Source organism: Taudactylus pleione, unplaced genomic scaffold (assembly GCF_031769625.1).
Source record: "Taudactylus pleione unplaced genomic scaffold, aTauple2 ptg000004l, whole genome shotgun sequence".
NCBI classification, from domain to species: Eukaryota; Metazoa; Chordata; class Amphibia; order Anura; family Myobatrachidae; genus Taudactylus; species Taudactylus pleione.
This window is the reverse complement of record NW_028284407.1, coordinates 692,705-815,867: the sequence shown is the minus strand read 5'-3', so window position 1 is coordinate 815,867 and position 123,163 is coordinate 692,705. Positions and strand designations below refer to the sequence as shown.

At 44.8% G+C, this 123,163-nt stretch overlaps 1 protein-coding gene across 1 annotated transcript; it reads right to left on the bottom strand.

The window, feature by feature from the left end:
- Positions 1-13,970: 13,970 nt before the first annotated feature.
- On the bottom strand, positions 13,971-110,411 carry LOC148543336 (myosin-IIIb-like). Its single transcript, XM_088474456.1, has 7 exons — positions 110,265-110,411; positions 89,146-89,280; positions 65,265-65,369; positions 64,775-64,874; positions 57,803-57,879; positions 14,958-15,103; positions 13,971-14,213 (listed from the first exon to the last, which is right to left on the bottom strand). Exons 1-7 carry the CDS (start codon positions 110,409-110,411, stop codon positions 14,204-14,206), a joined length of 720 nt encoding a protein of 239 aa, XP_088330582.1. The 3' UTR covers positions 13,971-14,203.
- Between the last annotated feature and the right edge of the window lie 12,752 nt (positions 110,412-123,163).

Here is a 123,163-nt window from a genome sequence, read left to right as displayed (position 1 = left end):
GTTCAAACCTTTAGCATAAAGGTGCCTACACACTTAGCGATATTTTACACGATTTGCCCAATTGTGACAAATCGTGTAAAATATGCCCAAATCGTGAGTGTCCACTCACGATCACGATGCCGATGCGCGTCCCCGCAGGTCGTACATCGCATCTTCAGATCTGCCGTACTGTAGGGCAGATCTGATCATCTCAGTCACGATGCACTGGAATAGTTAGGAGGCATGATAGATCGTTTGTCACATTGGACAGTTTTTAACACCAAATAGTGTTCAGGACTGCGGGGAGCTGCTGGGGAGAGTTCAAGGGGAAATCGGACACAATGTCGGATCGTGAGCACATCGCCAAGTGTGTAGGCTCCTTCAGGGGCGCCAAGAGGGGGGGGAGAACAGGTACAAATTACCCGGACCCGAGCTTGCTGCAGGGGCCCAGCAACGCTCCCCCTCCCTCTTAAGTCACAGCAGCCCAGCACTGGGAGACTGCTCGTGGCTGCTAAAGCAGCAGCCGGAGCAGTCTACTATGCCTATGGGGGGAGCGTTCACGCTGATCGCGCCGCCCATTTGCTGGGTGCCGGGCTGAGGGGCACGCAGTGCCCCCCACCCCAGCGCGCAGCGCCACTCAGTGGCGCTAAAAAAAATATTTTTTTGTTCTATTTTTTTTTTCTAAGGTGGCATGGCCATTGCTTTCCGCGATTAGGCCACGCCCCTGTCACCTGGGCCCGGCGCGGCTCTCGTCAGCCCTGGGCACCTTAACTCTCAGGAGACCCTGAAACTTTTACATATACTTTGGATTTTATTATCATCTATAAACACCTATTATTTCAGCTTTAGTGGTTCCCTAAAGATGGTATCACACAGAACTCCATCTACTAAAACGATTTTCCCTATACCTCTAAAGTATCATATTTTCTAGATACTGCTGGTTTTCAGACACATTTGGGAAGCAGGTGATATTCATCTATCAACTGAGGTGACATAATAATAGCAGTACTACTTACTGTAAGCCGCCTATCTGAGGCCCATGGTCATTTAGCCACAGCGTATAAACGTTACCTCCCACTGGAGCAGAGATGTTGGTAATTTCACTTATATTTATTTATGGCCCAATAAAAATGCAAAGAAGAAGGCAGCTTGTATAAGAGTACAGAATGACACTGCTTGGTGCCCGGCATGAGGTCTTCACCACTTGTATAACTTCATGTATCTGTAATAGATTTCTTAACAGGTGCAGCTTATTAAAGATACAGAACTTAATATATTCATATATATTAGTATTCTACATAATCACTGTGCGTGGAGGGAGATTTTAAAGTGTATAGTGATTTATTAATAAAGTTATTTCATGATGTTCCCATTATAAAGCTATTACGGGATGTAGTTAATTTACAGACGTCAGAATCCCGACCCAGGACTAAAGATAGGCGTCGAAATCCCGCCGACGAAATCTCGACAGCCGCCGGGACTTCATACCCATTCAGCTATTACATGATGTTCCCAATATAAAGCTATTTCAAGCCTCTAATTTGTATCAATAGGTTTTTGAAACTAATATTATTATATAGTGTGCGACAATGTAGTTTTATTAATCATAATAGTATCTAGGATGGAAGGTAGCCTACAGGACTTCAGGGATTGGATAACAATATAATGAGCATCCAGAGCCTGGAACAAAATGTTTACAGTATTATACAATGAATGAAAGTCACAGTACAGTTTTTTTTTGCAATGCTTAAAACATATCTCACTTTGGGGCGGAATGTACTAAGGCTTAAATGCAGCCAGAGCTTGGACCCGTTAGATGGCACTGCCTAATAGTAGCCTATGAGCTTCTCTTCTCAATGTTCACTGAGAGGGATCCAATTGGAATGCAATGAACTTTGTAATAGAGATGAGCGGTTTGGTTCTACCCGGTTCTTTTCGGCAAATTAGCGTAAGTTCGGATATATCTTATTGGCTATCCAAAACACGTGAGAGCCAGATAGCCAATAGGATGCCGTTTTTCAGAACCAAACATAACTGAGCAGAACCGAACTGATCATCTCTGCTTTGTAAGTGTTACCACTGGGATGTAATAAGGGGTATAAATATGTTTTTCAAAATCTCCTGCTATGCTTTATTAGAGCAATGCCAGGACAGCTCTAAGGGAAGTGAATGTCATTGACATATGTTTGCTTGTTCTTTCTCGTTATCACATTCATCCTATGGTAATGGATGGAATCAGTAGTGGGGTTAGTGGGGCTCTAGGGATCAATGCACACTTCCCCACAGCTCAGCATGAATATTCCGCACTGTAGCAGGATAATAATGTACCCTGGGCCAGCCCCCCGCACAAGTGATATTACAGCGTCACAAAGAATGGGCCTGGACCCCTGATAGCCAGGTGTGTCCATAGGCTCTCAGTCCCATCTCTAGGTTTTCCCAACGCCCTGCAAGTCAAATGCAGGTGTCAATGAGACGGCCATAATGCTGCCCTCTTGCCTTTGCACCCTGGGCGGCAGTACCACTTGCACACCCCTAGTTATGGCTCTGGATATTACATACAATGCTTGGGACATGAGTTTATTTTTCTGTAACTTGTAGCACTGTGACCAAAGTTTAATAAACTACTGTATATTTACAAAATGAGGAGCAGGGGCACAGAGAGTGGGGGGGCATGTGGATACTACTTACCTGGGTTGGTTGGAGGGGTCCGGGTCAGCGACTGCCCCCACTGCTCTGCCCAGTACCAATGCAGCCGCGTCTGTATAGCAGTGCAGCCACACAACATATTGGACAGTTGGAAAGAGACTTCTACTGCAGCAGTCTCCTCTCACTGCCCGATGTGCCTCTGCGGCTGCACTGCTATACAGATGCAGCCGCATTGGTACTGGGCAGAGACAAGGACCCCCAGCTGATGCCGTCCCTCCTGGGCTGAGTGTGCGGCGCTCAGTGGTTTTTATAGTTTTTTTTAGGGGTGGGGTTGTTACCACGCCTCCCTAGAATTGCCCACTGTCCCACCCCCCCTTCCCCATACCTGGGCCCGACAGGGCCTTTAAGAGTTCTGAGTAGGCATTACCTTTAGTGATCATTGCTGCATCTGTGACATACTCATCCCACAGACAGAATCATTCACTTTTATAGGTTTCTAAACCATCTGGATAAAGGACTTGATTCGGAGATGTATGCTAACCTGATGGCTAGCGCACATCTCCAATGTTTTCTTCTCTGCACATGCGTAGAACCTGTTCTGTGCATGTGCAGAACAGGTCCTGCGATACCGTATGGCGTGCACCCAAGCCTCTGTGTGATTGGCAGACAGAAGCATTTGGGGGTGGTGCAGGGGCGGGTGACGACCTGAGGGCCTGATTCAGAGCCGGACGCTCTGACAGAGCTCTGAATCAGGGCCGTCCCTCTGAATTTAAGAGCGGCCACCCACAGCTATAGCGAGCGGCCAAAATGATGGTCGCGATGGTCAAGACCATCGCGACCATCGGGCTTGCGACGAGACCCTTGTGGTAGGGTCTCGTCTGCCGCAAGCCCTGGAGTGCTTTTGGCTCTATCAGAGCCAAAAGCACTCCCACTGACATTGACAGTGATGTCAGTGGGGCCGGCCCCAGACGGTAGGCGTTCCCATGGGAACGCCTCCGTCTGGGCAGCCACGCCCCCAGCACGCCCACCAAAGGGGGCGTGCTGTAAATCACCATCGACAGCAAGCCCCCTGTGATGCGAGACCCATAGCGATGGCTTGGCCGTCGTTATTCGGGTCTCGCACATGCGCACGACGGAGCCAGCTTGGCCAACATCGACCCGCTTGCAAGTGCTCGGCGCTCGCGAGCGGGTCTGAATCAGGCCCTGAGTTCCTGAATGCAGGGGACGTGTCATAACCCGCCAGGACCCGTTCAGGCTGTGGTAAGCTTCAGCTAAGCCTGGCCAAAGGGACAACATTCGCGACTGATGCTCAAGATTGTTCCAGTGTAATTCCAGGCTGCGACCTCAGTCGCAGCAATGGGATCATGCAAATGCAACAAGGAGGTATCTGTTTCCTACAGACACCTCCTGCTTCATTTGCATTTGAGATGGACAGAATTACACAGCTGTTTGTGTGCTGCTCTGCAATTCCGTCCATCTCTGATTCAGGCCTCCAGTGTTTCTGGACAGACCTCTCCCACCTATATGTCATAAGGCACAAGGTTCCCTATGGGCACTCCCTTAGCTACATGCATTTATTCTGTACCTAGTGCCATCATATTACGCAGAGCTGTAGAGAGAATATTTGTCATTCACATCAGTCCCTGCCCCATCGGAGCTTACAGCTTAAACTCCTTACCACTCAAGCGCATGCAGATGGAGATGAGAAGGTGGTCTCAGATGGCGATGAGAAGATGGTCTCAGATGGTGATGAGAAGGTGGTCTCACATGGCGATGAGAAGGTGGTGTCATGGCGATGAGAAGGTGGTCTCAGATGGCGATGAGAAGGTGGTCTCAGATGGCAGACTGTTAGAAGTGGCAGGGGAGACAAGGATCTTACATTGCTCACATTGTCTAGAGACCAAATGGTTGCTTTCCCTATTGTACAGCCTCCGTAGAACTCCATGGTGATCAATCCATGTGTGAGCTTCCTCCAGCTTTGTCTGCTCATGGCTGATAGGCAGGTGCATAGCTATAGACATTGCATGGGGCTGCGGCCAAGCTTCATGAGGACCTGGGAGTCAGGACCCATAGAACATTCTTGCTTACAGATGTAGATAGGATTGGCCCCCATTGCAAGGGGCAAAACGCGTCAGAGGACTTCCCCCATTCTAAGGTGTCATTTGCATACGGATGCTCCATATCGGATGTACCATCTCTGCACTTCAACAGCCGTTTCCTGTTCTGCTGAGCGGTATTCCAGGCAATACAAGGAGGTGACTTTAAATTGGCTTTGACCCGGCAAGTATAGTGGGCTGCACAGCCGCCAAGGGAGACAGTAGCAATTGCTGAGGCAACGTCAACCCTCATCTGGCACCCGCCGACAGTCTCTGGGAAAGCCGTCCTCCTCCAAACACCGCAGCGCTGTACAACCTAATAGGCTATGGACAGGTATCATTGATTTACAGCGACATCTGATCAGACCAATTGCACTTGACACATTATTTCAATATATATATATATATATATTATATATATATATTTTTTATTTTATTTTATTTTTTTTTCTTCTCTTTTTTTCTGGACATTAATTTAATATATCAACTGTTTTTGCTCATCAAGGTGCTCATCAATTACTCCAACTCAGATTGCACTTGATACTCAAATGCATTATTTATTCAAGTAGTATTTTTTATTTAGTTTTATATGCTCATTAGAGTTTTACTGTTGCAATTTAAGAGACAGTGTATTTGACAATGGAATGTTTGTTTTTTATTAATTGAAACATATATATTTTTATAACAAAAGGGTGTATTTTTATATGTTTGGAGTAGGGATGTGCAGGCTCGGATAGGTTCGAGTTTGCACGTGGAGTTCGGATTTTTCCCTCCAAAAAAACGGAACTCAGAAAGAGGCAAAACGTCATCTTACATGGACGAACATCATCATTCCTGGACAAAAGTCCAGGAATGATGATGTTCGTCCACGTAAGATGACGTTTTGCCTCTTTCTGAGTTCCGTTTTTTTGGAGGGAAAAATCCGAACTCCACGTGCAAACTCGAACCTATCCGAGCCTGCACATCCCTAGTTTGGAGCCATGACTGTATTTTGATGCATGTGAATCCTGCGATCTAACCACTAATAAGGCGTATTAGCGCAGTCTGTGAATAATTCAGGATTGGCCAGAGACCAGCTTGGATTGTCTATTTTTTGAAGCGTCTGTTTGGAAATATTTAACTAGAATTTTTTGACAGTCAATTTTATAGCACAATTTTATGGTATTATACCATGTGTAAGATCACAATGAACCTTCTTTTGAAATAAGAGGATGTTCATCTTAATAGGAAGAAAACTCATGATTTCAACCACCTCCAAATGCATTGAGCCTACGTCACAGGCTTGAAATGACCACGTATTTCATCTGACACGTCAAGAACTTAGAGCTTATATGCTGCCTGCTATGTGCAGGAAAACAGTACGTGAGTGCAGCATTGCCTAGGCCAGTGGTTCCCAAACTGTGCACCGTGGCACCCTGGGGTGCCTTGGGACACTTGCAGGGGTGCCTCAGGTTGGTGGTCCAGCACCAAATGAGATTATTTATTGTCAATGTAATGTAAATATGTGGACAAACAGAAGCGCAAACCTGTCCACCACCACATAACTGAACCTAAGGATGACAGGTCAGCACAATTTACTTCACTTTTCTATTTTACTAGATGTTTTTCGTAATTTCACCATAGCAGAGTTAAACTTAGGGGTGCCGTGAAAACAATGCTGTTACTCTAGGGCGCCGTGATTCAAAAAATTTTGGGAACCACTGGCCTAGGCTGACATATGTAGCTGTCACACAGTGCAGTGAGAGAGAAACTGTAGAGGAGAGGAGAGGAATTACAGAGTAGGGTTAGGAAGGTTCCGATTGGGTAGCCGCAGCATGTGGGGCAGCAGTGGGCACAAATAACAATTATACTGGCTGTATCCAATGACATAATAATGCTTTACATTACACAATGGGAACGTACTTATACAGTACGTACGTGGTGCAATAACTTCCATTAATTGCTGGTAAAGGTATGTAAATCATATTGAGAATTCAGATGGAGAAAGGGATCAATAATCTCTGTGACTGATACATGAAATGTGTGTTACCTAATAACCAGAGAATAACCTGCAATGTACCAAACATGAGGCACTTATTACTTGTTGTTTATTTATCTGCACTTTCTTATGATTTCTATATTTAGGTGAAAGAGGAAAAAGCAATACGGTATTAATCTGTAATAATGTATTATAACTCTGTATTTGCCATTTACCCCTTATTTTGACATTATTTAGTATGCGATATTGCATTAATAATAAAGAGTAAGGAGAGCACTGTGGGAGTCAGCCGACCGTACTGTAGCTTGTCATTCCCTTCCTGTAATTCCGTAATGGAAAGCAATCGTGTGATATAAGCATAGTTTTTATTAAAAGAATCAATTCTAATATGAGGTGTGTGTTACTATTGATTATGTTTATGAGTTGCTCTTTTAAAGCAATTTTAAGTTTGAACACTTGGTCAATGATACCTGCTGGTAACATTACTGGCGTATTAGAAAAAATGCTAAAATTATTTCCATGGAACGGTATCTGACTGGCATGAACGCTGTAACAAATCGTCTAAAGACATCTCATATAGGCACTTGTGCGACTGAGGCAAATGCGTCCTACTGTAAAGGGGCCCATACATCAGCGGATTGCTGCAACTCCCCGTTCTGACAATTCAGGGCCGGGGGATAGCGGATATTCAACATGTTGAAAATTCTTGATTCCTCAATCCCGATCCAAAACTTGTGGGAATCGGCGAGCCGATATTTAACATGTCAAATTTCCCGATCCGCCAAAGGATCACCGATCATCGACATCCGCGGACCGGCAGTTTTGGATCGGGTCGGCATTGGCAGAATGGGGAATTGCGGCTCAGGTGGATGGGGCCCTATAGGGGGAGATGTATGAAACCTTCTATAGAGCACAGGTGGAGTAGTTGCCTCATAGTAACCAATCAGATTAAATGAACTGGAATGGGTGAGGATTGCATTATTTTGACTGAATATCTGATAGGATGTGGAGGTAGGGCCGAAACTAGGATTTTGTGTCCACCGGCGAAAAGTTAATGAAATTGAATACAGGGATATTGGAAATAGGCGAAAATGACGTAATCGCCTCAAATTGAATACTGCCCATAGAGAGGCATTCAATTAGATAAGAAAAGTGGGAACATTTTCGCCTGTCCAACTTTTCGCCTCATGTCTTTTTCAGAGGCGAAATCATTCCATGCCTGTCCCCGCTTTTCGCCTAATTCAATTGCAAAACAGGTGAAAACAGAATTAGGCGAATGCAGAGCAGGCGAAAAGTACAGAAAGAATTGGGGAAATCAGTCTGTACCCCAGAAAAAGATACACTAACATAGGAAATCAATATAGATGTGTACTAATAGCCCTAATAAAGCTATTTTGGGTACTTACGTTGTGTAAATTGCTTGCTATTAGTGTCTTTGTAAAAGTGGTGAAGAATGGCATTAAGCAGTATTTTTTTGGTGAAAATAAGTAGTCCAGTCAAATTTGGGGTACATGAAAATGGGTGCTGGCATATTATTATGTCTCTAAAGTGAACTTTTAAAAAACTTTAAAAATCTACCTACTGCATGCACCCGTAATCCCAAAACACCTGACCCATCCTTGCAGCCCCCCAAGAAGCCTATTTCGCTAGTTTTTATGCTTGCCCCCCACTTTTTACATTTTTACCCCAAAAATGACATATTTTTTGGGGTGTTCTTAGGCAGTGTTCTCCCCAGGCTGTTTTCTACGGGCGCATCGCCCGGCAGAAACAGCCTGCCACCCGGCACTTTTCCCTGTCGACCCCCGCTGTGGAACACTGGCCTCTGCAGTGACCGGAGGCTAAAGAAGTCTCCGATCACTTCAGAGGCCAGCGTTCCCAGTGATGCACTGTGCGGTTGACATCATGACGTCACCCGCGACGTGAGGAGCCTGCCCCGCGCGCCTGCTGGATCTAGTTAGATCCAGTCAGCGCGCGGCAGCAGCAGCGCGAGCGGGAGATCGGCCAGCAAGTAAAGGTAAGTGCTGGGGCCGGGACCAGGACAAGTCTGGGGGCACTGCATAAAGGGGCCAGCCTGGGGACACTGCATAAAGGGGCCTGCCTGGGGGCACTGCATAAAGGAGACATCCTGGGGGCACTGTATAAAGGAGCCAGCCTGGGGGCACTGCATAAAGGGGCCAGCCTGGTGACACTGCATAAAGGGGCCAGCCTGGGGGCACTGCACAAAGGGGCCAGCCTAGGGGCACTGCACAAAGGGGCCAGCCTGGGGGCACTGCACAAAGGAGCCAGCCTGGGGGCACTGCATAAAGGGGCCAGCCTGGTGACACTGCATAAAGGGGCCAGCCTGGGGGCACTGCACAAAGGGGCCAGCCTAGGGGCACTGCACAAAGGGGCCAGCCTGGGGGCACTGCACAAAGGGGCCAGCCTGGGGGCACTGCATAAAGGGGCCAGCCTGGTGACACTGCATAAAGGGGCCAGCCTGGGGGCACTGCACAAAGGGGCCAGCCTAGGGGCACTGCACAAAGGGGCCAGCCTGGGGGCACTGCACAAAGGGGCCAGCCTGGGGGCACTGCACAAAGGGGCCAGCCTGGAGGCACTGCACAAAGGGGCCAGCCTGGGAGCACTGCATAAAGGAGCCAGCCTGGGGGCACTGCATAAAGGGGCCAGCCTGGGGGCACTGCATAAAGGAGCCAGCCTGGGGGCACTGCATAAGGGGCCAGCCTGTGGGCACTATTTAAGCCTGGGGACACTGCATAAGGGACACTTTAAGCCTGGGGGCACTACATAAGGGACCAGTCTGCGGGCACTACATAGGGGCACTTCTTCAGCCAGGGGGAACTGCATAAGGGCAAAGCTAAACTACAGGGGGCAATGCATAAAGGGGAAAACTACAGGAGGCACTGTATAAAGGGCACAAATACAGGGGACACTGCATGATAGGCACTTTTGACTGAGAGCCAGTGGGGGAGCAGCCTGAGACATGTCGGGCTGGATTGGTCTGGGAGATACCCTTTTTCCCGACGCGCACATAATTGCGAAGGCCCCCACCCGGCTACTTTTGGATGCCACCCGGCTGGAAAAAATTTCTGGGGAGAACACTGTTAGGTTTTGTTTTTTTTTGCAGATTTGTCTTTTGGGGGGCTGTCCCAAGGGATCTAAGTCGTTTCCCCATGTTTGCACCCCAAAATAAAGATTTTGCACTTCTTTTCACCTGCTACTCATTGGAGAATCTTTTTTGGAGAATTCAATGCATCGAGTTTCCGCTTAGGCGAAATTGTCCTGGAATTGTATTTGGCGAAATTTTTTTAGGTTAAATTTTCTGAAAAAAATAGGCAAAAAAGGCTTTTCGCCTCTAATTTAATATGGACCATAATGTTAAAAAATAAGTTGAGCGGACATCTCTTCTTTATATATACAAATCAGAACTAGCGAATTGTTAAAATGGCGGAGTACACATTTACAGTACCTCGCTCATCGAGCTTACTGAGTCCTAAAACTACGTAACATATAAAACACACAGATGTAATGTCTGGCAAATTGCAAAACCATGACTAGTTAGAGATTAAGTAAATATGGCAGCAAAAAAAACATGTGACTTTGCACCGTTACGTTACATGATATGATATGAGGAGCAATCTGATACACTTCAGGGTCCGCATGGGTGGCCCTCTAACCTTCAAGAAGGGCCCCACATTACCTATACATTATACAAAATATATTTTATCAAAGAAAGAGGCATCTATCTTTAATAGAAAAGCTATGACAAACAAATTTGATATTAAAGCAGGAAGGGACTAGGACAAAGGTGAAAGTTAGGAGAACAGTACTAGACCCCTTTTACCCATCACTGCCATATATAATACCTACCAAACATGGTCAACATACGGCTTAGGTATATTTCAAGTGTCTAGGTATATATTTGCACTTTTGCAGTACGGTTTTATAAAAAATTAAATCACATATCCATCAAAAATGAAAACTTTTAAAGGACCAAACCCCTTTTTTTTATTTTTTACCCCAATATATCTGTAAGACTGAAAAGTTATATATTGTGAAATCACTGGAAAGGTTGTTAAGAGAAGATATATACATATGTCGCAAGATTTAGCTTCTGTCTGGTAGACAGAGGCTGATTAACTGCCTTGATTGATGGGCCACCTGTGAGAGGCTAAAGGGTATGTCAGTCTCTCTAGTGGGTCTCTCACTGCCTGGGGAACAGGTCAGAGGCCTGTTGAGAGACACTTTGATTACTAAATGTAAGTGCTGTGCTAAAGACTTCTGTTTTGTGAGAGGGACATTAGGTCCCTCCACTCTGAAAGAGCAAATCATTTTGTTTAGTTAGAGCTGGACAGGCAAGAATTAACTTTTATGTTTTGCTTATGTTTGTACTGTGTGTGTGTATACCAAACACAATATATGTGTAGTTGAAGCTTCATGGACTCTCATCACTTTGGGGATGTGCCCAGCGCTCCCCGAACAGCTGGACTGCGCCAAGGCTCTCCTCCCTGCACTGTTTAGATGCCATGCGCATGGCATCTATTCAGTAGTCACTCACTGCTCTGCTGTGCAAAGCAGCTGTGATAGATTGCTTCCCCAAATTTCCCCCCACCCGCAGGACAATGCGCCCGGTAGGTGGGATAGTGGGACAGTGTACGAAAAGTGGGACAGTTGGAAGGTATGAGGAGGTATGAGGAAGGAATTGGCTGAAACTTGGTGGATCAGAGCATCACTACTTCTATATAGGCTAGACTTTTATTTGTGTTTCCAATATTCCTATATATGTAGGAAAACAAGGATTAATGTCATGGAGTGACACTTAAATGAACTGGCTGGAGAGTGCATATTTCAGAGGCATTCCTGGTTATAGGTGACCATACAGTCAGTGCAAGTCCGAAGGTTGCCCTCACACTAGAATTTACCAACACCGCCCTGCTTTTTCTTACATTGGCAGGCATGTGTTGGGGGAAGCAACCACGGCTCCTCATGCTGGGAGTATGATGCTTGGTTGTGACATCATAGCCAAGGGCCACACTCCCTGCGCAACACTGACATGGAGAGCGGCAGCTTCACATTTAAGTTGCTTGTCCTTCATGAAAGTGGCCAGTGTTCTGTAGTTTAGGTGCCACTTGAACATTGGTACCCTATGTTTGCCTAATAGTACGACCAGCCTGGCCCACAGACTTACACTACCTACAAAAGGACTTGATTTTAACATATTCTCATTGACAACAGAGACTGAGCCTTGGTCTATTTAAAAGGGCAATTTTTCCGCCTTCCAGATGCACGAGGTGTGGCTATTAAATAACTAGTTTCACCCCTCTTGCACATATCCTGTAGTTTGCCGTCACACAGCTATCGAAGAAGTTTTTCCAGTGCGTCATAAAAATGCTTAGTTCAAAAGTAGGGCAACGTAAAAATATTTTAAGTTAAATTGAACATTTTAAGTTAAATTGATCAAAAAGCCCACCAAATCTTTCTGTGTGCTAACCTAGGCTTATGGGGCAGATTGTATGTCACGTGTATGTGCGTTTGAGTGGCACAAAAGATTTAGTGATGGTTGTGAAGATGTCGAAGATGATTACAGTTCCAGAAGGCCTTGCACATCAAAAACAAATAAAAGTGTGGAAAAAGTTGAGAAAACTGTTTCAGTTGACCGTAACCTCAGCATCCGAATGATGAATCAACATTAATACAAAAATGTTCAAGCAACTTTGCGGGAATGAATCAGGAGAAAGAGGCCAGAGTTGTGGAGAAATGGTTTCATCCTCCATCTTGACAATGCATCAGCCCACACAGCTCTCTCTGTGAAGTGGTATTTGGCTGAGAAACAGATTGCAGTGCTAGAACACCCTCCATACTCGCCAGACCTAGCACCATGTGACTTCTTTATTTTCCCTAAAGTCAATTCTGTACTCAGGGGAACTCGTTTTGCATGTTAATTAGGTAAAGAAGAAAACGACAGAGCTGCTGAGACAGCTGACAGATAATGAGCTACAGCACAGCTTTGACCAATGGAAAATAAGAATGCAGCGGTGTGTGCATGCAGAAGGGGAGTACATAGAAGGGGAACAGTGTCGAACTGTACTTAATATAATTAAACATATATTATAGCATCAGTCTCGTTATTTAATAGCTACACCTCGTATTTCATATGAAAAATAATTTATACGCTCATTTCTATCTCCCGTCACTAGTTGTATTTAAGACATAAATGAGACTCAAGAGAGCAGTATTTTATGAGCACAAACGAAGAGTTAAAACCATTCCAGGTTCGGGCTTCATTTACCTATCAAATGCTTGTTATTATCCTTTGTAACTTTTACAATTGTTCCTTTGTTTTCCTTTGTATCCACATGTGAAGCATAAATAAAATACTTAAAGAAAAATAATAATAATAAAAAAAGTGTTGCTGAATTATTGCAGGCGACAATTTAAGATTAATGTTTTACACTTTCCACCTGGACCCTAGACATAGAGCGATTTTCCAGGGAGGGTTCTCAAAAGCGGCAGGTGTACTGCACCTATGTAGGCACTATGTGGACAAACAGGGGCATCAACTACCTTTTTTAAAATGTGGCAAGGTGGATGGATTACTTACAACATTAGGTGCCCAGGTTAGCTCGTTTGGCATTTAGGGGCAGATATATCAAGCATCTAAAGAGTGGAGAAGTTGTCTATAGCAACCAATCAGCTTTGAGGTAGCATTTATCATGTACATTCTATAAAATTATAAGTAGAAAGGTGATTGGTTGCTATGGTTCAACTTCTCCACTTCTCCAATCTTTTGAAGGCTCGATACATCTCCCCCACTGCCACATAAACTCATTAAACTACAGAGCATAGTTCCTCTATTGGATAAATGGATGGATGAGAAAAACATAATAGGATTTATATATCTTTGCCATATAAAGAAATGTGAATGAAGTTATTGCGATGGGGGAAGGTAAAAAGAAAACAATTTTTTTTTTTTTATTTAAATATAATGTAACATTTCACTTATTTTTGGCTGGGGTGGATCTTCAGGTTTGGGTCTCAGTATGTTGAGGCTCTTGAGGTCCCCACCTCCACCAAGAAACAGGCCCTTAAATGATAAATTCTTAAAAAAAAATTTAAATGGAAAACATCCCCCAGTAGGATGGTCTAATGCAAATGAATGCACAAATAATTCCATCCTTGGCTAAGACAGGCAGCGTGTCATTGTAAACGTTGCGCAACCTTGTAACGATCAATAGAAGACGGCTTAGAATGTAGAAGATAAAAGAAGTGCGCCATTATGTATTTATTCATATCTCTCAATCTTCATATTAATCTTTATTATTCTATATTGCCGTGATCGGTGTATTTCTGAACACCTTCATCCGTTCATCTGATAAAATATATGAGTTTTAGCTTTGAAATGCGGAACCTCCCTCTTGCTGCTGTAATTGCTGTGACCTGTTCTGCGTTCATGCAGAGGCAACGAGATGCGTTCCTGCTTGTGTCTGATTCATTATTTCACGCTGGTGGGTTATTGAAGCCTGGGCCGGGTATAAGTAGATAACATTATGACGCACAATCTCATCTGCATATAAATTGAGCTAATCAGTAATGCAAATTGCAATCATGGAGTGATGTGAAAGCCGACCATAATTGTATGAATGTGACTAGAGCTTAGTTCAAACCGTTTCCATTGTTCTGTTCTCAGCTCTCTGAAATTATTTGCACCAGTGATTTAGATAAGGAAGTATACAGATTTTATTCCTATCCCAACCTAATTGGCACGCTACATTACAATGCTGCTCCCAGTCCCCATATCCTATTTATTAAATGATTTTACCCGATTAATCGATTGACTGATGAATGTGAGTTTCGGGGGAAATTTAAAATAATCGAAATGTGTGACAAACATTAGACAACACAGAATAGTAAACAGAATTACAGCATATTAAAGACAGCAGTTATGTTTAAAATGGAATCACAATAAAATATACGAAAAAGACACTTTTTGGAAAACAACACTCAGGACGAACCAAGACAAACACATCTTCTAAAATGATTATTAACGTTTGTTCTCTATCAGCTGCTGCCTACCATTGTCAGACTAAACCACCGAAGGGGATTGTGGGTAATGGCATACTAATAAGCACAACAAACATGTCACTTTATTGCTTCTTATCTGGTTTGCTGTTGATATTTTTTCTTTTATATGCACAGTTAAATTTGGATTCATTCAAAGTGTTACTGAATATATAGTGAATCAAGACAGCCATCTAGTGTTGTACCTTGGGATCTTGAAAAGAGCTTTCACTGGATGCATAGATGACAATGGTGGGTCTCCGTCAGCCAGTTCAATGGCTGTTATCCCCAGGGACCAGACATCACAGCGAACATCATAGGAGTAATCATACTGCTGTTCACATGCTATGACCTATTGGAGAGATCAGAAGAGACAGAGAGAGAGTAGTCACATTAGGTAGTATGGAGCTTATTTAACAATTCATCATAAAACATAATACATCATTTTATGCTGCTGTTGAATAACATTACTATGTTTTATTTCTATAAATGAAAAATGACTACAATCTACTATATTTAGCAGGCCTTTGTCATTTTGTATTTTTTGTTTTCCTGAAAATACAATGTATATGTATGTAAAGTCAATAACACTAATTGCCAACAATAGGAATATTGGGGAATTGAAGTAACGATACTGGATCAGAACCTCTATATACCTCTGCCTGTACCTTCTAAAACCCTTCCTATAAACCTCTAAGGATGACGCTAATTTGCGTACGCAGTCATACCATAAATAAAGACTTAGATGTGGAATCTGTGGTTCCAAAGCACAAGTGTTATTCAGGTAAAAGTTCAGACAGTTACGCGCAATTGATCAAGAACAATTTAGGCGCAAAAGGAAAATTATACAGACCCAAGTACAGTATACATAGGCAGGCGCTTCCGGACCCGGAGATAGGCATCAGCAAGAAACCCCTAGTCATACAGTGTTCAGCACGAAGACTGAGAACCAGCGTTCCTGCACACATATTTATACCCCCCCAGAATAAAAAGGACAATAGGGAAGTTTGTTGCTGGTGTCATTGGTTCCCAGGTGAGAAGCATCTGTTACAGCACATTTAACAGGCTAGTTCAAATAGACTCTCCCTGCCTCTAACAGCTGGGGATCTTCCTCTTCATGCCCCCTGCAACATCCTAACAGTTGTTCCTAAAATATACATTTTGTTGCTTGTAGGCTCTGCGATCCATAACTCGAGAATGCATGATGCGATCTCCCCACCGATACCACCGGAATACTGTAAAAAGAGTACGCATCAGTACAACTCCAAACACGACTTGTTTAGCATGTATAATACCTTAGTTTTCAAATATCTTTATTTCTCAGCATTTAAACTAACTGAACCAACTTAAATCATACACTTTAAAGCGTATTGAACCTTATGTGTGAGTATGTAATGTGTGGGTATTCAGGGTTTGATATAAGGACGCTAGTAAACTTGGGGCAGATGCGTGCGCATAAAGCTAAAAAAACAGCGGTTTCATACAAAGTCCTATGCATTCGCTAATATGCGACTAGTTAACAGCGCAATTGTGTGTATTAATGTGTGTATGAGAAATGGTGAAAGATGCAAATGCATGGTGCTATTAGTATTATCGCCACATGTACTAAAATGTGAGTTTATCTGAAATGGCGCTTAGGTGGCCATTCGCAAAATGGCGTCTTGCAATCTCATTTTCAAGATGGCGACTTGCGGCCATTCGCAAGATGGCGTCACCGCGATTACATTTTAAACTGAACTTGTCTCAGCCAATTATTCAGCTTCGACAGTCCACCCTTTGATAGCAAACAACGTGCTATCACAATCTGCTATTAGAATTTAATTTAGGCTTACATTTACATATTATTTGGTGTTATTATGGGATAGCACAAGGTGGTTCTTTATCCATCAATAATGTGTATCTGGGTGGGGACATAAAACTACTATTATACGCACACAGCGGATCTTGGAAGATCATGTGAAAGGTGTGGGAATGCACCAGTCTTATAATAGCAGTCTTGAAGGGGAATTGAGACTTTACATTATCTGAGGTGTTCTATGAATATTATTTCAATAATACATTCTATGCATGTCTAAATATAATACATCAAACGATTGTATTTCCTAGTTCAGGGTTGTAATGCAGTTCTATATTTACCTCGGTATACATATTGTCATTACTGACCACCATCATAGTTTCATTCTTTCGTTTCACTCTGTTTTTACATTTTCCACACTTCAACACAATAGGAACACACCGGACGCATATGCCAAGTATTATGATGACAATCAGTATAAGGATTAAGAATTTGCCTATGCTGGCGATCACTTCCTGGACCCATTCCCCTAGACCTGAGAACCATTTCACTGGGTTCAGCCATGACACCCATCCTTCTATCTTTTCTCCTACTTCAGCCACTGAAGCGTTATGGTTCTTGCGAAATTCCCACTTTAGTTGCAGAATTTCATCAATCTTCCGGTCTATCACCTCCTTAGGGTCGCTGGTATCATTGGTGACATAGGTGCAACATTTTACTCCAAATTGGATGGCCAATGCTACGCAATACCCTCCTTTAACAGCAGTTAAATAATTCAACACTAGCCTGTGTTGCACCAGTTCTTTCTTGTACGCTTGCAATTCTCTCCCTGTATACCTGAATGTGTACATCTCGGTGATATTATCTATTAATTTAGCAAGTTCCTGGATATATCTAAAATTTTATGTACCCCGAGCGATCCTGGTGGGGTCCAATGAGACCAGAACTTGAAAGCCAGTTGTCTCACTGATTAACTGAGTGGCTTTATGTATATCACCAGGTACCATATTTCTTTCGCCTCTGTGTTCATATTGTGTGTGAAGATATGGTGATGGTATGCTTTTATGTATACCCAGCATTTCAACATGTGTGAGGGTCATAACTTCTGGGAAAACTCTTCCCAGGTAACACAAACCTTCGGAACTCGGGGAGAGCCATTTATACGCTTTTCTTCCACAGATGAAATATACATTATCAGGGAGAACATAAGGAATGGTATGCATCATTATCATTAAGCACATTTCCCTTGCAAACAATCCTATTTCTGGTTCTTCCATCTGGTACATGCAAGTTTCTGACTGTATTATTTTAGCACAATAACCATCTGGCACCTTACCAATAATTTCTTTGGTGGAACTCAATGTATACCGATACCTAAAATGTTTCCCACCAGATCATGGTTTATGGACTCATTATCAGCTCTTTGTGAGACGGTTATTGTCTGATTATTCCCCGTCACTTCCCAACTCCCGGGTTTATTTGGGTTGGTTATGTTTAAACACAAAAGTGATCTATCTACTTGGAATTGATAGAGTTTGAAATGAGGTGGTTTGGATGAGAGGAATTTTCCATCCAATGTTTTCCCTTTTTGCAATTCTAAAATTTCCGTGATATTCAGCGGGAATGGCACCAACCCTACATTATGCTGTCCCTGGGGCACATGTGAACACACCCAGCAATCAGTTTGATTTAACACTTTGCCTACCATGCTATGATAATCCTCTAGAGGATACCCACCCCAGTACGGATTATATTTAGGTTGGCACCTTTGGATACAGTTCTCATCAACTAGGGACCCACAAAGCTCACAAATACAGGAATCTTCAGACGATAACCCTCCACACCTTCCCCGAGTATCCGGAATGACAGCTCTTTTAACAATAACAGTACTAAGATTGGAAAGACACTCCCCTGATTGGCATTGCACTCCTCCTGATTCCACTCCATCAGCACTGCCATCAGCTCCCGTTTCCTCATTCGGTCCCCCATCACAGACACTGGATATCCCCGGACTGACCAGGATGGTGAACACTCTAAAAGAGAATATGAAAATGAACACAGCAGGCCCGTCCATTGTCACAACAAGACCTGCAAATTTCTCTCAGTTCAGGTATCTTACTATGACCTTTTCAATCCTCCCGGAACAAGCTCGCGAGCGACAGGTCTCCGACTTGTTTCTCCACCGGTTGATTGACCTTTTTGCAGTGAGTGGAATGGACCCAGGTATCTCTCTCGGCCACCTTCAAAGATGTAGTACTCATCAGCAGCACCTGGTACGGACCTTCCCACCGATCAGTCAAACAACCTGTATGCAAGAAATTTCTGATCATTACATATTCTCCTGGTTCAACATCATGACAGTTCGTTTCAGGCATATCATTAGACAACAATTTCAGTTTCTGCTGCTGTTGCTTTAACTGCTTACTCATTGATATAAGATACTTCACAGTTACCTCGTTGTTACCCTTTAGATCTTCCTGTGGACTTATAATCAAATGAGGTTGTCTACCAAACAATATTTCAAATGGGGACAGATTCAGAGGAGGTCTAGGAGTGGTCCTTATGCAATGTAGGACCAAAGGTAAAGCTTCTGGCCATCCTAGTCCAGTCTCTGCCATGATTTTACTTAGCTTATTTTTAATAGTCCCGTTCATACTCTCTACCTTGGCACTGGCTTGCGGTCGGTAGGGGGGTGTGAAGTCGGCTATTAATACCCATCAGCTTACACATATTTTGAAAAACCTTACCTGTGAAATGGGTACTCCTATCACTCTCGATGATTTTAGGGATACCGTACCTGCATACAAATTCCTGAACTATTTTCTTGGCAGTAAACACAGCAGTATTAGTGGCCGCTGGGTAAGCCTCAACACAGTTAGAAAATACGTCTGTGCACACTAATACATACTTAAGGTTCCTGCAGGGGGGTAATTGGATGAAATCAATTTGTATCACCTGTAAAGGTCCATCAGTCGGTGGAATGTGGGACGGTTCGGTAGGGATCGCTTTCCCTATGTTCTTTCTCAAGCAGGTCAGACAGGACATTGCTGTCTTCTCTGCTTGTGAAGAAAAACCTGGTGCGCACCAGTATGCCCTCACCAACTTGCACATACCCTGTTTACCCAGATGAGTCAAGCCATGTGCTGCCTCAGCCAGGCTGGGGTGATATGCCTTGGGGGCTACTGGCTTACCATGTCCATCCCTCCAGAGCCTAGAGGACTCTTGCCCACATCCCTTGGACTTCCAAATGGATTTTTACTGAATTGAACACAAATTTTGCATCTCAATTAATTTCAGAGTATCAATAGTTTGAAATGACATAATTGTTTCAGTTGGAGGAAACATTTTTAACCCTGCTGCCCATTTTGCAGCTTCATCAGCTCTGTTGTTGCCCAGTGACACCGAGTCATCCTCACATGTGTGGGCTTTGCATTTAATTACTGCCACTGCTTTGGGCAGTTGGATTGCTTCTAAAAGATGTTTTATGTGTCGGGAATGTGCAACTGGTGTACCTGCTGCTGTCATAAAATTTCTCAGACGCCATAGAGCCCCAAAATCGTGCACCGCCCCGAACGCGTACCTCAAGTCAGTGTAAATGTTAGCAGATTTGCCTGCTGCCAGTTCACATGTTCTAGTCAGTGCTACTAACTCTGCCACCTGGGCTGAGTGAGGAGGACCGAGAGGTTTAACTTCTATGATGTCTGTGTCCTTTACAACAGCATAACCTGTACATTATTCACCTGTGTCTGTTTGTCTATGACAACTCCCATCCATATAAAAAGTTACATCCACATTCTCTAAAGGTGTGTCATGAATGTCAGGTCTAGCAGTAAAGGTCTGATTCAGATGTGTCATACAATCGTGCGTATCATTATGTCTGCCGAACTCACCTCCCACCAGCAACTCCTCTCCTTCCACCCTTTGTACATCATGTTGTACATATGGTAGGTATGTTGCTGGATGCAGCGTACTGCAACGTTTAACAGTAATATTTGCAGGAGCGATTAGAGCTAGTTCCCATTTGGTAAACCTAGCCGAAGAGACATGTCTGGTTTGAGCTGAGTTCAACAGAGCAGATACAGCATGGGAAGTGTAGACAATCATATCATGGCCCAATACTACGTCCTCACTTTTACCCACCAATAAAGCGGTAGCTGCTACACTTCTCAAACAGGTGGGGAGTGATCTTGCTACCGTGTCCAATTGGGCACTGTAGTATGCTACGGGCCTACTGGCATCACCATGTTTTTGTGTAAGGACACCTGCAGCACAACCATCGGCTTCCGTACAATACAAATCAAAAGGTTTTTCATAATCAGGTATTCCCAATGCAGGAGCTTTTGTCAGACTATCCTTAAGATTAAGGAAAGCCTGTTCTGATTCCTCTGTGTGTATGACACGATCGGGCTTTGAGGAAGAGACTAATTCCTGTAAAGGTAAGGCCAAAATAGAAAAACCTGGTATCCACATTCTACAGTATCCACACATTCCCAAGAAGGTACGAATTTGCGGTTAATTCTGCGGCAGTGTCATGTTTTGTATGGCCTGGATTCTATCTGTTGTAAGGTGTCGTAACCCCTGGGTTAGGCAGTGTCCCAAATATTTTACTCTGGATTGGCATGGCTGTAGTTTGTCCTTAGCCACCTTGTGTCCTGTTTGTGAGAGATGAAGTAACAAAAGTTTAGTATCATTCAAACATGACATAAACAAGTCAGAACATAACAATAAATCGTCCACATATTGAATTAGAACAGGTCCATTGGCAGGTTGAAAAGATTGTAAACAGTCGTGCAATGCCTGGGAATTGGCTCTCTACTACCTTATTAACACCTCTAAGGTCTTGTACCAGCCTATAACCCCTCCCACCACTCTTCTTCACTGGAAAGATGGGACTGTTGGCTACACTAGCTGTACGAACTAAAATTCCCTGTTGCAATAATCGCTCAATTATTGGAAAAACCCCTAATTCTACCTCCTGTTTTAGTGGGTACTGGAGAATTTTTGGATCTTACCTTCTGCTTTTTAAATTTACCATTACTGGGCTTACGTTTGCCATTAATCCAGTGTCCTGTACATGTTTAGTCCAAAGGGAATCTGGAATTAGGGACAACATTTCATCTACCTGTGATGGAGTTTCATTTAAAACTGTAGAGTGATACATTATCCTTTGAGGAGTGTCTAACATATCCCGCACCTCGTATACCATTCTCTCTGGGATATCTAAAAATACACCATCGGAGGTGCAATATATAACACATTCCATCTTACATAACAAGTCTCTGCCCAGTAGGTTAGTAGGAGCCGCAACAGCCAGAAGAAAAGAATGCCTGGTATGCAATGGCCCAATAGTAACCTCTGTGGACTTTGTTAAAGGATAATGTTCCACTTTACCTGTTACACCCATTGTTGGTACTGTCTCGTTGGTCACCTGCAAATTAACGGGAGATTCTATCACCGACCTGGTTGCCCCTGTGTCTACAAGAAAAGGATATTCAGTACCAGCTACATCAAACATCATGACCGGTTCTTCCCTAGTACTTCCCGTTAACCTGACCATCTGTAGACTACAGATATGACCTGACCCCTAGCGTTGGCTACCATTCTCCAATAAAGCATTTACGGCTACAATTGGAGCTGGTGCCTGCTGAACATTTGCTGGCCTCTGTGCATATCCCTTATGGGGATATCTAGGTTTTCCCTGATGTGGGATCCCTACTCCTTTTACTGTACAGTTTCTACTTAAGTGTCCTGTTTGTTTACAGTGAAAACAGGTTCGTGTTTCGGGTGAAGACGTGGTGTTGTGAGGTTTGCGCAGAGGGTAAAGGTGGTGGATATGGGTAAGGATAGGGAGGATAAGGGTATTGTGGGGGATAAGAAGTTGGTGGATAGCCTGGGACCTGTGGTTGCATCGGGCTAGTGGGATAGAGTTGTGTTTGTTGTTGATTGGGGTTAGTGAGAGCACATACTTGTTCAGAAGTGAGTGTGTGTGCAAGTGCAAGTATGTCTGTTGGCTGTGATGTTACCGTCATTCCCTCCAGAGCTTGTATACTGACAGCCATTAGTTTTTCGCTCTGGGCATCTCTCTTTTTGGAGATGTTTTTATCATGTTCAATGGTGGTTTCTATGAGGGTATCTATTCTAAGTCCCCGCCAGCCAGGCTGTGAGGTCTGAACCCAAGTTTTTAAACTCTCTTTCAGACCGTCCACAAGTACTGTAACTATCATTCCCTGTGGTGAGTGCTATCTTTAATATCTTCTATCCCAGTGTACTGGGTGATAGCCTGCAGAGCCCGATCGCAGTAATCTTCTGCTGTCTCACTCTCTTTCTGTTTAATGGTGAAAATTTTGTTCCAGTTAACTACTACTGGAAAATATATACCCAATTGAGTTACAATGCGGGAAATGTTACCTTGGTTTACTTGGTCTGTTAAGGGAACGTCACCATCCAATACACAATCCGTGATAACTTTTGTCACATCGGTATTGCGTGGCAGACAGGCCCTTAACACCACACGCCAATCTTTATTAGTGGGCTCATGTGAACTACCCAAATTTCTCAAAAATCTTTGACATTTGGCTAATTCCTTTTTGGGATCGGGGAAATCATTTATGATGGAATTTAGTTCTGCTCTTGTCCAAGGACAATGCATTACTACTTCCCTCGTGGGCACTATACCGTTCGCGTCTGCATTTCCATTTGGAACAGTTATTGTCCAAATGGGATGCAGACCGGTAGCGCTGCTACCTTTGACCTGGTTACCTGGCTGGGGGTTTAGTCTGCTGCTGCTACGTATGGTATGAACAACTTCCTCTACGGGTGCAGAGGGCATTAACACTTCCCTTGCTGTTACCGATGGAGATGGCGGCACCACTCGTGATTGTGGTGATGCAGCATCTATCATCTGCACAGCATGGGAAATGGCAGACATTACAATATGCTCATCATCCGCATCATGAACATTTTCTTTATAGTTGCTTAAAAGAGGGTACAAGTTGCTTGTTACATTTTTATGGGTATTTTTGGTAACTGTACTTGCACCTCCATCCACATAAGGTGGGGGAGGTGAGCGTGAACTGCTGGCAATACTCTCCACAACGCTACCTTGCCACATGTGCAAGCCAATTTGCGGCTCGCCCGTATTGCAATTCAGCGTTGCGGATGCATTTTCTGGCAATGTGCTCGCGGCGCTAGTTTGCGTCGCTTGCACATTTTTAAGCCACGCATCCCCCTCATGCTGCCATAGTTTTAAACATTCAAAATATTTAACCTTTTTCTCTCGGGAGCACATCAAACTAATGTGATCCCGGACATTGTCTAACACATTTTTATCGAAACTACCAATTCTGGGAAACGGTCTAACACTCTTCCTCGTCATATTAAACCATAAATCACAATACCTTATTGCGTAAGTACCGTACTTGGTATGCATGATACGATGGGCAGATCTGATCGGCGCCTGCATTAGCAGCACATCATTGCCTAACATCTCTACTGTTTGCATGGCTCCCATTCTGAGACAACTCCTACGCTTTTCAATAAAGATTTAAACCAGTGAAAGACAATCAAGACACTTTCACTTACCTGTGGACGATTTAAGTCGGCGGTGCCCACACACCTGGATAAGATTTAGTAAGGCAACTTCCACACCTGGATAAGATTTGAAAAAGGCAACTTCCACACCCGGATAAGATTTAGTAAGGCGACTTCCACACCTATGAGAGTTTATATGTCGGCTACTCTCACGCACCTCTCTACAACAAAGACAGCATGTACACCTGCTACTGTGTATAGAACGGTAAAGCTGCTTGCCGAGCGGCTAGACTAACCCTTGCACCTAGCCTTTAAGGATCATATGATACCCTTAACTTTGTTCAACAAATATTCACTGTTGCACACTTTTTTCCTGCGCAGAAAAATACACGTTAACCCAGATATTGGTAATAGAAAAACAATGTAAACCTCAATGGCTTTGTTCAAACACGTGGCAGCACAACCGGAAGTACGTATACGCTATTGTGCGACCAGTTGCATACACAACAATGCGACTACCACACAACCATATAATGGCTTTTTAACTGCGTACGCAAAAGTGCATCTTTGCTATGCGCAAACCTGCAACTTAGCCGCGTACTCAGTACTGCGACACCCCTTTAAACGTAAGGTTCTATCAACAGAGGAAAACAAACTTTTTCCTCTCTTGTCCCTGGATTCTAGTCAGCTTCCTTGATTCACACGGAGACGGATAGCGATCTTTCAGCACAAAGCGGTTGCAGGCAAACCCTGCATGTGGCCACTCCACCCTTTGCTGAAATATCGATAGACGTTTGTACCGTGTGAGCAGGTAAGTGACTTCACTACGAGCCCCCAACTAACGATACTGGATCAGAACCTCTATATACCTCTGCCTATAAAACCCTTCCTATAAACCTCTAAGGATGATGCTAATTTGCGTACGCAGTCATTCCATAAATAAAGACTTAGACGTGGAATCTGTGGTTCCAAAGCACAAGTGTTATTCAGGTAAAAGTTCAGACAGTTACACGCAATTGATCAAGACACAATTTAGGCGCAAAAGGAAAATTATACAGACCCAAGTACAGTATACATACGCAGGCGCTTCCGGACCCGGAGATAGGAATCAGCAAGAGACCCCTAGTCATACAGCGTTCAGCACAAAGACTGAGAACCAGCGTTCCTGCACACATATTTATACCCCCCCAGAATAAAAAGGACAACAGGGAAGTTTGTTGCTGGTGTCATTGGTTCCCAGGGGAGAAGCATCTGTTACAGAACATTTAACAGGCTAGTTCAAATAGACTCTCCCTGCCTCTAACAGCTGGGGATCTTCCTCTTCACGCCCCCTGCAACATCCTAACAGTTGTTCCTAAAATATACATTTTGTTGCTTGTAGGCTCTGCGATCCATAACTCGAGAATGCATGATGCGATCTCCCCACCGATAACACCGGAATACTGTAAAAAGAGTACGCATCAGTACAACTCCAAACCCGACTTGTTTAGCATGTATAATACCTTAGTTATCAAATATCTGTATTTCTCAGCATTTAAACTAACTGAACCAACTTAAATCATATACTTTAAAGCGTATTGAACCTTATGTGTGAGTATGTAATGTGTGGGTATTCAGGGTTTGATATAAGGACGCTAGTTAACTTGGGGCAGATGCGTGCGCATAAAGCTAATAAAACAGCGGTTTCATACAAAGTCCTATGCATTCGCTAATATGCGACTAGTTAACAGCGCAATTGTGTGTATTAATGTGTGTATGAGAACTGGTGAAAGATGCAAACGCATGGTGCTATTAGTATTATCGCCACATGTACTAAAATGTGAGTTTATCTAAAATGGCGCTTAGGCAGCCATTCGCAAAATGGCATCTTGCGATCTCATTTTCAAGATGGCGTCTTGCGGCCATTCGCAAGATGGCGTCGCTGCGATTAAATTTTAAACTGAACTTGTCTCAGCCAATTATTCAGCTTTGACAGAAGATACACTGTTTGATAAATACAATAATAATTAAGTAAAACCTGAGTTGGAATTGCTCACTAGAGCTTACAATCTATACGACTCACGGATAAAATGCACGAAAAACACAGAAACAAATTGTATTTATAATAAGAGCCAGCAGCGAGCCGGAACACGTCCATACTCCTGATGGCCGGAGCGAGCACAAGTGTGTATGCCCATCCCCATATGCATTTATTTACATACTAGTACTATCATTAAAGAACAATAATAGAAAGCAGGATTTCTGACACCAGTATTTTCTATTTGTATTATAATACTCCCGGGAGCATTTATTTTGTGTATTTTGTTTTAATTAAATCTATTTATAGAAACTGATTTTTTGTTTTTGCTCTTTATTGCACAAATAGCAGCGCCACAGTTACCACCTGTTTTTTTGTAGGTAAGCAGGCTTATTACATTTCTCATCAAACCCCATTTTCTAGCATCACATTTTTCTTTTTTTCTAATAGCCTTGTGCTATTCCCAGTACATAATATGGTGCCCAAAGTCATTAACTCTGGATGTGAAGTGTTTGTCCATGATAATGTTCCTGTTATAAATATAATAACCAGCCTCCCTTATTCATATTCTGGGTGATATATTCTATTTACATTCTTATGCTCGGTAATGTATAACTTAAAGTGCATCAGTTGTTAGAGACAGTCGAGGCAGCCATTTTGCAGGCAGCCATTTTGCAGACCAATACAATACTCATGAGATTGCAGTCCTTTCAGAACTCACAAAACAGAAAGTGGATAAATCAGTGGGGCCAAATGGGATACATCCAATAATACTAAAATAGCTTAAAAAGGCAGGGCCGACCCGATAATTATGCCGGGGACACGAGCGCGTGGAGTGCCACAGTGAGGAGGGGGCTTGCCATGGTTAGGTCTAGAAGGAGATGCTTCAAAGGATCTTTGACGTCACAACCACGTGACCCGCAGCCAAAGGGGGAGGGACAAGGTTTAGAATGGATGCCTAAAAGTGTCCCCTCGCGAGCTCGCTTCGCTGACCACGCTTCGGGCACGGTGGCTCACCATAGGTTTATATTCCCCCTCTATGCCCACATGGATAGTAACACTGGTAGCGGTCCGTCCCTGCTGCAGCGATCACATGGTTGTGACATCAGAGGTTCATTCTTCAACTTGGATTTAGCAACAACCATGTTGTCATCCTGCCTCCCCAACTCAGTGCCAATGAGATGGGGAGGCAGATGGCGCTGGGTCCTAGGGGGCCAGGGCCGCATCAAAGAAGGGGCAATGACAGTGCACCAGCATACTCACAGGAGGCAGCTCCTTCCTGCTGCTTCTCTATGATGAGACACCCGGGGGTCAGAGGAGTGTGTGCTGAGCCCTGATTGGAGGAGCCCAGCACATATGCTCCTCTGATCTGAGCAGGGGCAGGGCTACACCGGCTTGATCTTAAACTCCTCGCCTTAGTCCAGGAAGCATGGAGGATAAGGGAACTGCTGAAGGTCTAAAAAGAGCCGGTAAAATTAACCTACATCAGGTATCACTCCAGGATCCGCTACACCATTCGGGTCCGCAAACCGAATCTATACATCTAACTTTGTACTGCCAGTTGCAGGAGTTTTCAAACAGCTTTGCTGAATGGTATACCAGCTATTTATTTTTACACATAAGTATGCACCATACCGTATGATTGGGGCTTTTTTTTCGGCGTCAAGGCATTACATTGTTACTGTCTGGAAAACATGTCCTGTGAGTGAAGACCGGTGTCAGCAACAAACCAATTGACATTGCTACAGTCACCGATTGGGAACGGTTGTTACAAAACTGCTTTTGGTCTATACTGAACAGACCACGAATTGAAACGTAACCAACAGTTTTTACTACATGTCTCTTTCTAAAATTAATATGTACATCATCCTGAATATTCATTTTTAACCATATGGCATGTGTATTTCTGAAACAGTGGCACCAGGGCTTTTTTATTTATATTTTTATTACATTGACTTTGGGCGGTATCCAATTAGCCCCAAATATTGTTTGGGCGCTAAAGGATCCCCCGGGGCTAACCAATGAGCCCTGAAGTGCCGCCCAACGCCAGCACTCATCATGGATTTTTTGTTTTGGACCTCATATGTCATGAGAAAAAATCCATGAAAAGTGCCGTTTTCTTGCCGCCACAAAGGCGAAATACATAGGTCCATGAACTTTTCACAGATCCTGTGTGTTTTCGGCCAAAATATCCTATTATTTTGTCCGAAATAATAGGATAGGGAGAAAAAAACATCTGCAAAAAACTGTTATAAATCAGCGAAAAATCCCTGTTTTTCAACGTTTGCGGCTAATTGGATATCCCCCTTTGTATTTTATTTTTTTTCTATTTATTATTTTATTGATATTTGAAGCTCATTATTTGAAGTAATACATTTGCTTATTTCATCATTGTGTCTACCTGAGAGGCTGACTACCCCCCTTCCAGGGAGCACCATTTGGTTACTGGTATTTTAGTAGAGTTCTGGCGCCTGATTTCATCCTATTAAAACTCACGAAGCTGACTTGATTCACAATCTACAGAGCTGTAGAAAAAAATGCCAAATTCTGGCACAAAGTTGTGGACAAAACTTTTCATTTTCAACTTGCCAATTATCAGGACACACATATACTTAGCAATTATCAGGACACACATATACTTAGCAATTATCAGGACACACATATACTTACTTACCAATTATCAGGACACACATATACTTGCCAATTATCAGGACACACATATACTTACCAATTATCAGGACACACATATACTTGCCAATTTTGACTTATGGCAAAATCTTTATATCCTATACTAATTATAATAGCCACTGTTGGTCAAAAAACAATTTTAGGTTTAATAGAGTAATCTTAAATTATAGTGCATACAATCTTAGATTAGATCTATTGACTATGGGCCTGATTCAGACCCGGTCGCTAGATGCGTATGCTCGCTCCCAGCGTATGCAAATTCGGAACACACCCAGCAAGGCAGGCAATCGCATGGCAAGGCATAAGCACACCCATTCTGTCTTGGCGTGCGATCAATTTGTGTATGCAGACGCCCACCAGCCTGTCTTAAGACGCCCACTTGCACACGTCATCTCCAGGAAGTGTATACAACCATCGGTACATCAGGTAGCATCGGGAGCATTCGCAGCGCTTGTGGTTGCTGAGCACTTCAGTGTAAAAAACAGCCAGGTGACGTGTACTATGATGCAGCCTATTAATTATGCACGCATCTGAAACGGCGTTGAAACACTCAGGCACGCCTGCGTTCACACCTCCACTGCCCCGTTACTACTCCCCTGCCCCTTTTACCACCCACAAACGGCCTCTCCTGTTACTCATTCCACTGGGCTGTCTTTGCTGGGCGAGCGAGCGCTTCCCGATCGCTCAGGAATAGTTTGTGCACTGCGATGCATAAGCATGCGCACATTAGCAAACATCGCCAGCAACAACCGATCGCTTGCTAGCGACTGGGTCTGAATCAGGCCCTATGTTTTATTGATGTATGTCATATTATTAATTTACTGGGCTTGTCTGTTAATTTGCTAGCATTGTGCAATCATTCACTGGTAATATTTTACCTCTCCTGTTTTTTGGTTGTAAAATTCTAACTAGTCCAATCTTTAAACCAAAAATGTTTTTTTATAAGTATATAGTCAGGTGCATAAATATTGGGACATTGACAGAATTTTCATATTTTGTCCTCTATTCACCACCACAATGGCTTTGAAATGAAACAAACAAGATCTGCTTTAACTGCAGACTTTCAGGTTTAATTTGAGGGTAATTACATCCAAATCAGGTGAACGGTGTAGGAATTACAACGGTTTCTATATGTGCCTCCCACTTTTTAAGGGGCCAAAAGTAATGGGACAAACTAAACAATCCTAAATCTAACTTTCACTTTTTAATACTTTGTTGCAAATCCTTTGCAGCCAATTACAGCCTGAAGTCTGGAACGCATAGCCATCACCAGATGCTGGGTTTCATCCCTGGTGATGCTCTGCCAGGCCTCTACTGCAAATGTCTTCAGTTTCTGCTTGTTCTTGAGGCATTTTCCCTTCAGTTTTGTCTTCATCAAGTGAAATGCATGCTCAATCGCATTCAGGTCAGGGGATTGACTTGGCCATTGCATAACATTCCACTTTTTAGGCTTAAAAAAATCTTTGGTTGCTTTTGCAGTATGCTTCGAGTCATTGTCCATCTGCACTGTGAAGCGCCGTCCAATGAGTTCTGAAGCATTTGACTGAATATGAGCATATAATATTGCCCGAAACACTTCAGAATTCATTCTGCTGCTTTTGTCAGCAGTCACATCATCAATAAATACAAGGGAACCAGTTCCATTGGCACCCATACATGCCCACGCCATGACACTACCACCACCATGCTTCACTGATGATGTGGTATGTTTTGGATCATGAGCAGTTCCTTTCCTTCTCCATACTCTTCTCTTCCTATCACTCTGGTACAAGTTGATCTTTGTCTCATCTGTCCATAGGATGTTGTTCCAGAACTGTAATGGCTTTTTTAGATGTTGTTTGGCAAACTCTAATCTGGTCTTCCTGTTTTTGAGGCTCGACAATGGTTTACATCTTGTGGTGAACCCTCTATATTCACTCTTGTGAAGTCTTCTCTTGATTGTTGACTTTGACACATATATACCTACCTCCTGGAGAGTGTTCTTGATTTGGCCAACTGTTGTGAAGGGGTTTTTCTTCACCAGGGAAATAATTCTTCTGTCATCCATCACAGTTGTTTTCCGTGGTCTTCCGGGTCTTTTGCTGTTGCTGAACTCTCTGGTGCGTTCTTTCTTTTTAAGAATGTTCCATACAGTTGATTTGGCCACACCTAATGTTTTTGCTATCTCTCTGATGGGTTTGTTTTGATTTTTCAGCCTAATGATGGCTTGCTTCACTGATAGTGACAGCTCTTTGGATCTCATATTGAGAGTCGACAGCAACTGATTCCAACTGCAAATGTCACACCTAGGGCGGAATTCAATTGTTTTCGCGGCCCGCATCTCCCGTCTAAAGTGACAGGAGATCGCGGGCCGCTATGCAATTGTCCAAGATTTTCAGCAGCTAAACCCGACCAAAGTGCTGGGCGCGATCGCGAAAAGTGATGTTTGGGCGCCCAAACATGTAACTTTTCGCACATTTCAGCTCTCATCCCCCAGGGGCTGCGAGCTGAAATGTAGCGCTGGCAGCTCATCGTGCCCGACAGGAGCAAGAATTGAATAGCTCCGTCGGGCGCGATAGGGGCTGGAAAGAATTGAATTCCGCCCTTAGAATTAACTCCAGACCTTTTACCTGCTTAATTGATAATGAAATAACAAGGGAATAGCCCACACCTGTCCATGAAATAGCTTTTGAGTTGATAGTCCCATTACTTTTGGCCCCTTAAAAAGTGGGGGGCACATATAGAAACCGTTGTAATTCCTACACCGTTCACCTGATTTGGATGTAATTACCCTCAAATTAAATCTGAAAGTCTGCAGTTAAAGCACATTTTGTTTGTTTCATTTCAAAGCCATTGTGGTGATGAATAGAGGCCAAAATATGAAAATTCTGTCAATGTCCCAATATTTATGCACCTGACTGTACATAGTAATAATAACGTCTCAAAATACTTTTATGTTGTATCTTATACATACACCATCCCCTTCAATATGAGAATTCCCTTTACCTTTCAGTCATTGGACGATTCACCCTACTTAGATTATGGATGTCCCCTACTGCCTCTCGCTTGTGGACACTTAAGTTTGCTCTTCCAAACTTAGGGGGGTATTTAATTAGCCGCTAAGTTAACCCTACGGCTAATTGCCTCGCCAGAGGTATTCAATTATAGGGGATTACCCTGTGAGCGAGTCCCTGCAGTCGGACTGGACATAGCAGCTCATGGCGCTGCGAGGTAAAGTCAGTGTAAAAAAACACAATATCGGGTTTGCAAACGGGGGAAAAAAAACATTGATTCCGCACATTACTGAGGAATCAGTGGGTTTCTGCACCTGAAACCTGATTTTTTTGTTGACGGGAAAAAGTCTATTTAATTGAATAGTCTGAATAGTCTTTCCCCACACTGTGGAAATTTTTGCCAGCAACTACAGTAGATGTAGGGTAAACCTCGCCTCTAATTGAATACCCCCTTAGAGGTTGAAGACAAATAGTTCTACTAGAAATTGGGTCCATACCTAGAATCCCCAGATGATGTGGGTCAATCCATTATTATAAGAATATCCATGACCACTGAATGTTATTTAATTAGGTAGCTGTGAAGGAGACTGTAGATCTTAGACGTGTCTTGCTTATGTTGTTACTGCTTCCATTGCCGAATAGACGCACCTTTAATTCCTGTCCTCTTTCCATTGTCTTCTACTCTGTTCCTTTGCCCCCACTCTCTTCCCTTCCTTTCCCTGTCAACTTGAACGTATGCCTATTTATTATAGTCTCCCTGTGATGCCTGGAGAGTGGCTCCTGTGGCATGAGCCCGAAGTTGTAAACCATTGTCTTGTGTGTATATTTTAGTTTTTTTTTTCTCCACAGTCTGTTGACACAACTTTATATGTTATTGTAATTTTTATGCCCTGTTTTTTTTTTATTAATTTTCAGAATAATATCAATGTAAAGAATAAAAGCTGTATCAGTCCATTGCTGCCAGAGGTACTTCTTTGCAAGTACAACAGACAATCAACGCAACTAAACTACAAAAAAATAGGTCCCCTGAAATAAATGATACAATGTAAATTTGATATTACATAAATAATCAATCCTGTGCTGCTTTTCATGGACATGCTATTTGCTCACTCAGTTAAAACCAGTGAGAGGTTTTGTATAGAATACTGAGGCAAATAGACTGTTGACAGTTTAACAACTATTTATGTTTAAAAACCCATTAATAAACCATTCGTAGTATAGCGAATTTACTGAATTTGACAATCTGCTGAATATACCATAACGGCATTTATATTTATATCCAGACTGCAGGCAAAATATAGCTTCAATTAAGGAATAATGTATTTTATATTAACAATCAATCTTTGATCATAATAGATTTTGGATCATAAAATATAAAACAATGATATATATATATATATATGTGAGGCAGATAAGCAGAGCCTTTCCTGTCATGCTTAGGTATACTCCACAGTTTTGACTATAAAAATTATAAGAAAAATTGAAAGAAAAATATTATAAATATCTTCTTTGTATTATTGTAATACATTTTATAGGCAAAACTCTAGAGTAAAAGTATTCAGCAGGTGAGGCACTACCTTTTCCGCACATTCCTGATCAAAACTCACCAAATTTCCAGCACTATATACTTCTGCACCATTGTATAATGTTCACAAGAACCCTCGGGTTCATATATGTATCTGTAAATCTGATACTAGCCAGTGCATCTCCAGACCCAGGGGTCAAAGTGGGTCGGAAAGGGGCAGAACTGCATTCCTTCACTTCTATTTGGAGACGGAACCAGTCCCGCCTCCTCCGGCCCACCTTAGCCCGGCGCCGCAGGAAGGCTCCACTGAGATTTTGTTACCAGAGGGTGCCTGGCAGCCTCCCCGAAGCGCCAGCGTCAGCTGGAGACTGGAGCTCACTCCTGAGCTCCGGCTCCCGCAGTGCACTATGGGAGAGACGACAGTTCCCACAGTGCACTATGGGAGAGACGTCGGCTCATGACGTCTCTCCCATAGTTAAAGGAGCAGCCACGCGGAACAGACGGCAGCAGACGCGGGAACGGGGCTTAAGGTAAGTATTAGTATTTTTTTTTATTAAGCGGCTTCACTATAGGGGGCATTACTGCTGGGGGCACTACTACTGGGGGCATTACTCAGTGGACTTTACTATTGGGGCATTACTCAGTGGGCACTACTACTGAGGGCATTACTCAGGGGGAACTATTACTGGGGGCATTACTCAGGGGGCATTACTCGGGGCACTACTACTGGGGGCATTACTATTGTGGGCATTACTCAAGGGGCACTACTACTGGGGGCATTACTATTGGTGGCATTACTCAGGTGGCACTACTATTGGAGGAATTACTTTTGGGGGCACTACTTTTTTTCCCTTTATTGAAAAAGGACCAGGGGGGGGGGGGGCGGTGAGTTCCACCACTTCTCTAGGACCACTTTAAGCACTGCATTTACCTCACCAAACGTGACTGGCACTCAAAGTTTCAGTAGATAATGGAAGGCTTTATTCAGTATAACATCATGATGCAGGCAATGACTGAATCCCGATGCCGGCATCCCAACCAGGTTACAATGCCGACACCTAAAGGTAAGTACTCTTATCCTAACCCTAACCCACCCTCCCCGGTGCCTAACCTCCTCCTCTAGTGCCTAAACCTAACCCTAACCCCAGTACTTACCTTCGGGGTTTCCGGCGGTTGGGATGCTGGCACCGTTATTCTGATAAGTGTTGGCATTCTGACAGCCGGAATCCCAGCTCATGTTTGTTTGCTACTGGGGTGGTGCAACTGTACTGTATGCCCAGTGGCGGTTCTATGGGCGGGCTAACAGGGCCATCGCCCGGAGCGCCAGCTCCTAGAGGGTGCCACTGAGTCCCCAGGAGAGAGGCAAAAAAATCTCCGAAAAGAAAAACCCAGCGCCGCTTTCCCCCTCTGCTAGCCACCACCGCAGGGAGGCTGCATTTGCCGGGCGCCCACTGATATTTGTTATCAGCAGGCACCCGGCTCCCTCCCTGCAGCGACAGCCGAAAGCCAGAGCTCACTCCTGAGCTCCAGCTTCCGGCAGAGAGCACTATGGGAGGGACGTCATGACGTCATGATGTCTCTCCCATAGATGCGAGGAGCCGGAGCTCACTCTTGAGCTCCTGCTCCCGCAGAGACCACTATGGGAAGGACGTCATGACGTAATAACGTCTCTCCCATAGATACGTGGCAGAGCCGCTGTCGGACCGGACAGCAGCGGATGCAGGAGCGGGGCTTAAGGTAAGTATTGTGTTTGTATTTTTTTTTAATTTTTTTTTCAGAAGCACCAGCACTGGGGGCATGGCTATAGGGGGGCATTACTAGAGGGGGCATGGCTATAGGGGGGCATTACTACTGGGGGCATGGCTATAGGGGGGCATTACTAGAGGGGGCATAGCTATAGGGGGGCATTACTACTGGGGGCATGGCTATAGGGCGGCATTACTACTGGGGGCATAGCTATAAGGGGCATTACTACTGGGGGCATGGCTATAGGGGGGCATTACTACTGGGGGCATGGCTATAAGGGGCATTACTACTGGGGGCATGGCTACAGGGGGCATAGCTATAAGGGGCATTACTACTGGGGGCATGGCTATAAGGGGCATTACTACTGGGGGCATGGCTATAGGGTGCAGGGCTATAAGGGGCATTACTACTGGGGGCATGGCTATAGGGGGGTAGGGCTATAAGGGGCATTACTACTGGGGGCATGGCTATAGGGGGCATTACTACTGGGGCCATGGCTATAGGGGGCATTACTACCTGGGGCATGGCTATAAGGGGCATTACAACTGGGGGCATGGCTATAAGTGGCATTACTACTGGGGGCATGGCTACTGGGGCATGGCTATAGGGGCCATTACTACTGAGGGAAATGGCTATAGGGGCATTACTACTGGGGGCATGGCTATAGGGGGGCATTACTACTGGGGGCATGGCTATAGGGGGCATTACTAATGGGGGCATGGCTATAGGGGACATTACTACTGGGAGCATTACAACAGGGAGCATTACTACTGGCGGCACATCTATAGGGGGGCACTACTATAGGGAACATTACCAATGGGGGCATTAACACTGTGGGCATTACCACTGCGGGCACTACTAATGAGGGCACTGCATGGGGGGCACCACTACTGGGGTCATTACTGCGTGTGGCATAATGTGTTATACAGGGCATTACTACATGTGGCATAATGTGTTATAAAGGGCATTACTGTGTAAGACATACTGTGTGAGGTGCATTACTGCACATGGCAATTATTTGCCACAAGGGGAGAGCTTGGGGGAAGACCAGCACCTTCGTAAGTGCTGGGCACGCCCCACTGTGTGATGAATTGGAGGTGTTCCGCAAGGACATGGCCCCTTTCTGGAAGAGCTCGCGCTTTCAGCATGCGCAGAGGAACGCCATCTAAAAAAAAGTAATTTTTTTTTCCCCGCAACTGGGAACTTTCGCCCAGAGCTCCACAATATCTAGAACTGGCCCTATGTATGCCAGTTATTTATTCTTGCCCTCAAATGTAGTCCACCTTCTCCGAGAAGGCCAAGCCTATGGTGCATGACCATTACCAATGGGCACAAGACAAAAGTAGCAATTTGAAATACTACTGGCACATTATAACAAGATCAAGGTCATGAACAGATCTGATGGAATGACTGAGTATCCATCATCTGTAAGTCATTGTTTGGAGTGTGTCTAAGATGATGCTAATATTCATAGTGTCTCCTAAGGTTCTGCTTATAGAGTACTTTAGCTTAAGTTATAAAGAGACCTAAATTCATACCAGCTCCCAGCACATCATCTCTGTCCCTTCGCTTTCATTTGATACATTTAAAATGGCCTTGCTCAAATTCAAGTCTGTGGAAAAGTGGATGGACACAGAGGACATTCCAAAGGGTAGAAGGCAACTCATTGTTATTTTCAAGCGTACATTCCCGGGTGCAATGACAAAGAAACGCAAGTGTAATAATTTCACTTTGCATAGACATTGTTATGGGTGACACACACCTGATTTACATTTTAATGATTTTGGTGATGGAGTGAATATTTGCAAAACCAAAGAAACGATAACAGCGAGCCCTGGAGAGAGGACAGCATTTGTGGAACATGCGAAAGTCAGATTAACACTGTAACTACTGCATATAACTGGGGATTTCACTATCACACAAAAAGGTGAAGAGTAGTTTCTGAGCAATAGAAATGACAATTATTGCAATAATGTTGTTGCGGGGTATAAGGTATTGGCTATGTATGTATGGCACAGACAAATTATTCAGCTGCATATACCATATAAGATGTTGATCGTACTGCTAAAAATGAATTGCGCTCTTGGAAAAATTGAGCAATATAATGGTAGGATAATGGGCTTCTCACTGGGGCTACTAATCTCTAGGGGAATTACAATAAAGGTAAATAGCTATTTATGAAAACTAAATTTTTTAAAGCCACCGATTCTCGCCAGCTTTGACCACTGTATATGACAAAGAAAGCAAAACAAGACGCTGTTAAGTAAATATAACCCCCCCCCCCCTTTATTATAACGCACCTAGAGATTACAGGGCTTACTCTGAGTTGCAGGCAATGCAGATGTTCACAGAATATGAGCGAACTCTTGATACTGCACGTACACGGAAAACCCCCAAAACTCGCACAGCGCATATGTTCCACGGTGAGTGCAGCTGCAATTGAGACGCACGGCATCGAAAATGTATTTCTTAATGTGCTGGCCGTTCCTGGGCGGTAACTGGGAGATGGATGCTTATGGGCGCGTTATGAGAGTGTCACGGGCGTGTCGCTGAAGTGGTTGTGTACACAGACACTTAATTGTTCACATTGGAGGCCGTACTCTGACGGAGAGTCAGCACCTGGCATGGAGCTGACGCAAGTTTCCATGCTGCGATCAAAGATGGTGTCTGAAGACGCTCAACGTGGGCATCTCAAGGGCTGATTCAGCATCTGACGGAATTGCTAAGCCGCACACAAGCAGCTGTGCAATTCCTTCCTTGCAGATATGCAAATGCACCAGGAGGGGTCTGACACCCCCTGCACTCCCAGCACTGCCAATGTCGCAGGCTGGGATAACCATTGTGACCATCGGTTGTGATGGTGGACGGCGCAGAGCGGCTGTGTAAGCCTCAACTTATGCAGGCTGCACAGTTTGTGAGGCCAGGAAACTGCATCCGTAGATGCAGATCCTTGCCTTGCCACTCCCGGAAAATGGTGGTGATGCGTGCGGTCACACAGGCCCCATTCTGAACATGCACACAACAAGTCCTGCGCACGCGCAGATTCCCAATAATCAGGAATCTGCGTTCAGCAGTACGCTTACATGCATTGCTGATCAGACCCTCAGTCAGAATCAGGCCCTAAGAGATGATTATTACAGTGGAGGAACTATCACGTGGTGGGTCCAGGAGCATAAATACGCTGTGTTTCCAGCTGACCTGGCCACCCGAAACACAAATTATTGGTTTATACTTCAATTCGAACAATGAACATTGTCTATTGCAACCCAATGTCAAGAGCCCTCATTTCTTGTGCTAAGTATCAATGACATAGAGCTGGATTCAGAGATGTCCGCTAATGCCACTGCAGCTGCGATCCCATACACCGCCGTGCGAGAACACACAAATGTCGCTGACAACAAGGAATGTATTGAGACCTTTGCAAATCCAAGCATAAGGCTACAAAGACGCAGCATAAGTGGCAGATCCTTAGGTTATTGGTCTTCTGAGTAACTCTATGGTCGCGCAGAATGGCCGCGGTAACTAAGCCTCCGGAGACATTTTTATTGTCTACAGGATCGCAGACGCAGGATGCGACACGCCCCTGAAACGGCCATGACGCTTCTGTATTCTTTTCCGCCACTCCCCGTTACCTCACACAAACGCTCCATGACTGTCATTCACACTGAGAGTAAATAGTCGCTGCAAGCGACTATGGTAATGTACAGTATATTGACAAGCATGTGCAGATTGCTGATTGTCACTGCGTATACATCGGAATAGCGTACAACTCTGAAGCAGGCCCATAGCTACATTTATGTATATGCTCCCAACAGCTAATTAGCCTAAAATGTGAAGTTACCTTGAATTTCCAAAATATTTAGCACACAGGAGTGAGGTTAGATACTTGCAATAAATAAGGTTCTTGACATTTCTTTTGATAATGCTAATATCTCATATGTTTATTATGCTAGATATATATTGTGGTGTAGTTGGTATCCCTAAAATACAGGTAAGGCAGAGTTTTGGCATATTTTATTTGGTTATATTGTACTAGGTTATATTTGTGGGGGCCAGCATTGCTAGGTGTGATGGGCCAGTCATTTGCCAGGTGCTAGGTGTGGGGGCCACGGGCCAGCATTGCTAGGTGTGGGGGCCAGTCATTTGCCAGGTGCTAGATGTGGGGGCCAGCGTTGCTTGGTGTGGGGGCCAGTCATTTGCAAGGTGCTAGGTGTGGGGGCCAGTCATTTGCAAGGTGCTAGGTGTGGGGGCCAGCATTGCTAGGTGTGGGGGCCAGTCATTTGCCAGGTGCTAGGTGTGGGGGGCAGCATTGCTAGGTGTGGGGGCCAGCATTGCTAGGTGTGGGGGCCAGTCATTTGCCAGGTGCTAGGTGTGGGGGCCAGCATTGCTAGGTGTGGGGGCCAGTCATTTGCCAGGTGCTAGGTTTGGTGGCTAGCATTGCTGATTTTTTTCTCCACCTCTCCATGTCTCTCTCCACCTTCTTTCCCTTGCATCTCTCTATTTACCCATGTCCCCCCATCTCTCCCTCCCCCTGATTCCCAAGTTTCTCTTTCTCCTGTCTTCCTCCTCTTTTTTCTCTTCCCTCCTCTTTTTGTCTAATTAAGTTGAAGCTGTGTGATCATTGATACAACTGATATATAAACAGCAAAACAATAAAGTGGAAATCTATTCTGTGTACTTTTAACCTGCTGCCTTCCCACTACACAAAACATATAAAAGAGGTATCACTATCCCCTATAACAAGATAACTGTGTAATATAAAACTGTTCTGTAAGTGAGATGGCGCTGGTAAGATAATATAAAGTATACACAAGAATGTTATAAAAAAAATACTTATATCCTCATAATGTTTCCATATTGGGGTTTCAACCACTGCGTATGACCCTCATGAAGATGTACAATGTAAAAAAATAAAACAAAGAGAATACAGAGTGATGAATAGTATGGGCGGGAAACGGAAATAAAGAAGAACTACATTATTCCCCCTAACAAACATAAGGGTCTATTTACTAAGCCTTGGATGGAGATAAAGTACCAGCCAATCAGCTCCTAACTGCCAAATCGCAGGTTGTGTTTGAAAAATTACAGGAGCTGGTTGGCAGTTACTTTATTTTGTCACTTTCTCTCCATCCAAGGCTTAGAAAAGAGACCCCATCCAAGGCTTGGGAGTGATGGCCTGACCCGTTATCTTCACGCAGCCACAGGTGAGCAGTGTTACATCAATAAAAATATCTTTTTAATTTGGCTCTAGATGTCCCTGCTGATTTTATTATAAACATTGATATTAGGTTATGATGTTATTGGCTGTAGCAATTTTATATAAACCAGTTATAACCAGATCCTTAATCATGTCAGCCATGTATGATGTAATGTGTGTATGGTTGGATGATGTCATCCATGGGAGGAGCTGGTGGAGCGTGGCAATGATGCTGAGCATCAAAAGCAGAAGGAGGTCCAGATGTACTGGTGCAGTACATCTGACACATTGTTACATCTCGTCCAGAAAATGCACAGAGGGCCTGATTCAGCAAGGAACGCAGTTGCTAATACGCACGCAATTGACCGATTGTTGTGTTCTGCTCATGCATATGCATCGTAGTGCTCATGCGCGAACTAGCCATTGCAATCGGGACTGCAATCATAATGACTACGCACAGGGGCATTTTGGGCCGCCAGGACACCGGACTGATTCCCGCTGGGCCGGTCCCTACAGTGGATGAATGAATGAGGCTGAGAGTTACAGGTGGGCTTGGGTATGGAGAGATGCAGGAGGTCCTGGAAAGAGACATGGAGGCCCGGAGATGGAGAACCACAATGGGCCTGGAGAACCACAGGAGGATAGAGAGACGTAACAGGGTCTGAAGTAACACGGGGCCTGGAAAAATACAGAAATTGTTTGATCATGGAAATTCACATTTTGCCCTGCACAAAAACTGCTGTTACTCTACATTATCTGGTTATGATGATGACATTGGTTATATTTCTACGTAAACAGACATCTTCCAGACAGTGTGATCTACATGAATAGTGAATACCGGCTGAAGACGCTGCCCAGTGAGGCTCAAATTCGATCAGAGCAGGAAGCTCCCTGGGGCTTGCGGTTGCCGAGACCCAACCTTAGGGTCTCGTTGCAAGCCCCGATGGTCGCGATGGTCTTGACCATCGCGACCATTGCCCTGGTCGGTCGCTGAAGCTGTGCGTGGTAACCCACAGCTAGCGACCAGGAGGCCGCACTAATAAAAACAAGCGGCCGCCCTCATTCAGAACGAACGCTCGCTTCTTGCGAGCGCCTCTGAATGAGAGCCAATGATCCATCCATTTACACTTACTACTCGTAGCACAAAGACATTTGTGAGCCTGCACGTAACAAGATGTGTTCTGCTACAAGACTAACGTTGAGCTTGAGTTAATTGTGAGCATTGTAGTATCGTGTTGGGCTGAAAATAGGATGAGATTAAATATGAGTATGACCATAAGTTTTACAGAAGAATACTCTTGAAAACTATGAATATTCTGCGTTTGTGAAGCCATTTCCGTTTGTTAGAGCGTGGGGCATAAGCGGTACCAGTCTTCTCTGTATATGCGAGGAGTGCTTATGCTTTAGTATTCAAACATCGGATTAAGGGCCTGATTCAGAGCCGGATGCTCTGACAGAGCGGTCGCTCTGAATCAGGGCCGGGCATTTTGTTTTTCAGAACGGCCTCCTGGCCGCTCGCATAGCTGTGGGTGTCAAGACCATCGCGTCGCATTGTGATGTCAGTGGGGCCGGCCCCAGACTGTAGGCGTTCCCATGGGAACGTCTCCGTCTGGGCAGCCACACTCCCGGCCCGCCCACCAAAGGGAGCGTGTTGTCACTCAACATCGACAGCATGCCCCCTTTGGTACGAGACCCGGAGCGACGGAGTGCCCGTCGCTATCCGGGTCTCGCGCATGCGCACGATGGAGCCGGCTCCGTCATGCCCATGCGCACTGGCCTACCATTGACCCAGTTGCGAGCACACAGCATGTGGCCTGAATTGTTGGAGGAAGGGAGAAGTGAAGCAAAGGAGTAGTAGGTTCTCAGGGACGAACTGGGCCTGCTCAGCAGCCCTGGCAATCCCCCATACGCATGCGCCTAGCACCCGCAAAAGAGGCGTGGCCTCGCCTCATGGGGCGTGTTATGGGCGGCACAGAAACACCAGCAGTCAGGCAGTCAGTGAGAGCTGGGAAGACAAGTGGCAGGGGGCTGTGTCTGGTCAGGCAGCCAGTGAAAGCTGTGAGTGGAGGTGGCAGGGGGTTGTGTCCTTTCAGGCAGCCAGTGAGAGCTGGGAGAGGAAGTGACAGGGGCTGTGTCCTGTCAGGCAGTCAGTGAGAGCTGGGAAGAAAAGTGGCAGGGGGCTGTGTCCCGTCAGGCAGCCAGTGAGAGCTCTGAGTGGAAGTGGCACATGGCTTGGCTTAGACAGACAGACAGCCCTGATATATAATAGATTTGTTTTTGTAATTAGTGCCCTTCAATAAATGTTAGTTTTGTATAACATGCAATATAAGAAACAGCTTATAAATAATCACATCCAGAATAGAGAAAAAGAGAAGTAGTTTTGTGCTTGTTGGTCAGTTTATTTTTTAAATAGTAGCATTTCCAGGGACAAATATTTACAGCCTGGGTTTCCAGGTTAAAAAGTTAGGTGCAAATTAGTACAGTAATATGTATGCAGCAAAAAGGCTATGAGATAAAAACTTTTTTTATATTGATTGTACATTTACTGCTTACATTGACAAAATTAAATTGACCTATTAGGTAGATGTGCCCATGGACATTGGGGCATGACTGTTTAGAAACCCGGCTGGGATGACTGGAAATTTAAATATAGCCAATTTTTTTTTATTCCTATTTTATTCTAGGATGATGGAATTTCGTAGCAGGTAATTGATGGTGGTTTGTGGTTTTTGGTAATACACTATAATTTGAAGGGGGCACAATTATTTATTTATGCTTTTGTCAAACAAGAACTTTGTGCTCCCATGTAATTCATTCAATTTGCCTGTGCATAATAGTCATTATAAATGCTTAAGTTGAAACAAGCGTTGACTCAATGTAAAAACATGGAACTGATGCACTCAACACCACTCTGGCATGCTATAGTCTACGTGACAGTAGCTTCAGGATAAATACCTTATCCATCTGCACAGGGGACAATAACATAGAGAAGACTCTTAAGCTGGGTACAAACTAGTTTGACGGGTCCTTTGTTTGGCCGACCTATCTGACGATTGGTAAATGCATACCCACTTACCAATCGTCTGCCCAATCTGCCTGGGCGGGCAATAGAGCTTTCACTCACTGCTGGGTCCTTGCAGCATGTGTACAGGCGATCAGCAGGTCGTCCGTACACACCAGCAGATGCACCGATATATATGCAGATATATCGGCCATCTGCTGTGCTACCCAGCTGATGCAATATGTCTGTGAATGATGTAGTTCAGAGACATATCGGGGTTGCACACCTGCCGAAGTGCTTGCAATATATCAGCCGTTCGATTGAATGGCCGATATATAGCCCAGTGTGTACTCAGCAGAAAATCCTAAAATCTGTAGCATTTCCCTCCCATGTTCTTACAACGGACTCACAGCTAAACATTTGCATCTAAATGCCAGTTGATTGCACATACAATATATGCCCAAATGATCAGAGCTAATTTTAGACAGTGAGTAAAAGCAAACAGCCCTGAAGCTATTAACCTGCAGCTGACCTTGAATCCCATGGTGCCATCAACAGACTTGTGAATTAGGCCTGATGAGTGGCAGGAGAAAACTCTGGTAATGTGCTTCAATTATCTGCTTGCAGCATGATCTGATAACACTGAGCCCATACTACGTTAAAATGAAAGACTGAAGGGAGCTTGAAAGGGAAATGGAACAGCAAGGAAACCAATAGCCCAGATGTACATTGATAACGTATTGGGCTATTGAACTTCAAAAAGGCACACAATAAAGGAAATAGATTAATTATTAATGTTTCATTAAGAATACGTGATTATTGGAAGGTCATCTGATGGCATTTACTAAAAACACTACAGCAGATTAATGGTCCGCCACTTGATGAAACAGTTGGGTAATTACATTGCAGCTACTAGTCTGTAGGTGGCACTACACAGCTGTAGTATTACTACTATTAATATGTTCCAATATTTCTATATTATGTAGCACTTTACATAAAGGGGGATCATAATACATACAATGACATTAAACAAAAGGTAATGATGGCCCTTCCCATACAAGTTACTGGTAGTACTGTCTGTGCTTTTCCCGATATTGCACTAATGATGGCAACACAAGATGCATTTTTGATTGGTGAATCCAATAATCATCTATGGTACTGGCTAGTAATCCTATGTCAGTCTACTTATTACTTATCTATATTCATAATCACTCATGCATATTTCATACCTGCCATCCCAGTACATATATAAAGATGGCCACTCAGAGGATACAACTAAGTGCTCACTTGCTGAATATTATTTAAATATAATGCTATCCACTCTGCGGGACTATACCTATATTTCATACATACACATATTTTCAGATTGACCTACAATAGCCCTAAGGGACAAATGGACCATACAGCAGTTCCAAAAGGCAGCCATAATTCCCATCTCATGGTCTGACCATGGTCCCATCTACTGCAATTGGATAGTGTTTGGTTTCTGCCCTCCTTCTTACCTTGGAGATTTAAAAAATACATCCTTACATCCCTGGAAGCCAACAAGCAATTCAGTCCTCTCTAGAGGACTTTCTCCCCACTAATAAACTAGACACCACTATGATCGATTATTGGTGCACACTAAGGTCCATTTTGCAAGGTGCAGTCCTCCATGTTTCGATACTTTAAAAGAGACACGCAAGGCCCAACAAGACATAAACCTGACACAAAAAAAGACCCTCATGATGTCTCCCTTCTCAAAAGACTGGAAGACCGTCATGCTTACTCTATGAAAGCAGTTCAGGTAATATTTTGCACCTTCAACAAAAATGTTAATCCAAAGGGAACAGAGCCTCCTGTCTGGAAGTAGAGGGGCAGGAAAGCTAGGAATAAGACTAAATTCCTGTTTAGTAATAAGGAACCAAAACGAATCCACTGGATTTAGCCAATACCATAGCAGTTTATTATGCCCACCTTTTATTGACTTAAAAATTATCCCAAAACTTTCAAAAACTACGTCAGTCACTTAGACTTAGATTTAGACTTAGGTTTCTCTTACCTGAATGTACTTGAATTAGATTCTAGGATAGGAGCAGGCCTAGGACCAGATAGTCATAATAATGGGATGCAAATAAAATACAGATAGAGGGGATTCCGGCGGTCAGAATCCCGGCGCCAGCATCCTGACCACCAGAATCCTTAAGGTAAGTACCAGGGCTAGGGGGAGGGTTAGCATTAGGGTTAGGGACTAGGGGGAGGATTAGGGTTAGGTCCTAAGGGGGGAGGGTTAGGTTTAGGGTGCTGGGAGGTTAGGGTTAGGCACCGGGGAGGGAGGGTTAGGGTAGGGAGAGGGGGAGGGTTAGCATACCAACCAACAAGTGTCAGTATTCTAACCCTGTCAGGATGCCAGTGTTGGGATTCTGACCGCTGGTATCCCGAATGCTTCCAATCCCGATTCCAATACTGGTGGCAATGTTTGGTGCTCATTCCTCATCTGCAAGGTATCCCAAAGTCAGGTAAGAACCCATCGCATATTCCAAATTGGGTGTGGTATAAAAAATCGACAGTAAAAAGGTCGACATGTTCATATGGTCGACACATAAAAATCTACACTTTTTTGTGTATTTTAACCCTAATCTTGACCCTAACCCTCCCTCCTAGTGCCTAAACCCAACCCTTCCCCTGGAGCCTATCCCTCCCCCTAGTGCTTAAACCTAACTGTAACCTAACCCTAATCCCCCTAATGCCTAACCTTAACGGTTCCCTCCAGAAGTCTAAACCTAACCCTTACCCCAAACCTTAAAAATGTTGAAAAAAATAGTTTCGACCAATATTGTCGCGGCCATTGGTGTGTCGACCATTTGAACATATCAGCCTTTTAACCCTGTCAACCTTTTGTCAGACTGCCTATTGTAGCTGTCAACCTTTTGTCCCTGTTGACCTAGTACCATTTGGTGTCAACCTATTCATTATCGACCTTCTAACTCTCGACCTTTCATCCAGATACCCCCCCAAAATACGTCCCAAATGCTCTATTAAATTTTGATATCTAGTCTTTACGTAAAAATGGTGGGCAATAGATTGAACCCCTTGCTTTCCCATCTAGTTAATGCTGATCAGATAGGGTTTGTCTTGGGGAGGCAATTTCCAGAATATACTGGCTGAGCTCTGTGGACCCACTTCTCATGCTCTCAGTGGATGTGATAAAGGACTTTCTACTTCAGGGTCCATAGGGGGTCCACAGGGTTGACCTTGGGGTATAGCTTGGATCTGGATCCACGGGCACCATACAGTTAAAGCTTTAGCTCCCAGGATGCACTTGGGTCCGTCCTCCTCTATACCCCGCCCCCGGCCACAGGCACCTCAGTTTCAGTTTGGTGCCGGCCGAAGTCGGTTGCACTGTGCAGTGGGGCTGCAGGAGCAGCCCCATAGCTTTATTTTTATAGAAGAAAAGTTTTTTATTTTTTTTTCTCTATTGCTTTACACTTAATGCGGCAGCATAGGACTGTCCTTCTGGACGTCCATGCTGCCGCTTCAACACCCCGCTGGCGCTGCGACGCCAGTACTGATCTGGCGATCGCAGCGGGACCCCGGAGTTAGTCCTAGCATGGCTCCGGGACCTCCCTCTGACTGCTGCCGGACTCTACGGGGAACAGGTAAGCCGCGAGCAGCGCTCTTAGCGCCGCTCGCGGGGGTAAATGCAGTCAGTTGCCGCCGGTCTCTGGGGACAGACCGGCGGCGCTAGTAGCGGCGGCGGGCTCCCCCTCATGCAGGCATACCCCGCGCTCCGCTGGGCCACCAGGGTATAAGTTCCGGAGGGGAACCGGCATCCCTGGGGTTAAATACTAGCCAGGGGAGGCAGCCTTCCCTGGTTTAGAGGCTCCTCCCCTCAGCTCAGCGCGCCTTTTCTCGTGTGTATTGGCGTCGCTAAGCTGCTCCTCTGCTGGCCACTCCTCCTCAGAGCTCTCCGACTAACGCAGGCTCCCAGGCAGGTGCATGGTCAGGTCCCCCTGTGTACCTCTCCCCACCAAAAGGACAGTGTACACAGCGCTATAACTCCCCCCAGACACTGAATCTGGGTGGTTGAGGGCAGCGATTGGTGCAGTAAGTACAATCTTCCTGCATTGTATGTGACTTTGCTAGTGCTGCTGTCTGTACTTATTCTCTACTTGCTGTCAGCTTATATCTATCCCTTTGCTTCTCCTACAGCCTGAAGGTGTGTGGGGGAGGGGTGTTTTTCTATTAACCTCACTTTTATAAATCATGTATTTGTGAGGTCAGTCACATACTGTTGTGTGCTACACAGTACCATATTTTTGGGCCTGTTTGTGTTGCATGCTGGTGAGTGCGAGGGTGTTAACACCGTATGTCCTCTGCTGATAAGTATTTATTGTATAATTACTGTATTATGTCTGATGAGGAGACTGAGCACTCCGGGGCTCCTGTGTTGCTTTCCTGCAGACGCTGTTCTGCTGGTGTTAATGGGAGGATTTATCTCAGGATGGTCTTTGCGGGCAGTGCCAGCTGGCACCAGGCCCCTCTATACCCCCTATGCAGCAGGACCCCCCTTGGGCGATGTTTCACGTGCTGACATCTATTGCAGATGTCGATCCCAAGCACTCTATCTCCCATTCCCCGGATATTCCGCAGGTATTGCGGTCTCCCTCCGGGGCCCAGACTGTGAGACAGTATTCGGGGCTGCCTGTGTATGTCCAGCCTCCCCCTGTATCACAACAGTCTGTAGTGCCTTTTCAGGGCTTCCCTCAGTCGGCTCCTCCGCCTTGGGTGGATGTTCTCTACAACTCGGTACAGAGTTTGGCGCCTTCATCCTCGGCTTTTCAGTCATTTTTGCAGGGTGATGTGCCACAGAAGGCGACTAAGCGGCCTGTTGTGAGTTTACTCACTGCGCAGGTATCAGAATCGGATCCCTCTTCAGATGATGGAGAGGTCCATGAGGATTCTGATTTGGATGCTGTGGGACAGGAGGTTGAGCCTAGGTCCTCCATTAATGTTCCAGCATTAGTTAGGGCGGTGCGGGCTATTCTCAATATAGAGGAGGAGGCACCGGTCCCTAAGTCGAAGTTTCCTGACTTCAGGAAAGCAAAGGTTACTTCTAATGTGTTCCCTCTGTCCGATCAGTTGGCGGATCATATGGCGGCGGCCTGGCAATTACCCAGCAAAGAGATTCCAACCGCAGAAAGGGTTGGCTTCTCATTATCCCTTTCCTGAGGATCATTGCAGGAAATGGGAGACTCCACCGGCGGTGGATTCACATGTCACTCGCTTGGTTAAAACCGCTACGCTACCATTGCCGTCTATTTCCTCTTTAAAGGATCCAACGGACAGGAAAGTGGAGATTTGTTTGAAGTCGCTCTCCGGAGCGGTGGAGCGCCCGTCCATGGCCATTTCCTGCGTGGCTTAAGCCATTGAGAACTGGGCCAAAGCCTTGGAGGATTCTCTTACGGACGGTGTTCCGGATGTTTAGAGAGCATTAGTGGCACAAATGAGGGATGCCAATTCCTATATTGGGGAAGCGTCATTGGACGCAAGCATGTTAACCTCTAGAGTTTCGGCTGCGGCTGTGTCTGCTCGGAGATCCTTGTGGCTGCGGTCCTGGAGGGCTGATGCGGACTCTAAAAAGGGTCTGGAGGCTCTCCCCTTTAATGGAGATTTGCTATTTGGTCCAGATTTGGACAAAATAGTGGATACCTTGGCTAAGTCCAAGTCGGCTTTCCTCCCTTCGGCTTCTGCGCCGGCTAGGGTGAGGAGCACTGCCGTTCGGTCCTTTCGGGTTCAGGGTAAGGCCAAGGGCCAGTCCTTCCCGAGACATTCAGCGACCAAAGCCTCATCCAAACTCAAGAAGCATATGGAATGCTTGGCGCCCCTCTTCCAAACAGGAGGATAAACCTGCTGCCTGACGGGACGGCCTCTCCCTGGGGGACCCCAGAGTGGGAGGCTGACTTCTCAGATTCGCCCAGTGTTGGTTCAGTACCACCACGGATGCTTGGGTTAGAGAAGTAGTCTCTCAAGGGTACGCCCTGTTGTTTCAGTGCAGGCCGCCCCACCAATTTTTTTGCACGAGTCCTTCGCTGGACGAGTCCAAAGCTTCGCATCTCTGTTTCTGGTGCAGAGACCCAATGGGTCTCATCGCCCTATTCTGAGTTTAAGGTCTCTGAACAAGTACCTCAGAGTTCCCGAGTTCAGGATGGAAACATTGCGGTCCATCATCCTGGCGATGGAACCGGGGGACTTCATGGTCTCCCTCGATATCCAGGACGCCTATCTCCACGTGCCCGTGGCACCGGCACATCAGCGGTACCTGAGGTTTGCTAACCTAAACCATCACTACCGATTTCGGGCGTTGCCTTTCGTTCTTTCCACGGCTCCGAGGGCTTTCACCAAGGTGATGGCAGTCATGGCTGCCCACCTTCGGGGTCAGGGTATACGGTTGCTGCCGTACCTGGACGATCTGCTGCTGCTGGCGAGCTCCCCGGAGGTGCTTCTTCATCATCTCCACCTGACAATTGCTTGTCTTCAAGCACATGGGTGGTTAATAAATTGGAAGAAGTCGTCTCTGATCCCATCTCAACGGATGGTCCATCTGGGAGCACTTCTGGACTCCAGTCAACAAAGGATTTTCTTGACTCTGGAAAAGGTATCCTCCCTACAACTGAGGATACACGGTTGCCTAAGCAGTGGCAGGGTGTCAATACATTCGGCAATGAGTCCTGGGGTCCATGGTGTCGGCATTCGACATGGTGGAGTTCGCCCAGTTCCATTCCAGACCCCTGCAGGGGCAGATTCTTGTGGAATGGAATGGGTTGTCCCGCCGGATACGATCCCAGATACTGGTATTGTCCCCGGAAGTGCGCCAGTCCTTGGCGTGGTGGCTGCAGTCAGCTCATCTCGGCCAGGGTCGCCCCTTTTGGATTCCAGACTGGGTTTTGCTCACGACAGATGCCAGACTCCGGGGTTGAGGGGCAGTGACCGGCTCGTTGTCTCTTCAGGGCCATTGGTCGGCGGAGGAGGCCGTCCTTCCCATAAACATTCTGGAGCTACGGGCAGTGTACCGTGCTCTTCTGGCGTCAGGCACCGTTCTTCTCGGAAGAGCAGTTCAGGTGCAATCAGACAACGCCACCATGGTGGCATACATAAATCACCAGGGAGGAACTCGCAGTCGAGCTGCGATGTTGGAAGTGTCCCAAATCCTGACTTGGCGGAGTGCCACCTTCCAGCAATATCGTCAGTCTTCGTCCCGGGAGTCCTCAATTGGGAGGCAGACTTCCTCAGCTGTCACGACGTGCATCCCGGGGAATGGTCGCTTCACCCAGAGGTGTTTCAACTTCTCGTGGACAGGTGGGGACTGCCGGAATTGGACCTGATGGCCTCTCGTCACAATTACAAGTTGCCCATATATGGCTCAAGGACAAGGGATGCAGGCGCAAGCCTAGTGGATGCGTTGTCAGTGAAATGGTCGTTTCACCTAGCGTATCTGTTTCCTCCAGTCTCCCTGCTCCCTCGGGTACTCAGAAAAATCTAACAGGACGGAGGCACGTTTCTGCTGGTGGCTCCAGCTTGGCCCAGATGTCCTTGGTACTCCGATCTCAGGGGCCTGTCTGTAGACGCTCCGTACCTTCTGCCTCAACGTCGGGATCTGCTGTCTCAGGGTCCCTGCCTTTACCCGGATCTGGGTCGACTGTCTTTAACGGCGTGACTCTTGAGACAGCCGTCTTAAGGTCCCGGGGTTTTTCAAGCTCTGTCAACAGTACCATGCTTAGGGCACGTAAACCTGCCTCTGCACGGATTTACCACAGAGTGTGGCACACTTACTTTCAGTGGTGCGAGTCTAGAAGCTATGACCCTCAGGTGTTCAGAGTTTTCTAGGATTTTGGCATTTCTGCAGTCAGGTCTTGACCTGGGCTTACGGCTTGCTTCCCTAAGAGTTTATGTATCGGCCCTGTCAGTGTGGTTCCAACGAAGGATTGCCACACTGCCTGATGTTCACACTTTGTTCCAAGGTGTTCTGAGGATCCAGCCTCCCTTTGTGCCCCCAGTGGCTCCGTGGGACTTGGCGGTGGTTCTTCGGGTCCTGCGGGGACCTCCTTTTGAGCCTCTTGAGTCGGTTGACCTCAAGTGGTTAACACTTAAGACTGAGTTTCTCCTGGCTCTTGCTTCGGCCAGGAGGGTATCCGAGTTGGGGGCACTTTCCTGAATCCCCCCCTTCCTCAGTTTTTGCCTAAAGTGGTTGCTAAGTTCCACATTAACCAGGAACTTGTGCCAGCTTTTCAGTCACCTGATCTTTCAGCTGGTGAGGCTTCCTTAGATGTAGTCCGGGCACTTAGAATCTATGTGGACCGGACTGCTTCGGTTAGGAAGTCGGATTCTTTGTTTGTCCTCTTCGGTTTTCACAAGAGGGGTTGGCCTGCCAACAAGCAAACGTTAGCCCGTTGGCTTCGTTCCGTTATTTGTGAGGCTTATGCACAGGAGGGTTTACTTGTGCCAGCCTCTGTTAAGGCTCATTCCACTCGTTCTGTGGGTCCCTCTTGGGCTGCTAGACGTGGCGCCTCCGCTGTTCAGCTGTGTAAGGCGGCCACTTGGTCTTCAATTCAAACGTTTTTGAGGTTCTATGCGTTTGACACCTTCGCCTCTCAGGATGCATCCTTTGGGCGCCGGGTACTCCTTTCAGCACAGGAGCGTCCCCGCCCTTAGTTGAACTGCTTTGGGACATTCCCAAGGTCAACCCTGTGGAACCCCTATGGACCCTGAAGTAGAAAACAAGAGATATGGTAAGAACTTACCTTTGTTATCTCTGTTTCTACGAAGTCCATAGGGTCCACAGGGCGCCCGCCCTGACGCACCTGGCTTCATATGGGCTGTGTGGCTGGTCACCGGTTTTCCGTCTCCCATTTCTGTGAGTATGGTTTCTTGTGTGTTCCAGTTTTCCTTCTCTCTGTTTAGTCTCCTCCTCCGGCCTTAGCTGCTTACCAACTGAGGTGCCTGTGGCCGGGGGCGGAGTATAGAGGAGGACGGACCCAAGTGCATCCTGGGAGCTAAAGCTTTAACTGTATGGTGCCCGTGGATCCAGATCCAAGCTATACCCCAAGGTCAACCCTGTGGACCCTATGGACTTCGTAGAAACAGAGATAACAAAGGTAAGTTCTTACCATATCTCTTGTTTTAACAGACTCCATTGGCAAAAAAATGTATTATATGGGTCAATTTTAGATACAATTTTAACCTTATATTTTTCTTCCTTGGCTTGGGTATTCACCAATGGCTTCTTTTCAACCAGGTTTACCATCAGCAACAGACAAAGACCAAATGCCCCTCTCATATTTGTTCTCACCATAGTAGTGCTCACTGAGTGGATATGGCTTCGCCGATGTCATAAAAGCCTCCCTAGTCTAGGGGTCGGTCACTAGTTTAGATCCATTCCTAGGGTGCTTCCAGCGTCTTGGTTCAGTAAGTTTTATTCAGTGAATAGTATATATGCTTGGAAGAATGGGAGAGGCCAAGTGCTTAAGGAATACCTGTTCCTGACCAAATCAAAGGGAGGTGTAGCGTGCCTAAATCTTGAACTATTGCAAATGTTGAAGATTTCACTCATATATTTTGGACATGTCCTGTCATTCTGCCCTTTGGAAGGATTCTGACATAACTCAATTATAACTAGACTCACCATGCTATCCCTTTAAAGCGGGACAATCATGAATTACACAGGTTCTATGGCTGATTAAAACTAGGGATGAGCGGGTCCGGTTCTCTGAGAACCAAGCCAAGGGCCGAGATGGCTCGGGTTTTCCAGCCATTCTCGGCTCTCAAAGCGGGGCAAAACATCATCATCCCGCTGTCGGATTCTCGCGAGTTTTGGATTGTATAAAGGTTCTCCATGCTCGTCGCCATTTTCATTCTGGCTGTGGAGACTGAGTGAAAAGGATGCAAGGGAGTGGCTGTGCTGTTGCTGTGCATAGGGGCTGGCTGCTGTGCATATGGACTGGCTGCTGTTGTCATAGGGGCTGGCTGGCTGTTGTCCATGTCCATAGGGGCTGGCTGCTGTGCTGGGCTGTGCTGTGCCTGTTGTCTATAAGGGCTGTGTTGTCTCTATACTAGGAGCTGTTCTGCAGACAGAAGAGGGGGCTTCAGTGCTCCTGTGTCACTGCAGTCCATAAGGGGTGCTGCTGTGTTGTCCAGGGGGTGCTCTGTCCATCAGAGGTGCTCTTCACCACCAGTGTGTAAAAAAATAAAAAAAGTGTGTTTTTACTGTGTGCGCGCACATTAGCCGCACTTATCAACAACATAGCTGCGCCAAGCATGCTGCCTGTGTCGTTAATCAAGGGGCTGCTGCCTTGTCCACCCCCAACTACAAAAAATATATATATTGTGTTTATTTTATTCCTGTGTGTGTGTGCGCATTAGCCACACTTAGCAACGTAGCTGCGCAGGGGTGCTGCCTGTGTTGTTTATCAAGGGGCTGCTGCCTCATTCAGGGGTTTCCCCCCCAGTGTAAAAATTGAATTAATAAATTAATAAAAGTGTTTTTTTTTCTGTGTGTGGGTGCGTTAGCCACACTTATCAGCAACGTAGCTGCGCAGGGGTGCTGCCTGTATTGTTTATCAAGGGGCTGCTGCCTCTTTCAGCGGTGCTCTCCTCCCCAGTGTAAATTTTTTTTTATAAAAGTGTTTGTTTTTTTTCCATGTGTGTGCGCGTTAGCCACACTTATTAGCAACGTAGCTACGTCAAGCGTGCTGCCTGTGCAAGGGGCTGCTGTGTCCATCCAGGGATTGCTGTGTCCATCCAGGGGTTGCTGTGTCCATCTAGGGGCAGTGGCTGCTGTGTCCATCCAGGGCAGGGGTGCTGTATCCATCCAAGGGCAGGGGCTGCAATGGTGTATTCGTAAAAAATATTGTCACACTGTAATTGCAAAACGCAGTGTAATCATAAAAAAAATGTCACACTGTAAGTGACAGCGCAGTGTGTTATTCTTTTCTTATTCATAAAAAAATCTTGTGACACAGTAAGTGTAAACTTCACAATTTAATAACACAAAGTTAGCAATAAAAAAATGCAACTTTTCACTTCTTTCCTCAATCATGAATAAGTTATTAGTCTACATGCCGACTACAAGACCACAACAAAGTGCCAAATAGAAATAACGTGCATTATACGAGGGTTGGTCAAAAAGTAATGCCTAAATGCTCACAACTCAAATTTTATTATAGATACAGATTTGAAAATTTGCAGTAAAATACCTTGAAGTGTTCGTAATAGAATGACTCTACTCAAAAAATTCACCATCTGCCCTCAAACATTTTCTCCACCTCTCAACCCAAGCTGTGAATCCACTTTGGAAAAATTCCAGTGGTTGGTGTTTGACTCAGGAACGTATGGCATTTTAAACAACCTCTATGTCTTCAAAATGTTGACCCCAGAGACAGGATTTGAAAGGGCCAACAGATGAAAGTCAGAATGGGCCAAATCAGGACTGTATGGTGGATGTGGCATTATTGCCCTCCCCATTTTTGCAATGGCCACAGATGTTGCCATCGAAGTGTTAGGTCTGGCATTGTCGTGGTGTAAGATGACATTTGACAGTGGAATTGTTGACCTTTTTTTGCGGATGGCTTCTTTCAGCTTCTTAAGTGTAATAATGTATCGATCACTGTTGTTTGATTGGTTTGGATCCAAGTAATCGATGAGAATAACACCTCGGCAATCCCAGAAGAATGTGGCCATCACTTTGTTTACGGATGGCTGTAATTTAAACTTTTTTGGCCTAGGTGAACTTGGGTGTTTCCATTGCTTTGATTGGTCCTTTGTTTCTGGGTCATAAAGGAATACCCAGGTCTCATCTCCTATAATGACATTTTCCAAAAACGTCTCAGGGTTGGCTTCAAAGTTGGTCAAAAGGTCATTGCACACTTCCACTCTCTGGGCCTTATGATCCCTGGTTAATTGCTTTGGAACCCATTTAGCACACACTTTACGATATCCCAAATCATTGATTAGTGTTTTTACAGTGCCATGGCTACATTCAAGTTCATCACTGACATCGCTGATGGTCACACGACGGTCTTTCTGAATCATGGCATCGACTTTGTGTCGGTTCTCTGCTATCACTACAGTTGATGGTCTGCCACCACGAGGTTTGTCGCACACGGTCGACTCTCCCGATTGAAAACGCTTCATCCACCTTCTGACATTGCTATAATCAATTGTACGCTCACCATACACTTTTTTCAGTCTTGTGTATTTCTGTAGCACTGCAGCCTTCTTTTGCCAGAAATTCAATGACGGCTCTTTGTTTCTTCTTGGATTCCATGGTATTTCTTGGACTACCTAAACAAAAATACATATATAGCTAGCAGACATATTAAACTACAAACTGACAAAGTTTCAAATAAATATTGCATATTATTTCAGAGTTATGAGCATTTAGGCATTACTGTTTGAACAACCCTCGTATATTAAACATAATGACATCACAAACGCCTCAGCTGAGATTCGCATAAACATTTTCAAAAGGTGAAAATAGAGGATATGGTTTAAAAAATGGAATAAAGCAGCTAAAACTGCATTCTCTGATTATAGTGTCCCTACTCCCTACCCATGGCCCCTCTACCTGAATTTCAACGAGTCAGAGGGACAACTCCATGCAACCATATTCCAGAGTTCAGCTGCTCCTCCAGTAGCCCACGTCAGAAGATGTGTAGGGGGGTGTGGTGATATGGACTAAAATGGAACTCACATCCACTAAAGTGGAGAATGAATCCCCAATCTAAGAGGGAGCACAGATGTAATTTATACACAACACAGGATGGGATGACGATATAGGCTTGGGTGCTGGTCGAATCTGGGGTGATGTATACATCATCTTCTTCACACAATATTAATTTGTCCTCGCTGGAATCCACCATTACAGGTGCCTCTGTAATTTTTGCACGAAATTGACGGTAAAGGTCTTTCTCATAGAATTTGTAGTTCATTTTGATGGACATCATCTTTTCCACATGTTGGGAAAGTAGTCTCAGGCCGATCACTGACAAGGTTCCCAGCTGTGCTGAAAACTCTTTCTGAGTACACACTGGAGGGTAGGCAGCTCAAGTAAAGCAAAGCCAGTTTGTGCAAGGGCCTCCAAATTACCTTTTTTTCCTTCCAGTAGTCAAACGGACTGTCTGACATGCCTATTTGGATGCTATCATTAAAAATGTTTAAATAGTCCTAAACCATTCTTTGAATGGTGACCGTATCACTGGTAGATGTGTCATTAATTGTCAGCAATTCTGAGTCTGACCCGACCAGATGTCTAAACTTGGTTGTGTTGACTCAACTGCATCACCAGTGGATGTTTTTAAAGCTTAGTTTTTTTCTCACCAGATGTCCCTGCCTTCAACTGCATACATACTCCAACTCCCTCAGGCCTCTCTTGAATAATAAAAACATTTGTTTCCTGATGTACCATGTTGGAAGTTGAACTGCCACGTGTTTGTGCCACCCACTGCTGCCACTTAGCTTAGTCAGCCAGCTAGCTTGGTGCAAATCTTGGGCCTAAACTGGATGAAAACAATACAGTGAGCTGTAAGGTGGTCAAAATTGACTGGATACTAGTGGAAATAAATGTTATTGAGGTTAATAATACTGTAGGAACAAAAACAGGCCCAAATTATGTGATTTTAGCTGTTTTTAGGAATTTTTTTTAGAAAAAAATCCAGATCCAAAACCAAAACCAGGGGAGATACAGATCCATGTGTCGGTACACATCTCTAATTAAAAAAACCAGGTGAAATGCAGGCTTGAAGTCAGAACCTGTGTAATTCATGAGTGTCCTGGTTTAAAGGGAAAATATGGTAAGTCTAATTATAATGGTACCTCTGCATTGCCCTGTGTGCAGCATAAGGGGTGTGGCCTTGGTGAAAAGGATGTGGCCTCAGAGAAAAGGGGCATGGCCACACCTCACGGGGGCATGTCATTTGTCACGGGGTGTGGCCTCACTGCACACCCCCGTCTTTCAGTATCCGTGACCGAGCAGAGCATTGGGAGGCAGACCTGCTCGGCCCGTGTTTGCATCCGGACCGGTCATTGGCTCTTCTGGCATTTGCCAGAAGAGCCAGATGGGCAGTCCGGCCCTGCCTGCTGCTATTCCCTCACACCACGGATACGTTTTTGCCACATTCGTATACCCGCAAAAGCTGCTATAGCTCCATTATGCAGACAAAATACTCCTCCTATGCTTCCCACAGTTGTTGTAAAAGTCCAAAACAGCTTTGAGATGGAAGATGGTAGGGTGCTGATATGAATATACCACAGAAGGGATGGCCGACACACAACATACATGGTCAAAGGGTCCATTTAGGCACCCCTTAACTCAAATATGATTATTATTTGAACAAATCCCATTACATGTTCTGAGAATCGTTTGTTTTTTTTAAGTGTCTTGTTTCAGGTCAGGCTCTGCAAAATCACAGCCGTGCCTATCATTAAGGATTTGTACATTGCTTCACATGGGATTTCTGACACAGATTAATTTGATGACTAAAACTTTCAACAACAACAAAAAAAACAAAGAGAAGAGGTTAATACCTCTGGCGCCATCCAGAAAGGCGTGCCCACTGACGTGTTTCTGCGCAGGCGTGCGCTGTTGAGCTGGGCGGAGACACCTGTAACACAGAAATCAAACATTACCTAGAATATAGGCCTGTTGTGCATAAAGCAATTATGAAGCATTTATATTAAAGACAAAGGTGCAAGTATAACGAGCAGCAATTTGTCAAAATTGAAGATTTTCTGCAATTTTTTTTGCAGCAGGATTAAAAACTTTTTTTTTTAAGGGCAAACCAGACTGGCTTTAAATCCCAAGGCAAAAATCCCTCGAAATTGGTGAATTTAACAGATAGCCTTACATTTCTCCCTAAGGGGTACATTTACTAAAGTGAGAGTTTTTAGACGTGAGTTTTAGAAGAGATGTTACCCATAGAAACCAATCAGATTCTACTTAACATTTACCTAGCACCTTCTAGAAGATAGTAGCTAGAATCTGATTGGTTGCTATGGGCAACATCTCTTCTAAAACTCACTTCTAAAAACTCTCACTTTAGTAAATTTACCCCTGAGAGTCATTTGCAAACTGCAGAAATGGTAATAATATGCAGTGTATACTTTATTTCTTATTATTTGATCACTGTGCCCGTACACCTCCATTACACAATTGGGAAGTGTCTCTGAGGCTTATTCAGAGAGGAACGCAAACTCAATGGTTTGCATACAACGGCGATGGCGGGCTGACTGCGCATGCAAATTGTTATCTTTGAATGGAGTGGCTTACCAGGTGCATTCTTGTGGCTAACCCACATTCAGCAAGGAAAACTCAAATCAAGCCAGCTTTTGCCATTTTTAAAGGATCACAATTTTGCACCCTGACAATTTTCTTCACCTTGATGTGCCAAGCCATTCCCTTTCCTGTACAGACAACACTGCCTGTGTCTCTGCAGGTGTTTGCTTCAGTCCATTTGTCACCGTAAGTTAAGTGGCCCATACATCTGCGACTGTTTGCTGCAATTCCCCAGTCCCCTGACGCAATGGGTCGGGGAATTGGGGACAGCCAACATGATGGATTTCCGTGATTTCCAGATCCCAACCACAAAAAATTATTGGCAAGTCGGGGATTATTAACATGCAGAATTTCCCCGATTCCCAGTCATTTTAGCAATCATCGATGCCCGCGGATTGGATTGGCGACAGGGAATTGCAGCACTAATGTATGGCCTGCATAAGAGGTGCAGGAAGTCAGACATATGCTGGTGGTCTTCTATACATTGTTCCCAACTGGAGTTGAGCAAAAGGTAACTCAGTCTAAGTAAATGGAAAAACCTACTTTATGCCATTGTAATATGTATTTATGGGATCGGTATGAAATACCAACAGTCAGGATCCTGGCAGACACTTGTTGGTCGGTATGCTAACCCTCCCCCTCTCCTTTACCCTAACCTTCCCTCTTTGGTGCCTAACTCTAACCCTCCCCCCTTAGTGCCTAACCCTAACCCTCCCCCTAGTGCCTAACCCCTGTACCTAACCTTCCCCCCACCCTGCTACTTACCTTCGGAATACCGGCGGTCGGAATGCTGGTGCTGGGATTCTGACCGGCGTCAGTATTCTGGCGCCGGTAATGTAGGCGTCGGAATCCCAATGACGAACACGTCCAGTTATTTATAACTGTTACACTTCTGTTACATAGGATGTGAGGGGGGGGGGGGATAAATAAGACTAGTGGTGGTGTTGCAACCAATCAGATTTTAGATACATTTGTATTGAATATACTAGATAATAATATATACAATCTGATTGGCCGTTAGGGCAACATCTCCACTTTGGACAGTGGAGTAATACCTTCAACACAGAAGTTGGCACCTATAGCCAGATATCCTGATTCTTACCACAGGTGTTTCCTGCAAGTTGGGAACATTATGGGGTATATTTACTAAAGTGAGGGTTTTTAGAAGTGGACTTGTTGCCCATAGCATCCAATCAGATTTGACTTAACATTTCTCTAGCACCTTGCAGAAGATAATAGCTAGAATCTGATTGGTTGCTATGAGCAACATCTCCACTTTTAAAAACCTGCACCTTAGTAAATATACCGTTATGAGTCTGATTGAGAGAAGACCACAATTTTTTGGCCGCAATATACAAGAAAAATGAAAATTTTTAAACGCATGGCTTTTACAATACTCTAAAAGACCTATTCAATATGAAGGTTAACTTCCCTGGCGAAGTTAACGTTTCATATCGGAGTTTTTTTCTGCGTAAAGGTATGGTGCGCGCTCCCGCTTATCCCCGTATTCAATATCAAATTAACGAAAACGGGAAACTCCGAAGTTGGATTTGCGTAAAGTTACGAATTTTTCCTTAAAATAATTGTAAGACCCCCCTAAAGTTTTAAAAACATGGGGAAACACTATGGGTACCCCCGTTTTAGCCTCTAATTGAAAGTCGGGGCTTTAAATAGCCGCAGCAGGTGTTTTTTTCCCGACATTGAAGAAGTGATGCAGAAGAGCACTTAGGTAATTTTTTTTGTTTTTTTAAGTGGTCCCATCAAATTTGGGGTACATGAAAATGGGTACTAGCATATTTTGATGTGCCTAAAGTAAGTTTTTAAAAATTCTGCATTTGTGCACCTGCCGCTATAATTCTATTCTAGAAAACACCTGCCACATACATGCAGAATAGCCCTGAACCTATTTCCCTATTGTTAAACAATTTTTTCCCATTTTTTTTTTTTTGCACCCCAATTTTTTTATACATTTTTTGGGGTGGCCCTATTTTTTTTTCAACTTTTTTTGACACAGTTCTTTTTTAAATGTCAATCTCAGGGGTGAAGGCTATTTTTTTTAAACCTGCACCCCTAAACCCCAATTCTGCACTTTTTTTCGACACCTATTCAATGGTGAAAAGTTATCACCGTTTTTTATCAAAGACTTGTCAAAACTGCGATAAGTCTTTGAAATTGAATAGGGTGTAAAAGTAAAACAAGTGATATTAACGCAAAAACTTTAAAAAGTGCGATATTAATGCAAAAAACTATGTTATCTCACCCATATTGAATACCCCTATAAGTACAGTATGTGACCAAATGTTTCAAGCTTCCCAAGTGGTAACAGCTGGAGACAGTACATACACTCTACGCTGTGTGTGTTCTATCTAAGCAGGAGCTAAAATAATAAGTGTATTAGAAAAATTAATATTTTTATATTTTATATATAGTTTACATTTAACTTGTATACTTCTTAATCAGACAGCTTGGGACAAACAAACATAGATGAGTAGAGCTCTGTACTTTAGCATAGTAACCGTCACCCACATAACTATATATTAAGTATTGGTTGGTGTTTTTTTAAATTAATTTCAATAAATTAATTTTTAACCCAACATTTGCTCATCAAGACCAGCTTTTAACAATTTTCTTTTAACATCACTCTTTTGAATAAGGGATCATTTTAAAGATTATAGAAATAAAATAAAAAATATATATATTTTTAACCTTAGATGCACTTTTCTAAAACAACATGGCAGTAATTTGACACTATTTTGGTGGTTTACTATATTTCAGCTTGCTAAGCTGTGATAGAACCCCTAATTCCATTTGCTGTTTCTTTTTTTTTTTTATAACATTATTACCTACGGTAGCATTGATGTTTAAAAGAAAACTGATAGTGCTTAGGGTCTATGGTCGGTAGTGCCATACTTACAGATGAAGCTACTCTCAGCAGGGCCGGATTGAGGGCCACATGGGCCTGGAGCTGAAAATGACCAAGGGCCTATTATGAGAAGAGAGGAGGTGTGACCAGTGCCACGTGGGCGTGTACACCCCTATACTCTCAGACCCAATGTCTCCCTAAATATGTAAAATAAAAAAATGCTTAATTTTGTGAGGTAAATAGAAATACAATTTTTATACTTATGATTTATGGCCGACTGTGTGGAGAGAGCAGATGGAGAATCAACATCATGTTGTAATGACAATGGGCCTATTTTTATGTGGAGGCCTGGAGCTGTAGCTCAATCCGCCCCATTGTTAATCTGGCCCTGACTCTCAGCATTGCCTAATAAATAATGTACCCGAAATTTGGTAATACACAACCTATGTGGCTTTGCCCTTCTATCCAACAGTATAGCGTTCATCTGACTGTACCTATTACCACTGTTTCCAGTAGCAATTTGCCTGCATTCCGGCTTTCAGAGTGCATCTTGTTCTGTCCCGTGACAAACACATTTATTGCGTGAGAGAGAGAGAGAGAGAGAGAGAGAGGGGGGGAGAGAGAGGGAGAGAGAGAGGGAGAGAGAGGGAGAGAGAGAGAGAGGGAGAGAGGGGAGATAATAGGGAGACCTATGCAAGGAGGGAAGATAGAGAGGGAGAGAACGGAGGGGAGAGAGAGAGGGTGTGGGAGGTAATGAGAGAGATAGACAGAAAAAGAGGAGTGGAGAGAGGGATGAACAGAGGAGTGCAAAGAAAAAGAGGGGGTGAAACAGAAAGAGACAAATATATGTAGAGAAATGGAAATAGAGATAGACAGAAAGAGAGTTGGATAGACAGTGTGAGAGAGACAGTGTGTGTGTGTGTACGTGCGTGTGTGTGCGAGAGAATGAGTGTATGCTGATGGCATCAAGGTAAACAAGCTTTTCATTTTTCATTAATATTTCTTTTCATAGGCCCCCACACCTGTCTTATATACAGTCTGATCATGGTGACACACACAGGTCAGGAGGTGTTTACCCACACAAAGCCATTCAATTCACAGCAGGATGCAGCTTAGCAGGTGACAGGCGTTAGATGTACTGGGATATCTTATAGGTAGACAGAGACAAGTCGCTCTGTTGGGAAATGACGTTCTCAAGGTTACATAGGACTTCTATTACCATCAGTGTGTCACAGAATTGTCTTCCACTGAATCAATTTCACATCTATTTCAAGAGTTACCAACATTTTCTGAGCATACTGTCTATTCAAAACACTGGCCAGAGATACATTTTCCCTATGTATGTAAATTAATCTTCTATGCTCCAATTCCCTTCCCATCCCATCCTGGTTTCATTACCATCAATATTTCACTTTACTTCTACAAAATTCGAAGCAAATTATATATATAAAAAAAGAGTTTTTAACCTATGAGACACTTTTAATAAAAGTACGGCACTTATTTTACACTAGTCTGACATTTTACCATTCTTACTCCAATTTTAACCTAAGATATGTTTTTTTTGTTATTTTAAACTAAGTCTAAACGGTTACTTATATAGCTTAAACCTAACCCTAAAAATATGTTGACAATTTAGTGTCAACATGTTAACATTCTGAACGTGTCGACATTTTAACCCTGTTGACCTAGATGCACATCTACATATTGATTGTTGACCTAATTACCATATCAACATTCTGTCGACATTCAGTACCTATCGACAAGTCAACCGGATACCCTATGGGAATCTTCTCCACTTGTCTAGTTCTATAGTCTTTATTTATTTATTACCAGTTATTTCTATAGTGCACACATATTACACATATTCTGCAGTGCTTTACAGAGAATATTTGGCAGTCCCTGTCCCAGTGGAGCTTACAATCTATATTACCTACAGAGGTGTCTTAAGAGAGGAGGGGGCCCGTCTGCATTCCCCATCCAGGCCCCCCTCTTCTCTCCCCGGCGGCCGGCCGCGTCACCGCAGCAGTAAACTCTGGGCACTAGAGTGTGCCCAGAGTCTACTGCGTCACGGCGGCCATTTTCCAGGTGTTTTGTCCAGTGCTACAGCCCGACGCGGGACTTTCGAGGGGTAAGTATTAAAACATATGGCTGCAGGGTATGCCACCCCCCCCCCCCCCCGGACTACCACACACGCTACACCCATTATAAATACACCCCTGATTCCCTATCACATGCTCACACACATACACACTAGGATTAATTTTTGTTGGGAGCCAATTAATCTACCAGTATATTTTTTAGAGTGTGGGAGGAGACCAGAGCACCCAGAGGAAATCCACGCAAGCACAGCGGGAATATACAAACTCCACACAGTTATGGCCATAATGGGAATCAAACACACAACCTCAGTAATGTGAGGCAGTAATACTAACCATTACACCATCTGTCCTGATACATCTCTACCTTGGTCTGTCATCATCCTTGAAATATTCACAACCTATATGTGAATTCAAGGCAACAAACTGAAGATTGACGCACCTCTGTGTAAAGGCCCTGTTGAATCACAAGAGTTAGGGGTCTATTTACTAAGCAGTGTTAGGAGACAGAGTGAAAAGTGATAAGGTGCCAGCCAACCAGCTCCCAACTGTCATCTCACAGGCTGTGTTTGAAAAATGACAGTTGGGAGCTGATTGGCTGGCACCTTATCACTTCCTTATCACTTTTCACTCTGTCTCCTAACACTGCTTAGTAAATAGTCCCCTCAATTTGTGCTCATTTCGGTAGTGACGTCGCCCATCTCTGATGTAAATCTATTACATCCCCTGTTTATGTCTGTCTCCACCACTCTGTTCCACTCCTTTGTTATGCTTTCATTTCAATCAGGCTTACATCAACTGCAATAATCACAAATTATACAGATCTGCTGGTTTTCAGACCCACAGGACCACTTTACCTTCTGCTCAAAGGGAATAGATGAGCTTCAGGCTATTAACACCATTTGTGAGAAATGAGCAATTTCTTTTCATATGCAAAAGATGGAATATTGAATTTAAATGAGAGCGAGGCAGCACAGGAATAGACACAAGCAGATTGGCTGATTTGCTAAATAAAAGGTTTGCTCCATTTATTTATTTATTTCATTTTCCAGGAGCTTAAAAACTAGACTCTTTCCAGCCAACCAAAACAGATTATCTGACAGAAACTCAGACGGAGCTCCATCTGTTAAGCCCAAAGTATCCAACGGTTCCTGCTGAACATTATCGCTGAAACCTGTGGCGTGTCTCCAGCTTTGAAGCAGACAACAAATTGAGGCGATGGGAAAAAGCACGCAGAAAGACAGGAAATGGCAAGCGGCAATTACCAAAGTCAACCAGCTTGACTCCTCCTTCTGTTGTCAGAAGTATATTGTTCCCTTTCACGTCACGATGGATGATTCTGTTATTGTGCAAATGCTGGAGACCCTGAATGACAAAACAGCAAAAAATTACTCCCTTGTTTAAAAATAATTACTCTGCTATTAGGATCTTAATGACAAGTCTGCATTTGTGTTACATTAGCATCTGTCCAGCACAAGCCTGTGGCTCCCTTGCTGAGAGGGACCAGTAGCTGGCTATGAATAATACAGCCAGGCTCCACTCAGCCAGTACATGCTAGATCGGGATTAAGCAACCAGTCACTCTCCCCAGCTGATGCGGAACTAAAAGTCCCAGCATGTATTAAAGTCAGGGTTTCTGTGAGACTAATGCTGTGATTGCTATCTGCAATAACATATCTTGGCTCGCCCGCTGTTGTAGAACTACAAGTCCCAGCACACCCTGAGCATCAGAGGCTAGTTAGGTGAACTGTCTTACCAATAATGCTCCATATAGGATGTATGAAATGATAGCTTCGTCCAAACGCTGCCCACACTTCAATATGCTTTTCACAAGATCTGTGACAGATCCACCATTACATAGCTGTGGAGCAAAGAGAAAACACATTGTTTCATTTAGAATATGTTATAATTCATTTACATTTAATACAGGTCACTTCATGGCTTAATTACAGCAATAACATGATGGAATAACCTTTAAAATGAATGTTGTTTCTACAGAAAATACTGTGACATTAAGTAGCAAAACAATCAAATAAGATATTGCTATATAACGGGCATGCATTTGGATTAAACTTCCAAGACGAGACCATGGCTGCCAAATGTCATGTAGCGATAACAGAAATTGCTATCTGTCTGCAGTGAAAAAAAGAATAAAGGTAATTTAAACACATACTTGTGTACTGTACTGAACTCACTAATCTCGCCCACTTCCACTGTGGAGTGGGCGGGATATAGGACCTGCCCCCTCCACAGGTGCTCCTGGACCCTCCCCTCCAGGATCTCGTGGAGGGCAGTCCTACAGAGTCGGCAACTAATGCCGGGCCATACAGCATCGCCGTAATTCACCAATCTCCCGACGCCAGGACCATTTGGTGTTACAAACGCTAATCAGCGGGAATTGATGATCGAGGAAATTCTGAATGTTATAAATCCCCGACTCGCAGATCCCAATGAGCGTTTGGCCAGGATCAGCAAATCAGACAAATCCAACATGTTTGATTTCCCCAAGTAAGGCGGCGGGGGATCGGGGAATTGCAGCATTCAGTCTCAGATGTATGGGCCCCTTAAAGTAAAACATACTGTGAAATCTCCCTGGGTTCTGAGTGGGAGGACCAATCATATATGTCAGTGATTATAGCTCCTGATTGCTCCTCCTACTTACAACCAGCCAATATAGTTTTAAAATCCAGTACCTGAAGATACAGCTTGGCGCGGTTCTCTGCAACAGCAGTTTCCTCAGAATCAGTTTTCACTTAAACTCTCAACCAACTTAATAACACAACAACAGACATTATTTCTTCTAATAGTCCATTCGTCAGGAATTATGGGCCTGATTCAGAGGTGTATGCAATGTCGATGTTTGCGCAATTGAGTGATTATTTGCTACTGCTCATGCGTGAAAAGTCCTGGAAACCCCTGATTCAGAGATGGCCTCATTGTCAATATTTTCACAGCACAATTGGCTGTTTGCTATTGAGCATACGTGAATGCTGCACTGCGCACCTGCAGCAATTGTAGTGTGATTACTCCCGTGCATAGGAACCACTAGCAAAGTGAGTGACAGGTTGTCAACATTTGGGAGTGGTAACGGGGGGGGGTGGAAAGAAAAACGCAGGCGTGTCTGACTGTTTAAACACCATTTCATGGGCGTGCATAAATTATCCATTGCGATTGCCTTCGCAGCATGAGAGCTCCCTGCGTGTCAGGAAAGCTGCGGTAGGCAAAATGTGTATAAGGGTATTACTAATGTGTGGAATAATGTGTAAGAGGCATTATGTGTGTCGTATTGTGTAAGGGGCACTACTGTGTGGCATAATGTGTAAGGGGCACTACTGTGTGGCATAAGGTGTAAGGGGCATTACTGTATGGCATAATGTGTAAGGAGAATTACTGTGTGGCATAAGGTGTAAGGGGCATTACTGTGTGGCATAATGTGTATAAGGGGCTCTACTGTGCGGCCTAATGTGAATAAGGTTGCACCACTGTATGGCGTAATTTGAATTGGGGCACTATTGTTGTACTTTTCCCCACAAGACAATGGTCCTTTTTTGGTGCTATCACTATTTAAAATATGGGGAGGGCACCAATGCTCTTTCTGGCACAGGTCACCAAATGTCTAGTTACAGTTCTGCTGCAATCTCATATGGATCACAGTTGCTAAAATATGCTAATGTTTGCCAAAGCTTGACCGAACATAAAGAGCCCACAGCTGCCTTCTCATATCCGTCTGGCGACATGCAAAATTTTACGAATTCTACTCCAATTGCCCTTTAGTAAATTTAGATGAAACTAAAATAATGTGAAAATGGTGTGAAAACACCTTTTTTCACTTTATTTTAGTAAAAATAATGTTAATAAATAGAGCTCTAAGTGCAAGCAAACTAGTGACAGCATGGGGCAGGATCTAAGGGGGATCAGCCTAAAAAATGTAACAATTCAAGCGTAATAACTAATCATCTAAGACAAACTGTTGTGGAACTACCAGTCCCAGCAAACCTATGCCAATAATCAACTACTTGGACATGCTGGAATTTGTGTAACAAGTTACAGCATGTTTATAGCTTACAGTAAAACTGTAAAAATGTAATCCATGCTTCCTTAACTAATTGTAAGTGATCTGGAAAGTAAATGCCCACTTAGCCTATTAGAAGCTGATTTCCAGCGCTGGACAATTCTGACCGGCTGAGTGGGTGCTGACCCTTCAATTTCATTCAGCATCTCGGCTCTGAAAGGTGATATACAGTAGAAGCAGTAGGGGTGCACTTACTTTTTAGGTTTGTGTGGGCTAAGTATTGTCAGGGTCAAACTAACAATGGGGCTGATGGGACTACAGACCACATAAATATAGTCCCATCATCGTGACAGCAAGATGATGATCAGCTGTCCTACGGGCCAAATGGTGAGCCATAAATCAGAAGTATTAAAATTGTATTTCAATTTCCCCCCAAAATTATGAATTTTTTCTACTTTTACTTGTTTAGGAAGACATGGGGGCTGATAGTGTAGGGAGTGAACACGCCCACGTGGCACTGGTCGCACTACCCTAGTTACGGCCCTGTTAGGAAGACATGGGGGCTGATAGTGTAGGGAGTGAACACGCCCACGTGGCACTTGCACCCACACATCACTGGTCACAGCTACACTGCTTAACTAATGTGGCTCTTAATCCAGCACAGATCAAAGTAAAATCTGTTATGCATTATTTATATCATGAGATTGGATCGATCAAATTTTAGGATTTGGTAAGGACCAGATGATTTTTCATTATGCCCTGGTATGTAAAACAACAGTTTTGAAACAATGGTGTCATTTCTTTGTCACATGACTGTAAACTGCACAAAGAGGCACCCTCTTACCAGTTGCCAGTAATGGATTTCCCAATAAGCACATGCCAAGGGGCAGGGCCGTAACTAGGGTAGTGCGACCTGTGCCATGGCACAGGTCACCGCAGGGCAGGGGGCGCTGTTCTGGCCTGTCAATTTTCTGTTTATTATCATTCTCACTTGTATATTCCTCCTCTTTTATCCCCAGCATCTCCTGGCCTCCCCTATCTCTTCCCTGACCCTTCCCCATGAGGCCATGGCCCTTTTTCAGGTGTGTTTTTTCCCTATTTAAAAAATAGGGGGGCGCCAATGCTCTTTCTTGCACAGGGCACCAAAAAGTCTAGTTACGGCTCTGCCAAGGGGCGCCACTTGCTGGGGTTAGCACAGCAGTCACCCTGCATCAGAACTTTCCAGTGTCCCAATTGAGCCACAGCTGTTTGGATACAGAATAAAGACATCAGGGGTGGGTCTCAGGAGCGGGCAAATGTGCAGTCAAGAAGCCCGGGAGATTAGGTTTGTATCACTAGGAGTCTCAGAAGCATTCGGATGTACAATCTGGAAGCCAGGAAGAGAAGGTTCATAGCACATGATAGAAGATCGCCAAAGGCCCCAAAAAAGGTAGCTGGAGGAGTTTCGCCAGTAGTCCAAGGGGTGGGGGTGTACCTAGGAGTAGCCTAACCCCTAAATCCACCCTTGACAGTTGCCCTCCTCTCCCTTAACCCACCTTCCCGTTTTTTCGGGCAGCCCAATGCACCCCCGGAACAATGGGTGGACCTCCCACATCCCACCTACTTGCTAGTAAAGTGGTCAGAATAGGGAGATAATACCAGAAACCGCTGCACTATGGGGGGGAATTGAAATGACATCGAATGACGTGCGTACCCGGCTCCACCCCCAGAGCTGTTAGCTGCATCTCCCCTCCATGCTTTTACCGGAGAGAAGAAAGCAAAAGTAGGTAACGCCTCCGAGTACACTTCCTCAACCCCACGGACAAAAGGGGTAGATTTACTAAAGCTTCCAAACATGAAAAGTGGTGTTGTCCAACCACTCAGATTCTCATCCCTCCCAACATCTGTCCTTGCAGGAAAGCAGCGTGGCCTCTCGATACCCACCCATTTTCATCATTCTGGGAGCGGGCCCAGCACTCCCAGAGATGGCGAGCTGCCCCAGGCTCTTCCACAGATTTCAGTGAAGCAGGGAGCACACAGTCCCAAATGCGGCCTGTGAGTGGGAAGGCGGGACAGTCCCAGGAAAGCAGGACTGTCCCGTCCAAAGTAGGACAGTTGGGAGGTATGGATTCTAGATATCATTCCTCTTATTGCATCCTAGAAAGTGACAGACTGTATCTGATTTGTTGCTATGGGCAACACCACTACTTTTCATTTCAAAAGCTTTAGTAAATCCATCCCGAGGCATTGCCTGTTGGCACAAAGACTGTACATATTTACTTTAAATCAGCCTCCTCCAAATCAGACATAGATAAGACATAAAAACTATGGGAGATGCCATTCTTAAGACTAGTACTCGTTTGCTTCAGAAAGCGTGCAGGGCTGTGCCGTATTTAGAATCCCTCGCTCTGTATGACGAAAGCGCCAGGCAGGAAAAGATTGATGTACTTGATAACAATGAGGCAACAAATTACAGTCATTTGAGGCGTTTACTGCATGGCTGCCTTCACTGGCAGGCAATATAAAATAGACAGCAGCCATATCTCTATACTTATTCTTGATGGCATGCTATGCCAGCAGCTGAGATGAAACATCCCGATCCAGAATAGCACTGCTACTTGCAAGCAGTTTCCATTAGTGCACTGCTATACATCAAAGGAGGCAATAAAAAGCAGGAATTAGAGCACTGGTGAATGTGTTTTTACCCACAACATTAGCTTCCAACCCATCCCTTTCCAGTCGCTGGGGTTCTGTTGTTGATGTCTTTGCATGTTTTCTAATTCCATGTTAAAGTTATGCACAGCCATAAAAGCATTTATTTGCTAAATGATAAGCTATTATTTTGTAATATGCTCTTTATGTGTGCTCATTCGCTCAACCAGTTACTGGACAAGCCCTGCACATCCTTGACCCACGCTGATGACTGTAACAGATGGATTTATAGTTTGCGTGTTGTGACTGAACTTTTCTAAAATGTAAAAGAGCTGCTTGTTTGTAGGTAACAGAATACAGGACCTGAAAGATGGTGAACTATGCCTGGGCAGGGCGAAGCCAGAGGAAACTCTGGTGGAGGTCCGCAGCGGTCCTGACGTGCAAATCGGTCGTCCGACCTGGGTATAGGGGCGAAAGACTAATCGAACCATCTAGTAGCTGGTTCCCTCCGAAGTTTCCCTCAGGATAGCTGGCGATGCACACAATGGGCAATGCACACAATGGGCAATGCACACAAACTTCAAGTACAACTAAACTACTCTAAAAGCATTTAATGGAGATTGCGAAAGCATCAGCCGAGCACGCAGTGCCAGAGAGAGCACGTACTGCTCTGTAGGAGAGAGACGTGTCATAGAACTGACTCACGTCCAACTGTAAATTAGGGATGTGCAGGCTCGGAGAGGTTCGAGTTTGCACGCCGAGTTCGGATTTTTCCCTCCAAAAAAACGGAACTCAGAAAGAGGCTAAACGTCATCTTGCATGGACAAACATCATCATTCCTGGAAAAGTCCATCTGTTATTACCAGGACTTCATCAGGAGGAAACATATATAGGAGGCGCTCTTTGTCCACTTTTTTGTCTCTCTCTCTCTCTATATATATATATATATATATATATATATTGTGGCAGTATCACCAGAGATGGCGCTGGTGAGCAGCAGATTCTGTTTGTGGCAGGAGAGATCCACCCACACAAATACAAAAGCATTCTGGGAGATTGTGTAAGGGCTGTCCAGTGGATTTAGTCCAGGGAGGACAGTGTCAGAACAGTCAGACAGAGCTCATTGTGCCAGGAAGCCATTGGGGGCCAGGAGGCCAGAGCCTAGACCTGTGAGATACAGGGAAGGCCATCAAACTCTGTTACTGAGCCTATGTTAACTGCAACAAAGCAGGCCAGACTGTGAGGTTGTGGCAGCTAAAGACCAGGCCGGAGCCTTTGTCAGGACAACGGACAACTGAAAAGCCAGAGGCCAAGTCAGGCCAGGCTAATTATCCCAGTGTTACTCTGCAGGAGGCAGAGAGAGACTTTGAACTATGTTTGCAGACTAGCTGCCAGAGGTTAGTTAGGGGCGAAGAAGTGAGGTAGTGCCCTAAGAAAGGGCTAGGCATTTATTATTTTCTGTTTGTTTCCTGATTATGCTGGAAGTAAAGCACCACGTTCATTAATTTTACTGAAATGCCACGTGTGGAGTCTGATTCTGCACCTAATCACTGCACCACTGACACCAGTCTACCAAACTAACTACCCCAAGTTGTCACATATGGAGGAGAATGCGGGCATAAAGATTCTACGCACACAGGTTTACGCAACAAGATCTGCACAGAAAGTGGATTACAGCAGCTAATGGAAATATGGATGTTTACTGCACCTGCATAGTGGACTCAACAGTGCAATGCTCATCAGGCTGGTGAGTGAAGATAAAAGTCTGTTGTGTTGTTTAAACAAAAAAAAAATTGTATGCAAATGTGCACTATTGCTGCAAGTATATTGTCTGTGAAGAGAAATGTGCACTTCCTCAGCATTGGAGGGGTTAAAAGAAATTGTGTGGTTTAGCCTGGTGAATTGCTCATGCTCATTAAGTCAAGGTGTGGTACTGAGGGAGCAGAGGTTCCTATTGAAAGGCTATTGAGACTGTTTGATACATGCTGGTAATTGTAGTGCCACATGAAGAAAAATGTTTTGCTGTGTTAAAAATACTTTTGAAGACAAGGTGTGAAAATAAAACCCAGTTATTCCTGTGTATTTTGTGCCAAGAATCATGGGAAATAAAAAAAAATTTTTAAAGGCAGAAATATTCCTACAAAGGTTTATTCTCAGTCTAGAGAGATGGAAAACCTGGGCTGGAGTTTACATTTTGAATGTGAAGAAAGTTGGTTACATGGAAGGGATTTGAAGCTGTTTGAAATCCTCTGTGGTGAATCCTTTCAAATTGATGGGGTAAACAGTGTTATTCAGTCGAAAGAGAAATTTTCAAAGCAGAATAAAGATGTCGGTGTGTGTGGTCAGTGTATGGTGCAAGGTCCGTCCAATGAGGGCTATATCAGCCTGGAAGAATATGACACAATGCGTAAAGCTTTGAATGAAAGTAATACGTATTGTTCTGGGAAGATTGATGACTTAATGGACCAATTGACTGATGAGAGAAATTTTCATGAACAAGCTGAAAAGAAATTACGGAGTGAATTGTCCTCTTTGAAAATGGCATTTGAGCAGGAAGAAATAAAAAAACGTGAAGTTCTTAAAGAGACAGACCTCAAATTGGCAGCAATGTCTGAACACCTTGAGGAAGCTAAGCTTTTCCAATGTGTTACAAAGTATGAAAATGATGTGCTCCTAGCAAAGAATGTTGTATTAGAGCAAGATATTGTTGAATTGCGGCATAAGTGTGTGGTACTTCAGCAGGAAGTAGACGAGTTTACAGAATGTGTCCAGAGACATCAGAGTGATGCAGAGCGTGCACAAGTGAAAGTGGCGGATCTGACTCTTTAATTGTGTCCACACAAGTAAAACTTAAAGATTGTGAATTGGAGAAAAGTTCTCTGGCTGAAGAGTTCTGTGAAGTAAAAGAGAAGTATCTCCAGATGCTGCAGACTCCCGCTCAGTGGTAAAATGACAGTGAAGAAAAAGAGATGGAGATGGTCCGTCTTAAAGTCTGCTGTAAGGAGCAAGTACAAACTCTCCAGTCCAATTTAGCTGCAGCTAAAGCAGTTTCAGAATGTCTGACAGAAAGAAATGTGTTCCTGGAGGAAAGTATGCATAAAGCCGCCAAGCATACTGAATCTTTGGAGAGAGAGCTTAACCTTGCCCATGGCAGGGCATGGAAGTTGCAAGAACAGAGGGAGAACCTTGAGAAGAGTCTGCTAAGTACACAGAACCAGTTGCAAAGACTCCAAGTGGAGAGGAGTACCAACGAACTGAAATTGCAAAGTTAAACGTGGCAGAGTCTGAAATAATTGTACAAAAGTTGAGACTTGCTGCACATGAAATTGTGGAGCACAATCTACTGCAAGCTGAAAGCAAGTTGAAAAGCGCCATGGTGAAAATTGCCCAGCTGGAAGAGCAGCTGTTTATGGCTCAGAAAAAATTCCACATGTAGTGGGAAAATCAGAAGAGGAAAAGAAGTTAAATAACATTCTGAAGTTGGATTCTGGAACCAAAATGGCATCTGATGTCTTTGCTGAACCCAGTGTGGCAGAAGTACATAATCACAAGCAGCAATTGGTTCAAGTTGATCCTAAAAAGGCTGGCGCAGAGAGTGATATGCTACCGCTGCAGAGTATCTTGTGTGATGAGCAGCGGACAAACAGTGAATTGCGGGAACTAAGTAAGATGTTCCAGAATGATGTCTTTCAGCAGCAATCTGATCATAGAGATGTCCTCATTAATGATACCGGTGTACAAGAAGGGACAGAAGTATCGGAGTTGGGAAATTCCCTAAAGGTCCGTCTTGGAAAAGTGGATGAGATTCCTTGCAGTGACTTTCAGCTTACAGTAATAACTGAAGGTGTGAAGTCCTCCAAAAGGGACACAGGTCCAGGTGGCAAAACCATGTCTGAAATTGGCGATAAAGAAATAACGTATACAGGTGGTGATCACATAACCCGTGAGGCAAAGGTACAAGATGTGCAAAAGTCTACAGATATGTTGATGGCTTCCAAAGATGAGACTCTGATGTCACTATATGATCACAGTGATGTGAATGTGCCCAAGTCATGCATTTTTGCAGTGGAAAACAGAACCTTACAGGCAGTTAATGGTAACAGTCTTGTGAAGAGTAATTCTCATGTATGTGAAGTAATGCCGCCATGCAACCAGGATAAAACTTGCAGTACAGCTGAATTTATCTGTGAGGAAGTGAAGTGGTCTCAAATTACAAAGCTTGAAGCAAAACGTCCAGCTAAAGTGAATTGGAAAATAAAGACCTCTGTGGAGAGTGAACTTCAACCTGTGCTGGTGGAACATGCGGAAGTTCATTATATTTTCAAGGTTCAAAAATATGGAGCACAAGAAAATATATATGCCTTAATGAAGTGGCAGATAGTCATCAAAGCCATGAGGTAAATTATGTGGATCAATGGAGTAAATATTCAAGTATCCTATGTGGGCACGGGAGTCCGGAATCTGAGGGTGACAGTGCCAGTACATTGTCTGTTGACATAAAGCCAAGGTCCAGAATTTGTGATGCTGATGACTCTCGACATACTGATAGCTCCTCTTCTTTCAAAGGGCCATCAGTGAAGTATGCCAGTAGCCAATACAGAGCTTTAAGGTTGAAGATTAAAGATTTGACAAGTAGAAGTGGACCAAAAGATGTGCCTTTAATAGGTTTAAGTGGCAAGACTAAAGATAAAGTATGTCACTTTGGAAAAAGTTACTTCAAGTTGTTAATGTCTGTTGCAGTACCCAAGGGTGAGCCTCAAGTACTGCATAAAGAAAGCAAGTACCAACATCGGTACCCTAAAGTTAGGAAAAAAGTAATGAGAAAAATTACCTCCGGAACTTGGAGGATGAGACCCCCAGAGATTATCAGAGTCTGGATGACGGTGGATTTCCCTCATGAGGAGAGTGAAGAGGGACATCGTCATGAGAATGCCTCGTCCCATGTAGTTGAACCCAGGGGTTTCAAGCTGGGGAGGGGGATATGTGGCAATATCACCAGAGATGGAAGCAGATTCTGTGTGTGGCAGGAGAAATCCGCCCACACAAAATACAAAAGCATTCTGGGAGATTGTGTAAGGGCTGCCCAGTGGATTCAGTCCAGGGAGGACTGAGCCAGAACAGTCAGACAGAGCTCATTGTGCCAGGAAGCCATTGGGGGCCAGGAGACCTGAGCCAAGACCTGTGAGATACAGGGAAGGCCATCAAACTCTGTTACTGAGCCTATGTTAACTGCAAGGAAGCAGGCCAAACTGTGAGGCTGTGGCAGCTAAAGACCAGGCCGAAGCCTGTGTCAGGACAGCGCACAATTGACAAGCCAGAGGCCAAGTCAGGCCAGGCTAATTATCCCAGTGTTACTCTGCAGGAGGCAGAGAGAGACTTTGAACTGTGTTTGCAGACTAGCTGCCCAAGGTTAGTTAGGGGCGAAGAAGTGAGGTAGTGCCCTAAGAAAGGCATTTATTATTTTCTGTTTGTTTCCTGATTATGCTGGAAGTAAAGCACCACGTACATTAATTTTACTGAAATGCCATGTGTGGAGTCTGATTCTGCACCTAATCACTGCACCACTGACGCCAGTCTACCAAGCTAACTTCCCCAAGTTGTCACAATATATATATATTTTAACCAGCAGCCAATGAGAGTCAGACAGACTCTCATTGGCTACTGCTGCTGCACACACATCACCACCGCGCGGCAGCGATGTGTGTGTTAACCAGTAGCCAATGAGAGTCAGACAGACTCTCATTGACTGCTGAGCTCCCACTGCAAGAGCCGGCTCCCTTCCAGCTCCTGCAGTGGGTAATGGGGGAGACGTCATGATGTCATGACGTCTCTCCCATAATGCAGAGTGCGCCAGCCCGAGAGGACTGAAGTGCGGTGCCGGGAGCAGTGGCTGGAGCCGGAGCGTGGATTCAGGTAAGTATATATATTTTTTTTTACTTGTGTTGTGTGTCTGCACATCGGGGGGGCACCATTACAGGGGGGACCACTACTGGGGGCACCATTACAGGGGGGGACCACTACTGGGGGCACCAATACAGTGGGGGGACCACTACTGGGGGTGGACCATTACTGGGGGGACCACTACTGGGGGGGAGCACTACTGGAGGTGGACCATTACTGGAGGAAACACTACTGGGGGCACCATTACTGGGGGGACAACTACTGGGGGTGGGGCACTACGGGGGACTACAACTGGGGGGGCTACTATTGGGGGCACTGCATCGGGAGGGGGAGGGCTACTACTGGGGGCACTATATAAGGGGCTTACTACTAGTGGACTACTACTGGGGGCACTAAATAGGGAGTAAAACTGCAGTGGGCACTGTATAAGGGGCACTGGATAGGGGGATCACTGCTGGGGGCCTGCATAAGGGGGACCACTACTGGGGGCACTGCATAGCGGGGGGGGACTACTGCTGGGGGCACTATATAAGGGGCTTACTACTAGGGGCACTACATTGGGGGGACCACTAGGAGCACTAAATAGGGAGGAAAACTACAGGGGGCACTGTATAAGTGGCACTGGATAGGGGGGATCACTGCTGGGGGCCTGTATAAGGGGGACCACTACTGGGGGCACTGCATAAGGAGGGGGACTACTGCTGGGGCACTATATAAAGGATCACTGCATAAGGGGGACCACTACTGGGGGCACTTCATGGGGGGGCACTGCATAAGGGAGACCACTACTGGGGTACTGAATAAGGGGAACTAATGAGGGGCTGCATAAGGAGGACCACTACTGGGGGCATTGCATACTGGGAGTACTGTATAAGGGGAACTAATTGGGGGCTGCATAAGGGGGACCACTACTGGGTGTACTGTATAAGGGGCACTACTATGGGCCTGCATAAGAGGGACCACAACTGGGGACATTGTATACTGGGGGTACTGTATAAGGGACACTACTGGGGTTAAGGTGCATATGGAAAGGAATGTTCAGAGTGACGATACAAAGGGGTGTGTCATGTTGGCACTCCCCATTTTTAAGTGGCCACGCCCATTTTTTGCAGCGCACGCACATTGGGGGGAGGCTCCATTTTGACATTTGCCCTGGGCTCCAAATACCCTAGTTACGCCACTGGCTATTGCGATCGTAGCTGAGATTACACACGCAGTTCTGCTGCGAAAATATGCTAATGTTTGAAAACGCAAATAGAAAGTATGGTGGTCGCTCACATCAGCTTAATGATATTGCTCAGGTGCTTGTAAAGGGCGGGGTTTATACTGAATCACAGAAAAAAGAAGATTCCCTCCAGCACACTGCAGCAATATTAGCAACGATACTTGAATCCTACATGATAATAGAAATTCAGAGGTATTGGTTGCATACATTTGCAAATATATGATTAAGCGCCAAGCCATCGTCAAGGCTCCTCTATACCGGCGTCCCTAACATTAAGGGGTTCACGTCCGAGGTGCAGAGCAGCCCAAAAGAACCCAGCCAAGGACCACTCGCAGGGCATCACACGAAAAATGGAAGAAAGGTGATAGTGAAGTGTAAAGTATAGATGTGTCAAGATAATCAATAAGTGTTAGTATAATAAGAAAGAATTAAAATTACATAAATAATAAACAAACAAATGGAAAGGTGATGAAAAAATATCTTTATGAATTAAGTGGTGATGCCCTGAAAAAGGCCTAGCCAGAGCCACTCCGAGGGCCCCACGCCCAAACGCTCACCCCAAAATAATTATTGCTACAAAATAGTAGCACCCACTCTGGGTCATATAATTACAATTAATGTTTGAAAACGCTCAGCCAGCATACAGACGTCCCCTACCGCTTTCTCACATCCGTAATCCCTCACAGTTCTATGAAAACATCGGTAGCATCAGCCCCTCGCAGAATTACAGCAGCTCTGACCTGTCTCAGAAATTGCACGTCTCGTCGCACACAGTGAGTACTCAAGCTGCGTATGCCGTCGCAGTGGCTAATTTATGTACGTCCATGCAACAGCGTTCAAATGGATAGGTATGCCTGCGTTCCTCCGACCACTCCCCCGTCATCACCTCCTCACTCTGGGATGGAGCTTTATCTGTGTGCGTGATAGCAGTGCGATCGCAAATGCTAACCTGCACACGCGCACTGCGGTGCATACGTATGCATTGGCCAATCTGCGTACGTGGTTGCAATTACGATCCATGCTGAATCAGGCCCTTAGTTCCTTTTTTTTTTTACCTCGGCCTGTCCCTGACTATTTTTATTGTGTTTTGTTCTGTCTTGTTGGTCTGTGTGATCCCATTTGTGCTCCATCTCCTGCTACAGTCTGCACTGGTGCTGTTACAATGCTATACTACTGCGATCAAGTCCAGGGGGCATCTGAGTACTAGTGAACACTGTAGTTCCGGGAAAGGTGGCTGCTATTGGTGGAGAACATCTTGCATCATAGGTTCTATAGCAGTCACAAGCAGCTACCATGAAGTACAAATATAAAACACTTCATTACCCTAGAGACAGCAAAATACAGTGTCACTAAAGACAAATAAAAGTCTAATAGGCTCCATGTCCAACGAGGCCACTGTAGAGATGCACACAGTTTGTTACTCATACTTATAAGTTCTCTATAGACAGCACCAGAGGAGGAACAAGGGTCATTTCATGTTAAGTGGACCAGGGGTTACATGAAGGTTGGAATATATGACAGACTCAGAGCGGGATGTACTAAGCATGCGGTACATCCTACCTGTCTTCTGGGAACATATTACCGTTCATTACCGCTGTATGTACCAAGAATATAGCAAAGGACTGCTCTCCCGATAAGAGCTGTCCTTTGTGATGCTGCCGGGCAGAGGCACTTCCGGGCGTAACACCCAGAAGTTCCTCTGGCGTCCTTCAGCGCATGCGCAGAAGGCCGCGGGGGCTCATGGGAGGGATGCCAAGGGGGAGCGTCCCGAAAAGACGTCCATAGGCTTCTATCGGGTAATGCCACCTGAAGGTGGCGTTACCCATCGGGACGGAGCACCGGAATGAACATATAGGCATTTTCGCGGGTTTTACCATATTTTCCTATTTAGTACATCTCGGCCTAACTATGGGAAATGTTAGTTCAAAATATGCAATAGTAACAAAACGATGGCCCTTAAAGTGTGGGTGGGTGCAACTATCACTGACTCTGCAGTGCACATCTTCAAAATTGGCCCACTTGCCATGGAACAACCCACAAGCCACTGAATCATTTAGAAAAGTTGCATTATTTTGCCTACTGCAAAGAGCTTTTACTTTTAACGTTCCACAAAATTCACCGTTCTGGAAGTGAATATGAAGCGAGTTCAGTATAGCAAATGTATCCAGTAGTGTAAATGGTTGTTACGTTCTTATTGCCAGGGTTACTCCAATCAATCCACTGTCATTTCTATTGTGAGAAGATATTGATTAGATCTGTGTCAGCTCCAGCCTTGCTGAATAAAGTGAGAGATTTGGGTGAGGATTCTAGCACCAAGTCCTGAGATCAGATGCTTTTTTTTCATTGTTCAAACTTAATGGAGCAGCTCTGATGTACAGTAAGTGCCTGTGAGATTAGCATCAACTGAAACAAATGAGCAATTTAAAGATGTTTAATGTCAACTCAGATTGATGATTCATAGGATACACTGTCAATGAACAGGAAACGGGAGTCCTGCCATCAGAAAGACTAATATACAGCCAACCCATCTTTTTCTATCTGGCTCAACAACATACAGAAAAACATAACTGCAATACATATATACTGTATTAACAAAGCATGCCATTTGGGTTTTCATATCTTCACAAGGATTTAATATATTTCAAATTTAGATTTCCCCATCAAAAATATTGTCCTAAGTACATTTTTGGGATGAAGTCATTTCAGGGTGGCTTCAATTCTGTGTGATTTTAATGGAAATTGTTCTGTGTATGGGCTGATTGATAATTCGTTATCAAACTGTCTCACCATTGGATGGCGAATCGTACGGAATGCAGTCGCCCTATGTATATAAATACTGGCTGTTGACCTGATCCCTTAGAACGCAGGTTTATTTATGCCGCCCAGAGTAAACCCAAGTTCTGACAAATAAGCAGAATTGAGCGTGGACGGCGAGACGATCCGGTGGGAAAATTGGCATATAAGTGGCTAGTTATGTATTGCTTTTACCAGAGCTGACACCTCTTCCCCACCCGTAAAATGTCACTGGAGCCATATCACTGTCAAGTACAGCAGTCTGGGTTTACAAAGCGAGCTTAGAAACGTTATACATAACTGAAGACTGATAGCCGTGTCATGAAGAAGAGATTAGCGCTTCAGTTTTGGCTCGGATCTTCCTGCAAAGTTCGGATCTCAGAACGAGGCAAAACGTTATCTTTCAGCCGAGATGTCCGTGAAACCTAAAGTTTTGCCTCATTCTAAGATCTGAACTTGGCGGGAAGATCTGAGCCAAAACTGAGCCGCTCATCTCTATTCTAAAGTGTTTTGAAAAATGTCATTACAGTAGATACCATAGTCAACAAATAGGCGGGAATTCAATTATCTGCTTTTACGCAAAAAACCTATTAGCAACAGTTTTCGCAGGTGTGAATTCTCCATAGCATTCATCATGAATTCGTTTTCACCACCTCCTGAGCAGGTGAAGAAAGTCCCTATTTTAAGGTAAAATGTTGGGACTTGGTTCAATATCACTGGGACACTCGCCTTAAAGACTAATTAGGCAAAATAATTTTTATTTAGCATTATTTGCCCAATAATTACATCATTTGGGTGGGGGGGGGGGGAATGTGCAAAGTGCTGGAAAACGGATTAACTGATGTGGGACATGTATATGGGGTGGGGGTGCTGTAAGAGAGGGACAGTTATATGGGGGTGCTTTATGAGTGTGACAAGTATATGGGGGTGCTGTGTGAGTGGGACAGGTATATGTGGACACTGTGTGAGTTGGACAGGTATATGGTGTGCTGTATGAGTTGGACAGGTATATGGGAATGTTGTATGAGAGGGACTAGTATATGGGAGTGTTGTATGAGAGAGACAGGTATAAGGGGGTGCTGTATGAGTGGGACAAGTATATAGAGGTGCTGTATGAGTGGGACAGGTATATTGGGTGCGGTATGAGTGGGACAGGTATATGGGGTGTTGTATGAGAGAGTCAGGTATATAGGGGTGTTGTATGAGTGGGACAAGAATATAGGTGCGCTGTATGAGTGGGACAGATATATTAGGGTGCAGTATGAGTGGGACAGGTATATAGGGTGCTGTATGAGTGGGACAGGTATATGGGGTTGCTGTGTTAGTTGGACAGGTATATGGGGGTGCTGTATGAGTTGGACAGGTATATGGGGGTGTTGATTGAGAGGGAGATGTATATGGGGGTGCTATATGAGTTGGACAGGTATATGGGGGTGCTATATGGGTGGGACAGGTATATGGGGTGCTGTATGAGTGGGACAAGTATATGGGGTGCTATATGAGTGGGACAGGTATATGGTGTGCCATATGAGTGGGACAGGTATATGGGGGTGCTGTATGAGTGGGACAGGTATATGGGGTGCTATATGAGTGGGACAGGTATATGGGAGTGCTGTATGAGTGGGACAGGTATATGGGGGTGCTATATGAGTGGGACAGGTGTTTTTAAGATCACAGGTGGGTGCTAGAGGCGTATTTTGAAGGTGTATTGAAAAATTACACAAATATATACTTATAGGCATTTTTATGCACTCCAAATTTAAGTAAAACATTTATTTTGTCATTAAAACCCTAGATATCTATCATTATTTCACTGTTTTAGAAAAATGCATTTAACAGTCATTTGACTCAATTTAAGAACCCCAAAAACTTTTATTAAGGCCACTAATGCACTTCTATACTGTTATCCTATATCACTTTGCCTTTTTTGACGTTCTAGCAGATTTCCCTATTGTCACCTACACTTATCACCGGTAAAAGCAGCAAGAATTATCGCACGAATGCTGCAAAGCGCGATTGGTGCAATAACTTAAGACGCAACAAGTTATCACTTTATTGCCGCTAATTGAATTTTCCCAATAATATTATTAAGCACCATTACCCATAGACCGCACATCCCCTTTACGGGCTCAGAATATCAACATATGACAAGGCCAAAAACAATGACACGTTTCTAGCTTGTGTGACGGCAGCAACCTTGACGTAACATTGACTAAAAATTTTGGGCCTTGACTGTAAGTCGCATACAAAGCAGCTGTCATACGCATCTTAGAGCAGCTCTATGAATGATTCTGAGTGGTACGCATCTCAGATGCTTCTCAGCGATGACTGGATGAGCATTACTGGGTGGAAACTGGACGTTCACATGTTAATGAAGTCACTGTTGCGACCGCATTATGTGCGACCCAGAATCAGGATCTCTATCTGCAGTTGTTTAATATTCCTGAACTTCCATCTACTACATACCTAACTGAATACAGAGTGTAGATGCAAAACAAATCCTTGTGGTAGGGCAACTCATTTCATCCTACTTTCCTCCCTTTCACTCCTAACTACCCTTAACTACCCTAAAAAGCAAGTGGGCTCCACTGCTTAATATGAGTTGAGGTGTACCTCACATCCTCCCACCACTAAAAAATACCCACAGCTCTATACATGTCACTCTTAAGCTGGGTACACACCTGGCCAACAGATGAGCCCAAAAATTGGTAAGTGCATACACACTTTCCTACTGTCCGCCTGATGTATGTGGCCAGCTGAGCCATTTGCATATGCCCGCCTTTGTGACATCATATTCAATGGCTGCTGCGGTCGGTAGGTTGGCCAAGCAGACAGCCAGATGAAACGATATAATGTACCTGCTAGATACAGTATATCCTTATCGGTTGTGCTGCAGGCCCCATCAGAGATGTCTGTGGACAACGTCGTTCGCAGACATATCGGGTGTACACACCCACAGATGCACCATCGATATATTGTTCGTTCGAGTGACGAATGATGTATCGTTCGAGTGTGTACCCAGCATTACTATGTCCATAGATGTTATTTCCTGCTATACGCTTGTCTCTTGCCCATCCACTTAATGCCTGACTTCCCCATCACATTTATGTCCTCCTCATCTCTGCTGCACCCCAAATTAGCATATTGTAGTCCTGACAAGGCCCTCAGGGTCCCTGTTGCTGTGCCCTCGGTTCACTCATTTTGGTGATTATGGGCCTGATTCAGACCCACTCGCGAGCGGCTGTCCGCTCGCAAGTGGGTCGATGTTATGGACTGAGCATGCGCACGACAGAGGGAGCTCCGTCGTGCGCATGCGCCAGACGCGACGAGCGAAGGAAAGTCCTTCGCTCGTTGTGTCCGATCAAAGGGGGCGTGCTGTCAATGTTGATTGACAGCACGCCCCCTTTGGTGGGCGTGCCGGGGCGTGCCTCCCTGACGGGGGCGTTCCCACGGGAACGCCTCCCGTCAGAAGCCGGCCCACTGACATCACTAGTGATGTCAGTGGGAGTGATTTTGGCTCTGATAGAGCCAAAATCACTCCGGAGCTTGCGGTTGAAAACCTCAACCGCAGGCTCCGGCTCGCAAATTCGATGGTCGCGATGGTCTCGACCATCGCGACCATCACAATGCACGCTCGTATAGCCTGTGGGTGGTGACCCACAGCTATACGAGCGTCCAGGAGGACGCTCCATGAAAATGGAGCCCGGCCCTCATTCAGAGCGTGCGCTCTGCTCAGAGCGTACGGCTCTGAATGAGGGCCTATATTTTTTAACTCATGGGGAAACACATTAATAATCTGGTTTAAGTATCACGTGCTATTTTTGGCAATAATATTTTTTAACCCTCTTGCTTGGAAAACAAAAATGAAATCATTTTTAAAGGACCTTGACCTTGGGTTCATAAAGCATTCTGCACCCTATAAACATAAAGCAAGTGACATCATCAATCACTACCCGGGGAAGGTCTAGCATCTCTGTTTTAGCAATGATACCAATAGCATTGAAGATTTTGCTTTTTCTCGCCTCATTAGTAAGGGGTATATTTAGTCAATTGGGTAATGAAGCAAAGAACAGAGTGTTACATAAATAATGTTTTGCTGTTTAAAAATATCCAAAAATGATTGCATGTGCGCTCTTTAACCAGAATTCTGTTACGGGCTGCGTGCTGCCTTAATGATGTTGGTAAAAGGAGACAGAATTAATAAGCTCAGAGCAAAAGAGTTTATATGGCAATAGATGGGTCTGTTTCAATTTTATGGTAAAGAGAGAATGCCAATTACAGCCAAAAACTTTCCTCTGCTCCAATAATGCTGTACACCAGTGAGCAGCACCTGTGCACAATAGGGGAATGGTGAGTGAAGGACAGAGGGCCTGATTCAGACCCGCTCGCGAGCGCTATGCGCTCACAAGCGGGTCGATGTTGGCCCAGTGTGCATGCGCACGACGGAGCCGGCTCCGTCGTGCGCATGCGCGAGACCAGGATACAAAGGGCTACAAAGGGGGCGTGCTGTCGATGTTGAGTGACAGCACGCCCCCTTTGGTGGGCGGGCTGGGGGCGTGGTTGCCCAGACGGAGGCGTTCCCATGGGAACGCCTACCGTCTAGGGTCGGCACCACTGACATCACAAGTGATGTCAGTGGGAGTGCTTTTGGCTCTGTCAGAGCCAAAAGCACTCTTGGGCTTGCGGCAACGAGACCCTACCGCAAAGGTCTCGTCGCAAGCCCGATGGCCGCGATGGTCTTGACCATCGTGACCATCTTCCTGGCCGCTCGCTATAACTGTGGGTGGTCACCCACAGCTATGCGAGCGACCAGGAGGCCGCTCCAAAAAAAGAGAAGGACGGCTCTGATTCAGAGCGAGCGCTCTGTCAGAGCGTCCGGCTCTGAATCAGGGCCAGAGTGCTGATGTGTATGCTTCAGTATTGGCAAAAGAAAAATCTTCTGTAAATAAATAGATGTTAATATAATACTGTAATTTATTTCTGGAACCCAAGTCGGTTAATTGGAGCATGGATGATCTCTCTCAGAATTGTGCCACGATTTAGAAATAAATTGGGGCAATATAATTAAGTGTGATGCCGGTGATGTAATGTGCACATAAGGCCTGATAAGATGGACACAAGACACCAAGACCAAATCTAGATGGAACCAGCGAATATTTGCAAACGACACATGTACTTTAGAAAGCAATTGCATACTGCGCATGGGATATCTCAGCATATGCACATGTACGAAGATTGAGAGTGCGTACAGATTAAGCCTTCCATTGACAGATCACACTTTCTGTGAAATGGGCGTTTCTGGTAGAGATGTGCACGGACTACCATGTTTTGGTTTTGGCAAAACCACCCTCAAGTGTTTTGGTCCGGATTCGGTTATGGATTCCTGTAAAATTGATAAAAACAGCTAAAATCATGTAATTTGGACCTGTTTACCTACAATCCAAAACCAGATTCAGTTTTTAAATCCGAGTTCCGAACTTACAGCAGACCCGAGCCAGGACCCGGTTCTACTTGGAAAAAGTGATCTGAGCTAGGACTCGGTTTGGAAACCCAAAGTTCGGTTGTGTTTGTTTTAATGGAAAACCGAACCGCACGTCTCTAGTTTCTGGGTGACTACCTGTTAATCCAACAGTGGATTATCTAGGAGGGGTCGAGCAGGGCACGGGGGGGAAGGGCACCGCCGGTCGCAGTCCAGGACAGTGGTTTCAAGTTTCCGCACTACACAGTAACACACACACTGCCGCCGGCACCTATTAGTACACTCGTACTACAGAATCCGTATGATTAGAGGCCGGGAGCCTCTAACCTAACCCTCCCCCCCGCAGCTGTCCGTGCCCGGCTTACCTTCGATCGGTAAGGGGGGGACTACTACTAATGGGGGGGCACTAGATAAGGGGCACTACACAGGCCACTGCATAGGGGGGGCTACTACTGGGGGCACTATATAAGGGACACTACTAGGGGCACTGAATGGGGGGGCTATTACTGGGGGCACTGCATAAGAGGGACTACTTCTGGGGCATTATATAAGGGGCACTGCATAGTGGGGGCTACTACTGGGGCACTATATAAGGGGCACTGCATAAGGGGGACTACTACTGGGGGCGCTATATAAGGGACACTACTGGAGGCACTGGATAGGGGGGACTACTACTGGGGGCACTATATAAGGGGCACTACTGGGGGCACTGCATAGGGGGACTACTACTGGGGGCACTATATAAGGAGCACTACTGGGGACACTGCATATTGGGGATCACTACCGGGGGCACTGCATAAGGGGGACTACTATTGGGGGCACTATATAAGGGGCACTACTGGGGGCACTGCATAGGGGGGACTACTACTGAGGGCACTGTATAAAGGGCACTGCATATGGTGGACTACTATTGGGGGCACTATATAAGGGGCACAACTGGGGGCACTGCATAGGGGGGACCACTACTGAGGGCACTGTATAAAGGGCACTACTGGGAGCACTGCATAGAGGGGACCATCACTACTGTGGGCACTGTATAAGGGGCACTGCATAGGGGGGACCACTATTGCACTGCATAAGGGGCACTGCTACTGGGGACATTGCATAAGGGGCACTACTACAGTGGCAGTGGCGTAACTTCATCCCAGGTGCCGGAGGCAAGATAAATGTTGATGCCCCCCAACACCCCCAAATTAAAATTTACCACCCCCAGCACCTATGCCAGCCCCAGCTGCCGCCCCTCCTATGTAGTTCCTCTTATACAGTGCCCCCAGTAGTGCCCCGTTATGTAATGTCCCCAGTAGTGGGTCCCCCCTATGCAGTGCCCTGTTATGTAGTGCCCCCAGTAGTGGGTCCCCCCTATGCAGTGCCCCATTATGTAGTGCTCCCAGTAGTGGGTCCTCCCTATGCAGTGCCCCATTATGTAGTGCTCCCAGTAGTGGGTCCTCTCTATGCAGTGCCCCTTACAGATATAACACAAACAAACACAGATTACTTACCTGAATCCCGTTCCTGCGCCCACCACCGTCCAGTGGCGCTCCTCCTCAATGCAGTTCCTCAGCAGTGCAACATGTGCCAGTCCTCAGCAGTGCCCGGAACGGCCGGCTGGTGCCCGGCGGCAAATGACTCCATTGTCTCCAGTGGGCATTACAAGAGGGGCACTACTACTGGGGGCATTAAGGTGCATATGGAATGGAAAGGAATGTTCCCAGAGTGGTGAGAAACGGTGGTGTGTCATGCTGACACACCCCCATTTTCCAGTGACCACGCCCCTTGTGGCATTTGACCACGCGCGTTCATACTTGGGGGTGCGCCATTTTTTTACTTGCCTTGGGCTCCAAATACACCACTGTAATGCACGGAACTGATCCGCCTTGTAGGACTGTCATGGAAGTGTTGTGGACGTGTGGCCCCACTGCCATGCTGTTTGGTGGCGTGCACATGCAGATTGGACACCTGTTTCAAACAGATCTTTTCACCCAACATGGGGAGGGTGTAAGTCCCGATATTAATGGTGACAGCTGCAGACAGAAAACCTTCCGCATGAAGATGGACAGATAGAGGGTAGTGAGCAGACTGCTACGGCCACACAGAAGGAGATACAGATGCCTACAATTCAGAATCAGGCTGCACTTACGGTAGCCCCTAAGGAGCTGGTAATTAAAATGTGTGATTTAGGGGTGAATTCAGGGAGTTTAGGGTGCCGTTGCTGGCTTTCCAACACCATTTCACTGGTACATTCCAGGCATCATCCATAATTCACACTTAATTTAATTCACTCCATTGTCTAAATAAACAGAGAATGTTTTGATAATTCAGGAGACTATGAGGATAACAATGGACATATATAAGTAGTTTATTAACCCTTCCATCTCCCCCCAGGTGCCTCACAAAGAACACTACAAGTGACTAATATATCATATTTTCTTCCTGCGGTTAGTGCACTGTTCCCGGAAAACACACAACAAAGCCACGTAATAGGATAGGTCACACACTACTGGCCATTCCATGTAATAGCACATACAGGGTATCACATATCATATAGGATGTATGGGGTTTATAACTACCTCACATCTACATGGTTGTCCCCTTTATTATAGCTATTAGCAGGCCGGCTTTCACATTTTGGCAATGTAACCATTTTATTTATTGGTATACACAAAGGAATTTTATTTCTTTTTTTTATATTTTTCATGAATTTCCCCTCCATGCTTGGCGTACATTGGGGAGATGTATCAAACCTTTGAAAGAGATAAAGTGGAAAAGTTGCTCATAGAAGCCAATCAGCTTCTGTCACGTTATAGACTGTGCTACATATACAAATACAATAGAAAATCTTATGTATAACTTCCAAAAATTAAAAAAAATAAACAACGCGGTATCTGTGTCGCCAACTGTGTCACAACACCAGGAAGGTTGGGACCCACTGAACTACAGTTTGGAGCCAGAGGTGGCCACCCATATACAGTACTGCACCTACTCACCTCTAGAACAAGCCATCTGTGTCACAACACCAGGAAGGCTGGGACCTACTGCCAGAGGCGGTCACCCATATACAGTACTGTACCTACTTACCCCTAGAATGAACCAGCTGTGTCACAACACCAAGAAGGTTGGGACCCACTACACTTCAGTTTGGAGCCAAAGGTGGCCACCCATATACAGTACTGCACCTACTCACCTCTAGAACGAGCCAGCTGTGCCACAACACCAGGAAGGTTGGGACCCACTAGACTACAGTTTAGAGCTAGAGGTGGCCACCCATATACAGTACTGCACCTACTTACCCCTAGAACGAGCCAGCTGGGTCACAACACCAGGAAGGCGGGACCCACTAAACTTCAGTTTGGAGCCAGAGGTGGCCACCCATATACAGTACTGCACCTACACACCTCTAGAACGAGCCAGCTGTGCCACAACACCAGGAAGGTTGGGAGCCACTAAACGGAGCCAGAGGTGGCTACCCATATACAGTACTGCACCTACTCACCTCTAGAACGAGCCAGCTGTGTCACAAATCCAGGAAGGTTGGGACCCACTAAACTTCAGTTTGGAGCCAGAGGTGGCCACCCATATACAGTACTGCACCTACTCACCTCTAGAACGAGCCAGAGTTGTCCTCCAACATACTGATCAGCTTTGTAAAACATCCCATAAAACATAACAACATTCGGATGATTTGGAAGTGATTTCAGAATGTTATACTCTGCCTCGATCTCTTCGTCAACATCCTAAGATAAAAGCACAGGACATTTCATCAGTTCAGCTAATGTCTCAGCAAACGTATTTCATTCAGTTACGAATGTTTTTTAAATACCTGTAACAGAAGAGAAAGATGAAACATTGGAATACCATATTCACAGGGAACATAAGATTCTCTCAATAGACAACTGTTTTGTCTATTAAAACACTTTTTATAGGTTAAAGTTGGTCTTTGGATTAAACCACAAGAAAATATGTTGCACAGCAAAGTCATTTTGACTGTCATTTCAGACTACGAAAGTCACATGAGTTACTCATTACATAATACCACAATTCTGTAAAAGTCATTCCCACATCCATAGACCCCAGGTCATAGCAATATACTTAGAAATGTTTTGCTACTAAACAAATATGTTTGTCTTCTCCACCTACGTACAATCTGCAGACTTAAAAAAGAGAGGACAAATCGTTCAAATTTTCTTTGACTTTATATAATAAAGTTCTACTGAACAGAGCAATGTGGAGTGGCCATGCCTTCTGACTATCCCTGTAGTTGCGACAAACTTCTGATAAGACCTTCTTCTCACATGTGTGCTAAAAACTCCCACCTCATCTACCTCCTCACATTCCATAGTCCTGCAGATTTACTTTCAGACATCTGTACAGAAGGGAGGAAGATGGGAAACAGGAGAGAGGGAGAAGCAGCTTAGATGGGCTCAGGACACATCAGCCAGGCCTCATGTAGGTATCATATCTTCCAACAGAACCAAGGGCCTCTCAGAAAAGGGGGCATAGCACTAGATCAGTGATTTTCAACCTTCTTCAAGGCACACTACACAAGATTTTAAAATTACCAAGGCACTCCATCCAGCGATACGGCATACGTGACCAATGAAAAAACATACACATTGGCTTTCACATAAAAAGTTACACATTGGCCTCCACAGGAATAAAACACACTGCATTGGCTTTCTCAGAAATAAAACACACTACATTGGCCTCCTCAGGAATAAAACACACACATTGGCCTCCTCAGGAATAAAACACACACATTGGTCTCCTCAGGAATAAAACGCACTACATTGGCCTCCTCAGGAATAAAACACACACATTGGCCTCCACAGGAATAAAACACACACATTGGTCTCCTCAGGAATAAAACGCACTACATTGGCTTTCTCAGGAATAAAACACACTACAGTACAATTGCACTGAGCTGACCTCCGCGGCACACTTGACAACCGCTAGTGTACCGCAGCACAGTGATTGAAAAGCGCTGCACCAGATCATCTGGGTGTTGTTTTGTTGGATCATTGCTGTTTACTTACTACACACATCTGTTTTTGTTACATGAAGGGGGGTGAGGTTGGTTGCTTGTGCTGTGGATGATTAGATTATCATCCCAGGGGAACTGAAAGCCCAAACAGGGCTCCACTTTACTGCACTCGGCCACCTGCCTGCTCAGGAGAGCACAGTGGGGCATTTGCAGCGAATGGATGCGAGTCACTGAGTCTCCTACGTTACAACGGCTCCAGCGTTTATTATACTTACTATATGCTAATCACCTTTCAATTAATCCTGTACGTCAACTAAGTGGACAGATAGTGCAAGCAGTACATCATTTACAATCATAATGGATAAGTGGCAAATTTTATATATATATATATATATATATGTTCCCAGAGGTGCGGCACTCACAGACAGCACAGCAGACAATCTACACGATGGAATTACCACCATGTTGATTGTCTAATGTGCTGTCTGTGAGTGCCTCACCTCTGGGAACTTTATTCTACATTTGCCATGGAGGCACCTGGCCAATAATTCACTAATAGATCAGCCTAGTAGTATAGTATGCTCCTTGAGACCAAATACTTAAGTTTTGGAGCTTGACAGCTGAAATCTTTGCCATCTTCAGATGGTGCTGATTACTGGACCCTCTTAAGACAAGGACAGATTGGATGTTTCTAGTGATTTTGTATCCACCGCTGCTACTCGCAGCATATTGTATAATTAATTATCAGGAACCACCCGGTCCCCGATAGTGAATAGGCCCTTAAGTGTTCTGTGGGGTCATATTTTTCAAGTTTATAAATGAACCCCAGTGAATTTAGACTCCTGAGTCCATTCAATGTAGAACCAAAAGATAGCTCCACCCATTTTTCAGTGTCTGTAATAATATGCAGACATAACAGTCCCCTGGGACAACTGCCCTCCTTCCCCCAGCCGTACCATGCATTCTCTTGGATTGTTACACTCTTCGTCCTCATCCCAAGGGAAGCACACAGGACATTTCAGGTAATCACTTATAGTATATGGTACTGATTTTTTTTTAATACTATGAGTATTATTATTTTGATACAATTTCACTGATACATTTATGTTTCATTGAAGTAACACATGATAAGCTATAAATGTATGTTCTAAAAAATGCTATGTATCTTTTTTCAAAGCAATTTAATGCAATTATGCTAAATAAACATATTATTTTCCTATAACTTGAAGTTGTTCTGACATAAGATATGTTTAATGATGCATATATATGATATCATTTGAAATTAATTTGATATCTTCATTCATCTCCATTCAAAACATATTTTACATTTTCTTTTTTTTTTTTTGAAGGTTGAAAACTTAAATCTGTCAAAAAACAAAAAAGTAATGTATCATTACACACGGCACATGTAGGGTGAATCAGCGCTGGACGGAATTGCAATTGCAAAGCTGCACACACTAGTAGCTTCGCAATTCCGTCCTTGAAAACATGTAAATGCAGCAAGAAGTGTATGACATCTCCTGCTGCATTTGCGATCCCAGCAGTGCGACCGAGGTTGCAGGCTGTTGGAAAAGCAACTTGAGAAACTGAAGCAGGAGCTGAAATGAAGGGATTCTGCAAAGTACATTGGACTTGTAGATCAAGTCCTTTATTTGCTTCACCAGGAACCAAGGGTTGTTAGGATCTTCCAAACGGATTAATACATTTTGGCAACCGTGCTCAAGCCTAGGTTTAAGTCATATGTCATGTCTTTCTTCCCAACGGACACAAATCTGAAGAGATGCAAAAATCTGTTGGTAAGCAAATTTTCAGCTCAAGTGGCACGTGATGCAGCGATGGCTCCACCTTCAGTTTCTCCAGCAAGTGTGGCTGCCAAGGAAAAACTAAACTTTCCCAAAAGACCCACTGGTGATGCAGGTGAGTCAACACAACCAAATTTTGACATCTGACCGGGTCTAAAAGAATTGCCTACAATTAAATTAATGAGACCTCTACCGTGACTCCATCTGATACTGTCACCATTTAAAGAATGATTGAGGACTATGTTTAATGATAGCATCCAAATAGCCATGTCAGACAGTCCGTTAGACTACTAGCAGAAAAAAGGCAATTTGGAGGCCCTTAAACAAACTGGCTTTGCTTTACTAGAGTTTCCCACTCTCCAGTGTGTACTTCAAAAGAGTTTTCAGCACAGCCGGGAACCTTGTCAGCGATCGGCGTAGGAGGCTACTTCCTCAAAATGTGGAAAAGATGATGTTCATCAAAATGAACTATAAATTCCATGAGGAAGACCTTTACAGCCAATTACGTCCAAAAATTACAGATTCACCTGTAATGTTGGACTCCAGCAGGGACAAATTAATATTGTGTGAAGAAAGATGATGTAGACACTGATGAGGGTGAGGAATTGGATGATGATGGTGACAACATCCTGCCTTTGTAAAGCCAGTTTGTGGACATAGAGATCATTGCCAGCAATGTCAGCGGCCCATTGGTAGCTTGTCTACTGGGGGCCCAAACAAATCAATCGCTTCACAATTGAGGATATCGTTAATGAAGGTGTTGGTGGTGAAGATGGCAGGTGCTTGGATCTAGCAGACAGAAGGGAGCTAGCTGACGCTGGACTGCTTGTTGGTACTTTTTTAGCCAAGGTTTCTGCATTTTGAAAAAAACTTTTTTGATGGATGCGCTGCAGATGACTTAACAGGGAGGAAGTTCCTAGATGGTTAAGGTTCCTACCACTACTTATTCTGGCTTTACAAAAGGTATAGATGGCTTGACAATTGTTGTCCGGATTTGGGTAGAAATAATTCCACACATAAGAAGTGGATTTTTGTATCTTATGCCCAGACATGACAATGGGCTTTTCCTTATCATGGGCAACAACTGTTTCTTCAGCTGGTGCCTAATTTACACAAACAACACCCTCATCAACAACATCATCATCATCATCAACATCCTTATTAGCATCAGCTACACAAATATCCTCCTTATCCTGGTGCACTTACGCAGAAGCATCCTCGATTTCTATGTCAGCATGTTCACTTGTGCTTAAATCATCATAAGAGGCAGAACCACCAGTCATAAATAAAGGCCAAGGACTTACCCTTTCCTTGCCACTTCGTGGGGTGAAAGGCATAATGCCAATTGTATGTCTTTCTGCAGCTAAATTTCCCTTTGATGTATTTTCTTTACCACTGTAAAAGATTGGTCCTTTGATTTTAGATGCCCTGACTTAAGCCTTATATGCCTTTGGGCATCGGCTTTAATAGATGATGTAGACGGACTAGTATTGTCATAACTGGTGGCTCTGGCAGCAGCTCCAGCACTAGTATGTGGTTCCTGCTCTCCTCTCAACTGATCATTCTCCATATCAACAAACATGAATGAAGTGGGGTACAGCACAAACGTCAATTTGTACCAGTTGTAAATGTTACACTGCAGGATCAATGACCTACAATGTCACAATATTTTTTATGAATAAGAAAAGAATAACACAATGTGCTACCACTTAGTGTCACAAGATTTTTTATGAGTAAAACACTGCGCTACCACTTACACAAACAATAATAGTGTAGCTAGCACACACTGGGTAAGAGCACCCCTGGACGAGGCAGCAGCCCCTTGATGAACAACACAGCACCCCTTTATGGAAAACAAAGCACCCCTGTGGAGGGCGGGTGGACCACCTGCAGAGTCACAAATACGTGGATAATAAACTGCGGTCTGGCCGTCAGTGTCACTGAACAATTAATAGCGTAGCTAGCACACACACACAAAAAAAAATGTATTTCTTTGTGGAATGATAATTATTAATTTTAATTAACTTTTTAATTTTTTTACACTGGGGAAGAGCACCCACGGATTGACAGAGCACCCCTGGATGACACAGCACCCCTTTATGTACTGCAGCCCTAGCCCCTTAATGGACAGATCAACACAGCAGCACCCCTTTATGTACTGCAGCCCCCCTTAATGTACTGTAGCCCCAGCCCCTTTATGGACAACACAGCAGCAGCTCTTTATGTACTGCAGCCCCTTGATTGACAGGACATTAGTGACACAGCAGCATCCCCCCCTTTATGTACTGCAGCCCCAGCCCCTTTATGGAAAACACAGCAGCAGCTCTTTATGTACTGCAGCCCCTTGATTGACAGGACAACAGTGACACAGCAGCATCCCCCCCTCTATGTACTGCAGCCCCAGACCAACAACACTGCACCCTTGAACAGACAGAGCAGTACAGAGCACATCTATTTTCTGTACACTATCCAAAGCCGGAGTGAAAATGGCGCTGACCACCGGGACCTGTATTGAATCCCAAACCCGCAAGAATCTGACAGTGGGATGATGACATTTTGCCTCGTTTTGGATTTTGAGTTAGCTGGGAAAACCCGAGCTGTACTCAGATCCTACTCGGGTCCCCTATGTTCGGGTGGGTTCAGTTCTCGGAGAACCGGACCCGCTCATCTCTAATTACAACTGTATTTCTATTTTTCTCACAAAATGTAGCTATTTTTTTTTATATGCATGTATTAGGGAGACATTGGGGCTGATAGTGTTATTAATGTGCATCGGTAACATATATGATCACCTCTTCCTGTCTGCAGGACTTTCTAGTTATTCCATCTTCTCTCAAACTATCTGCTGCATATCATCAGACTCTCGCCAGGGGAGGACAGGTGAAGCACGTTCCCTGAATGACAGAGTGCTTGGGGCGCCATGGTCTCATAGACCCTGGTGCAGCCGCTGGCACAGTGCAGACTTACATTCTGGATGTAAGCCACTTTTTGTCTCCAGAGTAACATTGTCTGAGCCAGTGGCGTAAATTCATCCCAGACGCCCGGAGGCAAATTATAATTTAGTGCCCCCCCCATTACAGCAGCTGACACTGTAATGTAGCAATTTACATAAAGACAGGCAACTATAGATAGACGACGGCAGCAGCTGATGGTCTGACCTGGAGCTCTCCACTAGTGTATGTGGCTTCTCAGGTGCCGGGAAAGGGTGCTATGTATTGGGCGGCCGTGACGGTACACTCCGGGTACATAGTTACAGCCCTAAGTGGGGTGAATATGTTGTGGACAATGGAGGAGGTACCCCTTCAGAGCTGGAGCCCGGCGGCAGGTGCCTCCATTGTCTCCCAAAGTTCTGCCCCTGGTCTGAGCACATGACCAGTGGTCAGATCCACAGCAGCCCTGCACTCACACTGGAGGAGCCACAGGATTCAGGAGGAACTACAGGCAGCATTTTTAGGTACAGTAACTTAAACTTCAATTATTTTAGATTTAACAGTGCCTATCTACAGTAGATTAAAATACAATTTTAATATAAGTATTAATTAAATAAAATACCTTTTCCTCTACTCTACCCCACTCCACTATCTCCATCCAGACATGAAATGTACCACCGGGATCCATCTGATATAGGCGGCTGGTTATCGCTTTTGCTGTCTTCGGGACTTGCTAACAAGGAGAAAACCTATCTCTGGCAAAACAACAATTTTTGCTGGATTTAGGCTCTTCTTCCTATGATAAATAGACCCCTCAATGAGAGAGTGCAAAATTACTTGGCCGTGATGTAGTTTGCACAGTAGTTAGGTAGGGGTCTTATTTTATTATATAGTTACTGTACAGTAAGAGATGTTGGTAGTGATGGGAACTCCCAATTGAATGGGTGTTGTACCCATACATGCCTACCCTCCCAGTTTTCGCGGGAGGATCCCGATTTTTTGGGTAACCCCCGCACCCCTGGAAGAGTAGGCACTTCTCCCCCATTCTGCCCACTTCCTAGTGAAGTGGGCAGAATGCTAGTGGGGATTGGCGGTTCTGAGCTTTGGGGCGGGGCCTAATGGCACGATTCTATAAGAATTGCGTAATTTAGCTCCGCCCCTAGTTGAAATATGCATAATCGCGGCGAATTCCCACCAGGGGGCAGGGCTCAAAGGCGCGATTCCCGCAGGGGGGTGGGGCTTAACAACGCAATCCGGCCGGTCCCATCCCTAACTCTGCTTACCTGCTTCACCTTCCTGGGCATCTCCCGGGAGGAACATTAAATAGTCGGCAAGTGGCTGTACCTGTCCTTCCACGGAGTCATCAGTCTAGTAGCCACAGATATAGAGGAGGGCCTTTTACCATTGGGACCTCAGGATTATAAGTAAATTCAGCCTGTTAGAATATTTCCCTGATGCCCTGTTTCCCCTTTGAGCATATAGGTAAGACATCATTATGACAATGTATGCCAGTATGAGATCTGCACAACAAGCCCTGCGCTCTACCACATCCAAACTCGCACACTCCTAATGGTCTATAGGTCAGTGGTTCTCAGTAATTTCCCACCTGGGTACCCCCTGGCAGCCCATTGGCGTTATCTGTACCCCCCCCCCAACATTTCCAAAACAAAACATTTGTAATGAATAATTATAATAATTGCTGTAAGATAAAATGTTTCCTCTGCTATATCTAACGGTGATAAATGCTGCTGTATTAAGAAGAATTTAAAAAATGACCCCATAATAGAATGAATTGTACAATGATACTTATCACATATTTTTGCAATTTATGAAACATTTTAATTTGACAATAAACCTACAGTACAGAGCACATCTGCTTTCTGTTCCAGGGACACAGGGACAGACTGTCCCATTATGTTATCAGGGTCCTACTATGCTACATGGGGCTAGAGACCGCTAGGACACTATTTTTGTTGTGTGTCTAATTATTATCAGCTGGATGCCCCCCCCCCATTGCCGCCATTATAGAACATAGGGCCTGACTCATTAAGGATCGCTATTGCAATCGCAGCTCTGTAATCGCACGCAGGTCTGCTGTGAAAATATGCTAATGATTTCTATCACAATGCCGTCATAAAGCCAGCATAGAGACGCCCACTGATTCCTCCTACCACTATCTCACATCCGTTATACCTTGCAGTCCTGCGTATATATCGGTAACATCGGCCCCTCACGCAGCCCTGACCTTGCAGTAAGCACTCAAGCTGCGTATACCGTAGCAGAGGCTAATTTATGGACTCACATGTAATGGCGTTCAAACGGACAGGCACGCCTGCGTTTCTCCAACCACTCCCCCATCACCACCCCCAAACGCTGACATCCTATCACTCACTCTGCGATGACTTACCGTGCTCTGCGTAATCGCAATGTGATCACAGGTAGCCTTTGCGCACGCCCACTGCGATGCTTAAGCATGCGCAGTACGCCACAATCCGCCAACTGCGTGCGCTGTTGCAATTGCGATCCTTAATGAATCAGTTGTAGTTTTGAATTAAGGCCAGAACGTACTGTGAATCTGTGCTTGCAGGCGGCCCACCCCCATCTTTGTTTGTTTCCTACCCTGTGTAGTGGCAGGAGGGGTTTGGGGGGAGATGTAGTTACTAGACCGGCGGATGCAATGCTGCCGGTCTAAATACTGACACTCCCTGCCTGACAAGGGACTTAACATAGGCGTTGAAATACTGATGCCTATGTTAATCCCGACGTCAGAAGACCTACCCCCACCATCCCGAAGGGGGTTAGGTTTAGGCACCCCTGGGGGGATGTTAGGGTTAGGCACTAGGGGTGGGTTAGGGTTAGGCACCTACTGGATCTAGTTAGATCCAGTCAGCGCGGCAGCAGGGACGACGGCTGCGATGGATCAGGTAAGTACCTGGGGGGGAGCCATTACTTTAAGGGACAGAACTACGGGGGGGGCACTACTTTAAGGGGCAGGACTACAGGGGTACTACTTTAAGGGGCAGAACTACAGGGGCACTACTCTAAGGGGCACTACTATAAGGGGCAGAACTACAGGGGCACTACTATAAGGGGTACAACTACTGGGGGCACTGCATATGGGCACAGCTACACGGGGCACTGTATATGGGCACAGCTACAGGGGGCATTGCATATGGGCACAGCTACAGGGGGTAATGCATATGGGCACTACTACAGAAGGCCCTGCATATAGGGTACTACTACAGGGGTGATACGGAAGGAGGCTGGAAAGCTGGGGCAGGAGGATGGAGAGACAGGAGGAAGAAGGCGGAATATATTTAGCCCTCCATGCCCCACTTTGATGCTGCCCCTGATCTTTATTTTTACTCTCTTTACTTTAATCCCATATGGACCCACCTCCTCCTCCGAACACTTGAGGGGGGGTGTGCCATAGCACGCACATGCTCCAGGCGCCCTGGCTCTGTTAAAACGGCGGAGTCTGTTGAGGGAATAGGATACGCCCTCCTTATAGGGCCTGATTATAAATTGGATGCAGTTGCAGCTGCTACTAACCCCTTGCATGGTGCACAGCTGTGCATCCAAATGTGCAAGGACTGAGACACCCACTTTTGTCTTTAGACATTACCACCAGATGCGTCATTTGCTAGGTGCAGATTATCCATCAACTATGGCCTCCAACATGCGTGATTCAGCATCTCTGCACGCACCTACTTTCAGCAACACTCCTGTGTCACTCCAATAATACACCTATCATCGTAGTGATAATATATATATATATATATACACACAGACATAGTATATAGCAAGTGAATGGGCGGCACTTTAGGTGTGTGGGTATATATGTATATACATATATATTCAGGCAGGCAGACATGTGTTAGATATAAATAGAATTATTTAATTACTGACTGTCACAGTCACAGGCTGTCGGTGTGCAGGTTGCTGCTGTGCCGTCTGTGTATTCTGTATGCCAGCTGCTTGTTGCAGACAGTGCCAGTGTGCCATGCATGGCACAGAGAAGATCCTGGAGGCACTGAGGCGGACCACAGACAGCATGGAGGCGGAGCCATCAGTACATACTTGCCTACTCTCCCGGGACCGTCGGGAGCCTCCCGAAAATCGGGTGCCGCTCCCGACACCCTGCAAGACTAGGCAAGTCCCCCGGAATGGATGCCGGCTCCCCGCTAACCCCCGCGCCAGCCTCAAAAGTGGGCGGTGCGGGGGTGTGATGACGCGATTCAGCGCAAATTGCATCACCGTAGCCCCGCCCCCTGCGTTATAATGCAAGTAATATTGGCATTATAAAGCGGGGGGGCGGAGCCACTATGACGCAATCGCGTCGGCACGCCCCCGCTCCGCCTCCTTGACCCGCCCCCATCCTCCCTGCTGGACGGACCTGCCAGTCCCCTCCCGGATTCCCCTGCCGAGATGTCGGCAAGTATGCATCAGTAGTGACTGATAGGCTCCGCAAAGGCTTCAGGGGGAGCTTCAGCAGCTGGGCGTGCGCAGCAGCTCCCCCATCGGTCATTTTTGTTTATGTCTGTAGGCTTAACGCTTAGCTCCGATCGCAGCAGCTGGGTCGGAAGTGGGGTGACTGAGGGAAGGGTGGCTGCCGGCGTGTGCAGCAGAAGTGGTAACGCTGCCCGCAGGGCCGAATTAATGTCTGTGGGCAATAAACTTGTGGGGGCCCCTATATATATATATATATATATACACATATATATATATTTGCTTTTATATATCTATATATATATATTAATATATATACACAGACACATACTCACACGCAGTATATATACATGTGTATATATACCTTAGCTATTTTTATGTTTTTTGAAATCTCAGGTAATTACACTTTTACAGTGTAATATATATATATATATATATATATATATATATATATATTGTGACACAGTTAGGTTAGGGGGTCCCTCTCCTGGGTAGAGGACTCCTTCCTTTCACACACACACAGCAGCAGGGAAGCAGCACACCAGTCTGGATGCAAGTACAAGCTGGTCGGCGCCAGTCTTTATTGTACAATGTCAGAAATAGCATAAAGAAAACATAAACATAAATCCTAGCCCTGTCGGGGCACTAACTTCACAGGTAGTTCCCTCACTACCAGAACCTGGCAGGGCCTAATGCCCTCACCAGCAACAAAAGCACAGCACAACACTTACAGTTAGGTTTTTCCAGTGTCTCTGAGCAAACTCCCTGTCTGCTCTCCCAGGTGAGACAATCAGCCCTCAACACACTAGGCTTATATTGGCCACTCTCAGGTGGAAACCCTAACAAGCCTGTTACCAGGCTAAGAGAACCAAAACCTGGAGTGGCCGTGGGTGGAGCCCTCCCTCTCCTCTCACCCACAACCCCCAGGTCCCAAAACGGCTTTTCAAAAAGCCGAGACTCAAGCCTGCTACACTGCAGACTTTCTCCTGGGGATTTTAAACACATAGGACAGGAATCTGGGATAAATGTCCCTGCCACAGCCCACTTTACCAGTGATCCTATCACAATATACAGTCAGGTGCATAAATATTGGGACATTGACAGAATTTTCATATTTTGGCCTCTATTCACCACCACAATGGCTTTGAAATGAAACAAACAAGATGTGCTTTAACTGCAGACTTCGGATTTAATTTGAGGGTAATTACATCCAAATCAAGTGAACGGTTTCTATAGGTGCCTCCCACTTTTTAAGGGGCCAAAAGTAATGGGACTATCAACTCAAAAGCTATTTCATGGACAGGTGTGGGCTATTCCCTCATTATTTCATTATCAATTAAGCAGGTAAAAGGTCTGGAGTTGATTCTAGGTGTGACATTTGCATTTGGAATCAGTTGCTGTCGACTCTCAATATGAGATCCAAAGAGCTGTCACTATCAGTGAAGCAAGCCATCATTAGGCTGAAAAATCAAAACAAACCCATCAGAGAGATAGCAAAAACATTAGGTGTGGCCAAATCAACAGTTTGGAACATTCTTAAAAAGAAAGAATGCACCGGAGAGCTCAGCAACACCAAAAGACCCGGAAGACCACGGAAAACAACTGGGGTGGATGACAGAAGAGTTATTTCCCTGGTGAAGAAAAACCCCTTCACAACAGTTGGCCAAATCAAGAACACTCTCCAGGAGGTAGGTATATATGTATCAAAGTCAACAATCAAGAGAAGACTTCACAAGAGTGAATATAGAGGCTTCACCACAAGATGTAAACCATTGGTGAGCCACAAAAACAGGAAGACCAGATTAGAGTTTGCCAAACAACATCTAAAAAAGCCATTACAGTTCTGGAACAACATCCTATGGACAGATGAGACAAAGATCAACTTGTACCAGAGTGATGGGAAGAGAAGAGTATGGAGAAGGAAAGGAACATACCACCTCATCAGTGAAGCATGGTGGTGGTAGTGTCATGGCGTGGGCATGTATGGCTGCCAATGGAACTGGTTCCCTTGTATTTATTGATGATGTGACTGCTGATAAAAGCAGCAGAATGAATTCTGAAGTGCTTCAGGCAATATTATATGCTCATATTTAGTCAAATGCTTCAGAACTCATTGGACGGCGCTTCACAGTGCAAATGGGCAATGACCCGAAGCATACTGCAAAAGCAACCAAAGGGTTTTTTAAGGCTAAAAAGTGGAATGTTATGCAATGGCCAAGTCAATCCCCTGACCTGAATCCGATTGAGCATGCATTTCACTTGATGAAGACAAAACTGAAGGGAAAATGCCCCAAGAACAAGCAGGAACTGAAGACATTTGCAGTAGAGGCCTGGCAGAGCATCACCAGGGATGAAACCCAGCGTCTGGTGATGTCTATGCGTTCCAGACTTCAGGCTGTAATTGCCTGCAAAGGATTTGCAACAAAGTATTAAAAAGTGAAAGTTAGATTTAGGATTGTTTAGTTTGTCCCATTACTTTTGGCCCCTTAAAAAGTGGGAGGCACATATAGAAACCGTTGTAATTCCTACACTGTTCACCTGATTTGGATGTAATTACCCTCAAATTAAATCTGAAAGTCTGCAGTTAAAGCACATCTTGTTTGTTTCATTTCAAAGCCATTGTGGTGGTGAATATAGGCCAAAATATGAAAATTCTGTCAATGTCCCAATATTTATGCACCTGACTGTATATATATAGAAGCCCCCACACCTTGCCCCGACACTTTTTAAAAAAAAAAACCGGAGTACAGCGTTTAGCTGTGTCAGCTCTGGTCCTCCTTGGTCTCCTCCTCGGCCGGCCCAGCTGTTACCTGTTACCGCTGCCGCTGAGGAGCTGTCACAGTACCAGTCTCGCGAGAATTGACTCCTCTCGCGAGACTTGTACTGTGACAGGGCGTGGTGACAGGTAATAAGAGCTGCGCTGCCGAGGAGGAGACCAAGGAGGACCAGAGCTGATACAGATAAATGCTATTCTCCAGGTTTGAATAGTAAGCTTCAGGGAAAGGGTGTGGGGGCCCCGGGGTTGCTGCCCCGCCTATAATCATCCAGCCCTGGCTGCCTGGTCAGAGCTGAGCTCCGATCACGGTAGCTAGGCCACACTGGGTGGTATGTAAAGGAAGGTTAGCTGCCGGCCCGTAAAAGGTGTAAAAAGAGACCGGCCCAGCAGGAACCAGCCCGACTTCCCAATCCGCCCCTGGCTCCGGGTCTCGTACCAAAGGGAGCGTGCTGTCGATGTTGAGTGACAGCACGCCCCCTTTGGTGGGCGGGCCGGGGGAGTGGCTTCCCAAACGGAGGCGTTCCCATGTGAACGCCTCCGTTTGGGGGCGGCCCCACTGACATCACAAGTGATGTCAGTGGGAGAGATTTCGGCTCTGTTAGAGCCGAAATCTCTCTGGGGCTTGCGTCAATGAGTCCCTACCACAAGGGTCTCGTCACAAGCCCGATGGTCGCGATGGTCTTGACCATTGCGACCATCTTCCTGGCCGCTCGCTATAGCTGTGGGTGATTCAGAGCGAGCACTCTGTCAGAGCGTCCGGCTCTGAATCCGGGCCTCTGTAGCCTGATAGCAGAACCTATGCAGCATATCCAGAAGCTGACCCCTCCCGAGAACTGCTAATACTACTGAGCTTTCCCAGGCACCTTTTGCTTGGTTTATGATTACCATGCAATCCTTCCCAAAATTGTGAGCAGGGCTGAACCAGGATGTCAGCTACAAATATTCTCTAAGCACAAAGATATCTTTAATCAATTCTGCCCTTACAATTAGAAATGAGCGGGTTTGGTTTTCACCCGAACTTACTGATTACGAGTGAATCCGAGCCATGGCTTGGGTTTTCTCGCCAGACTTGTATTCCAAAACAAGGCAAAACGCCATCCTACTGGCACCGAATCGCGCGTGTTTTGGATTCTATATAAGTCCCCCCAGCAGTGATTCAGGCGCCTTTTCAAGCTGGAGATCCGACGGATAGGTTGTAGACAGGCGGGGCTCTAGTTGTTGAACTTGTTGTGATTGTAAAAGCTAAAAACAGTGAAAGTGGTTAGAGCAGCAGCCAAAAAATTACTGCACACAGTGTACCTAAAGCCTGTAAAGCCAGGGGCACTGTGTCTGTGAACTCAGGGAGGGAGCATTGTGTTCAATGTACAGTGGGCACTGAGTCTGTGTGTAATTTAAAATAAATGCCATTAGGAGCATATTGGCCCTCATTCACACCCGGTCGCAAGTGCTGAGCGCTCGTAACCAGGTCGATGTTCAGGCCCTGCGTTTGTGCGCAGGCCCCAGAGCGAGAGAGAAATTCTCTCGCTCCGGAGCTCACTACAAAAGGGCCGGCTGTCGATGTTGATCGACAGCTCGGCCCGTTTTGTAGGCGTGGCGGGGGGGGTGGATTCACAAACGGAGGCGTTCCTTATGGAACGCCTGCCGTTTTGTGGGCAGCTACACTGACATCAGCAGTGATGTCAGTGGGAAGCTTCCTGCTCGATCAGAGCAGGAAGCTCCCTGGGGCTTGCGGTTGCCAAGACCCAACATTAGGGTCTCGTCGCAAGCCCCGATGGTCTTGACCATCGCGACAGTCAGCCTGGTCGGTCGCTAAAGCTGTGGGTGGTAACCCACAGCTTAGCTAGCGACCAGGAGGCTGCACTTAAAAATACAAGCGGCCGCCCTCATTCAGAACGAGCGCTCGCTTCTTGCGAGCGCCTCTGAGTGAGGGCCATTGTGTGTACTCTTTCATTAAAAAAAAGTCATTTAGGAGCAGTGATCTACTGATCTTGGGGTCATATGTTTAACAAAAAAAAAACTTAATTTTTTTGGCAGAAGTTTTGTGTTTGTTCAGGGCAAGGCATTGGCATTGTGTTAAAAAATAGAGAAAAAAAACACCTCTTTTTTTGTTGTTGTAAAACTTGTGTTTCTTCAGACAGGCCAGGCAGTCGTACTGTGTTTAACAACAATTATGGTCAGTAGGTGTTGTGCCACCAAGTTAATATCAGCACTGTGAGTCGCTGATATTGTGGTAATTTCTTAAAAGAAATAGAAAGAAAAAACACAATTGTTTTTCTAAAACTTGTGTGTGTTCCAGTGGCAGCTCCAGAGGTGGTGCTGGAGCACAGTCCAAAGTTCAAATAGGGGAGCCAGACCAACTGCCCTACCAAACGCTGCCATACATCGCTGGCCGGGACTCGTTGCCATTTGGAGTGAGTTCCCTATTTGAAGTTTGGACTGCACTGCAGACCCACTTTTTCAGCCGCCACTAGTGTTTTCACAACTTCAGACAGGCTAGGCACTGGCAGGGGCACTGGGCCTGATTCAGAGCCGGACGCTATTTGCGGACGGTCGTTCCAAAAAAGGGGCCGGCTATTTAAATTGAGCGCTCGCTCTTTGCGGTTTGTTGACGCCTCTATGCCTGAGCGAACGAAAAATGCGCTTGCTATTTTGTAAGGACGCCCCTTTGCCGTTCGCAACACAGGTCATATCTGGTATTTATTAGATTAATCGGGTACATCCAAAGGCATCTGAACTGCTCGCAGTGCTTGTAGTAGGTTTTTCTTACCGCTATCACTGCGAGCAGTTCAGGCTAAAAGACAACCAAGTGACGTGGTCGATGACGCTCCTTTACTAATTATGCTCTCCCATTAAACACCCTTTTGACCGTTAGGAATGCCTGCGTTCGGATCTCCACTCCCCCGTTTTCAAGCATCTTCCCCTGTTACCACCCACAAACGGTACATTCTGTCAATCACATTTAGCAGCCCCTCGCTGTTTTGCGAGCGCACAATTTCAAACCGCAATGACTGGTTTGCGCATGCGCATTACGACCCATGCGCATGCGCAGTTGTGCGAACATCGCTCAGAGCGAACGAACGGCCGCTTATGAGCGGCTCTGAATCAGGCCCTCTGTGTTTAACAACAATAGCGGTCAGTAGGTGTTGTGCCACCGCGTTAATGTCAGCAGTGTGAGTTGCAGTTTTGTAGTCATTTTTTCAATAAAATAGAAAGAAAAATAACCACACTGATACGGCAATCATCCATAGAATGCTGGAGGATTATTTTAATGACAGTGTACAAATAAGCATGTCAGACAGTGCCTTTGACTACTGGGAGGAAAAAAAGGCAATTTGGAGGCCCTTGTACAAACTCACTTTGGTGTACTTACGAGACCGCAATCAAGTGTGTACTCGAAAATAGTTTTCAGTGCAGCTGGGAACCTTGTGAGCTATCGACGTAGGAGGCGTTTTCCTCAAAGTGTGGAAAAGATAATGTTCATAAAAATTAACTACAAATTCCATGAGGAAGATCTTTCCCACCAATTTCATCAAAGTACAGAGACTTCTGTAATGGTGGATTCCAGCAGGAATGAGTTAATGTGATGATGATGTTAACACTGATGAGGGTGAGGATGATAATGACATCATCTTGTCACTGTAGAGATTATTAACAACACTGTTAGCTGCCTTAAGCCAATCATTAACAACACTGTTAGCTGTCTTAAGGCCATTGGTAGCTTGTTTTGTGGGAGCCCAAACAAACTAACCAACCACTTCAGTCACAAAAGTGGCAGTCCCTGTCGCTGAAGTGATTGGTTTGTTAAACTGTGCATGCCCTTTTTTATATACAACATAAGGGAAGGTGGGAGGGACCAAGGACAATTCCGTCGTGCACCTCTTTTCTTTGCATTATGTGTTATTTGGGGTATTGGTGACTGTCTTTTGGCATAGACAACGAACATTTTTATAGTGTATTAAACTGGCATCCTGTCTGTCAGTATTGTGTGGCAATGTTTCATAGATGTCCTATAGTATTTTAAACTGCTGTGTTTGTGCCGCTGCTCTGTCGCTTAGTATAGCCAGCCAGCTCGCTAGAGCCTTTGGCCAATATTGGTGAAAACAATATTGTGACATGTGAGGTGTTCAAGATTGGCTGAAAATAACTGGACATCAATGTTATTGAGGTTAAAAATCATGCAGAATCAAAAACAGGCCCAAATTATGTGATTGTAACTGTTTTTATCATTTGTTTAAAAAAAAAATACATATCCAAAACCAAAACACGATGATGAATTACAACCAAAACCAAAACACGGGGTCGGCGCACATCTCTAATTATATATTATAATATTAGACAAGATTACATATTAAATTTACTTTGTATAGCAATGGACTCCATTTAATGCGCTGCTCCAGAGAAACCACAGAGGCAAAGTGGGCACAAGCTGCAGGGACACTTTGGGCAAAATTTACAAAGTGGCGGGTTCTAAGCGACGGCAGTTTGGTGGTGTTTTGGCAGAGGTTTTGCTATCATCAGATTACTAAGGTTAAAACTGCTCAAAACACATTTTAGAATAGAATAGAACAGGGCTAGGGCTAAAATTACTAGTCAGCGGTTTTGGTGTCATTTAGAAACCGCCATCAAACCACTAAACTGCTGGTGTTTAGAACCCGCTGTCAAACCGCCACAAAACCGCTGGGGTTTAGAACCCGCCACTTAGTAAATTTTGCCCTTTACCTTTATCACTGCCTCTGGCTCTTCACTGTTGTGTAACTACATATCAATTGCACAGCATATCATTTGTACCTAAACCAACACACTATAGCAATGGTTCTTAAACTTGGACCTCAGGACCACACACAGGGCCTGATTCAGAGCCGGACGCTCTGAACGAGCGACCGCTCTGAATCAGGGCGTGTTTTTTTTTTTGCGAGGTGGCCTCTTGGACGCTCGCATAGCGAGCGTCCATGATGATGGTCGCGATGGTCAAGACCATCGCAACCATCGGGCTTGCGACGAAACCCTGTGGTAGGGTCTCGTTGCCGCAAGCCCTGGAGTGATTTTGGCTCTATCAGAGCCAAATTCACTCCCACTGACATCACTAGTGGTGTCAGTGGGGCCGGACCCAGACGGTAGGCGTTCCCATGGGAACGCCTCCGTCTGGGCAGCCACGCCCCTGGCACGCCCACCAAAGGGGGCGTGCTGTCAATCACCATCGACAGCACGCCCCCTTTGGTGCGAGACCCATAACGACGGCTACCCCGTCGTTATTCGGGTCTCGCGCATGCGCACGACGGAGGCGCCTCCTTCGTGCACATGCGCATTTGGGAAACATCAACCCGCTTGCGAGCGCTCAGCGCTCGCGAGTGGGTCTGAATGAGACCCACAGTTTCCGTTTTCCAGGTCACCTAGCAGGTGCACAGGTGAATTCATTGCTCACTGACACATTTTAAAAGTATCTCACTTGTAATTCTGGGGATGTAGTTATGTCTCAATCCCGTCAGTGTCCTCCCAGCGAGGGTTTTAACATAGGCGACAAAATACCAACGCCTATGTTAATCGCGACGCCGAAATGCCGAAGTACACCAGACCAATCATCTTCCTGCTGGGTAAGTATGCACTTAGCCCGGGGATGGGGGGTTAGGTTTAGGGACCCTGGGAGGACTTAGGGTTAGGCACCCCCCGGGGATGGTTAGGGTTAGGCTAGGGAAAGGGGGGTTAGGTTTAGGCACTAGGGGAGGTTAGGGTTAGGCACCCCCCGGGAGACTTAGGTTTAGGGTGCGGGGAGGGGGGTTAAGTTAAGGCACCCCTGGGGGAGGTTAGGGTTAGACACTAGGGGGGAGGTTAGGGTTAGGCACCCCTAAGGGAGGGTTAGAAGGGGGAGAGGGGAGGGTTAGTATACTTACGGGTGCCCGTCGGGATCTTCTTCCGTTGGTCTCTCACTGTCGGGATTAGAACTGGCGGCTATTAAACCGCCAGTATTTCAATCCCATTACGTGATTCTGTGAGGAGACACAGAAAACATGCACTGTTTGGAGTCCTGAGGACAGAGTTTGAGAATCTATGCACTATAGCCACCATTGAAAGTGGTTGTGAGGAGTGGGGCGCCGAGCTGAGTCTTTTCCCCGGGTGACGGAAAGCCTAGCCTCACCCCTGGACTCTCCACCAGTCTGCCAGCTCTTAAGCAATTGATGAAAACTCTATTTTTTTTTAAAACATATTCCAAATTCTTTGTAGATTCCCGTGCTTTTGCCTTGCAGCCCACGTTCCCATCATCCTGTCCCTTATTTTTCTACTCCCTTCAAATTGTTCATTCCCAAGAGCAGATCCTGCAGAGGTTATTTTTATATGTATGTAACATATGTGCAGCAGGGTACTATGTCATATGTTGACAAAATATTAATAATACTGTCAATTATATGGATATTAGAATCACCTATGGATTCTGAGATCATTTAAAAGTTAAGAAGCAGGGATTTAGTACCTGCACAGGAGCAGTTCAATTCTTTACATAGTATATACTGCACCCATACATATGATCTAGTAAATATATTATTATTATCATTTATTTATATGGCGCCACAAGTGTTCCGCAGCGCCTTACAAAGTACATGAACAAATAAGTAACCAGTGACTCATAATACAATACAAAGCAGGACATGGACATGTATAATAAACAGCTATATTAGCGACCTTTACGCCCACATAAGCAGCCGAGTGTTGGTTGCCCTACTATCCACTAGTAGCTCTTATTAATTCTGACTCCTGCTGGTTACTAGTAATATATAAGAGCCACTAGCGGATAGTAGTGCCCTACTTTAGAATACTACCACTTTTTCTTGCATCATTTAAAAGTACAAGCTTTTTGGTGGAATGCTTTTATACAGGACACAGAAATCCAATGTTTTCCTAATGGTATCATAATTCATTTATTATAAGCTATGAGATCAGAAATCACTTTGTATGCACATATGTTTATACATATACAGTAGTAATATCACTTCTGTATTATTATAGTAATAATAATAAAAATAATAATAAAAGTCAGAGCATTCCACCATTAGAATGTATGTAGAAGTACTGGAAAAGAGATTCTAGCTAAATACCAATCCCATTTGGCAGAATAGTCTTCTGGGTAATACCAAGTCTACTCTCCTGAATAGGAGTAAAACAATTTTATATGGTCCTTTAAGATAATTTTTTAAATATCCATAAAGACTGCAACACACATTGGCAACCGAACTGGACAAATGCATCCATCGGGTGGAGAGGCTGATTGGTCATATATTACGGCGTCACTGGGGTTGGCCAATGACTGCATACTAAACACGCAGCAATAGCAGTTGCCAGTAGCTGCATTTTGCGTCCAGGAACTATTGAAATCTGAATCCCTGGGTATCTCAAGGAGTTAGGGAACTTTGGTCCTATGTATAAAAAATAGGGATGTGCAGGCTCGAATTAGTTCGGATTTTCCCGCCAAGTTCGGATCTTTCCCACCAAAAATCGTGACTTAGAAAGAGGCAAAACGTCATCTTTCATGGACAAACATCATCATTCCTGGAAAAAAGTCCATGAAAGATGATGTTTGTCCATGAAAGATGACGTTTTGCCTCTTTCTGAGACCTGATTCTTGGCGGGAAAAATCCGAACTTGGCAGGAAAATCCAAACTAATTCGAGCCTGCACATCCCTAATAAGAAACCGTGTTAACCAATTGCAGGCAGTTACATATAGCTTCCTGTGTGTGTGCGGAAGTAAAGCTGACGCTGGGAGAGGTCATAAAGCCAAGTGAAACTTACACTGATTGGATCCAAGATCTTCACGGCTGCCAGGCTGCCATCTTTCATGTTGTTGACTTTGTAAACTTTTCCGTATGTCCCTTTGCCTATGGTATCAACAATTTCCCATGTGTCCGAAGGGTCATCAAGAGACTCGAGTCCAATCATTTTTGAATTATAAGGGAATAAACCAAATAAAGACTTCCTAAAAAATAAAGCCATATTTAGTTAGGAGACTTTTATTACTAATATTATTATTAGTAGTAGTAGTAGTAGTAGTTTTCATAAAATTTCAGTGATGTGTTATGTTAGTTATGTATTTATATGATACAGTGCACCAGTGTTTCCCTAACTCGGTCCTCAAGGCACACTAACAGTCCAGGTTTTATTGACATTCATGCTTAAGCACAGATGTTTAAATCAAAATAACTGAGGTACTAATAAGACACCTGTGCTCAAGTATGGTTATCCTTAAAACCTGGACTGTTAGTGTGCCTTGAGGACCGTGGTTGGGAACCCCTGCAGTATTCCTTTAAGCAAATGTTTAGCTATTATTGTAACACACTTTTGTTAGTCTTGCTTTATGTCACATAAATACAAGGTTCTTTTATTTATGCCTAAAGTTAAATAGACTGGGGGACACTTCTAAAAAAAAAGGTAGCTTTGTTCATAGCATTGCACTAGCTTCTACTGTAGCTATCATTTTATTTTTACTGCAGTTTACAAAATGTAGAAAGTTAAACAGGATGTAGTTACCATCCTGGCGATTGGGATGCTGGCACTCAGAATACCAGCAGTCGGAATCCCAGCGCTAAAATCCTGATCGCTGGCATACCGATGGAAAGTATTAGGTTTGATGGGAGGATTAGGCACTAGGGAGATTGTTAGGGTTAGGCTGTGGGGGAGATGGGTTGGGCTGTAGGAAAGGTGAGTTAGGGTAAGGGGGATGGTTAGCAGTTAGGACACTTAACCTAGTTGGTCGGGATCAGGATGCCACTGTCTGTATTCTGGCCGCCGCAATCACGACCACTGGGATCCCGTATCCAACCCAGTTAAACATGTGATTAGCCCCTTAATTACAGTAGCAGTCCCAGGTAGGATGAAAAGTTATTTCTACTCAGGGTGCTACTAGTCTGAGTGACGCAGTGGATGGTGGGTATCAGCAATGAGAAGTCGCAATCATGAAAATTCTGGTTTCTTATTGGCCCTCAAGTTCCATCCAGCTGAAAGCACAACCATTAGCGCCATTTGCTGCTTAGTTGTAGAAACACACAATGCACTGAAATCTGGATTGGTGTATTTACTAATATGCACTGGGTTGCACTAAATAAAAACTTGTCATTAGCACCAGTAGCTATTAGGTTCTGCAAATACCAATACATCTTGCCACCAAAACTCCGGGCCAGCGAAAGAGAAAATCTAAAAATTATTTAAACACTATTGGGGTATCCAATTAGCAGCACTAAAGCAGCGCTGCCAATTGATCGCGGCGGGGCTATCTGACGCCGGCACTTATCGTGGATATTTTTGGAGACCTGATTATTCCCGAAAAACCATCCATGATCAGTGTCGTTTTTCACCACCTAAATGGCGAAAACACATAGGTCCGCAAGCTTATTGCGGATCCTATGCGTTTTCGGGAGAAATATTCTATTGCTTCGACCGAAATAATAGAATAGGGGGGGGGGGAAAACATCGGGGAAAAATGCGGATAATCGCAGAAAAATCCCCATTTTCCGACAATCACGGCTAATTGGATAGCCCCATGAATTTTGATTCAAAAAAAGGCTGCCCACTCAATTCTGCCAATTATGCACAAAAAAATTACACCATCATATATGAATTGCCCCATAGTAATTCTCCCTTGTCATGACATGGTGGAATATTGACAAAAAAAAAAATCTTATTTGTAGCAGGAATTCAAATAGTTTCCTGTCCATGTTCTAGTGCAGAGGTGGCCAAAGCGTTGATTGCGATCGTCTGGTCGATTATTACACACCCAGCAAGGCAGGCGATCGCACAGCAAGGCATAAGCACGTCCACTATGTCTTGGCGTGCAATCACTTTGTGTATGCAGACACCCACTTGCGCACGTCATCTCCAGGAAGTGTATGTAACCATCGGTACATCTGGTTTCATCAAATGCGAATGCAGCGCTTGTGGTTGACTATACACTACCGCAAGCACTGCGATCATGGCAGGCTGAAATACAACCAAGTGACATGTACAATGACTCACCTTTGCTAATTATGCACACCCATTAAACTCTGTTTTTGCGCCCAGACACGCCTGCGTTCGCATCATCACTCCCCCTGTTCACATGCGCCTTCCCCTGTTACCACCCACAAATCTGTCACTCAAAATAGCGTCCAGTCTGTGTACTACGAGCGCACGATTCCCGATCGCAGAGAGTGATGAACGCATGCGCACACGGGCGACTATTGCCCAAAGCATGCATCCGCGGCTTAGCGAGCGGGTCTGAATCAGGCCCTGAGGTCGCTGCTAGCTGAAGCAGCGACTGTCTCTGTTGGCTGTCACTGTGACAGCAATAGTCTGTAAGAATTAGGATGATTCTTATTGGCTGTGGCTGTCACATGTAACAGCCTCCATTGCTCCAGTGCCAGAGACAGGCTAAGGGGGGGCACAGCTGGCTTGAGGGTGCCAAACTTAAAATGAGCACAGTGCTGCACCCTGGACCGATCAAGACTGGTGGGCCTGCACTTTGGCTGCTGGTGTCGCCCACGGCTGAAGGCAGGGAGGGGCTGGGAGCTCCTCTCAGACAAGTCAGTATTCTGTGGGGGGCTGGGGCAATTTAATGTATGTTTTATTTTTTTAATGTGAGGAACAATGATTATTTTCCTGTGGGGGAAATTGTCTTTGGGGTTTTTTTTGCTGTGAAGGCCTATGTGTGTCTGTGTTTTTTTTCCTGTGGGGGCCAATGTGTGATTTCAGCAAAACAGTCCCCCCGCCTTCTGGTGCGAGGTCATGTCCCCTTTTTTGGCACTCCACGCCCCATTTTTTGGACATGTAGATACTCAGTAGATCACAAAATATTTTTAGCTTTAAAAGTAGATCACCGAGTCCAACAGTCTGGCCACCCTTGTTCTAGTATATTGTCTGCCTGTGTCCCAAGTTGTACGGCTGGATATTTAATACCCAAAACTCTGGTAATCATGATATTTTGGTAAAGGATATCCCAATACTCTCTACAGTTCAACAATATAAATACATAAACACAAACCTATACATTCATATTATGAGGCACGTGAGTCCCCACCATCTTGTGTGGATTCACTGTCGCCAGAGGTTACATGCATAGGCTTGTGGTATACAAATGTACTGTAGAAGCAAAGGCTCACACACCAGGACAAAAGGTTAAGCACACGATTTTTCTGTCTCTCCTTCGGCATGGACTTGAACAAGACCAATGACCCTATCACCCTGCTCTCTCTTGCACACTTTCACGTGGCAAACACAATGGGAGAAACATAATGAGAAATGTGGTCATATGGGAGACACATTAGAGGACACCTATGGAAGGAAAAACGATGGGAGGGATGGAAAACCCAATAATAGAGGACACACACACATCATGAGGAGATGTTGATGAACATGGTGAGAGGAGTAACAAAGATTAGAAGAGAAACATAATGTAGTAATGAAAGTTATCGATACATAGATCAGTGCACATGTACAATATAGGCAGTGAAGCCAAAGCAATGGTGGGCTGCATTCGACCATCTTTGCGTGATTATTTGGTACATCTATTTGAAACTGTTTTATATACGTCATGAGCTATATAATTAAGAGTTTTTAATGGGTCTATGTATCTGCCATGTCATAAATCAGGAATATTTTATTAAGCTTTGGCTCCCCCTTTGCGTTTGATGCCGCTTTCTCACTTCAGTGCATTTCTAAGCATGTCAATGCACTTGAAAAAGTCTCTCTCAATGGGAAAGCATTTTGCACATAGCCACTTGAAGCTAAAAAGAGTGGATATTCCAGTGTTTTGGTTGCAAGTCATGACAATATAATAATTTTGGACAGGAAGTTCTCATACAGTAGAAATAACATCGCTTTAAGGGCATGGAACCGTACTTCCGTCTCACTCCACAACATGTCCAGGTACATTAACTAAAGGGGATCTGGCCACCAACAGTAGAAACTTCTTCGCTCGCCACGCTTCAGCATGGTGGCTTCGTTCGCCACAGGCTACTATTCCCAATAGATGTCCACGTGGATAGTAAATGATGACATCAGGGTCCATTTACTGAAGGGTATCTGTCCCCTACTGTACCCAAATACCCCCTTATACAAGTAAAGAGAAGGAGCAATTGTTTGAGCACAATAGATTCACTTTACAACTGTTAATGTTTCTATCGTAAGTGTCCACATTGGCTCATTAACTCTGCATAGAACTGTTTCTATGCTGGGCCTACATTAAACCCATCTTTAACAAAAAAAATACAAAACTGCACTATATGATATAGTTGGAATCTGTTCTTTTGTTATGCTCATTGATAAATAAACCCTCATGATTCCAAAAAAAAAATCTTATTTTTTCTTTCTTTTATGTAAGTAACACATTATTTTTTCTGTTATGGTTTTGTAATAATGTTTATTTGAAGCTAATGGATATATGTGAAGGAAAATATTGATTATTTTTTTATTTATTGTTTTTTAATACTGTTAATGTACAGATAATATATATGTAAAGGAACATATTGATTACTTTTATATTTATTGTTATTTAATGCATTAATGTGCAAACAATATGGATGTGAAGAAACGTATTGATTAATTTTTATTTATTTCTTTTTTAATATTGGTAATATTCAAATAATATATAGGTGATGGGATTTAATGATTTTTTTTTTATTAGTTTAAAATTTTTTCAGTTTGTGAAAGAACATAATGATTTTTTTATTTATCGTTTTCTAATATTGTTAATTTGCAAATAACATATCTTAAGAAACGTAATGTTTTTTTTTTTAATATTTTATGTAATACTGTTCATGTTCATGTAATATATATGTAAGGGAACGTAATAATTATTTTTGTTTAGCATGTAGAGATATTATTAATTTGCAGATAATATACATGTGAAAAATATATTTAATATTGTAATATATGTAATATTTTTTTGAATATTATTAATATGCAACATTTATTTACAGAAAGCTCACTGAGGCTGAAATAATGGATGGGTGAATGATCCTGGGTTAATTGTCCATCTACACTCATGGCACACGTGCTCTCCAGTGGCACAGCCAGGGTGAGTGCAGCAGGGGCATTGAGCTCTACCTGCTGAAAAACTGTCAGAAATGGAGCCGATTTAGCGGCAAGAAGATGAAAGAGGCTTATATACACATGAGCTTTGCAGCATCATCAGGGTCAAAAAGTCAAACTAGGGATGACCATCGACTATCGATGATTCATCATAGTCATCGAAGGTTTATGGCAGATGTCGAATGCTTTTGCCATTGATGGGGGATAACCAGATGGTTTCCCTCTATCGATGGAGCAGCATATCCGAATGGTTTTTTTTACATGGTGCCGACACACGTGAAGCGCCGCCCCCATTTCTGATTGGCTCACGGGCCAGTCAGTCAAAGAACAGGGATGATCATCAGTTAATGAAACCAACGATGGTCACTTGCTATATCACCATCGATGGCAAGTCAAACTGGCCAGGTGGGGTTGGTTACTCAATAGTGGGCTCACCCCCGACTACCTTAGAGTCCGCCCCCCACTACCATAGAGTCCCGGCCCCCTACGTGTACACTTATCCCCATGCTGCAAAAACTGACTGGAAGGAGCTGGAAAGAAGCTGACTGGTAAGTGAGAAGGGGAGAATGTGGGATATATGTACTAAACCTTGGATGGAGATAAAGTGAACGGTGATAAGGTACCAGCCAATCAGCTTCTAACTGCCATGTCACAGGCTGTGTTTGAAAAATGACAGTTAGGAGGTGATTGGCTGTTACTTTATTTCCATCCAAGGCTTAGTAAATAGACCCCTTTATAAGCATTTATTGGCGACAGACGTAGTGGATAGAAACATGTTAATACTGAGACAAAGGTGGGGAAAAGTCTAACACAATAGCGCTACTACATAAACTACTTTGAGACCTGCCCTAGTCTGAGTTGTTAAAGTAACAGATGGCTGAATATTTAAATGTCAGATTATTATTATTATTAGGAAGGGTGGGTATATTACAGTGAGATGTGAGCAGAGGAGGGGAAGGCATATTACAATGGGTAGGAAAGGGGGCTAGCCATCTAGAAAGCTATCTGTTCAAAACAAAATTGCTAAAATATATTTATACTCCTTCTGCCATGTCCATTTACTACAATAGAACACGGGATGCAGCCACTGGCAATTTTTTTTTACTACTCTGCAAAACAGTTAATTCTTAGGGCTCTTTGTACTAATGTACCTAGTACCATATATAACAACTAGTTATTGCATACAATCCAGCTCTGCTAAAAAAAATAAACATAGTTGATCTCCCTCATAAAGCCGCCCAACACCCATCCCAATGGAAATGTGACAATCTGTCTTCCATAGTACAAATGGTACATACAGTATTCCTGCCCCGCTGTATATATGGGATATGACATGGAGTGGGCAAGGTGGGAAAGGAAGGAATGCATCACTGTATACAGCCCTATAAGACTCTCACAGCAGTGTGATACTGTCATTCTTATCCCTTATCCAATGAATCTCTAAATACATTAATTTGCATGCAAATGACATCAAAAATTATCCCTGGCATTACATTAATACCCTCCACCCACACACACTACAGAAACAGTGATCGCCATACAGTATACAGAACATCCCAGCGATCGCCATACAGCACAGAGAGCATTCTTATGCCCATCATACAAATATTGGTTGGGAAAAATACAGTCAGGTGCATAAATATTGGGACATTGACAGAATTTTCACATTTTGGCCTCTATTCACCACCACAATGGCTTTGAAATGAAAGAAACAAGATGTGCTTTAACTGCAGACTTTCAAATTCAATTTGAGGGTAATTACATTAAAATCACGATGTAGGAATTACAACGGTTTCTATATGTGCCTCCCACTTTTTAAGGGGTCAAAAGTAATGGGACTATCAACTCAAAAGCTATTTCATGGACAGGTGTGGGCTATTCCCTCGTTATTTCATTATCAATTAAGCAGGTAAAGGTCTGGAGTTGATTCTAGGTGTGACATTTGCATTTGGAATCAGTTGCTGTCGACTCTCAATATGAGATCCAAAGAGCTGTCACTATCAGTGAAGCAAGCCGTCATTAGGCTGAAAAATCAAAACAAACCCATCAGAGTGATAGCAAAAACATTAGGTGTGGCCAAATCAACTGTTTGGAACATTCTTAAAAAGAAAGAACGCACCGGAGAGCTCAGCAACACCAAAAGACCCGGAAGACCACGGAAAACAACTGTGGTGGATGACAGAAGAATTATTTCCATGGTGAAGAAAAACCCCTTCACAACAGTTGGCCAAATCAAGAACACTCTCCAGGAGGTAGGTGTATATGTGTTAAAGTCAACAATCAAGAGAAGACTTCACAAGAGTGAATATAGAGGGTTCACCACAAGATGTAAACCATTGGTGAGCAACAAAAACAGGAAGACCAGATTAGAGTTTGCCAAACAACATCCTATGGACAGATGAGACAAAGATCAACGTGCACCAGAGTGATGGGAAGAGAAGAGTATGGAGAAGGAAAGGAACTGCTCATTATCCAAAATATACCACCTCATCAGTGAAGCATGGTGGTGGTAGTGTCATGGCGTGGGCATGTATGGCTGCCAATGGAACTGGTTTCCATGTATTTATTGATGATGTGACTGCTGACAAAAGCAGCAGAATGAATTCTGAAGTGTTTCGGGCAATATTATATGCTCATATTCAGTCAAATGCTTCAGAACTCATTGGACGGCGCTTCACAGTGCAGATGAACAATGACCCGAAGCATACTGCAAAAGCAACCAAAGAGTTTTTTAAGGCTAAAAAGTGGAATGTTATGCAATGGCCAAGTCAATCCCCTGACCTGAATCCGATTGAGCATGCATTTCACTTGATGAAGACAAAACTGAAGGGAAAATGCCCCAAGAACAAGCAGGAACTGAAGACATTTGCAGTAGAGGCCTGGCAGAGCATCACCAGGGATGAAACCCAGCATCTGGTGATGTCTATGCATTCCAGACTTCAGGCTGTAATTGCCTGCAAAGGATTTGCAACAAAGTATTAAAAAGTGAAAGTTAGATTGAGGATTGTTTAGTTTGTCCCATTACTTTTGGCCCCTTAAAGAGTGGGAGGCGCATATAGAAATCGTTGTAATTCCTACACCGTTCACCTGATTTGGATTTAACTACCCTCAAATTAAATATGAAAGTCTGCAGTTAAAGCACACCTTGTTTGTTTCATTTCAAAGCCATTGTGGTGGTGAATAGAGGCCAAAATATGAAAATTCTGTCAATGTCCCAATATTTATGCACCTGACTGTATACATATATGTTGGGCAGCCTCCAGGCGGCCCAGCAATTCATTGACTGTCGCCCCTCTCAAACATTTGTACAAGGGCAAGACACCCCCTTCCCTCCCCCCTTTCCATTCCGACACCCCGTCCCCTGATAGACACCTTTTTTTAAAAAATGTATTTAGCAGGGGGAGCTGTTGCTTTCCATGTATCCCTCCTGGCTATGCCACTGGAGCCAATTTCCCCTTCACATGAGAACACTGGCCATGTGGGTAGTGTTTAGACAGTTTGAAAGGAGAGGAATTTCCTGGGTCTGAGCAGAACTGATGAAAAAAAAGACTGAAGCATTGGGGTCTATGGACCTGATTCAGAGCCGGACGCTCGTTCAGAGCGCTCGCTCTGAATCAGGGCATTTTTTTTTTTGGAGCCGACCACTCACAGCTTTTGTGAGTGGCTAGGTGAAAGTTGCGATCATCGGGCTTGTGATGAGACCCTTGTAGTAGGGTCTCGTTCCCGCAAGCCCTAGTGATAGAGCAGGAAGCTCAACTACTGACATTACGAGTGATGTCAGTAGGGCCACCCTCAAACGGCAGGTGTTCCTTCGGGAACGCCTCCGTTTGGCCAGCAACCCCCCCTCCACCTACAAAACGGGGCGAGCTGTCGATCAACATTGACAGCCGCCCCGTTTTGTTGCGAGCCCCGGAGTGAGTGATTTCTCGCTTGCTCCAGGGCTCACGCGGCGCGTGCGCACTGCCCACCCATCAACCCACTTGCGAGCGGGTCTGCATCAGGCCCTATGTACTAAGCCAGCATTGGATGAAGATAAAGTACCAACCAATCATCGGATGAAGATAAAGTACCAACCAATCATCTCCTAACTGTTATTTTTTTAAACACAGCCTGTAAAGTGACATGAGCTGATTGGTTGGTACTTTACCTCCATCTACTATATCTTTCTCCAAGGCTTAGTACATAGACCCCATTGTTACTGACGGAATTGGTACAAATGATGTTGAAGTAGAGACAGCTAACTAAAATTTTGCAGAGAAAATATATAGCAAATTGACTAAATGAAAGCCAGCTATACATCAGAGGTAAATAGTTTAGTTAAAGGGGCGGGACAGTACCATTTTTCTGGGACTGTCCTGCTGTCCCACCCGCGGGCCACAGTGCCCCGCAGTGGTGGGGAAGTTGGGGTGTGCAGAAGGTGAACAGATGCTGTGCGCATGTTCAAGGCATCTGTTCACCAGTGTAGGGAGAGCCTGGGGGCTGCCCAGCATCTCGGAGAGTACTGGGCACGCCCCCTATAGTGATGAAAACTGGGGTTGCCACGAGGCTCCGCCCATTTTCATGAGGCCCCACCCCTTCCCGCGAAGCCACACACCCCTCTTCGGGCGCATGTGCCGGAGGCGCGCGAAGTGTCCCTATTCGTGGTGCACAAAAGTTGGGAGGTATGTCTTGACTAAAAAAGCATTAAAGAGACTAATGCCTGTCATGTCTCAGCAAGGGTGCCGAAAGGGGGGGGGGAGCGGGTACCGATTTCCTGGGCCCAGGCCTATAGGAGGGGCCCAGTGGGGGCCCAGGCCTCACTAGTTGGGCTTCCCCCAGCCCTCTCCTGTCACTGAATGGATGCCAGGCGCATGTGCGCAGCATCCATTCAGACTCCAGGGTCCGGCGGTGGGGGTCCACAACCTCCCGATTTGACCACCCGCGGGCCACTTCGGCCCACACGTGGCGCAGCGGTACAGTACTGTCCCGCTGAAATTGGGATGTTGGGGAGGGGTGCGCCCTCTATGGGTGGCGCCCCTGTTTGACCGCACTGGTCGAACACCCCTAGAGCCAGCCCTGCCCCCAATGGCTCCCAATGCCGATGAGACATGACAACTGAGAGGAGTTTAAGTATAGCGAGGACAGAGGGCGGGGACGGACCAAGACCAGTCACAGGATGGGTCCAAAACTACTAGTAATATAATAATTTTTAAATCAAACTGAGTTATTGAGCATGAATGTTAAATGACTGATATATAATGAAATGAATTAAAGTGTCTAGAAGTCTGTTAAAGCATCTAAGCAGAAATAAAGAGCATTAAAGTATTGCTGCAGTGAATAAATGACAGTGCAAGACAGTGGCACATGGAGCCCGACACCCAGCAACAGAGGGCAAAACCTGTATTATTATGTTGATCATAAATTAAAGATTACATCCAGAATAGATAGTGGACAACATAAAGTATCACCAAGTATTCATCAATGTATCACTCAACAATAGAGAATATCAGCAGCCAATGGGAGGAGACGTGAGCGTGCCACCAAGCAAGCCAACCCGGTTTTCTTTCTGTTAAGTAAAAACCCTGTCAAGTCCATTTATTATATTCTCATAGGATTTACCTAAATAAAGATTGTTGTTATATACTGATCAGTAAAATGGTGTAAGAGGTAATATACTGAAAAAAAATATAATTATTATTATTATTATTATTATTATTATTATTAATACATTTTAGAAGAACTGGGTTAAGGGGGGTCACTGGTAGAGAGTACCCCCAGCCCCCTATCTCAGGCCCCCACCCGACCGCAGCTGCTCCATCCAAGCTTTGGCTGGTGCTGTGCTCCCTCCTGTGACCCGCGCCAGTCTGGTGATTGTGACCAGGCCCCATGCCTGCACCGCTGTAGTAATCAGCAGCGTGCAGGCATGGAGAGCTGGGTCACCCGGTACAATAAAAGTATTTTTTTTTCTCTCTGCACTGCACACTAGACGCTATACACTGAAGAACAGAGTAGGTTGGAGTCTGCTGCCACCGTTGCTATGAGGAGAAAGAAAAAGATCCAGGTAAGTGAAGCTGCTGCAATGACACAGAAGGGAGGAGGGCGGGAGCTGAGGCTAAGGAGAGACACATGGGGGGAGGTTGGAGGCTACTGCAGAGACACATGGGGTGAGCTGAGGCAATGGAGAGACAGGGGATCGGCTAAGGCTGCTACCGAGACAATGGGTGAGCTGAGGCTATGGAGAGATGGGCGTGCTGAGGCTATGGAGAGACACGGGGGTGCTAAGGCTATGGAGAGACACAGGATGGGGGGGCGGGCTGAGGCTATGGAGAGACATGGGGTGCTGAGGCTATGGAGAGACACAAGCTGAGGCTATGAAGAGACAGGGGTGCTGAGGCTATGGAGAGACACAGGAGAGGGGGCGAGCTGAGGCTATGAAGAGACAGGGGTGCTGAGGCTATGGAGAGACACAGGAGAGGGGGCGAGCTGAGGCTGCTGGAACTATCAAAAACATAGCTGCCAAATGTCACTAACCAGGGAACGTCCCAGGTTTTCACTCTCAAAATGTTTGTACCTGGAAAAGTTCCTATTTTTTAATATTGACCAACTGCATAATAACATTCCTGTCTTTTTTGCAATTATTACAATATATTCTTATTTGCAACATTCTTAGGGGAAGATTAAATTACATACAAGCAACTTTGCAACATGCGCACATAACAGCAATTACGGTAGTTCATTTCTGCTCAAACCACCATGGGCTGGGGCCAGTAGAGAGCGACAGACCCATGCCGTACAAAGCCATTCCATCAACAGCTCACGTGTAGTTGAATCGGCCCCTTAGATTAATCAATTTAGTCGTGGAAACTCCACAGAATCTCTTAAAACTTTGGCAACGATGGACAAAGCGTGAAAGCAATTATAAAGAATCATCCTTCTGCTGCAATCTAAATAGCGCTGTGATTAGCCAGGTACAACTCTGACTGTATGGTGAATAGTTATAATTAATAGAGAGAATGATGCAATTGAGAGACTAGAACAGGGACAATCTAATGACTGTGCATTCCCTTGTAAACTCCCTGAAAGATCAATACACTGTATAAATGTATTTCTGCACCTTATCATTTCCAGAAATGTTACAGTACAAATATACTACAGTAAAGAGAAGCCATTATTAAAATCATCCCTCCAGTTATTATCAAACAAAACAGCCAAGGGTATTAGCTATGCCCCCTGATGCTTGAGGCACCAAAATTAAATTATGCTAATCTCATTCTTAACACAAAAGAACAAGTGTTTGTATTATTGTCGTGTACACATTCATCATGTAATAAATACAAAAAATTAATCATTGTTAGATCTGCCAACGAGGACGAGACCACTTAATAAGCTTTTTGCCATGTAACTCATAGCCTGATTTTCAATGTATTTTTACTATTTTGCCCCTTCCACAATAAATAAATAAATAAATCTCATTGTAGTCACAGCCCTGAAAGTCTTACTGCTAATTACATTAAAATCAAATAACTTACATTAGTGGTCAGTAATTTGGTTTCTCTTTTTTAATTATAAAAGTTTTTTCTTTCCACTACAAGGGCCTGTATTTCTGACGCTGGCAAAATGGTTTCCGTTTATCTCTCCGCATCTCCCTAGAC

Bases quoted from the DNA above. Each gene is read 5' to 3' on its own strand.
- LOC148543336 (XM_088474456.1), bottom strand. From the start codon at position 110,411: ATGATTGGACTCGAGTCTCTTGATGACCCTTCGGACACATGGGAAATT. The intron at 65,370-89,145 runs GTGAGTAGGTGC...TTTGCTCCACAG, and splicing joins AACTCTGGCTCGTTCTAGAG to CTATGTAATGGTGGATCTGT. The intron at 64,875-65,264 runs GTAAGACAGTTC...TTTGTCATTCAG, and splicing joins TCCTATATGGAGCATTATTG to GGTCTCCAGCATTTGCACAA.